At 41.8% G+C, this 140,158-nt stretch overlaps 1 protein-coding gene across 6 annotated transcripts; it reads right to left on the minus strand.

Moving 5' to 3' along the window:
- Nucleotides 1-52,862: 52,862 nt before the first annotated feature.
- nlgn4xa (neuroligin 4 X-linked a) lies at nt 52,863-118,762 on the minus strand. 6 transcript variants are annotated; one of them, XM_076094447.1, is made up of 8 exons: nt 118,312-118,417; nt 114,574-114,606; nt 114,269-114,289; nt 108,262-108,321; nt 98,959-99,111; nt 65,499-65,684; nt 62,110-62,899; nt 52,863-53,757 (listed from the first exon to the last, which is right to left on the minus strand). In XM_076094447.1, the coding sequence occupies exons 1-8, from the start codon at nt 118,415-118,417 to the stop codon at nt 52,863-52,865; spliced, it is 2,244 nt and encodes a 747-aa protein (XP_075950562.1). The 6 variants fall into 6 exon arrangements, with proteins under 6 accessions (XP_075950562.1, XP_075950563.1, XP_075950564.1 ...); XM_076094448.1 differs by lacking the exons at nt 114,269-114,289; nt 114,574-114,606 and adding an exon at nt 115,577-115,579 and having other exon boundaries at nt 118,312-118,654; XM_076094449.1 differs by lacking the exons at nt 108,262-108,321; nt 114,269-114,289; nt 114,574-114,606 and adding exons at nt 101,554-101,588; nt 116,436-116,459 and having other exon boundaries at nt 98,959-99,097; nt 118,312-118,648.
- Between the last annotated feature and the right edge of the window lie 21,396 nt (nt 118,763-140,158).

The following is a 140,158-nucleotide window of genomic DNA, read 5'->3' on the forward strand; positions in this document are numbered from 1 at the left end:
GCCCTGACTTCCCCTACATGCCTATAACTGCTTATTTATAGCCCCTCTTAGAGTCACTCGAGTGTTGACAAGAAATACATTCCATTATAGGCGCCTGTACTCCGCTGCATACCTCTTCCCCATTATGTGCCCTCATGTGTGCCTCTACACCTCACTTTATATATGTAAAAGGCAGTTAATGGACATAAGAGTTGACAGCCAGGCCACTGTGGACATCATGGTACATGGTCGTCCTCAGCTACCTGAAGGGCAGAACCAAACCAGCCCAGTTACACCCACAGGCTAGCAAGAGACCCAGTGCCCTCTGATAAGGATCCACAGATTATTCCAATCTCCTATTCAGCAGGCAGCTGGTGCAGAAAAGCAGGTACGACAAGCTCTCACCGTACCTGAGAAGGGTCTAACGCTGACTTAAAACCAGGTCTGTGAGGCAATGTGAGTGATGGATTAGAACAAGTGAGGTGCGGTGATTTTCCACGTTGTTTTCGTACTTAAACCTAAACAAACCTTCCCCATAATGTGGTCATATGCCCAGTGATTTGTAATTGGATCACTCATTCTCACTCCTAACTCGTCAAATACTGAGACTAGTCAGTCAGCTCAGAGCTATACTGACTGGTCAGTAGCTCTGAGCTCTAGGCACAGCTCTAGCTTTAGTTTTGATCGTAGTAAAGACAGCCTGTCACTTTGGGATCATTGAATGCATAGTGTCTTGTTCACAGGAAATGTAGAGTTTATGCTTGTTTCATGGAAACAGACTCTTTTCAAAATAAACCTTCAACGTCGGGTCACATCGTTTTTAGGTTTACTGAGGCAAAACTACCTGATTAGTTTTAGGATATTGTGGTTTGGGATAAAATAAGTAGGCCTACGTTTGTTATATATATAACTATGCTTATTACGTAACTGCTGCTAGAAAAGCTCAGAAGTTACGCAATAAAACAAAAAATGAAATAACTCAATGTTGACTTGTTTTCACATGGGACACAAACAGCGGTCTGCTGGGTCAAAGTTGTTTGTCCCATCCATCACCCAAGAAACTCTGGATTTGGAGGACTTGTTGGACTGTGACCACTTGCCAAACTTTGCCAATCCACAATTCATATTGTGTCATAATAGTTAAAGTTGCTTTGCATTCATGTGTACATGACTTATTTATGTATAGAAATTCACCATATTGGTTGTTTTTAATTTCCGTGATATAAGTATTTAGGAAAATATATCAGCCTAGGGAGCAGACAGCAACTAGACTGTGCAGCTCATTTACATCGTCAAAACATAACAGAATCCTACAAGCCCGACATGTCTTTTAAATCAACACCAAATATATTAGTATGAACAATCAGACATCACCTGGAGAATCATAGATTAGCATTTTAACAAATCTGTCAAACATGATGCACCTTCACAACAGCAACCACTTTGACAGTTTCACAGTTCAGTTCCCCCCTAACAGTAAGGTCTACTTAAAACAAGCTGCACTGGAAGCAGAGCAACTGAGGAAGACAGTAGCTGTGCAATGAGAAAATAAGATAATGGGAAAAATATTTTTATAAATTATAATACATGTTGTGTATTTAAGAAAAATTATTAGATTATAAAATAGCTGTAACTTTGTGATCCTGTTTAGGCCAGCAGAGAAGGCCTTGCAGGCCCTGACGGCCCACCACTGGTTTATGGACACTGTTATTATTGCAAATAAACTGCCAAAGTGCACAAGTTATTCCTCTTGTGTTGTTTTTGTTACCAAACAGCTTGAGGTTCATACCACCACCCTCTACACTGGAGTGGAACCAAACCTGCACGTAGCCCTCGAAAACTGACAGAGATGCAAACAGATGTGTGATCTGTGATGTGGCTAAATGTCAATGAAAGTGTCTTAAAATGACACTTCTATGAAACACTTGACATAACAAGTGAAAATGTTGCCTTGATGCCAACAGTGTGTTTGTCCCTCTTCTGTTTCAACATGACAAAGTCTTTATGCACAAAGCAAGCGCCATAACAAATGGTGTTCCCAGTTTGCTGTTGAACATCTTGGCTGACCTGACCTCAACCCCATCCAACACCTTTGGGATGAACTGGAACACCGAATGTGATCCAGACCGCATGACCCAACATCAGTGTTGGACGTCAGTGGTGCTCTTGTATCTGAATGCAGCCAGGTTCCAAAGACTGCCAAAAGCCAGAAGAGTGGAGGCTGTTTCAGCGAGACGATAATGCCCGCGGTGTGGCAATCACATATTCAACTAGAAAATAACTCTCACGCACACTTGTGATGTGCTGATTGGCTCTAACCTTATCTGAATCTGGGTGTATGCATAACTCACCCACCCGACACCCAACAGAATGAATTACTTTCACCCCCCAGGGACATTTCACTCCCCTCTACTAGTCCCTGCAGGCTGTTGCTTTTAAATGAGGTATTATATTAATGTAGAGCGTGAGAGGCTGCTTTCAGTAATAGTAAACATTTCTGTGCACGTACCATTCCCTGGGACATTCAAGCAGTACAACTAAAACTGTAGTTATAAACCTGACCAGAACTAAAATGTAAGCTTTTGAAATAATCATTGAAGTTACGCTGCTGCTCCTTGTGCGTAAATGCACACAGCTTCTCATACTTGCCTAATGAAAGATGAAGCTGTCTGCTGGTCTGCAGGAGCTCTGCTTTGATCTCTGCTATGTTCCCTTGTCAAGGAATGCAATTAATATTTTCCTTATTAATGATGTACAATTTCATCCATTTATCTGAGTGTCAATTTTCATGACCCAAAGTACCTAATCTGCATATTAACCATGGTGCCCACAGACATAACAGCATATCCACGGATCTTTACTGTAGCACACACACGACCATCCACATAATCTCCTCAGGCTGATCCCGGCGAAGAACTATCACATATAGTTGAACTGTCCAGGATTTGCTCTGCAGGTTTCCTCTCCAGAGCTGAAGCAACGGACTATGACCTGATGAAGAAAGCTCCTAAACTGGATGGAACGGTGGTGGCAGCAGCTCAGCCGTTTGATGACTGACGTTTCCATCTGGGAATAACTTCAAAAGTGTGGACTGCCAAGGTGCTGCACATAACCATGAGGCAGCACGAGACATATGTTGATAAATCTTCAGCCTCCGATATAAGAAGCTACGCAGTGTCACTGCGCACGGCCATCCACTGTGTATACCTTCATTACATCACATACATATGACAGTAAGTTACTACCAAGTAAGACCATACATCTTTACACACATCAGACATGTCGGTTAAAACCTAAAACTCTGCAGGTGACGTCAGAGGTGACGTTATGTTTCCTATATTAGTTTAGCATGGTAGCATGCTAGCTTTTACTTATCAGCACTAAAAACAAAGTACAGCTGAGGCTGATGGGAAAGCTCGATAAAATGTCATACAATCAATAAAGTTATTATTCATTTGGCAATGCCCGTTCCAAATTCCATGATAATCAGCCAAAAGTTGTTGAACCATTTCAATTAAAACCACACATTTGTACTTAATGGTGGATCTAGAATAAGAAAACTGGATCCTGGATAAAGTCAGGGGATCACTGAAGTCATCATATATCAGCTGGGAACCATGAATGCTTCTACAAAATGATTGGCAGCCCATCCAATAGTTGTTGAGATATTTCAGTCCGAACCAAAGTGGCTTACCGACCGGCCAAAATTGCCAGTTTAGAGCCAGGTTAAAAATCGATGATTGTTTTTTAACTGAGAACTGGCCCAAGAGACAAATGACCAAATTCCAGCTTTGGTTATCTTGTAATACGTCTGTACTCAGTGTCATTTGGGCTGATGCACACAATCATTGAGAGGGTGAAATAGTCACAATGTGCTCCCTGATCTTATTTCTTATTCATATTTAAGCTTTTTAGACAGAAGTTGGCTGATATCAAAATTCTGACAGATCAGAAATGTAGGAGCATATTATCATAATGTGACTGCTGCCTCGACCTAAGTCAACAAACCAACCAATTATAATACGGCATGAATTAACATAATAGCTATACATAACTGCATGCTGCATTGAGGGGTTTATATATATAGTGAGCAATATTTTAAAATACATATATAGAAAACTCTGCCAGCACTATGTCATCTTTCATGTTTCTTGCTGCATTTTCAAAATATGGGAGCCATGCAGATGGGTGATGGAAGTTGTTGTGACTGCTTGCATATATACTTCTTATTTAAATTGTAGCGCTATGATCCACAAGATATTCACTGCAGTCTGACAGCTTTCAACAGAGATAGCATACAGCCTGGCACAATATGAAGTTAGACAATACATGAATCTGTAGGATCACTGTTATCACACAGTTTTTTAATGTTCCTATAAGATCCTGGCATATATCCCTGCAAAATCAATGCAGCGTGATGTTGCCTCTGTATGAGATGAATGTCATCCAGCCATTTACTGCATTCAAACATATTTCCAAAGCACAACTTTCAACATTCAGATCCATGAGAATGTAAAAATTCTTCACATGGCATGTGTCCATGTAGACCATCACTGCAATTAGGGTTTAATGTAAAAACTTGGCAGCGGTCCTCAAACCAAATGCTCCAAAGAAACAGACACAATGTGTCTCTGTGAAACTGTGCTATCACTCACATTTTGCTACTTCACAGTGCCCATCTAGAAAATAATTGATAGTCCCTTGCACAAAAATTGTATTCTAAAGGACTGAATGAGTGATTACTGTCCATCAGGCAGGTTCATGAATCAACAGTGTCTCTCCTGGACAGGCATGCAGGTGGGGTGTACTATAGAAATGGCATCTTTGTGGAGAGCCAAAAGTGAACGGGAGGATATTTTGAAAGGTAATTTAAGCGGACACAAGGGCCCTGTCATTAAAGCATGTCATTACACTCCTGCTTGCATTGTTTGATGATGTGGTGAGGTTAATGAAATGCTCGTGAAAGGAATATCATTTGGTTTTTTTGTTTAATAAGATCCTTGTGAGCTTTTCAGATTCAGCTATGGTCACTGGGCACTGGAGGAAGCTTAGTGGCTCGCATGGCTACTTGATGAAATGTTGTAGCTGAGGAGCTAACCGCTTGGATGTTAGCCAGCAGGCAACATGCTAATGTCGAGCCCGCAGGAAAAGTGCTGGGCTGTGCACCGGTAAGCATATTTGTTCAGGTCCTATGCCGTTATCCTGCCCCTAACTGTTCGAGGTCAATACCAAACCTTAACCAGTTGTCTCTGCCTCAACCAGCTACGCAGACCTGGTCTTGCCAAGAAATGCAGTGGGATGCATAATTACGCCTCAAACACGTTGAAATGATTATTTTTAATGTGTATTATTTAGAGTCCAGTCAAATGTGAATAGTCTATAAATCAGTCCTAGAATAAGCTTTATTGCCAAGTGGGTTGTTCACCTTCAACGATTTTGATTTTGGTACAATAATTATCAAGAAATAAAAATGTTTCAAATAAAATTTGATAAAATGAATATGCACTGATTAACTTTTCCACAAGCTTTAACTTTAACTTTAACATTTCTCAAATCACTCCACTTCAACTGAAAATTGTACTTTATAATTAAAACAGATTTTTCTTCAATTAAAAAGCTTTTAATCTCTTTATTTCTATTCAACCAGATTGTTGCATAATCTGGCACTGGACAGGTGAAGTGTGAATAACTGGTAGAGGATGGAATGAAACCACTTTGTGATCAGACACACATATATCCTTAGTCTCAAAGCTGTTAGGCACTGTAAACAACTAGATTGAGGGTGTGACCCTTTGAGTGTGGGGGCTCCTGTATAGCCTGAGTGAGGTTTAAAGATTCCAGGGTATCCATACAATCAGTGGCAAACGTCTGTGAAGGGCAGCAAACATGTTCAAATCACCTAAATTAAGCATTTTGTCATACTTCGATGTAAAATGGGATAGTAACTCAGCAAACTCTTGGATAAAAATACTGTTAGGCCTGGGCGGTGTGTAGATTATTAAAATGTTTGGAGTTACCATAAACTTTAAAACCAAGGTCAAATGAAGTAAAACAGCTACATGATAGAGATGTGTAAAATCTGGGGGGGGGTAATTCAATGAGAGAACTACAGTCTCCCTGAGACAACCATGTCTCTGTAATGATAAAAAAAAAGTCAAATTTATTAAAAGTAATAAAATCCTGAAGTAAAAACGACTCATTATTTCACGATCTGATATTTCATACGGCAAAGTGAAAAGGCTTACCGTCAGGAGCAGGAGGTTGCGGACGGACTTGAATTAAATTGTTATGGTTAGCACCAGAGGGGTCTGTCATGCTGCAGAGGGTCTGTGATAGGAAATGATGGTGGATATAGGAATGAGTTTCCCGGTCCTGTTTATGAGAGCTGAATGGGGTGCAGTAGTAGAGGATGAAAGAGTTGACTTGACATTTGCTACCATGAAGGACCTGTGGAGGGAGCTCTCATGGGAATCAGTGTGCTGAGTTTCTGACGTAGAGGAAGAGGAAGAGGGGGGATCCGTCTGCTGGGTGTTTGTGTGACATGGTACCAGTCATGTGGATGACTGCTGCACCGTATGCTGCAGGTTAGCCAATAGCATGTGGCTGCCTCTCTTGTTGGGATGGATCCCGTCACTTTGAAACAGAGAGGCACGATCCCAGAACAGGCTAAAATTGCCCTGCTGGCGGATTGGAGCCAGGTATGGAGGCTGAAGAGTCTGCTTAAACGGTCAGCTCCAATAACAACAGTGGAGATAGGGCCTCATATAAAAACAGTCTTTCCACAGTCCTTTAAAACGTCAAACAGGAGGTTCAAATAGTTTTTGGTGTGTTCAGACTCCCGGTGTGTTGTGTCGTTTGTCCCCACATGAACTACAATTATTTTAATAGAGGTCGGCAGGAAGGTAGTAGATTCAGAAGTTAATCCAGGATGACGGGAACAGTGGCTCCGGGGAAACAGTGAGTGAGAGCGTATATGAAGTGGATGTTCCTGGTTATTGAATCCCCAATGATTTATGTATTTGGGGGAAAAGGGACCAGAAGGAGATGCGTGTGGACTGGTTGGAGAGGACAGTGGACGTTGAGTTACCTCCGTCCGCGCCGGCGAACAGGGGTCTTCAGAGTAGAGGACTCTTGAGCGTCTGATTACAGACTCCTTCAGCATCTCCGTCCTGTCGGTGGCGGAGAAGCGAGTCGTCCGATTAACGCTGGCCAGAGGTCGGATAGACGCAGGGCCGATGGGAACAGCCTCAGCCAAAATGGAGTCTGAGCTGAGTGGAGTCTTATCCAACAGGATCGTGTCGTGGTTGGTTCCGTGGTTAACGGAGGTTCCGGAGAAACCCCAGCTGCATGTCCGTGCGGCCGTGGCTCACCATCTCTGTCCAGGACGGCTGGGACCGTGGATTGGCTGGTTGTGGAGTGGAGCTATGTGCCGGGTCCTTGGGCCTGGCTCCAGGGAGAACCACTGGATCCTCTGGCGTTATCAGCGGTGTTGTGGTGCCCAGGTCCAGTGCAGCACTGGAGCTTGCTGCCCCTGGTTCCACCTCAAGTTCGGAGGACTGGCTACACTCCTCGGCCGCGGAATTCTTAGCTGAAATTTACTATAGTGATACATTTATTAATGTACTCAACGTGTTATATAATGATAGAAATAGCTCAGTTATCGTGTAGACCTGCATGCAACTACAGAGAGTAGTCGAGATAATGATGATAAGGATGAAAACATAAGCACATTCAACTATTTTTTGTATTTTTTACATTATTATTATTATCTGATCAGTGACCTGCAGAAGTAGCCACTGAACAGCACGTCACCTGTCCGCTGCTGCAGTAACGGCCACGCAGATGTCACGTTAGAAAATTCAAGGACAGGGTTGGAGCCACAGAGAGTAATTTAAATTAAAGAGTGGATGACACGGAGAGAGCTGCCTGGGTCTGACAATTACAACATCTGACACTTCTGTGGGTGTAGTTGGAGAGGGGGGAGGGGGCTCAATCTTGAGTTTGAGCGAGAGTTGGCAGCGTTCTTGGAGCAATGTCTTGCTCAGGGAGGCCATCTAACAGAAAGGTCAAGGGAGATGATGAAAAAGATGAAATGAGGAATGGCTCCTTGCCAGGAAGTGACAAGACATAAAGACAAGGAGGAGGAGGTCGGGGTCTTCGGCACCTCCACTCTACCCTTTTAGCCATTCTTCCATCTCTCACACACACACACACACACACACACACACACACACACACACACACACACACACACACACACACACACACACACACACACACACACACACACACAGTGTACCTTACCAACAGTGCACTGTCGCGCTACTCTAACCAAGAGGGAACTTGTGTTTCTGGTAATTTTAAAAATACTAAAATGGAATAGAAAATTTACTTTTAAGGTCTTTAACCAGTATATTGCTTCAAATTATCTTTTTAATATTTTTTAAAGAAATTGCCAAGAGGGAACTTGCATCTTTGAGTGATGTCTACCCATCAAAGAGGGGACTTCACTATACAGTGGAGCTGCATGCACCTATTGTTTCACCTGATTAGTCTTGTTTTAACCACAAAAACAGTTTCTTTCAAAAATGGATAGTTAAACTTTAATGTTATTAGTATTTAGACATTTCTCTGTGATACCAATATTATAAAAATAATCATGGCAACTTTAAATGAGAATTATGTTTTAACTACAATCAGAAGTAAATTGGCTGCATGCACTTATATCACAGACTGCAGTATTAGCAACAAGTTTACTTTATCTAATCTTTAATCATATAAAACATTTTACAGTTACATTTTAAAGATTGATCACAAGTGTATATTACGTGTAATTTTCTCCATGGGGAATTCATATTCTGCTGTATAATTGTTGGTCATTTTTATGTTTGGAATGGTGAATTATGCATTTTAAGGATTTCCCTTCATCCTGTGGATTACATTTCATTTTGTATTTGCTCTTAATAACCCAGTCGTAGCCAGCTTTTGAATCATGCGCCGAGTACACTTTTTTGTGGCTGTTTTGGCATCTTCAGGGCATTCATTTTAAATGAATTCATGAATATAGCAAGGTCAGATTAAACACACTGATTTACTCTATTTTTAATACAGATAATTTGCTGTGCTAATTTGCTTCTTATTCATCCATAATTGCATATCGATGTTGCTTCTGTCAGTCTTAACAGTGCAAGAGGGGACCTACTAGTCAAATCTAAATTGTGTATAGTATAAATGCTCTGGACAACACACACTGTGTGGATACAATCTGGCATTGCTGGAATCTGACTAGCAGAGAAAAAATATTGTATATTGATGTGCATCAAATAATTGTCAGAAATGTTTCCAGAACATGTAGAGTTTAAATGAAATAGGAGTTAACATTCTAAAGACGGAGTTTTTATTTTATTGATTCATTATTTGTCAGTGGCAATGGATAAAGACTGTGTATACATGCACACAGACATGCATGCAGTTACCAGCAGTCTGCAAGCATTCGTCCCTATTTCAAAATTTCTGCGTGCAGGTAAACAATTCAATAAAGGTTCTCTGGCAAATTATTTGTTTATATCTGCAGAGACAGAGCAGTAACCATTATCTTTACGAAAGCAAGAAGTGATCAAACGCTCGTTTTTTTTGTCAAACTGTGTCACATGACAACACAAAGATTGTTTGTTTAATATGTCAGTATAATCTTTAAACAGCTCGCAAGTCACCTTTTCTACATCAACTATTACAATTCAATCTTTATGGGACACATATTGCAGCCATCAGAAAAAAAGTAGGTAACTACAATATTTGAAGTTTAAAAAAGTTAAAATAAATTAGAATATTTCAATACCCACTTCCATACACGTTAAACTGTACATGCTAAAGAAGCATTTCAGTTGACAATATTGGGAAGTAAATACCCGTAAAGACCAACTGCTACTAATGTTGTTTCAATCAGTAATAATCTCTCCAGTCAGCTGCATCCTTCAGGATAGGTTGGCTGTCACATTTTGAAGAGGGATACCAACGGCATCTTATCAAGATCACAAAGAAACTGTGATGCAAAAAACATTCTCATGTTCTTTGATGGTTCAGCATTGTAAAATTGGAACTGACATTTTTACATAAAACAGCAGGCACACTTAAAATCCCCTACAAGGTTAGAAGCAGTGAGAATGTCACAGAGACGATATCTTGCCCAAACCACACTGTTTTCTCAAATGGCCGGAACTTTACCTTGGTCCAGTTTTGAGGATGTTGGAGGCTTAACAAACACGTACAAGAAGGAATCAGATATCCAAGTAAGTAGAGCTTAACACGAGGATGGTATTGTGGTCCATGAGCATAGGTGGTTGATTTCAAAAGGTTTTCTCAAAAATAATAGATAATTAGTATTCATTGCCATGTAAAACTTTCAATAATGTCAATATTCAGAGCAACTTGTTACATTTTTTTAAATTATTATTCATTCTGTGCAATTGTAATGTACAAGAGCTGTCCTGTTAACGTTTAGCGGACATTTTAAATTGATCCATTACATTTTAGGTAGCAGGGTGCTTGGTGCATTACATCCTGACTGATGGGCAACATCCCTATCAAACAACGACACCCTACTCCAAGGATCCATTTGGGCTATCTCAAAATGTTAGATCAGGCAACTTCACTCTTCAATGTGAAGACAGATGGATGAGTCAGAAAGACATTATTACCAGAATGCTGAGTAGATCGTTTGAGGAATGCCTTCAGGCTGTCACATGTAAGTTCCAAGACTAGCACTCTCTTCACCTCATAGAAAGAAATATTCTAGAGTTTTTATATGTTAATACAAGTTTTTATGGATTGTAAACCTTTTATCCTTAAATCACATTTGTGGAAATAATGAACCCTACTTTTACATACAGTGGGTACGGAAAGTATTCAGACCCCTTTAAATGTTTCACTCTTTGTTTCATTGCAGCCATTTGCTAAAATCAAAAAAGTTCATTTTATTTCTCAGCACCCCATCTTGACAGAAAAAAACAGAAATGTAGAAATTTTTGCAAATGTATTAAAAAAGAAAAACTGAAATATCACATGGTCATAAGTATTCAGACCCTTTGCTGTGACACTCATATTTAACTCACATGCTGTCCATTTCTTCTGATCCTCCTTGAGATGGTTCTACTCCTTCATTGGAGTCCAGCTGTGTTTAATTAAACTGATTGGACTTGATTAGGAAAGGCACACACCTGTCTATATAAGACCTTACAGCTCACAGTGCATGTCAGAGCAAATGAGAATCATGAGGTCGAAGGAACTACCCAAGGAGCTCAGAGACAGAATTGTGGCAAGGCACAGATCTGGCCAAGGTTACAAAAGAATTTCTGCAGCACTCAAGGTTCCTAAGAGCACAGTGGCCTCCATAATCCTTAAATGGAAGAAGTTTGGGACGACCAGAACTCTTCCTAGACCTGGCCGTCCAGCCAAACTGAGCAATCGTGGAAGAAGAGCCTTGGTGAGAGAGGTAAAGAAGAACCCAAAGATCACTGTGGCTGAGCTCCAGAGATGCAGTAGGGAGATGGGAGAAAGTTCCACAAAGTCAACTATCACTGCAGCCCTCCACCAGTCGGGGCTTTATGGCAGAGTGGCCCGACGGAAGCCTCTCCTCAGTGCAAGACATATGAAAGCCCGCATAGAGTTTGCCAAAAAACACATGAAGGACTCCCAGACTATGAGAAATAAGATTCTCTGGTCTGATGAGACCAAGATTGAACTTTTTGGCGTTAATTCTAAGCGGTATGTGTGGAGAAAACCAGGCACTGCTCATCACCTGCCCAATACAATCCCAACAGTGAAACATGGTGGTGGCAGCATCATGCTATGGGGGTGTTTTTCAGCTGCAGGGACAGGACGACTGGTTGCAATTGAAGGAAAGATGAATGCGGCCAAGTACAGAGATATCCTGGAAGAAAACCTCTCAACTCTGTGACCATTCTTGACTGGCCCTGACCTAAACCCAATTGAGCATCTCTGGAGAGACCTGAAAATGGCTGTTCACCATCCAACCTGACGGAACTGGAGAGGATCTGCAAGGAAGAATGGCAGAGGATCCCCAAATCCAGGTGTGAAAAACTTGTTGCATCATTCCCAAGAAGACTCATGGCTGTACTAGCTCAAAAGGGTGCTTCTACTCAATACTGAGCAAAGGGTCTGAATACTTATGACCATGTGATATTTCAGTTTTTCTTTTTTAATAAATTTGCAGAAATTTCTACATTTGTTTCTTTCTGTCAAGATGGGGTGCTGAGTAAATTAATGAGAAATAAAATGAACTTTTTTGATTTTAGCAAATGGCTGCAATGAAACAGAGTGAAAAATTTAAAGGGGTCTGAATACTTTCCGTACCCACTGTATTTACCGGTTTGGCACGTGAGCCTGAATACACTGGAACCACCAACAACTTCGCCAATGAGAATATAAATGAAGTAAGTGCCTAATTGTTTTGAAGTAGGGTTGGGTTGTATAAAGTTTATTTGCTGTAAGGTAAAGATTTTTCCATAGAAATGTTTTCATACTGTTCATACAAATGAAAATCTATTCATTTATCTCTGGTTGTATAAAACAATTCTGGGAAATACTGTAAATTAATGAGCTGAATTACTACATGGCTATATGGGATTAACAGGATTTATGTACCTTAATTTGTGAGGTGAATAATGTTATTAGCCCAAAAGGAAAGTCCCATCTGGATATTGTATCTATGAACAGTGGCTATTAAATGATTCTACCGACACTTGCAGTGTTTTTTACAGTGACAATATTCTATTCATATTGCCCATATCTATTTTCAACCATTGTGTATATATGACACCTGCATAATTTGACCCGATTTAAAAATATTTGTTGAAGACTCAAAAGATGGAGAATACTTTCAAATGTTGAAACTGAATGATGAACAGCATAAATAACAGAAATAAACACTGCGGAAAAAGAGGCAGACAAGAAATCAGGCGCTTGATGTGTGGATCCGTGTAATGTTTTTTCCTTCTTTTTTTTGTCGTTGTTACAGGACAGTGCCCCTACACCAAATTGCTGTCCCAAAACACCAGATGAGATGGATAATCCAGACATTTTCCAGTGATCAGACAGAAATAACTAGCAGTGACCTAATGGATTCATCATCTCCCTCTGAAGATGAATTATCTGTGCGTGGAATGGTAATTAGCGGTTTAATTGCATAACCAGTTTTAGTAAAAGAAATGTATTAGATAACATTAAAAAAGTAGCACGGGTATAAATGTATTCTATTATTATTTAATAAGTTACATTTCAGAACACTGAGCAAGAGGTTTTCCTTTCCCCGGAAATGTCAGACGAAGAAGAACCACAACAAGCAGAAGCAGCAGAAGTAGCAGCAGAAAAGGAAGTAATCCAAAGAAAATGACCTTCAAACACCCGAAAGGCGATGGATCAAAATGTCAATTGGGGTAACCCACAACAACATATCGAAGTGAAAATGTCCTCAAACACTGCAGATCAGCGGATCTATGACAAGAGGAATTACTGCATTTACTGTGAGAAGTCTTATGTAAAAATTACTAGACATCTGAAGCAGAAGCATTCTGATAAAGCTGAAGTGGCTAAGGCACTTGCATACAATCAAGGATCGACCATGCGCAATCTTCTTTTGAGCAAAGTAAGAAACATGCGAAACTACCACCATAACTGTTTGGTTCTGTCCTCCGGGAAAGGACTAATCATACCTATCAATCAACAGCAACAGACTATCTGCCTTGCAAGTTCTGCTTTGCTATGCATGTCAAAACAGACCTCTGGAGGCATCATAAGTGTTGCAAACTACAAGTGAAAGAGGATGGACCAAGGAAAAGAAAAGTTCAGTTAAGTTGTTCTCTGATGTTGCCCATGGACACTGCAATTTCCAGTGGATTTAAAACAGTTCTTAAAGACATGACATATGATACTGTGACTCAGGTGGTGAAATCTGACATGCTGATCATTTCATTGGGAGAGAGAATGTTCATCCAAAACGGAGAAGTTAAACGAGATCGGGCAGACATCAGAAATAAGATGAGGGAACTTGCCAGACTTGTTTTGCATGCCAGACTTGTTTTGCATGCAAGACAATTCGACAAAGACATTGTCTTTTTGAAGGACCTGATCAAACCAGGAAAGTTCAACACAGTACTTGAGGCTGTAAAAAGGATGACTGGGTTTGATAGCTTAACAAACAGATTCGTAGTTCCCTCAACAGCCCTTAAACTGCGGCATTCCCTTGTGAAGGTTTCAAATATTTTGCAAGGAGAAGCTCTGCGTCAAGGGGATCATGCCTCAAAGGAAAGAGCAGACAAATTCCACAAATTAATTGAACTGGAATGGACAACCCATGTGTCATCATAACTCCTCCGAGGCCGAGAGTCAGAGTCCACAACCGGGTGGGTGGAGGGGGTCCGGAGGAGGGACGGCCGGCCTGGCAGACTGGGGAGACTGGGGGTCCGGGGGTCGGCACTCGAGAGACTGGGGGTCCGGCACTCGAGAGACTGGGAACCAGGAGGGGAACTGCACTCGAGAGACTGGGAACCAGGAGGGGAACTGCACTCGAGAGACTGGGAACCAGGAGGGGAACTGCACTCGAGAGACTGGGAACCAGGAGGGGAACTGCACTCGAGGAACAGGGCTCCAGGGGCTGGAGATCAGACGGGGAACAGGGCTCCAGGGGCTGGAGATCAGACGGGGAACAGGTCTCCGACTCTCGGAGATGGGTCTCCGGGCAACCGGAGTCCATAGACTGGGGCTCAGGGGGATAGACTGATGACCCAGCGGGGTAAAGGGCTGGAGGTTGTTGCCGCGCGGAGGCGGCAGCGGCTGAGACTGGAGGTCGCTGCGGTTCGGAGACGGCGGCGGCCGGGACTGGAGGTCGCTGCAGTTCGGAGATGGCGGCGGCCGGGACTGGAGGTCGCTGCGGTTCGGAGACGGCGGCGGCCGGGACTGGAGGTCGCTGCGGTTCGGAGACGGCGGCGCCCGGGACTGGAGGTCGGCTGCGGCCCAGCGGGAGCGGGGAATAACTGCGGCCCAGCGGGAGAGGGAGTCTGGCCCTTCCTCTGCCTCTGTCTCCTTCGAGGTTTGACTGGGATGTCCATTAGGTCACGGTCTGCCTTCTGGATACTTCGAGGTTTGACCGGGATGTCCATTAGGTCACGGTCTGCCTTCTGGATACTTCGAGGTTCTCCAAAGGCCAGACGGGTTCCCATGAATTGTTCATACCAGTCAGGGAGACGACACTCCATACCGTGGTCTGCTGAGTCCATCTTGTGCCAGATCATTCTGTCACGGGGCATGATGAGGACTCAAACGCAGACAGTCAGGTGTAGTGAAAAAAGGTTTTTAATGAACCAAAAACAAAACAGGGAATCCAGGGACAAGACAAAAGACGAGGGGGGAAATCCGGCAGGAAAAGTCAGAACAGGCAGACTGGAAAACCGGGAACAGGACGAGCAAAACGGGCGGGTTGGACGGAAAACAAACACAATGATCTGGCAGTGAGTGAGTGTAAGACAGGGGTTTAAATAGTGACTAGGCAGAGTGAACAGGTGAGAGTAATGAGCTGATGAGGCGAGTGTGACTGGCAGGTGCACTGAATGAACTGATTAGGTGAGTGAGGAGCTACAGAAAGAAACAAAGACACAGAACACACAGGGCAAAGCCTGATCGTGACAGGAACTTCTGATTAAAACCAGAGAGACAATTGGGATCCCCTCGACCAATCCCTACATTTTTGCCCGTTGTAATTTTGGATCTGAGGAGAACATTTGTGGATGTGATAGCTTAAAGCGACATGCAGAAAGCTGTGGAGCTAAACACCCAGAAAACATCACATCCACCAAATTGAGAAAGCATGTCGCCACAGTTTCACAGCTACTCAACCTCAAAAATAATGAACTAGACCAGCTGGCATCTTTCATGGGACATGATATTGATGTCCATAGGACGTATTACAGACTCCCCGAAGAAACCCTCCAAGTGGCAAAAGTGAGCAGAATTATTTTGGCCCTGGAAGGAGAAATAGGCCAATTCAAAGGAAAATCCTTGGAAGACATAACACCTTACGTCAATTGTAAGTATAGGATATCAATCATTTCAATAATTTCTGTAGTTTTTATGAAACAAAGCAAACACTCTATACTTTGTGGAAAAGTTATTTTGTATGCAAGTATTCATTTTGAAAATAAACAGTTGCAGCTGAAGAGGAGATCAGCAACTCAGATTCAGAGGATGTCCAATCTGAGCGGACTGCTACCACAAGGCCAGAAGGTAAGTTGTCACTGCATGTAGAACAACAGTCACTTTCAATTATTCAATCATATATATTTTTTTACTTATTACAAGCAAAAACACCTTGTATTCATTGCTTTTGAAAATATTTGTATGTGGTCTTTTCCAGTGTTTAATTAACTGTAAACATTTTATTGCTATCCATGTAAATTCAGGGAACTCAGACGATGGACATGCTGAAGAAAAGGCTGCCACCTCAAGAAAGGCAAATAACAAATCATCACTGCCATCAAGTCAAAAAGGTGCGTTATTCCATTGACTTTAAAAAATATTGTCGCCATCAATTTGTTGACGACAATTGATGGTGGTTAATTTAAGTCCATCATTTTTTCAGAAACTTACTTTCTTTGTTTATTTATAGGAAAGTCAAGAAGGCCGTGGTCGCAGACTGAGAGACAAATCATCAAACATCGTTTCAAGGACTTCCTAAAGCATATGAAGATACCAGGAAAAGTGGACTGTCAAAGATGCTTAAATAAATATCCGAATCTACAGGAAAATGAAAGAGACTGGAAAGCTATAAAATACTTTGTGCACAACAATATAACAGCTATGAAGAGGAATTTGTGCTAAGTATTAAGACCAAAAACAGTGGGAGCCTTCAATACTGGGAGCTCGCATTATGGAGCATCGATGCTGATTCTGATTTTGACAATGCTGCACCATTTGACAGCCCTCAAATATGCGTTATCTTTTCACCAATAAATACTTAACGATATGTGACACATATTGTATTAATGAGAAGAAAATCATGACTTCAATGTAGGCAAGGAATAAAAAAACTCAGTCATTGTGTTTTCACAAAACCTCTTGGATGTCGCTCCATGCTATCTAAGAGGGAACTTGTGTCATTATGTAGCAGCCAACCGTGGACCTCTTGTCATTCCATACAATACAAGTGTGGACCTTTTTCTTCCTGTACTATGAATCAACAAAAATAATTCCAATAAATAAAGCTTGAGGACATAGATTCATTGTAACATTTATTGAAATTCAGTACTTGCAAAAACTGTCCAAAGACTAGTAAAAGTAATAATAAATAAATTGGTAATAAATATATAATAAATAACAAATATTTGTTTTTAGCAATTTATTAAAAGTGAAAAGAAAGGATCCAAATGCTGACCATTTTATTCCTAATTTCATCCTGTTTTTTTCCTCTTTTAGATTTTGAGGTTGTTGTTACTTCCTTGACTTCTGGGTAACCACTACAGCTGAGCCTTTATATATATATATTTTAAACATAATAACAAATCATGTTTGAATAATAATATAGAATTATTTAGTTTAGATTTTTCTTTGGACAAGTACTTTTAATTTAGCTTATTTCTTTTCGTACATGGAGTTTTAATGTCACTCCATGTTATCTAAGAGGGGACTTGTGTCATTATTTACCAGCCAACAGTGGACCTCTGTCATTCCATAAAATACAAGTGTGGACCTTCAAACAAACTGCATTTCCATAAGTGTAGACTGAGCACACTAGTATATTGAAAAATTGATTTACATCCAGTGCTTGTGCAAACCGGTCAGACAAGTATTTTGGAAAGGCTGATGACGAATCAGTTTTTAGTGAACAAAAACTGAAAAGAAAGAATCTTAAGTATTTTATTCTCAATTTAACCCTGGTTCTTTTATTTTCTTCCATTATTCTGGGTAGCCATTTAAATTAATACAGTGCCAAAACTAAAACTTAAGATATCCACTAAAGTTGAATATTTTGTTACTATTTTGCTAAACAAACATAAAATAAAACATGTTTCAAGAGACTGGTGTCTTCACTAAGTGGGCTGTTAGCCCCCCTACAGTCTGAAAGACAGGCTTGGGGCTGCAAGCCATTCACACAATGGAGGAGTGTTTAAAACGGCGTGTGTGAATGAGTCGTTAAAATCCCTGCTCCAGCCTGCAGGATGAGTGCTGCGCATGGACTTTAACACTCACACACGTTCAAGTCCCCACTTGGCTAAAATTTAAAAAAATATACCAGAGGGTTTTGGACATGATTTTAGCTTGATTTAAGGCATGACCATCAGGGGACCTCCAAAATGACCCCCGTTTGCGAACCCGTCCCCTGTTAGTGGCTGTGTAACGACGCCTGAGCCCACTGTTGGATAGGTAGGCATAGGTAGGCACTGTTGGATGGATAGGATAGGTACACACACACACACACACACACACACACAGACTCGTCTTCCCTTCGACAATTGCCAATTATCAGATATGCTGACTTGGTTGTGGTCACTTAAAGCTGTCAGTCAATGCAGATTGGTGGTTAACTGGCCCATTTATCCAATGCTGTCAGTCCTGTAGATAGGAGAGAACACCCTCTCTGCTGTTTTCATCTCCAGACATTTCTCTCCAACATTTCCATGAGCTCCAAGGTTAGCCATTCATTAATACATCCAATTTTGATATAGTCGTTTTTATTATCATAATGAGGAGTGAAGACAAAAAAACTGCGGCACATCTTTGTGGGACCTTTATGTGATCTGCTAGCGGTCCACACCCAATAAGAAATGTACCCTTATTCTTGGACATTTATGTATTCCAATTTATTAATCACAGTAGTTCATTCCTTTCAAAGCATGGATGTTATCAGCAAAATGAATGGAATTTAAGGCATGCAGTTAATGTAAATGGTAATGCAAAGGGTGTTTAAAATGGAAAGGCTTCATTGTCTGGGGAGCAAACATTTCTGACCATATTTTTTTTTTATTCTTGAGTGAAAGTTTAGGTCATAAAACATGGAATCCATATCTTGTCATGGACCAATGTGTTGGGGGATTGGATTTCTAAGACCAAATGTTTTTTGTTAAGTCTGTTTCCTGTTTTACTCTGAAGTTCACTCCTCATGTGTCATATTTGATTTTACTCCCTGTTGTTCTGAGTTTTGCCACCTGTTGGATTGTCTGCTCTGCCCTGATCAGTTTCACTGGTCTAGTCAGTCACTATTTTTACCACCTCAGTTCTTTTGTTCTTTGCCGGTTCGTGCTTTGTTGCTTTGTTGTTTCCTGATTTGAGTACCTGCTAGTTACCTGTCTACCTTCTGGACTCTCATTCCTGTAAGACTGTTTTTGTAAATAAAGTGTCTTCATTGCTTCAGCCTGCCTTTGAGTCTGCATTTGGGCACTTCATGGTAGCTCCAGACAAATCTATGACATCATGTGTAACTATGCATATGTGTACTCCGTCACAGCCCTGCTAACTCAAAATTGATGAGTTAGCATATGTATTTACAAAGTAAGTAAGTAAAGAACGGAACCAAAGTGGAAGTCAGTAAATCAATAATGTAGGCATTCATTTGTGTGTGAAAATGTCTGTAGCAAAACCAAACAAAAGGCTACCATCTTGCCAGCGACGGAAGAGGAGGGACTTGGTGTGAAGGCGGTGCACTCTGTCCATCATCAACAGTTATTACTCTGTCAAACTGCTGGCTCAGAGAGGGAGATGACGGACTGTCAGCCCACATGCAACTACCAGCTACGTTGGCCTCTAGAATGATGTCCATGCCTTGGTTAGGCAGTGCAGGACGTACCCTCAAAGTCAACTCCTCCTGAACCAAACCACAGTTAGACCTTTTCCCATTACCTGCATCAGAATGCAATTCAGTGTGTCGGTACCTAAAAACAATACAGAATTCCCAATTCATTAATTTAAAGGCCCCCATAACTCCCTGTATTATCACCGGTACCTTGACAGCACCCCCCCACCAATGAAACATGACTGTCAGACAAATCAGACTGTTTCCACCTGTTCACTGGGAGGAGTAACACAGGGAGAAATAACAGTACTGACATTTCTGACATTAGAAGGAAGTGTGACAGTCTTGACAAATGCACTTTGACTTTGACAACCCACTTTAAGCACTGGACTTAACAGGGTACTCAGCATGTCCCCTGCCCTTGCAGTAAATGGCATACTTCGCTCAAATCAACCTGCAGCTGACTGTGTGGCCCATTACGGTTCATGGTGAGGATAGGGTACCTCCTGCTGGGCGAAAGGTACAGTACTGCCATTAAACAGTCCATGCAAAGTCAAGATACTACCGCAGGATTGGACGAGCCCCTATTTGTCACAGTCCGCCACAAAGGCTTTTAAAAGGTAGACCAGACCAGTTTAAAAAAGTTGAGTTAAGATATTTATTTACAAAGCAATGATGAAGAACAGACCATGGATGTATGGATGTGTAAAAATGTTTCTTTGCATGCATGAAGAAAGGTATATGACACATTCAAATTTGCTTTATTTTAGGAGAATGCTTGTCTGTTGACAATGACAATGAGTCTGTGGAAGAAGATGAAGATGGAGCAGAGGTTGATGTTCCACGCCTACCGTGGTGGAGAACCCCCCACAATGCATTCTGCAATGCTTACCCAGAATGGCAGGGACTTAGCAGATGTAATGATATCGTGTCTTCCCTCCAGTATTTCAAGCAGTTTTTCCTCTGAAGACATTCTGGAAGTTATTGTGGGGCGGTCCAATTTATATGCAATACAGTGACACAAACAAGCTCCTGAACCTCACTGCAAAATAATTGGAGCCGTTCCTGGGCACTGTGGTGTACATGTCATTGTTTAGTTTACTTTTTTTTTTTTTTACTTTATTTAATTTATATCAGATCTACAGTTTCCACAAATACATACATGATTCCCAAGTATACAGACATAAAAACACAAAGACAGATACAAGAAAAGTGCTGTGTGCTTGGGTCAAAACTTTGTCAAACTTTTGTAATGGCTTCAAGTCTGGTATTTATTTATTTATTTTATTTGAACTTGTCTTACAGTTATTACACAGGACAACTAAGCTTTAAGTTACTTCATTGCATCGGACAACATTATTTTGATTCATCTCAAATTTTTAGTTGTACTCCCAAAACCCTTATTTCTTTAACGCCAAAGAGTGTCTTGAGACCAATTCCACTCAACTTCTCAAATAATCCTGCTGTTTCTGAAACTCCAGATTTCACTATGACAGATGTCTTTGTGAATTCAAACCCATTATCCATCATGGGATTTCTGCTGGTGTCTAGAGAAACAGCTTCCTTGTTGCTTTGGAGCAATCACTTTGGTAACTCGCAGAAGGTCTCTCGGGTCAAGGAGTGTTTGGATTGCAAATTGCTGTGAAGTAACAATATAGTTTGTGCTGAGACTGTCTGATGTAGACGTTTAAACTTACGTGCACTTTTATCAATTCTCCTCAAGGACTGACAAATGGTCCGTGACGTTACTGCTGCCCTGGCCAGAAAAAAGTAAATGGAAATGACCCAAAGAGTAGAATAAACATTGATTTTATTCTTACTACTCTTAATATCATGACTCTGTAATGTTTAACCTATTTACAGGAGTTAATTAATGGTCATTTGTTGAGAACAGTCTCCTTTTTAAAAGGGTTGAACGTTTGTCTCCTTCCGCTGGCAAAGAGAGTAATCAAAGTATTATTTATATATATAGTTGGTCTCTAGAGACTGGTTCGGGGAAATAGAACCCCTATGGAAATCCATCAGTCTGACTGAAGATTGAAACTGAGTGTAACGAGTTGACAATTCTGTCTGATGTCAGTCAAGGCCGGAGTGGTTAGCGGTTCAGCTCTTTAGTGGAACTAGTAAGATATGAAGCTATTAGCTGTATTAATCAGCAGTCTTTGTACATGTAGATGGAGAAACTAAGACGGAGAGAAAGAGATGGCCTCTTGTCATGCCGCCACTCAAGCACTCTCTCCTCTCAACTATGATTTACTGTCAGTCGATTATATCAGCCACCTGTTGCTGCCTGGCATTTTGACAATGCGTCCCCATGAAACAACTTCTCATACAAACCACGCAGTCATGTCACCTGGCCCAGTGAAGAGGAATGAGAATTACCGAGATTATTTGTGAAGATCAATCACAGTCTGTCGCTGTTTTTTCCCCCAGCCCCCTCTATAAAAGGCTGCCTCACATCACTCTGAGCTGCTTTATTCTATTTGCACATGGGGAATCTAAAGTAACTGATCAAACAACAGATGTCACAGAGAGTTCATTTTGGTTGGTGCATTGATTGTGACACCAGTCTGTGATAATCATCGTCCTGCCAACAGACAAAACAAAATATTCATGGGCATGCGTGGCCACCCAGAAAACACTTATTAATGTGCTCTTTCCCTGCCCCTGTAATTATCTATCCACATATTAAGTACGAGTAGTCTGCATACATGACAGAGGCTATTAGACACACAGGGCTTTGAAGGACGGTGACAGGTGGAGTAATTGTGGCAACTGTGCTCCAGACAGCTCTTCATGGCTGTGCCGAGGGACTGCTGCATTACTACTCCGACTGTAGGCTTATTATTCCTGCTGGGAGAATGCACAGCCCACTCCGCCGGCGTCCCAGTGGGACTAATTTACCACTGTGTCATTTACAAGCCCGGCTTGTAAATGACACAGGACACCGCAGCAGCCGGCTCTAACCGGCTTATGGCGAAGGCGTCTGTGCGCTCCGCCGCTGAGCCGGCCGGATCGATGATTGATTGGCGGATTGATTGATTATGATTCATGTGTTTGCCCACTGCGTTTCAGGCCTAGTGTGTCTGCGATAGCTGGCAGCTCATTTGTTAACATTAGAGCCTGCGTCAGGGTAAAGCTACTCTGCATTTTAAGCGGATAGCTGTTGCCGGCTCATATCAACACTAACTGGTTGCTGCTCGCATGTTATGTCATCAACTCCAGTGTCCGTGGGCCACTGCCTTGCTGCTCAATGACAAATGGATGTTTTCTAAAAACGTTTTTTGTTGAAATCATATAAAGTGTCAAGCAACCAGCAGCACGCCAAAATCATAAAGTACATCCCAGCTCACTGATGATAGTTTGAAACTCATGCTAAACACATTTTTTCGAAAATGATGGCATCTGTTAACATTGCATAACCTTTAAAGGAATGATATGTAGTCACATTGTCGATTGCTGTTACACAGCATTCAAAATTCGGCCCACCTCTCCAGCTCAATGACCGAGTGAGAGAGAGAGATTGCAGTGGTGGCTGGGCGAGCTAGAGAATGAAAGAAGAGAAGGATCAGTGTCAGTAAGAACAAAGCGGTGAATTAGAATAATAAAATGTTATTTTCTGATTGTTCCAAACGCTTTAAAGCACAATTAAACACTTCCACACCTCCTTCCAAACCTGCGGGAAGGTGCCGGATTTCGAATGAATGCAGCCTAAGGTACTCTGCATTATGATTCTTAAGTGTGCAAGTAATGGAGACCATTGCATTGTCCCACAATGCAAAGAAGAAAAAAAATAAATGAGTAGTGGCGAACAACTGGAAACGCACATTCTGAATGTTGGAGACACAACTTAAAGAACATCGCAGAAAAGCAGACAACAGAAACACAAATTATTAGAAGTTTCAATTTCAATGTGTCAGTTACAACACAAATGTAAGGTCCGTTTATGTCTTTTATAGTAATTGGAAGTATGTAGCACGCTGTATACAATTAGTATGGAGTAGGAAGCTGGGACATAAGTAAGTATACAAGTATGTCTATGTGCCTACCATAAGTGTCTTATAAGAACTGCACGCCAAAGTGGCGCCCATTCATTTAAAGTGAAATTGCCCTCCAAACAAATGTTCTTGTCAACAAAGCTGTCTGTCTGCGCTGTATTCAGCTCTCTTTGCTTAATACTCTCATGAATACACTCATGGTGTCCACTTGCCTCCTTACCAGCCCGCGGTTTCCTGTTGTGCTCTCATTGGATACTGCTCATCCTCCGTCTCATCTCATCTCCATTCCGTTATTCAAACAAGCATATCTGGTTTTTGGCCACAATGAAACCAAACATGTTTGTCAATTGATGAAAAAACTCTTCAAAGACTCATGTCAAAATCAAGGAGCATTTTGAAAGACCTGCCAACCCTGGTTTTTCACCAGAACCCATAAGAACCCACATTTGAAAACCAATCAACTTGGCCTATTTTTTGCATTTCTACAACACATATCAAAATTATAACTTGTATGGTTAGATTTAACAAAAAAAAGTTTTCTGATTTGTTTTACAAGACAAAGAATTATTCTCTTTGGATGATCTTCAGTGCATCCTGAACACTCAGCGTTCATTCTAATCCATACTGCAAAGAAAATAATGAAATTACTTTAAAATTGGACCAAAATAGGAAAGTTAATGTTAGTTTGTTTGTGTGTTATTCACATTTTTCTTTCATAATTTCATAATTAATTTGACTAATAATTTAATCAATTTGATTTTTTGTTTAAATCTCTTTTGAATTCAACAAAAGAACATATTTGAATTAAAAACAATTTAGTCAATCAATTGATTGTCGATCAATTTTTTGAGAGAATTATAAGTTTAAAAGCCCGATGTGACATATCTGTCTCAATAATATTTTCATAACCTTTTAGATATAAATGTGTTTGTTAAATATGGTTAGAATAGTTTAGATGTAATGTAGGACATGTTATCAAAGCATTAGAAAAAAACAAGCTTTTTGAAATTAGCTAGTTCTGCAAAATGTGCCGATCAGCCAGGCAGCCATTTTGGAAGTGATGTCATTGGTACACAAATTAACTCACTGTCACATGACCTCACCAGGATGTTCAGTATGTGACACTCAGGGACTTCAAGAGTTAAAATCAAGGATAAAACTGTATAAGGAACATTCCAGGATATTTAAAGTGTCTCTGACAGCTGTGTCACCGTAGGTCCTTCATAATCGTTCCGGGACAAGCAAAGCCTTGCAACAGTCTTGTAGTCTGCACCAGGCTTTAGTGGGAATGGAGAGCAAGAGGGAAGCAGCAAATACACAACCAAGAGTAACTGGAATCTGACTCGTCATAGAATGTTGTGAGCGACTTCAGTGTATAAATTAGACAAACAGCACACCAGGTTATGAGATGTAAGCTGCTGCGCATACGTAGGATGTTGCAGACGGTGATAATGCCAAGCCTGCGTGCCTCTCCCAGCCATGGACTCTGACAGCCTCAGTGCCCTCATATGTGACCTTTCAAGTCCTCTGCATCACCTTCTCTTTAATTGTTGGAGTGAACTTTGAGCAGATTCATTATTCCACCGCCTCGGCCTTGTGGGCAGCACATCCTCTCCACCATCACATATTATGTTTGTATTCAAACAGAGCTCTCAAAACTCACAGCCTTCACTGAACTCCTAACGCTGAGAGACAGGCCACCATTGCTCTTACTCTTTTCTGCCTGTAGCAGGGGTTTACTTGTTGCGATGGCATTTCTGTTGTAGATTAGTTTAAAAGACTTCTTGGCCCTATCTGTGACATGCAAATATGGAAGCGATATCCATCATTTTATCTGACTCCAGCGGATTTTTGTCTGGTCACCTGACCTACACCTGTTATCAGGGCGGTGATATCTGTCTCGTAGCCAAAGATTAAACTTCATGTTGTTCCGTTTCTCATGCACAGCCTTGTTAGATAGCAACAAACAGAAGCTGTGTCTCCGTCTAAATTATGGCGAAACTATGTTTTGAACTGATGAGATTTAGCTGATACGTATAGTAGCGTTCACATTATACTGCTGAGCACAGCAGTGCAGAAGCAGCTCTGCCTTTAAGGTTCAGTAAATGTTGTCTTGGCTCCACTGAGCAAACATATTTACGCATTTGAATTATTATGTTATTGCTCATTACCTTATTTTTAGACGAATCAATCAAAGTTAAAGAACCCCACTCACATACTTAATAAACAACATGCAGATGCCTTGTGCATATGCACTTTATTTAAACACTAAAAAAGATAAATGGTCGGCAAGACCGGAGTGACGACCAGGAACCCGGTGCGGCGGACGGCTACACACAACCCGAAAAACCCCACCACTCTCGATACAAGGATAAACTCCAGGAATTCAGAAGGCGATCCCCCACGACAGGACACCGATGATTCTTCACAGAAATGCAGATAAGTTGTAATCGACTTCCGAGTGAAAATTACTTTAATTATTTGTCCGGAGGACTGCCTTGGCCTTCTAAAGAGGCAACTACTCCTACAGGTTTATGTTCTGGTTAATTAAAGCAGTCGGGACTTGTTAATTGGCTTGTTATCCATGGTTTATTTTACTTTACTTTGTGTGGATTTTGGCTAATATCCACACTCTAGGGCCCCACCTCTGACGCTACGTGGGACTTTCCCTTATGGGGGCTTTGACTTTATAAAGTCCTCTAAGGCTCATTTGAAACGAGCCTCGATATCAGAAACAGCTACTCTAAACCGTTTCGGTGATTTTCTGTTAAAAGCTGTTTCGTGTTCTTTGTTTTATGTTTGTTTTTTGGGAGAGATGTTTTGAGTGTACAACTTTTATGTTATTAGGGATATTGGGAGAGGTCCCATCTGTGATTATCGATGTTTGAAACTATGAATAAAAACGTCCTTAAGGTCATTTAATTTAATGTGAAAGGGATTTTAAACCCAGCTAAGAGAAGTAAAATACTGTCAAAAAGGAAAAGGCAAATGTTGTGCTCTTGCAAGAGACACACCTCACCCCATCAGAACATGAAAAATTAAAGAGTATGGGGTTTTCAATGGTATATTATTCATCTTATAAATCAGGCCGTAGGAGAGGCGTAGCAATTTTAATATCACAAAAGGTATCATTTGAATTACTTTCAAAGGTAACAGACAAGGAGGGGAGATATATAATAGTCTCTGGAAAAATAGATGGCGTTACAATAACTTTATGTAACATGTATGCCCCCCCTGGAAGTGATTTTGGTTTTTACAGAAAGGCATTTGATTTAATGATAGGGGCCTCAGGAATTGTCATATGTGGTGGAGATTGGAACATCCATCTTAATCCAAAACTAGATTCATCAAAAAATGTCACCACTACATCGTTGCATAGAAAAATTAATGTTTTAATGGCAGAACTGGGCATATTAGACCTATGGAGAGATTTTTACCCATCAGGCCGTGATTATACATTTTACTCATGCCCCCATGATACATACTCAAGGATAGACTATTTCTTTGTGTTAAAGAGAGATCGCCATAGAATGCATAGATGTGATATTGGAAGTATTGATTTATCTGATCATGCACCTCTGTCCTGCACGGTACATGTTAGCGATAAGGTAGGAAAAACACTGTGGAGGTTAAACACAAGTATCTTAAACAACCCGCAATTTAAGACCCAAATGAGAGAGGAAATAAAAGTGTTTCTGGAAGAAAATGATAACGGGGAGGTTGATTCAGCTATAGTATGGGACACCTTAAAAGCAGTCATCAGGGGGAGAATCATATCTTTCTGTGCCCATGAGAAGAAAGAAAAACAATCACGACTACTAAACCTTAATAAAGAATTAAAGGATCTCGAGACGCAGCATAAAAGAGAACAAAAGACGAATTTATCGACAAAAATTAAGAAAGTTAGGAACGAAATAAATCTATTGTACTCACAGGAAATTGAAAACAATATGATATTTACAAAACAGAAATATTATGAGTCGGGCTCAAAATCAACAAAACTTCTGGCAAGAAAGCTGCAGAAACAACGAGCGGATAACACAATATACAAAATAAGGGATCCGGTTTCTAAAACTCTACATTATAAGCAAGATGAATTACAAAATGCCTTTAAAAAGTACTACAAATCTCTATATACACAACCACAACTAGAGGGCGAGCAACAAATTAGCGAATTCCTCAAATCCCTCAGCCTCCCTGTTTTATCAGAAGAACAAAATCAGATATTAACTGCAGCGGTAACAGAGACAGATCTAAACAGCGCCATCTCCAGGCTTAAAGCCAATAAGTCACCCGGTCCGGATGGCCTCCCTTCAGAATGGTACAAGGCATTTCGATTTGAGCTATTACCAAGCCTTCTTAGGGCCTGCAATATAACTTTAAAAGATGAAAAAATGCCTCCATCTTGGAGCGAGGCAGTGATCTCTGTTATCCACAAAGAAGGAAAAGATAAACTAGAATGTGGATCTTATAGACCAATTTCGGTGCTGAATGTTGACTACAAATTATACACAGCCATCCTGGCCAAAAGACTGGAAAAGATCCTTCCCCAACTTATACACAATGACCAGACCGGCTTTATCTCACAAAGACAAACTCACGATAACATTAGGCGATCGCTGCACATATTAAACCACATCCAACAGAATAATCTTGAAGCCTACCTAGTCAGTCTAGATGCTGAGAAGGCCTTTGATTCAGTGAGCTGGCCTTTCTTATATAAAGTCCTTGAAAGATTTGGCATGCACAACAATTTTATTAAAGGCATTCGTACACTATATGCTAAACCATCGGCCTGGATAAAAGTAAATGGGTATCTCTCAGAGACCATTCAACTAGAGCGTGGAACAAGACAGGGATGTCCAATCTCCCCACTGCTTTTTGCACTTTATATAGAGCCTCTTGCTCAATGGATAAGACAGACAGAAAGCACAAAAGGCATTTGTATAAATGGATCAGACCACAAAGTGGCCCTGTATGCCGATGATATCCTGATCTATTTAAGTAACCCCACCAACTCCTTTTTTGAATTAATGAACCTGTTAAAAACATTTGGTAGATATGCAGGATATAAACTAAACTTGCAAAAAACACAAATTTTGACTTTTAATTGTACACCTCCTACAAACATTAGAGAGAAATTTCACCTTAACTGGGACCAGAACTCCCTGAAATACCTAGGAATACACCTACCAAGAGATATTTCAACATTGGCAGAGATAAATTACAGCCCCCTCTTAACAAAAATGAAAGATGATATACATCGATGGAACTCTATTTCTTTCCTCGGACTAAGCCATAGAATTGACTCTGTAAAAATGAATATTCTTCCACGATGCCTGTTCTTATTTCAAGCACTTCCTGTAGAAATTCCCCCGAAACAATTCTCCGAATTGGATAAAATCATTTCAAGATCTCTAGATCCTACAAAGGCCTTATGACAAAAAAGTCGCACAATGCAGGATATGTTAAGGAAAAATGGGAAAGAGAAGGTAACCTCTCAATATGGAGGACTGGTTAGATGTGTGTAAATTTCAATGGAAATGCACCAATTCTCACGTGTGGCGGGAATTTGCGTGGAAGTGTGTTATTCGTTTCTTTATCACACCGAAGCAGAAGGCACGCTTCGCTGGAGGGGATGCTACATGTTGGAGACGGTGTGGGGCTCCGGAAGCAAATCACTGGCATGTATTCTGGGAGTGTCCGGTGATAAAACCTTTCTGGGCAGAGTTTCATAAAACATTAAAAAGCATACTTAACACTGACCTGCCCCTGCAATTTTCCACATTATTCATAGGAAAATTTGATTTCCAAACAGGGCGTCCAGATGAATACTTGTTTGGCATTTTAATAACGGCTTGTAAAAAAGCACTCACAAGGCGCTGGTTGCTTCCTGAGCCCCCCACGATACAGGAGTGGATAGATATAGTAAACAACATCTATGTTATGGAAAGGATCACTTTTTCCCTTCGCCTTCAGAGAAACAGGTTTATTCAACTCTGGGACAAGTGGGTGAGATACGTAAAACCATTACAAACAGATATGGTGGAATAGCGAATGAATGACCCTGTAACGTTGATTTAGCATCATCAACCTCAATCACATTCTCTCTCAAGTCCCCCTGTCTGATGTTTTTTTTTTTTTTTTTTTTTTGTGTGTACACTCTCCCAAATTGTACAAAGTTACCTAACTTTGAAAAACTGTGGACACCATATATGCTGGTGCGAACGTAAACTTGATAACCTAAACTACTGTCCAAAAATAATAAAAAAAAAAAAAGATAAAAAAAAAAAAGAAATGATAAATGGTTAAAGTAGACTGGTTAGATAAATTGGGGTCAGCTATTATGGATCATGTGCCATCAGCTGTACAGAGGGTTTATTAATTATTGTTCCAGGTTCCTTCATATTTCTGATTTATAACTGTTGTTGTGGATCAGTCACCAGCACAGTGGCACACCAGTCACAGAACTGGCTTACCTAAATGCTACGAAGCTTCCATCATTGCCATTGACATCCATGTCAATATTTAAATGCAGCAGTGTTTGGTTGTTATTTATTATCATAGCTGCCAGCAGGATAATGCAATGTAGTGTGTGTACTTGTGGGCCTCCGTGAGTGAGTGAGTGATTGAGTGTACACTCCCATTCTACTGCAGCACACTGCATTATATTGTTGTTGCCCAGTTATGGCTGCATGCTCAAGGACCTCTTGTGGTTGCCGTGACTCACACTTTCTCATAACATTTTCATTGCCTGTTTAATGCTGCCATTGACTGCCATTGACTGCCTGCTGACTCCTCACTCCCGGCTGGCAGGGGCCGCTGGTGATAACACAGCTCCGGGGGACTACCAGTTCACACACTGCTGCGTGCCTCTTGGATGCTGCTCTACAGCTCACCGTTATTGTTCGATTGTGATTGGCTAACCGCTAACAGCTAAAGGAACTACTACATTGCTGCCTCTCAGACATTGCTACGTAAGCAGACAGCTTGCCGAGTCAAATTTTGTTTTTGGCCAGATAGTATGACGTGTGATATATGACTGCTTTGTGCAAATTGCCTGCATACATCGCCGCTTGTTTTTGAGTTTGAAGAAGTGTTTTACGACGCTTTACAACCCATTGGTGTTTAGACGGGGAGTCGGCCGGTTGTGGGTTGATTTTATCACACAATACAGCAGTGGTTGTTGCAGACACAGCTGGCAGAGATCTGATCTCTACTGAGGACACCTTATAGTTATTTATGGGCAACCCCGAAAATCCACAAAAGCTCATAAAATAAGAAATAGTACTCTCACATTATTCATTATGCATCAATGTTATCCTCAGATGGATAGCGCTGTTTGTTGTGTGTTGAGGGTGTGTGTGCCGCTGAAGCACAGTGGAGGAGATCGATAGACAGACAGTCTCAACAAAGCTAGGTCTCTTATTTCATATGTTGTCATAGACTAGTCTATATAAACAAAAATGATACCACTATATATGAGCAACTTTGTTTATGGGCTACAGCTGTTATTTATTTCATGTGGTTTTTGCACATTTTGTAGCCGTTTTCATTTCAGTGAAAATGAAAAAAATCCTTGATCCCCATCTCTCGTCACACAATAATAGCAAAGTAAAGTTCAATACAAGTATTTAATGACCACAAGTCTGAGCTTCGAATATCCTTGAAATATTTCTTACTTAAGACATTCTTTACATTTGTAACATGATGCCAGTAGAGTAAAACTGACCTGACATGTGAACACTGACCGGATGCGTTCAGGTACACATTCCTGTAGTTAATGTAACTACAGGAATGTAGTTCCTATAGATAGAATGTCTACTATCTAAATAGTAGAACATGAAACATGTTGTGTACGTGACCTGTGTAGACCGTTTGATTAATTAAATGTGAAGTGTAAATGTGACTAATGAGTGAAAAACATGGCATAGGCAGGCCTTTTTTAATCATGAACATACTTATTGAATAAATATTTCCCTCTCCACAGAGAATGCACACAGGGAAGGTGTACAGTTTACATCCGTTTCCTACCTTCACCTCTAAACAAGAGGTTGACGTGGCGCAGAAGAGGCCATTTTTATGGATTTTAGCTACTGATCCTCTCATGGTTATGTCCCCTGTCCGTGTTTTCCATGAGTTCAGGCCTCTCCACGTCCCTCTGCCTCTTTATGTTGCCTCTGTGGCCACTCTGGAGCGCTGCGCTGAGCACGTTCGCCCTGTAACCGCAGCATCAAGGTCATTGCTAGCTGTGGGAAATGTGTACTAATAAAGCTCCTGCAGCTGGAGCAGCGCGCTGTGATGCAGAAAGTGTTCTCCATAGTTCTCACCTTGTAAAGCCGAGGAGCTGAGGGAGTCTGCTGTTCTATTTGCTTTCTTTGTAAATCGTGTCAGCTTGAATAAAAACCTGTCGTACGCTCAGGGAACATTAATGATGCCGTCATGCCTACTCTGTCTTCAACTGAACTATGCTGAATGATGAGTTCAGTCAATGCAAACATGTAGTCATTTAAAATCTCAATTATATGAGCACTCTTTTCATGATAAATGTGAGAAAGCAAAGCATTTTTCATGTTTCATGTTTGGAGTTCACCCTAGAATATCTTGGTCATGAGCCAGCTTAAATGAAGCTGCACTTTTGCAGAGTTGGGCTTGTTGCTCTGACAACACTCACAGATGGATTTTAAATCAGCTTGAAACAACCAAAAAATCCAGAACTAGATTACTATTTAACACATTTATGAAGCTATAACTCCAAGTGCACGCAGTACATCTCCTCCGTACAGAGATGTGTTGTGGATTCATTGAGGCTAGTAGTTCACTGCCTGTAAATAATAAACTAGAATAAACTATATCATGTCGGAGTCCTCTCAATTATTTAACATCCCAAAATAATCCAGTCTCACAGCTTCAGTCTCATTTTCAGATTCACTTTCTTTTGTTGCATAATATAAGAAAAAGAACACAGCAATGAATGTTTAATGAATGTTCTGCTTTTCTGATTTTCTTTGTTTCTGTCCCCCCTCATAACAGCCCCCACCAGGTGGCTGACTGATGATTGGCGGATCACAGTAGCTGACTCAGGGTCAGTAGCTCAGGACTTCTAGACTCTCTCCCTCAGCGGGCAGCTACAGTCTGTCTGATCAGAGGCCGAGTAGTGTATCTCTGTCACTTGCGTGCAGCTCTCAGTATTACAGTGTTACACATGAACTTCACTAGTAATATCTGGAAACAATGGTAACTTCCACTTGATCCCTGCTGTTACTGTGTCTAACCAAGTGTCCGTCAAGAAGAAGTCTTTTTTTAAAATCTTGCATCGATCCACATTGTCAAAATCAGCTAAATATTCAAACATGACATTGAACATCTTTCACATGACACGAAGCTACGCTTTCTGTCCTCCAACACAACAAACTGACAACATCGGCAGTCCTCTCTCCAACTCTCACTCACATTTCCACCAATGTCTTCCTGCAACAAGTCACATGACACAATTACAAACAGACCTGATCAGCGAAAGGTACAGAAACAGGTTTTATTTCTCTGTAGGATTCTTTCCATGATGTTATCAGACACTTATAATAACAATCTGAGCCAGTGAGTAGCAAAAACTGTATACAAGAAGTGTACATCGTCGACGCAGGTTGTTTGCAGCGTTTGTAGCTTTACACACGAAACTGAGTCCTACTGGCAGGAAAGCCTCACAAAAAGTGTATGAAGCCTTTTGTGGCTCCCGAAGGAGCTGCATGAACAATATGAAGTGTAATGCTATATAAGACGAGAACTCTCAGAATATGAATATTTAAAAAGCGCTGCAATGCTACAACACAATGTAGCTCTGGATGTTGTAGTAGATCAAAACTAACCATGATCGTGATTAAATATTTTAATCGTTGCCCAGCACTAGTATATATATATATACTCAGTAATACATCTCTTAAATCACTTCTTAAAAGACATTTTTACAGACTGACTTTCATGAAGTGGTTTTTTTACTGCTTTTATTTGCTTTTTTCATTTTTCTTTTGATTTGTATTTATTGTAATGAGTTTTTATTGTTTCATCCATTGTACTGTTTAATCAGTGTTTTGCCTTAGTCTGACCTCACATTGCTTTGTATCTTGCTTTGTCTGTCGAAACACATTGTAAACTCTGTTTTTAAAAGTGTGATTATGAGATGTTTATATTAGACAGGCCATGGTAACATCTTTATTTTCATCTGTTTCCACTTACAGATAAGTGCTCCAGATCGTGCCATTAATCTGTTTATTGTTGAGTTGCCCTGTGGATTTTGTTTGTCATGATCTCAGCATCTCCAGAGAAAGAAATCTAAGAAATGATGCAGTTCTGTTATTTGTGTTGCATTATAATTAATAAAGTACCAGTACATTCATTGATTATCCATTATCATACATGAAATACAAATATATTTGGAACTGATTTATTCATTCATTTTGTATATTTTGGAGCTAACATATTAAATATGCCAGTGTCTCACGCTAGTGTCAGTCTGCAGTGAATTCCCTTTCAGCCTGAGGGGTTTGGGTAAGTCAGGGGGTATTAACATTGTCCTTGCGAGACCCAGATGTCGGGTTCCTCTCTATCCTTGCCTCTGGTCAGTGATAACAATGGACACACGTCTTGGAGGACACATTTAGACCAGCAGCTGGAGGTTGGATTCATTCATTGTTTGTTCTTTCCTCTCTGTGAAAGAGAGATGTTGTCCCTGGGGGAGGGTTCTTCTCATTTCACGAACCAGAAGATTTCCGATGTTAAAGATTCATGTTCAGATTCTTGTTTGAAAATGATCATGCATGTGCATGTATAGTCTATTCATCGCTCAGATTTAACCTGTGTGGTTCCCGAGGCTTTGTCACATCGTGATAACTCCCTTTTCATCTGATTTTTAAGCATTGCTAAGCCACATGAATTATGTGGTTCTTAGTATTTGTTGCCCACTATAATGTTGGTACATCTTTCTTTTTGCATTCTTAAGCTTTCGATACAGGTCGGCACAAATAGCATGTGTCCATGGAGTGGACGCATCTTGCTAACACTGGTAAGAGGTGGTGAGTTTGGCATGGTTTCCTCTCTTCCATTAGTACATGTGGAACTGTGTGAAATCCTGTGCTTAGACATTTATCTCAAAGTGCTTTGTCTCAGCAATGAAGAAAAAGACCAAACCTCTCTGACTTCTCTCCAATCATGATCTTATCACAAAATACATGATTTTGAAAATGTAGAGAGCCTGAGTGAGCTCAGAGGAAGCCTGTAAATTAAACACCAACTGTGTTATCAGTGTCTAATTGTGCATGAAAAATTAAAATGTGTATAATTTGCACATAATGAATCATGTCAATATTGTCAATGAAAGGAACCCTTGGTTTAAAAAAGAATTAAGCACTACATTTTCAAAGTTAGTATTGTGTCTTTATGTATAAGGGCTCAGGTAAACCACATCAAGCATTAGACCATCACATGTCAGACAACTGCCTGCTGAGGTTGGCCAGGACAGCCTCCAGGATAGTGGGAGGGGCATCTAATGGCAGAGGGATGTTGGTTCGATGATAATGAAATTGTAATATTTCAAGTCAAGTGAGACATGTGTGTGACGATGTGTTGCGAAAGCCTTTTCAGCAATGAGGTTCTCCAGTTGTCCTGACGTTGATTCAGAAAGCATTTTAAAAGTTGACGTAAATAAGCATGATTTCAGACTTTTTACAAATCAGCGTCATTAATCTGCATCCTTTTTGGCGCAATTAAATCACAGCAAAACCTCTTCATTGTTCACTTAATCACCAAGCCAAATTCCTTACATACGTAATGACAAGTGGACTTGCATTGATATTAGCTTCTTAGTCTTCCCACCACTCAAAGTGCTGGAGACTACATGTCCACATTCCCCCATTCACACACATCCATACACCGATGACAGAGGCTGCCACACAAGGTGTCAACTGGCAGGATTTAATCTAAACGCTCATTCACACACAGTCCACACAGATGGAAAGACTTTCAGAAAACAATTTGGTGTTCAGTATCTTGCCAAAGGACACTTCGTCAGGAGCCCGGGAGCCTCCGGAGCCACAGCCGCCCCTAACAAAAACAGTGCTAGCGCTAGACATGAAGATGAGTGACACAAATGAACACAAACCATCCTCCAGTTAAACTCGTAACTCCACTTTGCATTTGGTGTGAACACACCATTAGACATTGAACTAAAAGTATGTGTAATTGATTGTGCACATGACTTTGTTTGTGTATATATCTCAATATGTTTGGATGCTTTATACAACAGAGATTCCTTCCACTTGAGCTCCAGATATCATTGCCCAAGAGAGACATGTAATGTACACTGTATGCCTGCACAATACAAGCCTCCAGTTTGAAGTCAAGCCAACCGTAAAGAATATGACTGTGCTTGACTATGACATTACAACCACCCATTGGCCTGTGAGGAGGAAGATGTGAGACCGTAATGTTGATTGATGGTCATTGTCCTTGTCAGTCAGACCTTAAAGAAACCTCTAGTGGTGTCTGGCTATACAGATAATTCTGGTTTTATGTTCTGAGGTTTTGAGATATCTGACTCTGAGAGTTACGCCTCAACCTCAATAGTAGGGTAATGCTATTTTGTTGTTGAGCAAGCACTGAACAACTACACAACAACTACAATTTGCATTGACTTCTATAGGATCTTTTTTTGGTTTTGTTCCACAGAACCATATGAGAAGCCGTCATTGGAATCTAATTGAAAAAGGCCAGCCACTGTCTACAAACTCTTGCAGACGCCAGTCGGGAGAAGAGTGAAAGCATCTTTTCCATCGAGAAAAGCCTCCAGTGCCGTTCTTTACTCTACTTTCACTGACAAATTCTCTTCAGTTCTGATATAACCGATGCTACTGCGACATCTACGGAAACCTTGCCTCTCCGTGTCATCACGTCACACACACACACACACAGAGGCTCACCCATGGCTGCCAGTAGCTCCATACAGGATGCTGATTGGTCCCTTCACTGGCTTGCCGGCCACAAACACGTTACATTTAATCCCATGATTCTCATGTGATCTCGTGTGCAAAGTAATATATTTGCTGTGTTGACAAGAATGCACGGATTGTAACCCTAGTTCTATGTTGACATGCAGAGCTCTGTAACAATGTTCATTTGAGCTTTGTCCGCGGTTATCCTCTCTTTACACTCTCATCAATTCACAGAAATGGAGGCTAAAGGGCAGTTATGTTGTTATAGCAAACTGTTCATTATGGAACTCATGGTATGGCCATTTATGGTTCATAATAATGGACTGCAAGAGGGAAGCGGGACAAAAAAAGGCTTTCCATTGTATCCATTGTAATAAAACGTGTTTGAGGGAGGAAGCAGTGCTGGAGAACACTAACACATGTTTTTATACATTCACTGTTCATGAGTTGGCTGTGTTGCTCTAACAGGCGAGGTGTTGATTAGGACACACATTGTAGCACTGTGTAGCAATTAGCACATGACTTGAGCTGTTAATCACTCTCCTTATGACCCCCTCTGAGCAGCCCTCCCTTGTCTCTGTATGGAAGATACTGAGAGTATCCAAAGGCTACCAATGAATCGAGAAAAAATGGCAAATCAATGTACTCCCACTACACTGAAGCTCCACATTGAGCCAGTTCAATTTGCAAATGCTGCTTTTTTTTCTCCGTTTCAGCACCATCCAGACGACGAAAAACATTTTTCCCAACTCAAAATGGAGCTTTTCCAAAAACAGCTTTCATAGGGTGTTATGCCCGAAGCCACACAGCCATATGTGAGTGGCGCATGACGGCTGCCTCGCTGAACTACTCTCTCCAGCTTGTGGGGTCCAAACAGACAGCTTTGCAGCTGCCAGCCCTTCTTCCTGCATAGAGTTTGCCTTTCATAAATGCCAGAAAGTTTATTTTCATTCCATTATAAATATCATTCTTTTTTGACAGAAAAGGGTTAAAGCATGTGAATAAAAATACCAATCCACAGTAAAAAATATCTGAACTCTATTAATTCATGGAGCTTTGAAAGTCACTGTCCTGCAAATATTTCACAATAAAAGCATTGTTTCAGCTATGTCCACAGAAAGATGCTAGAGGGCGGAAACAGTTAGTGTTGAGTAAAAAAACAACTATTCCATGTCTGTCACATGTTCTACAGATATAGACATTGAAACAAGTTGCTGGAATGTCAACACACAGTTATAGCTTTGAACCGCATGAAAAATGGCGAGACCTTGAATATGAAGAAGAGCTCCTGAGCTGCTCTGCAGGCGGCGTGGTTAACATGGTCGCTGAAATAAAAACAAGATAGATGTTGATGTATGTCTAATGAGGGTAAAACTTTGTTTACTGTCAAATTAAGGACTTAATAGCTGTAGTTTCGATATAATTTGATACCTAGTACGGCTTATTACGTCTCGTTAGTGCTCTGTAAAATAAAGTGAGACTGACAACCTTAAAGAAGTATGTTAAGCTATCAACTAAATGAAATTACAGCCCTGAGATAAGGGTCTAAATATTGACATTTCTTACCAAATTAAATAATTCATAAAATCTGCTTTTCATTGTTGAAAATGGCTCAAAACAACATCCACTATTTCAAATCAGCCCTGATCTTGAAAGGCCAATTCTGAGATAGAGTCAACTGTTTGGGACTAATCTTTGTCATTAAATAGAAAAGCTTGCCTCTCCCCACAGCGTCTCTTTTTTTACATTTCCTGTGCAGTACAATCACAGCAACATTACACTGATCTCAGAAAATGAGCTGAACAGCGGGCTGGTGGTCAGGGTCAGTGCTGGGTCCCTGCTCCCCGCCGCTAACAGGCTACAGCCAGAATAGGAGAGCAGATGGATGGTGGATGGACGGCAAAGTAGTCTCTCGCCGATGTGTAGGGAAGTGGAGGGACTGCAGGGTCCCATGCCATATCGCTATTATCAAATCTACCATGAGCTGCTTAGCAGGCTTTTGATCATATTGAAGTGGTCGTGGTTTCATCTCTCTTTAATTGACCCTATGAAAGCCCCGACTTTGAACGCAGACTGGTTAATCCCACAGTAGCATTAGCCAGCTCCAACCAACGTCCAACAACTGTCCGATTCTGCTTCATAGACTCTCATGCAATCATTTCAGATTTTCTTCATTTTCAGGCTAGTTTGGTGTTTTTAGAGCTAGTCATGGTTAAGTGTTGTATAAAAGTGATACTCAGAGAATGTGGAAGGAGACGCTAACTTGAAATAGAGAATGAAAACCTACCTGGCCTCACAGGATCAGCGTTGTTCCTTAACTTTATTGTCTTGATGTGGTGTTTGACACTGTGATCTGTCGACTTTAGCTTCCATCTTTATCTTTACAACCTGTTTTCACTGCTGATTCAGTTTGACCTTTTGGATATATCCTTCAAACGTTGTATTGTAGATCCTTCTGTCTGTTTCCCTCTAAAAGGACTTTTTTGTTTACAAAAATCAGATATTGATTTGGGGGGTGCAGTTAGTGACAGTGTGGGCTCCATGGTAGCTGTGACAGCTTGAAGGAGTAGCAGCGAGGGGGCGGAGCTTAGCAAAGGGTCAGTTTGGCTCTTTGCTGCTCGTCATCGTGATTTTACACAAAATGTTCCCACTTTTACATGAATATTCAGTTAAATGTTCTCAAAACGTATTAGCTCAATTAAATCCTGTAGCCTTATTTGTGTTCCACAAGTTTATGATGTTAAAATGCGGTAATGTGGTTTTTTTGTGGCGAAGCAGAACGGGAGCAAGAAGCGTTTTATCTCTTCCAAATGTCTGCGTCTAACTGCACTGTCACATTGTGGAAGGCTGGCTGGAACTATTTGCAGTAAATGACATCCTATTAAAGCCGGTGCTCTCATGGGTATGCATGTGTCCCTACAGATCCATTGTGATGCCAGCAGTAAGGGAAGAATTCATACTTTGTTTGTTTTATTCTTTCAAAGCTTTGGATCGGTCTAGCTCACCGGATGGTACCAGAGCAGATGGTTTGTGAGGCTAAGTATGAAAAATATGCTGGTGACGTCTATAAAGTGGCAGCTAGTTGCTATTTTTTCCCCCCCTATTTTCCTCCACTTTAAGTTGTTATTGGTTGACCGACTAAGGGTTTGTGTTTTGTCTTTATTTAAAGCGAGATACTACAGGCAACAGCATTGTTTTTCACCCATACCCGGTCCTATCCTGACAACCTTGATGTTGGGCCATACAGAAACCATTCCTATATGTTGATTGATAAAATGGGCATGCTGGATATTATATTTCACCAAGGCTTACCCTGATGAAATCCTGAATAGGAGTCAACATTTCAATATTCTTCAGCTATTTCCTGCTTGTTTCTGTGGCATTAAAGTGGCTGCTAGACTTTGAAATTGGATTATCATGGTATTTGCTTGAATATAACCACAGCCAGCATATAACAGTGGCAGAAACCAAGTCGACTTATAGGATCAACAACTTAGTGAATTTCACAGCAAATAGGAAAAGAATAGCAGCAGCGTGGTTCCTCATGTGATAAGACTTTTTCTGTCACATTCTTTAGAGCTGTGAGAAAACTGAGAAGAAGAACAGCTCAGTCTGCTGTGGCTTCTTTGCTGAAGCTTAAAACCATGTAGGTCGTCATTTCAATGTGTTTCACTCACTCATCACCTTTCTATTCAAATTGCATAGAGGCAGGTAGATGTGGAAGAGATTGAGATATAAGGATGGACTACACTTTTCAAAATTATTTTGATTAAAATACTACACAACTAAATATACATTTGACTCATTGCATGGGTCAGTGTATCCACAACTGTCCTTAAGTGTGTCCACGGTTTGGATTTCAGCTGATGTTTTCAATGTGTTTGAATGTGGCCATTTTCACGCTCAGGGCCTCATGGAACACAATGCAGATATGAGTGACTTAGAAACCTGTGAACATCCTGTTGGATTGATCCATCACTTCGACCAAAATAATGGATTAATCCATTATTAATAGCTTTCACATGTTTTACTGCAAACTAGATGTCTTATTAGAACGGAAGAAACCCATGATAAATAATGAATATATTACCAGTATTTATACTTTATGACCAAAGAGAAAAAGGAAATGAATCAGGCAAAACATATTTTGTCATCCAAACAGTCTTATTTACAGTTTATAAATAATCTATTAATTATTACTAAATTATTAATTCATTCATTTTATTATTTTTTTATGTGAAAAACAATACATCAGAACAGCAACATCATTGCCAGGCACCATGTCATCTTGGGAAATGATTCAATAAACCAATTATTTTCAGCTTCTATTCCCTTTATTAATGATTCCTTATTAGAAAGTGCTAGCACTTCATTTTCACTCTTTCAGACGGCAGAAACGTAAAGTGGAATTGTTAAAATATCTTCTGCTGTTATCACATTACACTGAAGTTAAATACAATGTAGACTGACTTCAGTAGACAAAGGAAGTCCGTTTGTGACTAAAGCCTCATTTCAACAGGATTTATTTGTGTAAGGCAGGCAGAGTAGGGCAATATATTAATACATATTAATATTGCAATGCTAAACAGTGACTGCATTCCCATCTGTAGTGTTCACAACTACACTTGTAAGATTGTTTTACCTCCTATTTCCCCCCAAATGAGCCATTGTTTGTCTGTGCACTCACCAGCTCTCCCATAGATATCGTCTCATCCAGTGAGACGTACTTGAGGGAAACTTGAGGGACGATTATCTAAAACAAGGGGGTGTCCGTTAGCACTCTCACTTGGCAGATATGAGAGGCCATATGTGCCCACGCTTCTTTCATTACCATCTCTAATGCACTATAGACACTGCTCTGTGCATTAGCTGTGCTGTGATGGCAGCGGGCCAGTACTCAATGCAATCTTTTTCAGTTGTCACGGCAGAGCGTCTTCCTCCTGCCTGACGGATGAGCGACGCTCCCTCCTGCTCTTTATGTAGCACTGATTAGATCCAGAGGCTTCCTGTGGCATCAGCACCTGCATGGTGATGTTTCCCAGTTCACCTCACAAACAAACAGGTGGGACATCACCCCGTCCTCTTGAAAAGGAAGATGGCTTTATTCTGCCATGTTAGGGCTAAGCAGCGTTGTGTTGCAGTGATAATTACATCTAACATCAATCACCCGAAGTGACTGCTCGTTGTTGGAGATGCAAAGTGTAAGATTGGACATTATCAACAGAAAAGTAAAGAGGTTTCGTCTGACATGTTAGATAGCAGTCACTGAGCAACACTACCATTCATTTGGAGTCATGCTTGTGTCCACCTGATGAATGTAAGGCCAATATTACCTCTGCTTTTAGCTCTGGTTTGGTCTCCACCATGAGGGAAACATCTGACTGTGATGAGACTGAACTACAACACTTAACCATGAACTCAAGGAGGCTGAGAGCTGAGGGGAACTGCACAGTTGGTGATAATTCTCTGTAAACAACATATTCATATTTGACCCATTGTTAACAGAACATATTGATTAGTACAGCTTTATAGCATTCACAAACCTTTTAGTTTACCACCTCAACTAGATTTACATTTAGATTTAAATTTACAACCGCCACCAACTGTTATGTTTTGGATGCTTATTACGTTTTATAAAAATGTATTCGCGCAACAAATTCAAGCGACAGAGTGAACCATGACTGCCGGCCTTTCAGTTATTCATAACTGTGTGTGTTCAAACTGTTAAATATTGAATCAGAAACAAAGCATGTGCTGCAACATTAAGAAATGTTTTATTATTTATGTGGAATGTTTCGATAAAAAGCAAAACAGTTCCATTTAAATCTAATTGTAACAGCAAAGATAATGTCTGCTTTTCCCCAGTGGACCATCATTAATCTTCAGTAAATATGAGACCTTTTAGTGAACACAGTGTGGTTAGCCTGATGTTACATTTTCTACTGCTGATGCTGATTTACAGTAAAGAGAGCGGCGTCCCACAGTGCCGGGGCGTGGAGTTCCCATGATCCTCCAATGCAGACAAGAGGAGAAGCAGAGCCACAAAGGGCCACAGCCGATGCACAAGTATTTACATCCATCAATGGATTCTGTGTTGTCTGTGGATAAACTCTGTTCTCACAGAGGGCTGAAAGTAAGCAAAGAAATAACAACCCATGAGGTATCATAGGCAACAGGCACAGCATGAAATTTTACTGCATAATTATAATAACTTATAATGATATAATGAATAATGCCTCCAGCTATAGCTGTCAGCGGCGCAGAGGCCTGAAAACAACAATGAATGTTTCTACAAAGCCTGATACATCTTCGTCCTCTGTTCCACAGAGCTCCATTGTTGTCCACAAACTATAAAAAACACATCAATGAGCCACTCTGTTGCACAGGGTGACATGTTCCATCATTACAAAGAACACGCTGTAGTGTATTATTACTCACCCACACATTTACAGTCCTGCTGCCAAAAATACCAAAGCACCAGATGCGGATTAATCCACCACTGAAAATAGACCCCAACAAAAGCACTATTTTCTTCCAGTTTAAAGTGTATATTTATGACCCTTTATGCTGTTTTTTTTTGTTGTGAACACAACATGACATACCATCACCTTTTAAGGTGATATGGTGAACAGTGGGTCATTTACAAATCCAGCAGGTACTGAGCAGCATTATCTTTCATGTGGAGTCTGCTTTTGCTCTGTTTTTGGTCTCCACCGACTCTTGACGAAAAATATCTGGCTCCTCAGCTGCAAAATGCTCCACTGTGTTCATCAGCTCGTCTCGAACTGGAGAGCAGTGAGAGTGAACCAAAGAGGATAGCTTAACCGTGAGGTGAAACTCACTATAAAGTCCATAAAGCTGAGAGAATAGTTATCATAAAAATTTCAATTATAGCTGCTTAATAGCCAAAAACAATGATGGTGGGACAAATACCTCACAAACCGGAATCAGCGAGTGTAAATAAATTGCTCGACAGAACAGCAGTGTAATGGATGGTCAGTCTGGTGATTCTCGGAGCCGGGCATTATCTGTAACTGTAATTATCAGTGCTGACCTCACTAAGGTTCTTGTGGCTGAATGGGAGAAAGGAGGATTTTCTGCAACCTTTGATCTAACCTTAAGAACAACATCTGGGTTGCCAGGTTGTGGAAAATCCTCCTCCTGCAAAACACTTTTAGGCCTTTCATTTATCAGGAGGAATCCTCCAATGGACAGTGCATCTGTTTTAAAATCCATGTTTTAACAATTTATTGAAGATTTACAACTTCACACTTGATGAATTGTATTATTATTAATCTATGAGCTCATAGTGAATCACTCATTGACTATCAATTAAGCCATTAGTTACAATTTATAAACCCTTTACAGAGGGCGCCCTTGTTACAAAGTGGTAGGTGGATAAATCAGTGTGGGGACTAAGATTTGCAGTCTGAACTTTGGTGGTAAGACTACCCTTTTTCCTTCGATAACTCATCGGTTGTACTTTAAAACTTGTGATTTATGTTCCAAGCTGGCCAAAAAACACCTCCTCCCCTCCTCAGAGAATGCTGTGTGTTTGTGCTGCACACACACACATTGACTACATCTGTGTCTGCGGTAAAGAGGCATGAAGAGATGGGCGACCTCTGTAATCCAGCAGTATTAAAACAACCTGCAGGGGAGGAAAGCCATGATTGAATTTGTTTGTCTGAGACAGACCCTTTTACGTTTTGTGAGTAACCTAATTTTGGCTGTGTCTGCCGGGGCCAGTGAAGGCACTGCTCCCTGCGCTACTGCCATCCAGCCAGCCACCATAAATCATCTGTGCTGTTTCATCAGGCGACGGAGCGGCAGGGCAAAATATCATCTGGCACCGACCTCCACGTCCGACAAGCTATGGTTTCCATCAGAGGGAGACGCACTCTGTTTCCCTACACAGGCTCACAACACCAAGCCGCAGTGTATATAGGCCTGGAGCTGTATATGTGTAATCATCTTTACTGGTTACCAGCTGGCAGTTGACGAACAGCAACGTTCAGGCAGTAAAGATGCACATCAACCTAAACAAGACCATAATGTCCACAACATGACAGTGCTTCCGATCAAAGCAAAGAGAAGGATTTCTTCAGCTTTACCACTGTTTTCATTGTTGTTATAATTTTCATGCATCTGTTGCTCTGTAATAAGGGTTTTCAATCTTGCAAACACATGTAATTTGTTGTGTAAGTGAAGTGCTTAATTGGTTTATTATGGACTGCATACGTCATGCATGAGAGGCAGCAGACTATTTTTTCCCTTCATGAGAATGAAGGGTACTACAGGTACTACAGGTTAGGGGAAAACTCCAGGTCATCTGTGAAAATACTACAGTCCTAGAATCTCTATTCAGCAGCTATTCATTAATAGTTTATAACTGATAAAAAGCATACAAATAACCTCATGATGTATGCATCATAGCCTATAGGTCGACTATCGTATTTATCATCTTTCTTTGAGTTTATTTGCCATTGTACTGTTAGAAAATCATGGTTTCGGTGATCGACGCTTCCCCCTTTTGAAGTAGGACGGGCACGCGCAATTATCCTGATCCTGATCGTCTGGTTTGAATTAACGAGAGTGTTTGAGAGGATCAGCCTTGGAGAAACCGAGATAGCCTGACATCAATCATCGGGTTAATTTCAGCTGGCTAATAGGACATTTGATCGACTTAGTTGAACCACGTACGAGGAACGGGGCCCAGGAGGCATGGCCTGGCCGTGACAATACCTCTGTAAAATGCATCGGATCTCAAGAGTATTGAAGATTATGTTTAGTAAACATGGTCCCTGTCAAATCAGCTTGTAAATAACTAAAAGGATGTGATCACCCAACGTTTTAAACGTTATTGTAAAATGTGCAGGCTTTGGTAATATTCTTCCATCCATCATCCTTCCATCCGTCGCGCAGTCATTCTGTCTATCCATCCATCCATCATCCTTCCATCCATCCATTCATGCATCCGTCAGTTCTTTCGTCCGTCCATCCATCCATCCATCCATCCATCCATCCATCCATCCATCACTCCAGCCATCCATCATCCTTCCATCATTCTTCCATTCATGCATCCGTCGGTTCTTTCGTCCGTCCATCCATCCATCCATCAATCACACCAGCCATCCATCAATCAATCACTACAGCCATCCATCATCCATCCATCCGTGCATCTGTCGGTCTGTCCATCCATCCATCCACCGGTCCGTCGTTCTGTCGATCCATCATCTATCCATCCATCCATCCATCCGTCCAATCATCCATCCATCCATCCTGTGTTGGGTCTTATGGGACAATACTGTAGCTGTGTCTCAATTCAGGGGCTGCATCCTTCAGAGGACCCAGCCTTCGCGGTCTACGTGGGCCGCGTCCTTTGAGGACCGCGAAGGCTGGGCCGTGCGGTCTCCGAAATGAGACGGCCTACACTACAGAGGACTTCCTGTTTGCATCACCAGCTGTTCCCGCCCCGCCCCCCACTTGCTGCTCCCGTCGCCTAGAATCCCTGCTCAACAGGATTATATACATTATGTATATATTAGTGCTGGGCAAGTTAACGCGTTATTATCGCGTTAACGCATTAATTAATTAACGCCGACAATTATTTTATCGTGCGTTAATGCATTTTTTTAATTTAATATTTTTTTTTTTTATTGAACGACAAGAGACAATACATAGACATAACAACAAGAGGATGACAAGAACAGTGGGATAAAAGCCAGCAAACATCCTATAGTCAGTTGTGTATGTATGTGTGTGTGTGTGTGTGTGTGTGTGTGTCCTTGAGCCTGCTTTCTAGTGACGAGAAGAAGAGACGTACCGTTACGGGATTTCTAAACACCACCCTTGTAGTCTTGTACTAAGAAAAGAAAAGATAGGGTGCTCAAGTAAATACGACATTTTTCTCTCTCGTGGAGAGCAAAGAGATAGGTATGAGAAACATACCCGTTGGAAGGAAGCCTGGAACAGACAAAAGTGGAAAAAATGAAATATGATTAGGAGTAAATATTATTGTAAAAGCAATACTTATCTGAAACATAAACTAATTATCTTTATTTGATTATTTTTTTATGTGAACTAAAGGAAGAAGAGGGAAATATACTGTGATGCTTCCTGTTCTAATAGACAAACCTGTCAGTAGAAAAGACCCAGTTTTTTAAGTTATAAGAAGGACATAAACACTGGCACTGCGCTGCAGGATATTACTCTAGTTCTGTAAATAGGTGGAATATTGCCACATGGTATTGATTATGCTGTTTCACTTTACTACAGAATCCAGTTGAAAATAATTTTCAAGGCCGTGTTGAGGATGACGACGACCTCCAAGACGATTTCGGCACTTTTCCCGACCTTCTTCAGGATCAGCCCCGCAATAAAGGAGTTAGGGTTAGGGTTAGCATCAGGCCCAGCGTATTGGCTCCGGGGACATAGTGACCCATCATTTGCATACTAGTGGCATTCTGACGCAAGATGGTGGAAACAGTAGTTACAGTGGTCTGAGGGCAACTTCATATATCATCAACTCTCATTGCACTTCAATAAAGGATCTTAATAGTGACGAGAAGAAGAGACGTACCGTTACGGGATTTCTAAACACCACCCTCGTAGTCTTGTACTAAGAAAAGAAAAGATAGGGTGCTCAAGTAAATACGACATTTCTCTCTCTCGTGGAGAGCAAAGAAATAGGTATAGGTATGAAAAACATACCCGTTGGAAGGAAGCCTGGAACACATTCTGTGGCATCAGGTTACTATAAAGAATAAGAAGAGTCAAACATTAGTCAGCTTGCAAATGTTGACAAATCATACACTGAATTCAGCTTGAACTCAGATGTAATGTCATTTTCTTCTCACGTCAGTAGATCCACCAATGTATCGAGGGTGGAGAACTTGTCCATTGCCTTTGGCCCATCTTGGTCAATAGTGTTAGGAGCCCCAGGCTTGATCAGCAGAACCAGGATCAATCCTACAACACGTATTCAAGGTTGGACGTAAGCGGCAAAAGTGGCATGCATGCTGTAGCTGTTCAATATGGATCATGTAATGAAAACAATAGTTTTAATCGGGATTCACAAAATGAGGTCACAAAGGCCTTATTTTTATGTCTAAAAATGTTCTACTAGAAATTAGAAAGAGAATAAGAACAATAACAGTGTGTAAATAAACATTACGTCCAACATGTTTTGATCAACAAAGTCCTTCATTAGTTTGAAGGGAAGTGATTTATAGAGACACAGCCACAACTATCATAATGAGCAAGTTTCACTGACAAATTATGCCGACTGGGTCACAGTTTGGGTGGTTTTTCTCCTCTAATTTGAAGGACTCATCATCTAATCTTGAGGCTGTGTGTTGTTTAGAGGCCCTGTGTCAAAATCTAGTTGTAGCCATAAATTAATAAATGATAAATGGATTTTGGGGCTCTGGACAAAATATAATATAAGGGAGCTTACATCAATACAAATCAAATACATTTAGATCAATTACATAAATTCAAAAATGGCATCTATTATTATATTGTACATCTATTAAAGGCCACTACATTACTTAACACAATGCATTACATTAGTACATTCAAAAAACAACAACAACTGTACTACTACACTACTTTAAAATACATTTGTTTTGGCTCTGGAGAAACCTTTTCAGAAGCAACCCTGTTTACATAACATTACATTCTGGTGGATTGCAAAGGGTGCTGGAACGGACCTGCTCGTCCTGGACGTGTCCCTTAGCATCATCATTAGCCGTCCTACACTCTAAAAACTCTCAACATTAGTTACTTTAAACATGATGGCAACAAAGTGACACGTAATATAATTGATTAGATTTTAAGTGATACAACATTGAGTAAAAAGTATTGAATAAATTAATTAAATCTAAACAAAAAAACTATGTAAATGAATGAATATCATGATTTACATTTACTGAATATTTGGGTGAAATTGATTTATATTTACTGCATATTTGGGTGAAATTGATTTATATTTACTGAATATTTGGGTAAAATTGATTCATATTTATTAATTATCTGGGTTAAATTGAGTCGGATTCACTAAATTAAATAAATTATATCAATTCACATTTTAGCACATTGTTACTTAATTCAATACATTCCCACTGCTATTCTAACTTCAAGTCTATTCAATAATATTGATTGTTGCCATAATTTTTCTATGTCTAATTCACTCAATACTATGCCATCTTGGTGCCACAGTAAACATAGCTTGGGCCAACAGATCAATATAAAAAAAATATATAATGGCTGTCTCCCTAAGACCTACACAGGAACACAAACACACACACACATAGTTTTGATTTATTATCACGAGGCAGCCATTTTTAGAAACTTTGTGTCGGCCTGTGTTGTGGCAGGGGATTTCCAAATTCAGCTGGCATGAGCCCCATGATCCTTTGCTGCCATCGGCTCTGAGTCACTCATTTACATGGACAACAAGCGAAGTGGAAGATTCCTCAGGTCTGGGACCTCATGCTGCAACTGATGAGAAAACTATTGAGCAGGCTGTGAGTCGAGGACAATATTTTAGTAAGTAAGTAAAAGATGCTGGGGGGGGGGGGGGGGGGATTTCTGGAGGCCAATACCGTTACTACGCTTTCTCACCACTTAACTGCATACTGTATATATTGACTCTGAAGATTTCATATTCATCTATTAAGGCTCCAGCTACCCAGGGAGGGGAATGCAATCAACTGGCGTGGCTGCTGAGGTATTTACCTGCATTTTAATTCAAGCTTGGGGAACACAGCCGAGGTTGTGGCTGCAGCTGGTCGTGCGTGGCGTTCATAGAAACTGCTCACTCCAAACCTACACACATGCACACAAATCCTTCATCTCCTGCCCGCTCTCATTTGGTGCGCTGCCTTGTCACCGTGGCGATCGATATTCTTCGGTAATGGCTGCCTGGAGAGCGGTGCACTTGAATGACAGCTCTGGGACCGTGCTTGAGTGATGGAGCGTTGTTTGCCGGCTTAATTAACTTCCAGTCGAGTCTCCAGTATTCACATCCAGCCACCCCGGGCCCCACCCCGACCCTATTACCCTCAGCATAAACAACATGCCAATTAAAAGGATGCCTGCACAGCCGTGCTGCTTTGTTTCCACAAGAGTCTGGAAATAAATATTCATCTCAGTATGTATAAGGCTTGTTTGCTGGATCATATATTATGGATCAAACAATTCTGCTAATGAAAGAAAGTTTTCCCCGTCTCCTGAAAAATAATTTTCCATATCGGCCTTTACTTATGGGGGAGCTTTGCAAATGTCACAGGAGATTGTATGGAGACATCTACTGCGCCTCAGTAACTGCAGATTACTATTAAAGATTTCAATTTTCCCCCTGTCACTTCAGTTTGAAGTCAAAAGCTAATTTGCTTGGCTTGTTGCAAAGGGGATCAATAGATTGACTAGTGAGACGGGAGGTAAGGTGGTGCTCGTGGAGAGGGTGATTTCTAGACACTTTGACTGAAGCCTGGATGCGAGTATCAGGGGAGGCTTGTAGCCACGGCAGCGGCACTCTTTGCTATTCAGCTCACGAGTGTTTTTTTCCCTTACGGAGCACAACAGCAATTCACAAAGGCTGTAATAGTCTGAGATTTAGCTTAGCTGGCAGAGCCCAAACTGTTTGCAGATGCAATTCAATGTTTCAAAAGTTTCAAGTGCAAGATTGCCGGTATTGATCGAGTCGAACTGAATAAGCACCACACAGCCGCATCCCTGCAACAAGAGTCAATCTACCGCCTTTGAAAATAAGGGTTTCATTGCATCATGGGAAGCTGTAATGCAAACATTCTGAGAAACGTTGCACATATATTTATATATGTGAGAAACTTTTTACAAGATGCTTTTCACGTCATAACATTTTTCATTGTGTCATCATCACTAGATAGCAAAATGATTGTTTTTGTCTTGTTATATCACACATCGTTCTTATTATTTCACAAACACAAAGTGTCTCTTTTAAACAAACTTGTGCTGTTATAACATGAACAAGTCGATATGTTGTTATAGGAGATTATTTTTAGCAGCATTTTAGTGCATTTGTTTTCTTGATTGCTGTCGGGATGTAAAGAGAATTTCAACAAATATGACAAAGATGTTTTTAAAATACATGACCCACCCCAGCTTTGTTTCCCCACCTTTCCCCACCTTTTTACTTTGTGCTATTACCCACCACTGAGTTTTTATTTATTTATTAATTCTTCGTCAATTCACATTAAAATCCGACCAGGACCATTTAAACTGCTGTTTCAATGTGAAACCATGCACCGAGCATTGAGTTTCATTGTAACTAAATGAACTGAAGCAATGGACAGAACACCAGAGTATTAACTATTGAACATAATGAACATATGTAAACAGTAGCTCTGTCAAAAAGACAAACTAAGAGCAGCAGAGTGGTTAGGGTTATAAAATGGACTTTTAAATATACCTGTATTCAAAAAAAAAAGTCCAATCAAGTATTTAAAAATTGGCATTCACAGACATCCAATCACATTGTCACACACATCCACCCAATCAAACACACATGTGTTTTTTTTTCTCTTTTTTAGAAAATACTGTGATATTTTATTAAAAATGTTGCAGAAAAAGTTTATACAGGTTTCCAGCCAGAAATATCTCTATTATCACTTAAGGCAAAACCGCAAACAAAAATAAGACAAAGTAAGGATTTTGAAACTCTACATTAAAACCCTCGTCTTCTTGACTGGTTTAGGGACCAAATGGCAAGAATATATCTTTTTATAGAATTTACAAATGTAGCTTAAAATCTTCTGGATGTACTTCCATTTTTTTCCATTTTCTGTAATGGGATGCAAAAAGGAAAAAGAGTTATTGGTTAATTTTGTTGTAATTTTATAATAATTAATATCATTAATATTTACACTCATTCACTTGCTTTTGTAACCCGAAATATCACAAGCCTGGCACAATACTTTACATATTGCTAGCATATGACAATTTGAAATATCTAACATATATTTCTTTACAAACATATCCAACTAATATTGATACAAAAAAATCACTGCCTTTTTTATTTCTAATGAATACATTGCTGGTCACATTGTAAGCTCAGGCAGTGCTGAGATTGCAAGACAGAAAAAGCCCACAAAGAAAACTATCAGAAGCATAATAGGATGACAGCAGGTGATGGGATCGAGTCAGTGCTCATTCTCAGACAGGAGACGTGTCTGGGGATGGAGAGTAAAGCTCCTCCTGGACATGCGATGTCTGAAGATTGGAAACAAAGCAACGTACGAGACAGTACTGGATGTAATGACCTGCAGACGCACAGCGTGCACCTCTCCGAGGGTGGGATTGTGTCCGCATTTTGGTTGTTCTGTGGAAAAATATTGAAACGCAGGTTGTGATCAGAAGAAGAATGAATGTTTAGATATATTTACACGCACCTAAACAGAAAGCACAAGCTGGGAAACCCAAAAGATGGCAGCCAAAATAATAACAAAAAACAATAATAGAAGGATCTCTTGTAATACATATTTTTTTCTTTTTTAGGTTTCAAAATGTCCACGCACAACTATATACCTTTTTCTTTTCTTTTCTTATTTTCTTCTTCTTTTTTTTAATAAATTTTTCATAAATACATTTCAGGCTGGGGTGTAGAATTCTGTGCCCAAGTCAGGTGTCTGATGCATGAAGGATCATGAAAAGATGATGATTCCGACGTTTATTTGTTGCTTTTCGACAATGGCTGCCACTGTCTTCCTTTTGTGTACGGTATTTATGGCACAAAAGCCTCTGCAAAAGCTTCTCTGTCACACTGAAACTGTTCATTTGATATTGTAAGAATCATAATAGTCATCCCCTGGTTGCCTTTTCTTTTGGTCAAACTCCTTAAAAACCATCCATGAAGGTTAGTTCCAAGCAGAGTTATTACTAGAGTAACATTCACTTTGAATATTTTCAGGATCAATTTATACTGTATATGCTTTTCCAGAAGACATGGTACCAAAATAACATCTTCTAAGTCTGTGCTTCACACAGTTAGCCACTCATATTTGTCTTGCGAGGATAGTGGCTGATCCAGAGGGAATCCAGCGCCATAGCGTCCCAGTGGAGCTATACCCGCGTGGTGGAGTGGCCATGGGGTAAGTTGGTATTGTTCTGGCTGCCACCGAAAGTATTGAAGTTGTGCAGAGGCTGCATGCCAGCCAGCGAGTTGGGGATCATGGTGATGGTGCTGGGCGTCATCAGGGGTATGTCGTCGGGCGAGCGGCGCAGCGTGAGTGTATAGTCGGGCGGGCAGGTGAGGCGCAGCGTGTCGTGGGTCTGCAGCGCCTCGCACTCATGGTGATGCTCGTGCTCCAGCTGCTGCTGCTTCATCTGCAGAGACATCAGCTCCTCGCTCTGCAGGTGGGCCACGTCATTGGCGGTGGAGGGCGTGTTGGCTGGTGCGGAGTTGCGCTGTGGGGTGGGGACCCGCCGGTTGGAGTCGTGCCTCCGCTTGTCTTTCTTGTAGTAGAGTGCAGCGAAGGCGAGGATGTTCAGAAAGAGCAGGGATGCTCCTACTGCGATGGTGACACTGAGCTCGGTGGAGTAGTCCCTCTTGGTCTCGATCACCACAGTCGACTCATCGGTCAGGTCGCCACTCTTGCGCTGGTCAGTGGTCTGTTTGGTGTTGGCAGGTGGGACCCCCGGGTGGCGGGTGGTGGATGGCCAGTTGTTTTTGCCAGGGAAGCGTTTGGTGTAAGGGTAAGGGGTGGTATCCTGTGGAGGTATTTTGGTGGTGGTGGATACGTATTGAAAAAATTCATTTATGTTGTGGAGATGCGGAACTAGTTCTAACCAGAAAGCCACCTTGGTGGCGCGGTAGTGGTCTCGGACTCGAGGTTTGAGGCCAATGTGAAGGTAGAGCTGGTCTTTGGGGTTGTACTTGGTCCAGGCTACCTCCTCAAATCGGTTGGGCTTTGTGTGGATGAACTTTGTATCCTGTGGAACCGGTTGATTTGGATCCCTGAAAGAGGAAAATAGAAGGAAGAAGAGATGAAAATCAAGGAGATGTAATCAAAGTACCAAACTCTTTTCTATGGAGCTGTATACAGGGCTGAATCATTAATATGGCACATCCGTCCAAATCCATTATAACACAGCAAGAATGAATAAATGGGACATGAAATAACAGGAAACATTCTTAATATAACATTCACCTTCATCACCATTTAAAACAAAATGACCATGTTTTAAACAGGTTAATGTGAATGTGTAAACGCCTTTGTCCTTCATTTTAAAGCAGCGTGATTCATTGGGTTGGATCCATTTAGCAGTAATTTGTGACACTTCCACATGAGTCATTATTTCAAAAAGTCAAAGCCTTTCTTCTATTTCTCTGCTCCCTCTGTTCAAAGCTAATGCGTTTCGAGGTGACTCTGAATTTGAAGGCCCGAGTTGACAAAATGTTCTGTGTTCTTTATACACCAATGACACATTTCCAGGTCTGTTGTCACATTTTCTTAATATTCAATCTCACCCGGGATGTTACTTCTCTGTAGTCTGGAATAGAGCTTCCTCTCTAGTGACTTTGTGGGAGCGATTTCATTAACTTTGGAGAGGTGAGGGGGAGTGAAGGCTAGACAACAACCTTGGAGCCGACACACTGGAGTGTTTGTGTAGCTGTGTGTGTTGGTGGGTTGGTGTGTGTGTTGGAGGGGTATATCTGAATACCCAAGAGGAGGGAGTATTGAATCATGCATTGCATTTTGGGGGCCACAGAGGAGCACTGATGAACTCCTGCCTATGTATAAGCAACAGACAGTGAGGGTGTGTTTGTGTTGACTGGTTACAGATAGATGTGTGTGTGTGTGTGTGTGTGTGTGTGTATGTAGGAGTGTGGGCACTGTGCAGTCTATGTGTGGCACCATGGGTGTGTTATGGATGTGCAATTCCACCTCCTCTTCATTCAAATGAGTGCAATATATTAAACGCAAAGTGTTAGTGTGAGAAGGTCTGAATGCTAATGTTGCTAATACACTGTATAGCTGTGTCCCCAAAGTCCATAGTACAAACTATTTCTATGCATGATTTCAATCTGTATTCACATTTGAAAAGTAGCAAAATTAAGTTTACTCAAAAAGTCAGTAGTCAGGCTAAAACTCTTTATTAGTGGATGTGCTGTTGATGACCACGTTTGCCCTACAATGCAATTTGCAAAAGGAAATGGAGAAGCTACACATAGTTGAAAAAAGAAAAAGTAATTGAGGATGATGGCGGTAAAACAGCTCCAGGAACATCCCATAAAATAACAAACAGCTATTATATTTTGGATCTGCGCGTTTGTGCAGTTTAATAGCTTCAATGGCATTTCAAAGTTGTAGTTTGATTGATGGTGCACGTTTAACATAGTTAAGTATGTTCATTTATTTTATACCAACTGCAAAAACTGCACATGTAGATGAGTATAGATATTCTATTTACTGTATATGCAGTATTGTGACAGAATATATGAGCTTGTATGGAAGTTCAGAGCTGCATATTAATTAAATAATTTTAACACATTGGAATTCAATTTCAGTGTGATCACACTTTTTGGTCCATATTTGTAAAGGGAAAATAAAATGGGACTAGCTTTAAGTGGGCGGGTCTGTGAAGTGAGTTAATAAGCCTCCTACCTGATACCTACCTTTACTCTAGCCCTAAAACTGAGCCTACAGTGAGCCTACAGTGAGCCTAAGACTGAGCCTAAGACTGAGCCTACAGTGAGCCTAAGACTGAGCCTACAGTGCGCCTAAGACTGAGCCTACAGTGTGCCTAAGACTGAGCCTAAGACTGAGCCTACAGTGTGCCTAAGACTGAGCCTAAGACTGAGCCTACAGTGATCCTAAAACTGAGCCTACAGTGAGCCTACAGTGAGCCTAAAACTGAGCCTACAGTGTGTCTAAGACTGAGCCTACAGTGTGTCTAAGACTGAGCCTACAGTGTGCCTAAGACTGAGCCTACAGTGATCCTAAAACTGAGCCTACAGTGAGCCTACAGTGAGCCTAAAACTGAGCCTACAGTGTGTCTAAGACTGAGCCTACAGTGTGCCTAAGACTGAGCCTACAGTGAAGTTGGCTTAGGGCAGTTGCTTCATGTTTGAGAAGGATTACCTGTCGAGCTGAAACAGCAGATTCATATATCAGGCTACGTTCTGAGCCAAACCATTGGTTCTCTTTCAGGATAATACCCGGAGTAAGACAACGCATTGAGTAAGAGGCAGCAGCTGAGTTCAGATTCCTCTAGAGTCATCACTGACACTTACAGGATCAATTTGGTTGGTGCGGTTGCTTTGAAAAGATCTTAACTTGGCACAAACTAGGAGCTTGTCCAAGCAATAGAGGTCTTCTGGGAGGCAAAGAGTTCTGAGACAGCTTCTGGAAGTTTGTTCCACTGATCGTGCACAAAGGAGGGGAGTACATTTGGAAACACAACAGACCTCCACACACACACCATCTGCGTGTTCCTCTTTATATTTAACCATTTCAAGCCTGTTTTGAAAGTATATGGTTGGATATTTGGAGATGGGCACAAACAATGACATATCATGTGTTTACATCATCACTCACGTTGTTGCCAAGGGGACTGATCTGTTAAAAGGTAGGGCAAACACACTGTAAGTCCAAATGTACACAGCTCCACCTGTGCCTGTGCCTAATGTGGCTCTCTCATTAAAAAGGTTGTACTCTGCCATCATGCAAGGTCTGCCCTCCAACTGGTGGCTACATATGGAACTATGCATAAGGCTCAGCTAGCATGTGGTGGGCCTGTCATCTCAGTGCTAACATATGCTGCAACAATATGCCACTACTGAATTTGCTCGGGAAAAGAAAAGACAACGTTTGGGGCTTTCGGTGCTCATTGAACTGGAAAATACCTGTTTTGCTTGCATATGTTTCCATCGCGCATCCAATCTGTTGATAATAGCAGGGACTCTTGCCAGAGGTGGATATACTAAATCTGTACTCCTCTCAGTCAGGTGTGTGAAAGCAGACATTTCACAGTCACAATACGTGTCAGCAGAGTGGTGGAACAGATGCTGTCATGTACTTGTGTATCCATAGTTACCATTTTCTGTCTGCCACCAGAGCAGCTTTAAATGAAAAGGTTGCATGACTTTTTCAATTATAAACATACATGGTAATAGAGCGCTTTTCTTATCTTCATCAATTCATTTTAGTCTATGAAAAGACAATGACCAATGGTCGTAACAAGTCTTTAGAGCCTAAAGCAATAGCCTCCAATTGCTTATGTATTTTGTCGGCCCAACAACTATAGCCGTGCCCGTTCAGCTGATTGCTTGGCCTCTGGTGGTGCTGCTGCTTGCAGCTTCCGCAAGAAACGCTCATCCAAACAAATTCACACTTGACGCTGCGCTTCCTTGTTTAGTCAGCGATTCACCCGCCTCGTGTGAAGTCGATCGTTGGGGGACTTTTAGTCCCTATTATAGATCAAGCTTAAGAATTGCTGGCTTCTACACTTCCCATGATGCATATCAACACATTTTCTGTTAGAACCTTCTTTCTGGTAAACACACACTCATTTTAAAAATCCCTGAGCTGAGTTTATAACGAAGGCTTTTTGTGATAAATGAAAACTTTCAATTAAGTATTAAAAATGTACCTGTAGTATTTTCACATGCTACAAGTACTTAAATAAATAAATTATCTGAGTATTTCTTCCACCACTAGTCTTCAATCCCAAAATAACCCTCTGTGTGCAGCAGCAGAGGGGTGAAGTACACAGCAGACGCTGACGTGACTGTAAAGCGCTGAGTGTAGCACGGGTAATGCTGTGCTTCCTGCGGTGCTGGTAGTCCGAGGTAACCAGCCATGAGCAGCAACTGTCTGGGTCCCTGTGTCTCCCAGTCTGGCTGCTCTGCGACAGTCAATAGAAGCATAGCCTTTTGAGAGATTCACTGTGTGTGTCGTTGAGTAGTGACTGTACATAGTCGTAGTCGCGCTGTTTATTGGCGTTAACGCTTACTGTTCGTGAGCCCTAAATCTCCAGTTAAGCTCTAAATATTGGCCCATGTGTGATGATTACTGCCATAGAAGAGGAATACATCTTTGCCAGTGTTTGTTGGGGGAGTCAACATAAGAGATATACATCAGAGTCTGGCCTTTTTACTTCATGGGCTGGAGAATTCTGCTCATTCAACTTTCAAATCCAAGAGACACGTACAAGCTTGTTTTGTGATAACAAATAACCTGTATTAAAATCATATGCATTTGCAAAGCTTGTTGGTAATAAAGCCTCGGCTGTGAGAATATGTTGCTGACTGTTAAGGAGCTGGATGGTATAAAGTACAGTACAAAAATACTTTATACAGCTGGAGGCTGAAGACGGGATGTAAAAAGCTGCAGTGCTCTGAACAGCAAGACTGTATTTTGTAGTTGAACTGTCCATGTGCAGAGTTTGAGCTAGAGTGTGCCATTGTGCCATTGTTCCCTTTAAAATGGTTAAAACTGTCCCCCATAGAAACCAGAACGGATCAATGCTGTTCCATCATTGATCCGTTCTGATCAGTCACTCCAGAGTCACTCACTCTGCTCTGATGTTGTTCGGGTGTTAGAATTGTTTTGACACTTAAAAAGTTGGCTGACACTAGCAGCTAATAGCCTAAATACCTCAGATATACCTTCAGTATATCCAGACTATTGTAACCCATGTGCCTCATTAGGGACACTTTTGGCTTTTGAAGTTTTTTTGGCGGTTAATGCATATAGCATATATTTTGACAATGGTGTGATATTTTTTTTTAAACCTCAGCTCTTAAAATAAGTCTATAATAAACTGTGTAGCCATACATCAAACACTTCAGAGCAAAAATGTCCCATTGAAACCCTTTAAAATGTAATAATTCCAGTTTTTAATCTACAGCCCTGGCTTAAAAATGGTACTCTCTACTATTGTTCCATATTGAGTAATTGTCTTACGTTAGACCTATGGGGCGAATGCATGCTATTTCAATAATACACATAATTATTATCAATGAATTGGTTTTATTTTTGTGTCTGGTCATTTACATGACCCCAATGGAATAATTCAAATACATAACATCTATATATAACGTCTTAACACATATTATATGAGCTTTAAACATCACTGAGCCTGAGAGCTGTCAACAGGATCATTTAATCAGGCTTTATTATTAGAAGTGACGTACCAGACGTGTGCCATTACTACCAAGAGTAGGTGACTAGATAGCAGTCGTCATTAAGACAGTACCACTTATGAATGTAATGATTAGAATAATGAATTAATTAAGGTATCCCAGTTGTGAAATGATCAACAAATGTGAGGCATTGTAAATTTGTCTGGTTTTCTAGATACAAATGAACTGACTACAAGTAAATCAGTTATCTCCGGATGAAAGGGTTTTCTGTCAGGGTTTAAAGGCCAAAAACAATAATGGGGGATGGACCCAAATGCAGGGAGACACAGTCAAACAGAGGGTTGAATTATGTTGGCTTTAATGAACAAGAAAAGATCAACACAGAACTGTAGAGCGGGGAAGTCCATAAATGTGGAACAAAAAAAGTCCAAGAAAACAAAACTACTAAACAGGAAACATGGCAGCAAAGAGCGGGGATCAAATCAGGGATATACCAGGAGTCAAAGTCCAAAAAGAACAGGGAACAGAACAGACAAGGAACCATCACAAACAAACCGACAAAGAGGGGACACACAGCGTTTAAATACGCAAGGAAGGTGCAGGTGATGAGACACAGCAGGGTTCAATTAAGGGCGGGGCAGACAATCACCAAGGCGGGAAACAGACAAGGACAGGAAGTGAAGTCAACACAGGACACAAGAGGCAGGGGAAGTCAAAATAAAACGGAAGGAATAACTAAACAAAAATCCAAAAGCGTGACAGTTTTCTCTCACTTCCATTCGTCTCCCTATAGAAGGGGTCCAGAATCCTGGCTCCGATACTGCATATACGGAATCGCTTCAACGCATGTGGGATGATGCTGTCAGTCACCCATACCAGCCCAGTCAGTCTGTGAAATAGTCACCAAATCCACTGATTCGTGTACATGGACACCAATTTTCTTTTCTTTTTTTCATGTAGCTTGCCACGAAAACAATGCCTAAACCTAATACTGGTTTTATTGTATAATGTGATTCGTTTCATTCTGAAAAGTCAGCCTGTGGTGAAGTCCACGTCCAACCACTCCTCTTGGACCAGCAGAACCAGAACCTGAAGCAGCAGTTTGAGAAACTCAACAGAATGCGGGTCAACTGATCCATGAGTACAGCAGCTTGCAGCATTCTGTGAGGAAAGTTCCCCCATGTAAAGCAGGAAGCCAAAACAGGTTGGAGACAACTTTGCAAAGCTCTGAAACCAAACCGGGAGCTTTACAGCCAGCTCAGGAAGTGGGAGGAGATTATTAATGAAAGAGATGCAGAAATGAACCGCCTTTGAGAAATTCTCCTTATCCAGGTGCATGAGAGTGGGAGAGTCCAAGCTTGGTGGCAGGGAAAAAAAATGATAAGATGGAAGCTGCCTGCAGAATGAAAAGATTAGGTCTGCCTTTGAGAACAGCTGGCAAAAGCTGAAGCTTGCACAAGCCGAGTGTAGTGGTAGGGAGGAGAGCATGCAAGAGGGAATGGAAGAGAAATGCGAGGAGCAGGTATGACAGTTAGAACTGCTGATCAGAAGAAATAAACGAGGTGATCACCAGATTAGGACAGGAATTATGGCTCCAACCTGTAAACGCTGGTCCAACATCCATAAGGAGGACTTTCTCAACCAGAGTGAATAGGAGTGGAGGAGGATTTGTGGCAGTCTGCAAGACAAGCTGGATCAAAGGAGGAGTTTGAGGTATACTTTGTAATAAATGCTCAATGGACTCTAATAACTTGCTCAATTCTCAAGACCGGTCCTGGTATGTCCTTCCAACAGCGCTGCTGAAACTGTTCAGCAGTGCCAAAGCAAAGCCGTAAAATCGACTCTACCTGACCCGACTTGGGTCAATCTCTCTCAGTATGCCCTCCACACTTCCCGTACACGCTGAACTGTAGCCTGTATACCAAAGAATACCGACAACACCACTTGGGGGCTTTGTGGCTCCCAGATTCATTCATGTACCAGAGTCAACAATCACTGCTTGTTGGTCCGTTGACCTGTTTGGTTGATATTTAGACAACTTCTAGTACCAGTGAGTGATAATAATAATTATGTGTGTTATTTTTGTTTGGTTTACTTATGAGATGACGCACTTTACAAAAGCACAAAGAACATAATGCCACTAGCACGACACGGGACATCCCCTTCATTTTAATTAGACCCAATGGCTCAAATTCTTAAAATGTAGTCATTATCATATGTACATCCAAACAGAGATTTGTCTTTTTTACATTCATAAGGGGAAGTTTCAAAACTTCAACCTGCCATGAAGCGGGACGCGAGGCTTTGCAAAGTGTGTGGGAGATTTGTTGAAAAATGGCCACTTTCACTCACTGCTTCATTGAAAAAGACCCCCCCCCCCCCCCCCCTCAGGCATCAACTGGATGGGAGCCAAACAGAGAGCAGGGGAGTGAACGCTGCAGCCTATGAAGCTGATCAAGACGTCATCATATTTATTCAATTTAAAGTGAATTTTCAGGATGACTGGGCTGCAAACACCCTGATACCTAATCTCAAGGTGCAGGAAACAAAAGACGTGATCCAAATATAAACAGTGAGCAAATCCTCTCATCACATCCAGAACAGCCGCAGCACCAGGGGAAGATTCCACTTGTTTTATTAACCTCCACTTGATCCCTTTGACTCATGAGTTAATTATTAATACACTAATCATAACAGAACCTCTGTTGATACCCCAACTCCGAATCCATCTTTGGAGTATCAGAGATGTGTTCTCTGTTAAAGGTCATTTAATTGTATAAGATTGAAGTTAGTGGGTGTGCACTCCAAAGACCTGGTGGGTGGAAGTTTGGATTCAGTCAGCTGTTAGCTCGACCCAAAGCCTCTTTCCTTTCCTTTTAACAAAGATATTTAGCTTTTCATTAAACGAACAGCTGACAAATTATACAGACAAAGGTGTAACATAAGACAAGTGAAACAGACGTCATGATTTTGTGTGAAAGTGAGTTGTGATCATAATAAAGATTACTTCTGAGCAGATTATGGATGTTTACTCTCGATGGATTGCGTTAAGAGTAAGATGGATTCCAGCAGTGCGTGTTTGACTAAGTGATGACTCCACGAAGAAGGGGTGAAGTTGTAGATGCACAAAAGTGAATGATAAGGGTGATGTATCTCTTATATTGCAGGAATAAAATCTCACACGAATGGTACTGCATCAAAACTCAAGAAAACACTCACCCTGTTTTAGCGAAGTTAGTCCAGTAGGTCATGACGACGGCGCTCAGCATCACGTCGTTCTTGGAGAAGTTGCAGTTGAAGAGATCCGTGGGGCCGATCATGGGGATTCCAAACACGTACGGTACTTCGTCACCATGAGCCGAGTCGGCCCAGCTGGGCTTCATGTCGCTCTGACAGTGGTGGTAGAAAGCATAGAAGTAGGTGGGTGAGCCGTACTGGGCGTGGAGGTCAGCTGTGGCCACTGCCGGGGCCACCCACTGGTGGTCGGTGAACAGAGCCACCAGGGTCTTGCGCCGGGTCTCTGGGTTCTCCTTGTCCGCCCAGTCCGTGTACATGAATTTGATGGTCTCGCGCAGAGTGTCCTTGCCCTCCGGGTAGCCGTAGAGATGGTCCACAAAGTCGGACACAGCAAAGTCAAAATCATTGGCAGACACCCCGTCCTCGCTGTCCACGATGCCGTCCACAAACTTAAACCCCTCACCCTGGTTGACCCCCAGCATGATGTCGTAGTTGAGGAACTCGCCTTGCTCCATTAGGATCTGCGGATCATCTGGGATGACGTCGCCGTCAATCACAGGCCCGAAGGCGATGTGGTATTTTGCAGGCGTGATGTACTGCTCGATCAGCTCCTTGTAGTTCTTGTTCTGCAGGCACTCCACCAGGTCGATGGTGTCCAGCATGTTGCAGCCCACCTTCTCAGCCAGGGCTCGCGTGTACTTGGCAGGCTGGTAGTTGACTGCCCAGCTGGACAGTGCTGTGCCACTCTGGATGATAGCTTTCTGGAACAGATCTGAGATTGGAGCTGGTATTAGTAAAACACACCCATGAACAAAAGCATGGGAATGGGCATATGTGATTTAGTGTTTCATTTTTATGTTTTCAAAAGGACATAAAGAAGGTTTTTTGGGGTTATTATAAATTGTAATCTGTTTTTTCTCTCAGCCACTGTGTTGGATTGACAGTTAAGCCCTGACAGGCTGAGTCCCGGCAGGGAACCAGAGAGACGCAGTAAACAAAGTTGCGCTGTAGCTTTACAAGCAATCGGCAGACGGTGTTTTGTTAGCAGTGCTGTTGAAGAGTAACGTGCATCTAAAGTGACAAATTTGATATTTGCAGGTATGTTTTAAGCTATTTAATGTGCTATGGCTGACTATCTAATTAGTAGAAATATCCTGCAATCTGATGTCAGCAGTGCCCTTTTCGCTGGCGGACGTCTCCGGTTCTTGTTTGTCTCAGCAGCTGTCTGCTGTTTGTCAGTATGAATGCCTGCCTGGTAACATTACTGCTGTATGCAAAGACCGTTCAAAATGAATTGATTTAGGCTGTATAGAAACAAACAAAAAGCAACCAGTTAATATAAAGGGACAAGGTATGATCATGGAGTTGTCCCGTTAATCTTTAAATATCACCATACAAGCAGTAGGACAGAGAAGTCTTGAGCTCTATCGCCTGTCACACCGGCATAAAAACATTTCAAGGCAAATAAAAGGATGATTCAGAATGTTGATGTTACATCTTTGTGTCCCTAATGAACAACGCAGAGCATAACATATATTTGCTGTGTGACAACAACACCGAAGGCAGATTTCACATCCTGGAATATTGGTAGCACAGCTTCACAGACTGCCAATCAGCAAGTAGGCCACAATGCAGTAGGAACGCTGGAGTTATGTGTCTTTTTTTTTTGTTTCGCAGAGTTCTATTTATACTCATGCAAACACACAGTGGTGGTGACTCAACCAGGCCGACTTGAATAGCATGTGCGGAGCACACAGCAGACATTTCCCACAAGGCCTGGTTAGCAGTGTACAAGCTTTTAATGCTGCCGCTGTTAGTCTAATGTGCAAGATCAGTTAAACTTACAGCAAAATGAAGTACAAAACTAGACAAGAGTGACTGAGTAATGATCTTGGTATGTTGCTGATGCACAAGCTCCATGTTACAGGAACAAACGCACAAAGAAGCATCACCAAGAAGGCTTGGCAGGGCATAGCGTGTTTGTCGACTCTCTCTGCCGTGATTGATGCCCATCAGAACATGAGGACTTTAATCTAAATGTAAAGTAAGACAATCATATTCCCTCACGTCCACCATGAAGAAAAATGAAACAGACCTTTTAACTGCAACAAGCAGCAAGGTGGGAAGGTGCATTTTTTATTTCAAAAACCCTGTATTAGTCACACACAGAGAAGGAAATGGCCTGAGAACTACAACTGCACTGTTTGAGGTACAATCTACTAAATCCTCCTTTTTTTTCTGACAGATGGGTCCGGCAATTTCAACCGTTGCATGCAAGTTGCAACTAAACATTTGTGAAAGCCAGAAAGGGAGCAACCTTGTGACTCTTCTATTTCAAATGTCCATTAATAATACATGTAATAAAGATGCAAATACAGTATAATAATTCAGAATCCATCCTCCATCAGCTAATGCTTTCAGACTGAGGTAGGATGCACACTTCAATGAACACATACTTTAGTTGTGGTCTCGTGTGTCAAATATGATGTCATGAGGCTATTTTAATAACTGATTCGGTGCATTCTTCTTGATGCTAAAGTGATGTTTTCTTTTGGTGCTTGTGGTTGTGCAGTGTTTCATGAAGCTGAGTGGAGGTTCATTCAGAAAGACTGTTCTTATTCTTCATTCTCTCTCTCTCTCTCTCTCTCTCCCAACTTCATCAACTGACTATTGCCAGGATCTCCGCGAGCCAATCACATCGTTGACGTCCAACTTTTACATTCTTCTCCTCTTTGTTGCTGTCATTTCAGTGTGAAAAAGATGCAACCCTCCACCCTAACCCCAATAGTCTAAATCATAGCAGTAACAAGAGTCCAAATGGGCTCAAAAATGTATTATTCTTCAGTCAATTGTGAAAACATATAGTGCAGTCCTTTGGATTTAGAAAAGATTGAAATATGGAACAGGAAAAACAGCACATGCAAAGGCAATCTGGTCATTAGATTTTATCTTGAGTTGCTAAATTGGGTTTTTGCCAGAAAGGGTTACTTCTTGCGTATATTTCATGTCAATTTTCCATTTAATACTTCTTGTGCCTTGTGTCTTCCTGATAGTGATACTGAAATAAAGAAAATTATTATCTATTAATTATTATTAATTAGTAGTAGTTTCAGTAGTCTCATGCACTACTAGCAATATATCGTGACAGTTTGAGCAAATATGACAACAAGTTATTTTAGTTTTAGTGAGTTTTATTTGTTAAAGGTTACCTACTGAACCAGAGGTCAATGTGGACATGTTCGTGTGAAGCCCATGTATTAAAGCACCCGTAGATGCACGTATATAGCAGAAATGACAAAATGATGAAAAGCCTGTTTGAGTGCGAGCACATCTCTGTGTGGTTACGCATGCCTGTAAGCAAGCAGACGTACCTTCTGAGTAATGTGAGAGGGTGAGCAGGCTGACGCACGATGCTCCGGCGCCAGAGCCAAAAATGGTCACCCTCTTTGGGTCTCCTTTGAAGGCCTGGATGTTTTCTTTGATCCACCTGAGAGCCTGGATTTGATCCAGCAGGCCGTAGTTGCCCTTGGCTGCCTGGTCTCCTGTGCTTAGAAACCCTGGATGGATGAAAACAAACAAGAGAAAAAAAACAAATTTCAACTTGACTTCAAAAGGTTTTTGACATTAATGTAATCAGGATTGAGAGTTCAAAATATGAATCTTCACGTCTTAAATCTTACAAACATGTACCCTTCACTGTGAGTTAAATTGGTGAAATTAAGAAGGGACTTCAGCTCTCATCTGAATTCATCTGAAGGGTCTTCAGTATTTTATGAAAATAGCAGGTTGTTCTCTGTGTTTATTAGCTTTAGTATTGCATTAGAGTTGTACTGAGCTAAACATGTATTTTTCACTGAGCTTTTTGAGTGAGGTCTGACCAATACAAAGTGTCTGTGTTGCCAATTCTTTTAAAATGGATAAAGCCTGCTTGAGAACGACGTCATGTGCATGTTAATAACAATTGTGTGTATTTGAAAGTCTGAAACATCTTCTGAAACACACCAATGAGCATCACTGTTGCACTGGGTGACCATGAACTGAATGCCACGTACACCACACTGCTGCTAGAAATAAACACGAGACACTAGAGCACAAAATATGAACTAATCCGCTGTTGAAAATAGTCCCCAACAAATGCACAATGTATTTTTCTTCGAGTGACATTTTCTAAAAACTACAGGGACCCGCTGTTTAGGGTAATTAATGAGCCTCTTTTTAACAATGAAACTATTATTTGTGAGCTGTTACGTTTTCAGTACAACCAAAGGACTTGGGGCTGAGAGCCACACTGAAGCTGCTCTGCTGATACTTGCTACTCGTTGCTACGCCTCCTGTTTAGACACCATCCATCCTGCAAAATATGCCAAAAAGGTATTATTGTCTCCAATAACTGTATTCTTTCTCCCATCGATAATCCGTCTACATTAAAACCCTGGACACTACAATAATGATCCTGTTTGTAAGTCATTCAACATTGAGATCTGCTGCCTCAGGTGCCAACATACAAATAGTCAAGTATGCAAAGACCTTTGAATTCACCCATGGCTCCAGAAATGGTTGGCCAATAGGGATGCCTCCCAGTCAAGTGCCAGACCAACCAGCCTGGCAGCGGGTTCCACATCCGAAACTTGTTGACAAATTAGCAAATGCGCCTAAACCCATTAAGTGGCTTTGTAAATGCTGCCACGGCGGGAACTGGTGGCTCCTCTCTTGCCAGGCCTATGAGCTCGGCGGCCAAGCCTGGCAGCGACAGCCTGTCTCTGCGAGCTGACCAAGACCGAGGCAGTGTAAATGACAAATGGGATGAGGACTGCTAGGTAAGAAAGGGGGGGAAAGAGGAGAGGTAGCCTGTGCGTCCTTGATAGAGAACAGATCCGGTTTGTCATGGTGAGGTGGAGGGGATGACAGAAAGGAAAGGAGGGCAGCGGTGTGGGAGGATTACAAGGCCTCTGGCAGCCTCATACACCCTGTAGGATGACCACAGGCCCTGCCCCTGCTTTCTCCTCCCCTCCTCACCCCTCCAGTCCCTCTCATTTCTCTTCGGTTACCCCTTTTTCTCTATCCCTTCTCATCTCTCACCTCAAAGGAGCCGAGGAGAGGAGCATCCCTACCAGGCTCTCCCCAGGATGTGTGAAGATTAGTCAAAGCTTCATTTTAAAGCACTATGTCCCAAAAATAAACTGCATACATAACTAAGTCATACCGCCAAGAGATACATTATAGACACCATCTGAAAAACACAGACCTATCAGAAACCTAAGAGACCTACTGAAAGAACCCGAATGTAGAATGGTAAGAAGCATACAAATGTTTATTTGATCAAATATACCTTTACAGGTAGGATTACTTCTGAATCAAAATTAGCATTTGGAAGAGTGAGATTGATGTTACTTAACACACTGTAGTTTAAATCAGCAACAGTTGATTTCATAAGCTATTATGATCATTTACACACTAGTAGCTAAGAAAATGTTGGATAACACACTTTCTTACTCACGCGGGAACACGTCTTTTTTATTCTACAAATACGATCAAATTACCGGCCTTACGTAAACTTTGGATATCAGGCTGGGTAGCTCAGTAGTTGTTGAGTGTGAATGACAGATAGCAGGTGAACACAGAGTCAGAAGCCCTCCATTACAATTTGAAACTACATAATGTTTCAGGCAATACCCTCATTTAAATATGTTATGTTAGTCTGCAAAGTTAATGTAAACTTGTCCTGTTAGTCTGTGAAGCTAATGTTAGCTGCAGCTACAGTAGCAAGTGCTCAGCAGAACTGTCGGATGGTCTAGTTGTCCGTTCACCATAAGTGGTAAGCTATGCAGCTGTGACCTTGTAAGTATATCACCTCTCATTTTACTGCAGCAGGGTCTGACAGTCTTTCCAGCTCTGTACTGGTTTTCCTGTGCCTCTTTTCCTTCCAGCATATTCTGTACACCACAAACACTGCAGTAAAAGATAATTAAGTACATTGTATCGTATTGAACCGAACCGAGAATTTTGTGAACCGTTACACCCCTAGTAACAACAATATGATTAGTCCGAAAAATTTGTCAAACTGCTATTTCCAAGGTCAAGAAAAAGCCTTCAAGTTCAACTTCCCACTTCTCCCTACATGAGCCCGACCTGAGCACTGGTGAAATAGAATGTGGAAAAATGATGCCCGCCGTTTGTTTACTTGATTTGACTACCAGTCAGTGCTGGTGCGCTGTTCTACCTGTCACTCAACCAGCGTCTTGACATAGATGTAGCTAATACATGTTTGGCCAGTATGTGGTAGAGATGACATTGTTTAGTTTAGTTTTTTCAGATCATGTTTTCCCCATACTGTCAGTGACACTGTGATCTCTCACTGAGCACAGAGGAAGCCCTTCATTAACAGCAGCACTCCCACTGCTCGGGGGGGGGGGGGCTGGCGCATTAACCCCTCACCTCCCCTATTTGTATTCATTCTGCCCTGACAGGGGCTAGGAGCTAAGTACAGCGGGACACAACTAAAAGGTTTGAACAAGACCGGGGCAGGAGGTCTAACTTGTGGTCAAACTGATTCATTTTTAACCTATTTCATGTGGAGCAGTGACTGAAGCAATAACTTTGCTTGATTTGGGCATATCTACTCAACATGTCTAACACAACAAGCTGACTTTCCAATAAGAAATATTACTCGCTTCAAACACAGACTCTGGCATCATTCACTCACCCATCCATGCATCTTACCTCCAAACCCTTCTTTCAATGACCAACTAGATTATGAGATATGATCCATCATTTTCAGAGCTTGACCACATGCTTAGGACTAAAAGTCAGGATATCTCGATCTCAAGTTTTAACAATTATTCCATTAATCGTCTCCTGTGAGTCCCTCAATTTTTACTCCTAACCCCCATAAATGCCAACATGCAAAACCACTATTTGTTCCTGTGGTATTGATGGACACGTATTATCTCACGATAAACCACACAGCATAAATGGAGCTACTCACAGTTGACAATTTTGTAATAATATCATATTTTAATTGCAACGACTGTGTACAGCTAAGACGCATTGAGAAACAAATGTGAATCCTTTCTGTTTAGTTACCAAATTGGCAGTAAAGCTCCAATAAGGTTGGTACAAAATGCTAATGCATCAATTAACTATTTCATAATAACAGCCCAAACTAAACATTGTCAACATCAATATTCAGACAGAGCATCATTCCTCCAAACCTGCAAACCATACTGGATAAAGTTCAACATCTGTGTGATCAAATTGAACAAGTTAATGAAACGCTGGCATTTTCACCTGACAACAGAAATGAGTTTCCAGAGCCAGGTATGAGCACAGTCCATTCCATTTGGAGCAGCTAAACTGACTTAATCTGCACAAAACATCTCAGTTGAAATTTAAAATGAGTTTTTCCCAAGTGCTGAAAATTCCATCAGCGTGTTATCTAAATGCCACAGTGTGTTTTTGTACACAGTTTAATGTTAAAAAGTAGCAGCATCAGATGACAGCAGAGCAGTGTGAGTGGCACAAATGACACAGTGTGAAATGGCACGGCTGCTCTGTGGACAGGCGTTGAGCCGGCAGAATGCCAAGTGCTTAAGCTTAGAGCACAAAATGTTCATAGGCAAGAGAGCCTTATGAGTCAATGCATTTACATCACTCACGCTGGAGATGGAGAAATGTCTGATTAACTCTTTTGAGCTCAAAGTTGCAAGAAGCAAACAAACATGTGGGCTCTGTTATTTTCTTTTTTTTGTTCTTGTAGATTTAGAATACTATGCTTTATTCATTTTATTTATACTACTCTCAGCATGTGCCTTACACATATCATATTGGTCATCAAATCATGACACGACTGACACTTTAAATACATAAATAGTATTCTTTTTGTCTATGTAATCATAAAAATTATAGTCAGTGGCCCCAGCTGGCTTTAGCATCAGTTTTGGAAACATTGAGTTTCTGACTAAAGGACGGGGTCACATACATGTATTTTCAAAATAAACTTCCGTGTTTATTGAAAACAGGTTCCTGCTCTTTACATTCATACAGTCTTTTCAAAATAAATGTACTTCTTCACAAAACCTAGAGTTTCTGCTCCTTACATATATACAGTGTCTTTTCAAAATAAACTTCTGTGTTCAAGGAAAACATACCGTTTCCTCTCATTACATGCTTTGTGTCTGTCAAATTAAACTCCTATGTTCACAGGAAACATACAGGTTCCTGCTCGTTACATGCATACAGTGTATTTTCAAAATAAATATCTGTGTTCACAGGACACGTACAGCTCGTTACATGCATACAGTGTCTTTTTAAAAGCACATTTTCTTGTTCACAGGAGACCTACAGTTTCTGCTCGTTACATGCACACAGTGTCTTTTCAAAAGAAACTTCTGTGTCCATTAGAAACTACAGTTTCCTCTCATTACATGCATAGTGTCTTTTCAAAATAAACTTCTGTGTTCACAGGAAATCTACAGGTCCTGCTCGTTACATGTATTTTCAAAACTTCCAATTTAGGATAGCTTGGTTTTTCTGTTTACTCTTACCAAACTACATAATTAGGTTTAGGAAACAAACCACTTGGTTCGGCTTAAGAAAAGATTGGGTTTGGGTTCAAATAAGTATGTTTGTTAGGTAAAACTACGCTGTTAGGCAGCTGCTGTTTGCAAAGTCCAGAATTAATGTAACAAAACTATAGTGCAACAACTCAACATTCACTTGGGTTTACATGGGACACAAACAGCTGTTTCCTGGGTGAAAGTCATGCGTTTGTTGACCCATACGTCCTCCTCTCCAACCCGCTGTGCTTGGACGTTCGACTAGTTTAAGTCAGTCTAAGTCAGTTGCTCTAACCATTGAATAATGGTGTGGATAGGTTTACATCAAAGTTAGTTGAAAGCCTCATACAGACGCTAAAGGGTGCCTCAGTGCTTCGGTATCAGACGCCGTGGGGCATTGCCCAAGCTGCGTTACGTGACCTATTACACATTACAGATAATACTATTTTACATTTGACACAACATGTAACAGTACAACTTACTTGGACACTTTTGTCAACATAACTAACAGTTACTCAAGAAACAATTCCTAGATTGTTCCTAACTCCGACAACAAGACCCTCCACTAAAAGTGAAACGCAGTCTTGTGGTTTTGGATTGCAACACAACCTTGGGTGATTTTATAGGGTTATGGATGCACTTTTCTGCTTCGCAGCACTCAGCTCTGATATGACACATCATCATCTGGGCATAAAAGCTCAAACAAACACCCAGAGAGTCCACTTTCAATGGCAGATTAATTGTAAGTGGAGCAGACAAAAGCCTTCCTCTTCTTGTGTCTCAATCAGGGAAAGAGATGGTTGTCATAGCAAACATAAAATGACACCGGCAAATAATCTGCACACATTCACTTCATCTATCACTCTAGTGCAGCAGGAAGGAAAAGAAGTAGAGGTCCTTTATCATTCTGTCCGGTGGAGAGAGGCAGAGCACACTGACAACATGACAGTAATAGTGCTTGATTGTGCTCCCTGTCCAGAAGATAATCTCTCCCGCAGCTCCCAGAAAAGAAAAGTTAATTATCAAAGGAAATGGTGGGAAAGGAATGGTTGGGGATAAATTCAACAAGGTCAGCTCAGCTCAGCCATAGCCACACCTAAAACTAGTGTCTGTCAGACACGAAGTGGCCCACCAGCCCGGGTCAGCCCGGCTTCAAGCTCAATCACTGGGACGAAGGAAGGTGAAGAGAAGGCAATCACAGCCAGGCGTTTTCTCGCAGCTGAGGTCTGTAATTAGGCTGAGGCATTAAAGCCCACATGGGGCCCGCCTGGTGTTAAACATAACCTCCCCCGACTGACAGTGCGGCAGAGAAACAAACACAGCACAGCTGTCACAGGGCGACAGCCCACGCCGGTGCATTTGAGGTTCACATCATGTGGAAGATTTTAGATGACAGCGGAGCAATGAGTCACACTAAGAGTGACATAATGAGAATGACTGAAAAAGACAAATGTGGACATTCCTCTCCAACTTCTCTTTTTTTCACTTAAGCTGCAGATTAGCTGTGGTTGGCTAGGCGGCGTCCTGTCTCCACAGACTGGACAGATTTGAGGGTATTTTAGAGGATGACACCAGTGTCATCTTTTTCCTATCATCATTAACACCTGAGAAAAAAACTGAAATGTATTTGCCGGTTAGACGCCAGCAGGTTCTCCTTACCTCCCAAAGCCCCCTTTTAAAGGAGCTCACAGAGACACAGAGCTGCCTTGACTAATGCCATCAATCATGTTCAACAACATGTGCTCCGCAGTTTTGTCTTGCTGTGACTTTATTACGCAGCTAATTACCAGTTTAATGGGACTATTTTAACTTTTTTTCCCATTACTGTGCAGAGTTACTTACTTCTGTGAGGAGGCAAAACACAGCTAAAGGCATTAGAGGGAGGTGAAAACACACAGTGGTCTCCTCATTCTGCCTGCTCACTACAGGCAGAATGAGAGTTCTATTCAATTTATAGAAACGCAGTGACTCATAAAGTCATGTTTGGAAAATAATACAATACTTATGATGTATCAGTACTGATATTCTCTCATAAAACATCGATATGTCGTCTGTGTTTCTGAAGAAGGGAAAGGTGTTCCTGTGGTTCCCTAATAATCCCATATTCTCAGATAAAAGAGTTTCTTCTTCACTTGATCTTATAATTTGAATCCTTTGCGATCCGTTGTGACAATCTATAACGTTTTCACAGTAACAATCATTTAAACTCTGTCTCCACAGGAAACAGTAGAAACACAGTAGAAACACTGTCACCTGAAGGTATTTGGACGTTGCAGTGCCTAGTTGGACCTGTTGCATTGTGGCAAAAACCAGGTTCAACTTTGGCACTTTTTGTTTGTTTGCTGGGGCTTGGCTCCCTTACAGCTCCAACGCGTTGGCATCATTAAAAGTGTTGTATTCTCTCTAATATAAGCTGTCTTCTTTCTCCAGCTGTTGTCATGTTGTTGTTGTCTGAACCATGTCTGAACTAGCCGAAGACATTCACCTCTTCTTTAAAGGTGATGCCCTTTAGTCTGCTGCAATCTAAGGACTTGTGGGAAATAAAGTTTGTTGACAGCTTAAAACTTAACTTAAATTACCCAATAAACAACAATATGAAATCGTTTTTTTCAAACATTCCCCATCTTTATCTGGACATCTGGAGTGAAACACCCAGCATGCTGCTGGTGAAGACTGTGTTCCATTGCTGGAGTTCTAGTAATTAGTCACTTTTGCAAATGTGTGTGATTATCAATTCTCGAAAAAAAAAACAGAAGTATTGAAGTGATGACTCCCCCCCCCCCCCCCCCCACACACACACACACACACACACACTCCCACCTGTCCAACTTAATAAAATATTTTACAAGGAAGAACATTTTTCATATTTCATTTTTAATTCAAATGAACAATGATCTGAATGATCTCTCTGAATGCTATCTCCTTACACAATGGTCTACAGGCTGAATCAGCTTTTAGAACCCAGCATGGACGATTGTAAATGTACTCTTAAGCTCCACATTAACAGGAACAATACAGACTTGACCTCTTTGTTTAATACAGCCCTGCTCTCTATATTAGTAAAAACATAAGATAAAGTGTCTCTCTGACATGTTTAAATGGAATCTTGACAATGACGAAAGCTGCTGACGTTAGCTTGTGATTGTCACAAACACATTGATGGGTTGAGATTCTTCGTGGGCTTTGATGGTGACAGACAAGAAGAAACACTCTTTAAGGTCACCGCAGATCGAGTTTGAAGAGCTTAACAAACAGGAAGCTAAGGAGACTGAAAGCAAAGACTGAGTGCAACAGTACGGCTTTGATAACAGCTTGAATGGACTCAATCAACAAAGCTCCTCCATGCTGCGAATTATTATTTCATTCAATACCAGTCACACACAGATGTTGCCCAACTTAATCATTCGGACATTGCTTCAAGTAAATAATATAATCAATCTGTTATCTGGGTCTTTCTGATTTTTAGTGAGAAACTCTGTGATGAGATGTGACTTCTCTCCCGACAACAAGTCTTCTCCTTGTGGTTTACTTCGACACTGAGAGATGTTTGTCTCACAGCATCAAAGGAAACAACACACTGATCTAGGACGAGCCAGTTCATCTATATATGTATTCTGTGTTTGTGCAATGGCTGACAGCAGGGGCGTTTCTAGGCTTCAAAGAAAGGGGGGCTTAGCCCTAAGGGGAGCGGCATGTTTGTGCGCGGCAATTTTTTTTGGGGGCCCATTTGGGGCCGCAGATATCCATTGTTTCAGACAGTTCATTGATTGGTTCAATCAGAAAGAGTCATATCCGCGTCACTCCCAAATCCTAATTCTTAAAGGGACAGCACACAATGGATGGAGAATGGACCTGACAGTGTCAACTTTATATCGTTAAGTATGATGATAGGCTGTTGGATTGTAATTTGAAGGGGGAGAAAACATACAAACCAGAACGTACGCACATATGAAGCATGTTAGAGTTATAAATAACTTGTCCATGTGAGAAACAATAGTTTAATTTAATGACATCACCAAAAAAAAAAAAAAAATAGGCCTAATGACGCCCCTGGCTGACAGTATCACAGTGTGGTGGTATGAGGGCTGCTCTTACATCACGATGTACCAACAGCTCTCTCAAATCCAGATGAGATGCAGCTGGTCACCACTCACATGAAGACTCATTCAGTTCCTTAACTTAAGGCTACTACGACGATTGAATTCATTTTGGGTTGTTAGGATGGTGTTTCCGAGCACCAGATACTCTTCAGAAAACAGTTTTTTTTACTGCAGCAGGGCCTGACATCTTGCGCTGTGCAGTCCTGGTTCTCCAGTGCCTCCCTTCCCTTCAGCTGGCCCAGCAATACAGCCTGTGTCTCCAGCAGCGTGGTGTCGCTGTTAGCTCCCAGCGGAGCAGTGGGATGAAGCTCTGCTCCTGGCCAGAGGAAGAGCCACTACTGCCAGGCAGGTGGAAGACGTCAGCGAAGCTGGATCTGGGAACCTCCGCGGCGGGCCGGTCGCTGCTGAAGGCACCGCTGGAGTCTGAGCTGATGGAGTCTATGGTGAATCTGCATGATTTTGTCAGATTTGCACCAATGACTTGCATTAAGAATGATTCAGAAATAGACAATCTCCTCGGTGATGGTGTTGTTTGCTTATGTAGGTCGTATATAGGCTTCAGTGTTTAATTGAGACTGAGTCGTAACCATCAAAACGTTCCTCACAGTGACTTTAAGTAAAGGTACCGAAGTAAAAATGACATAATGCCGTTCAGTATAAATACAATAGTATTAGCAAACTGTTACTTAAGTATCAAACTTGAAAGTGTGAATAATTGTATTGAGTGTAATATTATTACATTTTTCCAGCGCTAACGAAGTGCTTTAGCAGCAGCAGCAGCTGTCGACACAAAGTGACAGTACAGCAACAGTAATGGTAGGTGACATCAAAGAGTGAGCAGAACACTGACGGCTCGACAACACCGCCACGATCAAAAGGATGCATTGCATATATGTTGCAGCGAGAGGAGTCTGCCATGCGTGTTCAACGGCAGACTCAAGCTGGCTGCTTGAACTGTTTGAACTCATTCAGGCAGCAATTCAAAAGCTGTTCTTCACAGATCATATGTTTTGAATGTAGAATCGTACATACAATTAAAAACTATGAACTTCAACTGTAAAATAGGGCTTCCTCTGAACTGTAAGACAAAAATAAAGCAACATGAAATGAACACGGCTGATTACCAACTTGACAAACCAGACATCTGCCCTAGGGGGTCCAGAATCTCCAGGTTGTCCATGTGACTTCGTTGTTAATACATTCATCACAAGTTACTTTGATAATTTGCACTATTGGTGCAAAATCATTTCTGTTTCAGTGTAAAAGTATACTTCAGGGATTTAGTGTTGCTCCTCTATAAAGTATTTTTAAAATGAACATGTACAGACGTCCTGACTTTTAGTTCCTCCTATTAGTCAAGCTGCAAAAACGATGGATCCTACATTACCCATAATCCAACTTGATAGCATCTTTTCAAAAGACACTCTCTGCCAGATCAACACCCACATCTTTCAAACTCCACACTCCCTGTTCTGACACATTGGCTCTGTCTTATATTTACAGTCTGTATGTGGAGGCGTTCAGGGGCCCAGAGTTCATTTTAGCCCCAAAGCTTAAGATAGAAAAACGTTATTATAATTAATACTATACCGTACTTGACCATCTGGCGTTCACATGCTAAATGTATATTTTGGAAATGTGGAAATTGGACTGAACTTGTTTTTATATTCTATAATAAACAAGATGCAACACTGTGACACTCTTTATGCTAAGCTAGGCTAAACACGTCCTGGGTCTCTGCACTGGACTGACAGCGATGGAATTGATATTGATCTCCTCATCCGACTCTGGGTAAGATGGCAATCAGGCATATTTCCAAAAATGTGAGAGTGTTCCCTTCAAATTCAAACTCGGCAGGTGAAGAGAAATCTGATTTTCTCTGTGTGTACCACAGCTGCATTTTAATTGCATGTGTAAATATAATCCTGCTCCCTGGAGCGCAACACTGAGCCCTTTTTGTTTTTAATGTGACCAAAATTCTGAAGAGATTTGGATGAGAGCTTCATTATTCGGGAGCATGTCGACATGGATTCTATGCATGGACACATGAGGTCATTCCGCTGGTGGAGTGGTTTCTGTCCACTGCACTGTGACCTTTGATTTAAAGGGACAGTTCACCACAATAAATGTGTTTTATCTTACCTGTAGTGCTATTTATTCTCTAGGTTGTTACGGGACTAGATGGCACTCAGTGTGTGGTTCTCAAAGTGCTTAAAAAAGTACATTTGAAAAACTCCACAGCAGAGTCTCTTTCCATAAATCATGACCCGGCGGCTTGTTGTGAGCAGGTAGTAGTTCCTACGGCCGTTATCTCCAAAACTCGGGCAACTCACACTTAAACGATGTAGATTGATAAATAGCAGAACAGGTGCTTCAATTATGAGAAATAAAAGATTATTGAAATCACCATCTTAATGTTCTCAGCCCATACACACTCTATAGAAAGACTTCATCTTCAGGTTACAAGCTCTCAGATGATGTAGATCTATTCTATGTGGCATGTGCTGCTTACTTCCCCTTAAGATAACCTGCCCCCCCCCCCCCTCCCCCTTCCTTCCCGGGAGAAAGAGAGTGAGAATGTGCCTGAGAGATGTTGTGCTGCAGCAAACCGCTCTGAACTGTGGAAAAGTGTGATTGGTCACACATGCATTCAGCCGGGGCGCTCTACCCCCGTGATCAACCTGCGTATGTTCATTAAATTCCGCAGAGCTAATTAGAATCTATTTGACATCCGTGGGGAGACATTTGCACAGCTTGCAGAACTGAGCAAACAATTCTCAGGCAAGCAGCCGTGCACACTGCAGGCATTTGGAGAAGATGCAGCTACAGGAGGTAGTGCGCGGTACGTGAATAAAGCATGTGAGTCTTCTTCACTTGAAATGTCTCATTAGCCCTGCATGTAATGAAAGCACTTTGGGCCAGTATTTCTCCTTAAACAATAGAGGCAGGCCTGTTCATCCTCTGACTGCTGACTCAGCTCTTCACTGAAGCAACACCCAATCCATGACTTCTTCAAGGCTTGCTCATTCTGATATTCATCTCGAGCTAAATATGGACGAACACAAGTAGTATTGCAGGCCTCGCCTTCAGGCTTTTCACTTCTGAGGTGCATATTCCAAAATAAATTTGCAGTTAATAAAATGACCAAAAAGCAGCTGACACACAGGGTGAGGGGTTGATAATAGCAACCAGATGCTACATTTTACCCCGACTATATGAGACAGTTTTATTTTTTCAATCGTGTTAGTATGAGTAGTTCATGTTTAAGCATAATATGTCTACATATGTAGGGAGCAGATACAAAACTCTAAATATTCATCATCATGAAATATCTCAGAACATCTCAGAAACGTGTGAAATGATTTCCTTATAACAGGACCCATATCTCATAAACACAAGACAAGTATGTCATCTCATAATCATTATTTATAGTAGATATTAAGGTTAGAATCTATGTGCATTTCATAATTATGAGATCTGTATTTAATAATTACAAGGAAACAACTTCAGTACCTTGTAAGCGTTTTTGCAGGATGTTGCTAGTAATTCTTGCAATTATGAAGTATTTTCTTATAATTAGGAGAAGCAGATCTCATTTCTTCTCATGAGAAAATACAAATACAGAACTTGTATCTCTAATGACAAGCTAAAGATCTCATAATCCTGAGATAATTAGTTTCGCTGTATGTATCAGATACTGTTCTAATTATAAAATGCCATATATATATATATATATATATATTTCATAATTAATACAGTATTCAGGATTAAAAGAAACCTTCAGAATTTGGTGCATTCCACAATTCTCTACTGAGAAATCTCTACTTTTTCCAGTAATCGTGCACGAACTCCAACATGCACCGTACTGTTCTCCGTTTCCTGTTCATGTAGAACATTGTAGATTCTCAGTCTCATTTTACTACCAAAAGCATTTAAATGCATTGGATTATGAGGGTGATTATGAGGCAACATGGCAGCAGAGAGCAGGAGTGTCACAGTGGGAATAATTGGTTAGTAACCGGCACTGTTCTAACACAGCATGGGACGCGGTATAAAACCCACAGTTCAGTATCGCTGCTAACGAGCACAAACCCGGTCGGATCACCTCGGAAAAAAAACGAGCCGCGATCTCGTTTTGTCACATTCCAGCGTGGGGCGTGATGGTGAGATCCCGAGGCTTGTGACTCCCCGAGTGTTTGTCACTTCCTAAATGTCAGCGCAGTCGTCAAAGTCAGACCGCGTGTCAGTCCGAGTCAGGGCTACTTTTCCATCCGTGACGGCGGGCCCGAGGCGCGGCTGCTGCGTCTCCGACACCCACATCATTAAAGCCTCATCATGGCCGGCCGACCCAGGTGACGGTGCACACTCGCACACGGGGTGTAAGGAGACTGACGGGCCCGATAATGGACCCTCTGACAAAGCTCACGCCAAACAGCCAGAGAGGACGAATCAAATGGGCACCCACGTGTCTGGGGGGGGGGGGAAAGGGCAACAGGGTGTTTTCCCCTCTAAAATATTCCATCTTCTCTCTGCCCCCCCAACACTCACCCACTCTCAACCTCCCGTCACTCGGCTGAGTTGAGTGGGGATGTCAGCCTCCTCTTAGTTTTCCAAATTGCTCCTGAAACCTAGCCAGCCATAGCAGATCTGCATTCGGCAGAGGACGGAATGAGGGCACACGGAGAGGAATACGTTTCCAAAATGAAACATGGAGATGTTTCTTTGCATGATGGCCCCCGGGAAACCGGCTTTTTAAACAGGGTGAAGGAGTCACTTAGTCATACCGGCGGATTAAAGCCGACCTTCAGGATACTCGTGCAAGGACGAGGAGGCGATTTCCAATGATTTGATTATTACTGCACCAATGTATGTTGGCATTCTGTATGTCTGAAGGAGCCTCTGTGATGAGGATGCAGATGAATTAATAGCGATAATGAATTCAAATGGAAGTCTGAACTGCACACACGTCAGAGGTGGGAAGTAACCAAGTACATTTAGAGATGTATATTACACTACAGGTTTTGATTCACATAAGATTTTTCTTCTGTTTATTTATCTTCTACTTCTTACTTTTTATCCTTCCTCTCTACCCTCCCAAATCCCTACCTTGCTTCCTCTGTCCTTCCTTCCTATTATTTCTTCTTTCTTTGTCCTTTTTTTTCCAGGATACACGGTGGAGAGGAACTAGTGTGGCACCGGCTCCATCTGCAACACCTGGAAGCTTCTTGACATCCTCACCAAGCCATATTTTTCATATATGTATCATTATGTCATATTCTTTCGTATTATTACTCATTATTTCCTTTTGTCCTTTTTTTTTACACTTTCAATCATTGAAAGTGTACAGGTGGCACAGGAACAGGTAGGTGGTACATGCACCGGTAATGTGGTTATATGCTGCAGGGCTGATGAGGGAAAGTGGAAACCGGCTAGGTGAGCTGGTGAGGGAGTCAGGTGACTGAGGCAGAAGTCTGAGGACATCTGGTGGACAGGTAGAGAATGTCAATGAACGGGTTTGAAGTGGGAATGTGGCTGAAGGTCTTTCTACTACGTACTGATCCTCATCCTTTCTTCAGTCATTCCTTCTTCATATGATTTGAAATAACAAAAGAAGAGAATGAGGATCCTGGCCTCTCTTTCTTCTCCTTCCTGTCCTGTCGATCCTCACTTTATTTTTTTAAATCTTCTTTCTGCACTTTCTCTCTTTTTTCATCATTTCCATCCTTCGATTGTATTATTCCTGACATTCCCTTTTCCTCTCTTTCTTTCTCCAACGTATCTGAATGCATAACACATTTAAGTTTAATTCCACCTAACGGTGAAACTTCTCTTTAAATTGACCATTTTCATTTTCCAATCTCAAGGAAAGATTGACTGCAAGTCTTTTACTTAAACATCATTTTTCCTTTCTGGTATTGATGCTTTAACTTCTTAGGATTACACAATTTCTTGCACTACCGTGCTGTTCATTCGCTGTCATCTCGACACTTGACACTTGGGGAAAATGGCAGCAAAGAAGGAAATTGGCGGAAATTTGAGGCTGCGGCATCGACAGTGGACTTGGCAGTGAGGCTTAACAAGCTTTCTGTTTTGACCCCAGCTGTGCCGGGCCCCTCCTCGGACTCCTCGGCAGGGGTGTATGATGTGTGACAGAGCTGTCACAGGTATGAAGCCTGCGTGCGGCAAATCCACCGACTGTGGCGAGGAGCGCGGGGAGGACAGGCGGGACGGAGGGAAATAATGGGGGGCTGAAGGGTAAGGGGGGGGGATCTCCATCGGAGTGACAGCTCGTCCAGGTGGGGGACAGCCGGGTGACAGTGATGGAGGGGGAGGAGCTCCAACACACACTGCCAACAGGTCCCTATAGTCCCTGCTATTCTTTGCTGGCTTGCAGAGTTTCCATAATACTGAAAACAAGGGGATGTTTGCGGATTTGTGCAGTAAAAGCAGATAATAGAGTGTGTATACATACTGTAGTGCATGTGGAAATACACTCACATGCACATCCACAGTGAAACCTGACTACACCACTGAACACATCACTGCTCAGGCTAGATCTGGGTCACAAGTCATTAAATCCCCTTGTTCATCAGCTGCCCTTACACACACACACACACGCACACGCACACTGCACTCCCGTCAACTCACCGCATACCATCTGTCCTCCTAAAGCTGGGTTATCAAATCCATTAAGGTCTAGCAGGTCAACATCCACAGAGCAGCCAGACGCACGTGAAGCAGCCCGCTGACAATGGCCACGTCTCTGCTCACAGCACAACACACAGCCAGGGAGGAACTCTGAAGACACCACACGTTGCAGCTGTGGTTATTGGTAACACTTCATAATAACCATCATTAATCACTGGTAAAATCATTTAACATGGAGCACATGGACCCAGATATTTTCTGAATGATTGGTTTGTAAACCGTCTATAAACATTATTTGGTACACTATTATAAAGTTACAACTGATGATGATAATATCTTGTAATTAAACGGTAAGTAAATACTTTGTAAATCATCTATAAACTTCTACGAACTTTATTTGCGATAATCACTTTTCATTTTCATCTACATGTAATTGTTTTTTGCAATCTTAACATTTACAGTATTATTGTACTTTTTCTGACAGCAATGATCTTCCATAGAGGGATGCCTACATATTGCGACCTTACCATTCTTGGTCACACTGTAGAGTAGTCTCAGGCAGAGAGAAGAAGAACAAATAGGTCTCAGAGAGACATGGGGGGGAGGAAGGCTTTCTGTAGAATAAGACGATAAAGACTGTCTGGAGGGCAGAGGAAGACCAACAGAGATCAGGAGGAAACAGAAAATAGCCATGTTGGCTGACTTCTCAGATAAAGCCCCAGCACAGCTGGTGTTTATCCAGCCAGTATCTATACTGTCAAACTCCACCACACAATGCTTTAGTTGTTCTGATGTTCATTCTAACTTCAGAAAATCAATCGAGGGAGATGAGAAAACTGACCTCCTCAGCAAAACAAGGCGGAACAGAGCGCCAGCAGACATTCTGCTCAACCAAGCATTAGCCCACATTTATTGGTCGTGTCGAGCCACAGAGCCGTTTTAACAGCGCCTGAACAGTTCTTGAGAACCCAAATCCAATTGCAGCCATGTCGTGTTGAAGCTCTGACAGCTGTATGTGGAGGGTGAGGGGAGAAATTCTATATAAAAAACAATCAATATCTGTGATTACACATCAGATGGACTCCTGATGACGGAGCGTTGTTGTCTTTGGGCTGTGTTCCATCACCTCGACCATCGTGCCAAGTTGACAGAAGTGGGTCACGAAGCAGTGAGAAATCATATAAGTAATCAATATCGAGCAGACGTATGAGCATGTCAAAGCAGCTGCTAATCCTCTTTGTTAAGAACTCCACCAGGTAGCAGCTCCTACAGGGAAGCTGACAGGGACGTAAACAGCTTGATGCAGCATCTTCCACAACCCGCTACCATGAAAATCGATGAATGCTTTATTATTGGAATATGTAAAACATGTTGAAACAGTTGCCACAGTGCGCCGGCATTACTTGTAGTCTTTGCCCCATGGAAACCTTTTCAGACTGATTTAATGCACTCTGAAATAATGGATCTTAATTGTCAGAAAGGAGAGACCTGCTTCTTTTAACGCATTGAAGTTGTCATGGTGACCACCGCTATGACAAAGAATATGGAGCTTTTCTCGAACATTGCATATTGACCCGGGACGACTTAAATGCATTTTCGCAGAGCTCTACTGGCTGCTTTTTGTAATTATCACACATGAATGCAGTGAAGAGCAGCGGTGTGACAGGTGATCTCCTCTGGGTGCTGAGAGAGAACAGGACATCACTCATCCCAGGCGCAGCATCTCAGTCATATGGGAAGAATCCAGCTATTGCGGGACATCAGGTGACAGGCTATTTTTAGGTTTAAATAAAATGTCCTCCTAAGTTACTGTTAATGTTCTGAAACTCAAATTAAAAACTCTGATGCCATCCTTTTGTTTTAAATCCTATGAATCAACTGACTTTGGCTACTACTAGTAGTGTTGGCTCCCTCGTCCACATGTTATGTCCTTGAGCAAGACTATAATTAGATAATTAGTGTGTAGGGACAATCAGCATGAACATAGAGTCCAATGGAGACGTAAATGACGAAAGAAAGGCCTCTGAAATCAATAGCAATAATAACTCATCTATATGTTCACATTCAAATTTCAGGATAATCTCCAAATTACATAAAACATTCAGTATGATGTTGGGAAGTGAAGCGCAAAAACTGTACAAATATCCTTGCCTTAAATGATGCATGTATAAAATCAATAGAAAATACAAGAGAGGGATTGCTGCAAGGCAAAGTGGTCGGAGTTCCAACGCTGATGTGAGGAAAGGAGTTTATTTTGTTCTCTTTGGTGGAGTCTCATGCCGCTGGTCATGTGTATGCAGCAGCCATTTCTTCCTGTCACAAGAGTGCTGGGGACAGACCGGAAGCAGTTCTTGTAAGGGGTCAATACCCGGCGATAAGTGTCTCCTTCCCACAGTGGGAACTGCCATTGGTAATTCAGGCTTTGGTGAAGGTTCCCTTTGAGCCTCTGGAGCGCTCCTCTCTGAAGCCGTGGTTTAAGGCTGCACTGACCTCAGCTAAGAGAGTGTGTGAACTAACTGTCGCTGCAGCCAGAAGTTAAAGAGTTATTTCACGTAAAGGGCTATATAACGCTGGATGCTTTTAGTCTTCACCCCAATGCCAGGGACAGGAAGGTAGATCCACTTTGCACAGTGCCATGCTTTGCCATGTTATATCGAACGTACGGCCCCCAACAGACACACTGAACAGCTGTTCATGTGCTCTACAAAGCCGTATCAAAGAAACGCCTGGTGGGATGGCTTTGTGAGTGCATCTCACAAAGCCTGTAAGCAGGCCTGAAGAGACCCTCCCACTGTGCTCTGTACACACTGGACACAGGGCTGGGGAAAAGGGTGGGGTGTCGAATTGTGTTGCACCTGACCCCGTCTTCACCCTCTGAGCATGATACACTTACATGTTCATGTCCTCCTTGATGAACTGGTGAATGTGGTGTGCAGGGTGTCTGCTGCTTGCCTTTTGACCCCTACAGGGTTAGGCAATGACTCTATTTCAAGGCAGGGTGTGCATTCGATGTCTGTAAGAGTTTAAGAGAAGGATATTGTAACCCTAGTTCTATGAGCACAGGCGGAGCCCACTACTAAAAGGGCCATGTCGCTGCTACTCTGCTTTCTCCGGTGTCGAATGGCAGACATCAGTGCGAGCTGCCTTATATACTGTGGAGTCTGCACATATTATATTTTCAGTGGCCAAATGCATGCTTGTGATTGGAGGAGAGTATTATCCATAGGGTCTAGAAGTGGGCTCCTTCTCCTTAGAACTAGAGTTGATTGCAATACAAATGCTGGAAATGTAAGTATTTCATACAGTGATAGGCAGTCATCCGGAACTCATAGCAGTTGAAAGTTGAAGAGAACAAGTGCATTTGACAGAAGTTGGGTTGCAGTTAAATTCATTGATGCCTATTGTCAAAAAAGGGAGGTGGGAAAAAATGTGACTATTACAGACTTGAGAACCCGGGTTATATGAGTATAGGAGTCCATATTCATGCACATTCATGAGGATTCACACGGGTTAATTAGGTAGAGAAGCAGCAGCTGCCACCTCCAAGCTTGTGTCTTCAGAACATCAAAGCAGCGTTGGCCAGCTTGGTGTTCGGTCCCATCTCACTCTTCTCTTTCTCTGCCCTCAAGTTGTTGAGCGACATCACTCTTTAATCAGCTTTGCATCTGGGGAGCACTCTGCCCCAAAGATATCATGCAAATGAGCCCACTGTTCTTTGGTGGAGCAGCGCCTGGCGGGGTGCTTGATGCATTCTGGTGGTCTGCTGTTCTGTAGTGAACCCGGGAATATTATGTAAGATTGAATTTGTACAGGCCTGAGCCAAGGCAGCGCTGCTATTCATGCAGTCTTACAGGAACAAAAACTGTACCTCTTCACCCTCAATTCAGTTCTGGCAAGGACCTAGTCGTTTGCGGGGGCTTCCAGATGGATGGAGCTGGAGAGTGATCTCTTCTGTTGGCTCATGAGGTTTCTGTGGGTGTGCACCTGGGGGTCACTGATTGTGTTACTTCTGGCTACATTTACCACAGCTTTTCCAACAAACGGCTGCTGTCTGTGGCCTGGAGGAGTGAATCCCAAACTGATTTCTAAAATATTGATTAGCAGGAGAAAACCCTCATCAGTTGAAATAATTAGATAATTATGAAATCCATGTAGAGGTACTGTTGTCTGTAAATAGAATTGATTCAGCAGTAAGTAAAACGTCTTCAACCATCCGTCTGTGTTTAGTTTATCCCCAGAATTAATTATTTGTGTTTGCTCACTTCATTGACAAAATATTTCAATCAGGACAATTTGCTTATTGCCAGTGGATTGATCCCTGTCTCATTCCTTCCATTCTCTCTCAACTTTGACCTGCTCTCCAATATCCAGCCAATTGGAGAGAACTGATGCCACTGAATGATCATTTAGAAATGAGTGATTATTTCTTTATCCTTCAGCTTGTGGAAAGCTGTTGTTAGATCCCTAGCCATGCTAACTCCTGCAGCTGATGCCAATGACCCCGCTCACATTATGGTCTCTCACTTAACAAATGATCTGCCAGGACAAACAGTTGTGCAAAACGACTCCGCCACCATTCATTCAAAACACTTTTATGAAACTGGCCCCAGGTTGTGGACATTGTGTTTCTGAGTCCCTTCAACCCTCCACACCTAGGGCAAGCATAAGACACACCCCTTTTACCTCGGTTGATCAACTTTGGAGCCCAGTATGAGCAGCTGTGTCCAAAGTTCTATGGAGAAGGATGTTATTGGTAATACCATGACCATAGTGAACATAGTTCACTATGGTCATTCCTTTCCTGAAAGCATGTGAGCAGCCCCAACCACAATCTAAGGAGACTAAAGGTCCACTCAGGCTATAGTTCTCCTGTCGTGGTCCTGAAGTCTGGAAACTCTGGAAAGAGAGCCAAATATCATGAGCAGGTAGCTGTGGTATTTGTTCTAAATGTGTGTTGGTACATACTGTATATCTTACTAGTATGCTTGATTGATGACAATAAGAAGCTTTAGATGTAGGGACTTAGGACCCAGGGTCTGTGTAGTTGGAAGAAAGAAGGCTAATAAGAGTTGCAGTTAAGAGCAGTTTGTTCTCACATTCATATGTGTTTCTTTGAAAGCCTGACAATAGCAGCGTCATGGACAGAGATGGAGAGCTTACTAATGGTGGTGGGATTAATGTGAATTGCTGGCTGCTTGCTCTGCAAAGCATTCACAGTACTGGGCATCACAGCAGCCACAAGAGGCAGAGCAATCAGGAGCACATCTGAGGCTGCTGAAAGACCCTCCAGACTGGTAGTCAGAAGGCTTGATTTGTGTCCCATCGCACCCTAAGGTGTATAGAGGTGTATCTTGAGTTTTTGTTGGGTGAACAGAGTCGAGTCTAGTCTATGTCAACTTCTAGTCTACTATATGGATTCAGGGGAAAAAAATCCATTTACCATTTACCATTTCAGAGGAAGTTGTGTTTTGTCCGACATGGCATATGATGGCATGTGACTGCAGTGCATTATGGTCTATTAAGGCTACGACTGGTGGATGGATTGGTATACACCCCTATAGTGAATAGCTTTTCACTAGCTTCAGAAAGAGTCCCAGCTCTTTGATCTTAACCTAACACCAAAACCTGACATTTACTTTTTACAATTTAAATCTGGAGTCTATCGAACTCTCTAACAGTACAGAACAGAGCGGACTCACTCTGACACCACATCATCAACAACCCACCAGGTATCCACAGGAAGAACACCACCCATAAACAAGAGCATGGATGTCACGACAACTGTTTTAAAAGTATGTTTCGACTACCACTAATGCCGTTGTATGACTAGAATATGCACAGTACACTGGTTGACCATCTAATCTCTAAACTATGAGAAAGAATGCCCATCCTCATCTTTTACCCTTTTACCTTGCGTATCTCAACATATCCTCGACTTGTATCTTATCTTATGAAAAAGTTGCTCATTATTTGTGCGTTTTTCAAAAATGTTTGACCCACCCGTCTCACCTACCTGCCCTAAGTCGTTTATACTTCCTGGTTTATGATTATGTGGCTTACATACAAATTGATTTTGTGGGATATCTACGAATTACAGCACATTCATTTTTTTGAAGGTAGAGCAACGAATGCTGTATGAGAACAGCCTGCTTATTTCAATACCTCTTTCACTCCAATTCAAGATATGCCAGCCTATGCAGAGAATTCAGTAATATCCTCTGACGGCAGCGTTTGCCCTTCTGCGAGTGTAAGGAAGCGCTGTCTTTGATGTACTAACTGTCTGCAGCAGTTGAATGAAGGCATACTCAGCCTTTGTGCAAACACCCTGCTCTTCAGCCAGCAAGTGTGATTTTAAACTTCACAATGACAGTTGTTCACAGACACCTTTTGAGTCATCTGGAACAAAGCTGTCAAGCCAGTCGTCTCTCTCCAACTCTGATCGCGGTTCACATTATGGCTGTTACCTCAGTTGTCTCTCTGCTTCCAGGGCCCGGGCTCAGTGACATCTTAAACTGTGCAGATAAATGTGCTTTGACAATACAATGCTTATGTGACATATCAGATGTTATGTCTGGATAATGGCTAAATGGTGACACAAAATAACTAAATACTGAAAATATGCAATCTCTCTCTCTTATGAAATGAAAGCACAGCAAAGCAGCATAGCATCACATTTAGAGGACTGTGATGTTTGTGAATTATAGATTCAACTCTTTTTTTGGACCCTAAACAGAATAGTAATTCTAATAAGTCCTGCAAGTTAAACTACAAAACACATTGTTTGTCCCTCTAGTAACACTGATGGATTACTGAACAGGCCTTCCGGGGACAGGCCCAGGGGCTCACAGTCTTAGGGGCCCCTGGTCCTTCACCTAAAAAATGTCACTCAAAGAGACACGTGCCGCCCAGGGAAGGACAGGGAACGACCACAAAGAAACATAAAACGACTACCAAGAGACACAAAGGACGACATAGAGACCAAAGCATCTACAAAGAGACACAAAGTGACTCACAACGACTATGAAAAGGTGAGAAACAACCACAGACAAAAAAACTGCTAAAAGATAAAAACATTTACAAAATGACACAAACCCAACGACAGATGTGTACCAACTACAAAGAGACACAAAACAACAAGAAAAAGAGGCTAAACAACTATAACGTCTAGACAACAAATGAGGGGATATGACAAAATTGCCTGCGCATTGTCTGATTTAATGCAATCAATAACTTATTATAACTCATTTCTAATTTGGAATTGTTGTTCCTGTTAACTCCCCGCGGGGGACAGCAGAAGAAGCTGTTGCTATCAGAGATATCAATCAATCTTTGGAAATGAAGCCTAACTGAACCACAAAGATGTCTGCTGCAAAATAATAACCAAAAGAATAAACACAGCGGTATGTCAATCCTGCAATGCAACTGTATGTTTCATCATTCTGCATCTACTGTATGAGGCTGTGTTTAGTGCTTATTGGCAAATATTAGCATGCAGACACTAAGGTGGTGAACATGACAAACGTTACACCTGCTTAACATCCCCACACTGATGTGTGCATCAAAGTGCTGCTGTAGCCTTTTAGTTACGGCCACCAACACCTTTGACTCGCTTTACCTAACCGTACCTAAGTAATGCTATGTTGATCATGTATGGCCATGGCATGAATATGTTAATAAATAATTAACATTAAAAACTATTTTTTTCATTTATTCTAGTAATCTGGGGTCTTGTAGAAACGTCCTTGATTATGTCAGATATACGCATACGCCTCATGTATTTGGACTTTGTTCATTGGAGTTATTAAATGTGTTGTATTTATTGTATCAAAATTGTTACAAACTATTAGTTTTTACACTATATTGTGCAGATCAGAAGTGCAGTAACGATGTCACAGTTAGAGGCCAACCGTGCTACAAATTGGTCCACTTATAGCAATGGCAGGCACTTACCGACTGTGTGCTGGCTACAGTACGACGTAAGTGGACCATTATGTGAAAAAACACATCAAATACAATTTGGAGGAAATGGCATATGAGCATCTTTATGAAATTTTATATTTCCCATTTCAAAGTGATGATTGACCTGCAGTGTGGTGGGGGCCGCAGGAAGTGTCTCATGCACTCCCAAGAGGCAGTGGGGGAAATGAACCATGCTGATGTTCCATGAGTGACTGTAACTGCTAAGCCAATGAAGACACCAGCTCTGTAAACTCCAGAATAACAAATCAACCTCCCAACACACACACACACACAGACACACACACACACACACACACTCTGCTGTCACAGATTAAAAGCTAATGTCATTCTGCTCCACTTAGCCATCTCTGATTTAGATGTTCTGGATCTATTTTTTCGTGTTTTGTTTTGTCAAAGCATCCATTTGATGTGCCATTTCCTGTTCCCTTTCATTATCCTCAAGACCTGCTGCGCTGCTTTTCATTTCAGGCAAAATGAGTCTGCCATCTCAGCAACTATAATTGCTGAAAATTCATTCCAATTTAGCAATTTTCTTGAGTACCCTTTTGCTTATAACATGACTTACTCAAAGGAAAGTATATCACACTCTGGGGGGAATGAAGGGTTGCTATTGGCGCTGTTATTATTATTATTTTATCAGCTGTTATTAACCGCGGCACAGCCGTGTCCATGTGGCGGGTTGAGGCTGACCGGGACATCCATCTCCTCGCAGGGAAAAACCATCTGCCTCGCAAATCCCTCCAGTGCATCTGTTGCATTCTGCAGATGACCGTCTGTATAGAGAGCAGCTCCTAAAGCTAATGCATGTTTGAAATCCCAACGTTTTCCCAGCCAACACTGACTCCTCAAAAGCACATTTTGTTTTGAACCAATAATTGTTTCTATCTCACCCAGACATTTTCAGACAGCAGGGTTGGGAGAGAATACTTCATCATGAATGTCATTGTAGTAGTTTTGGAATCACAATGAAAGCTGAGAAAAGGGCTGTGACGCTTTAAAGGCTTAACCAACAGATTATTAGCGAAGCTAAGCTAACCAACCATTGAGACCACCATACACTTATGTTTACTGAGGTAATCAATCAAGTGAGGAGTAGAGTCATTTCTCATAGACTTCTATACAATTGGACTGCTTTTTGCAACCAGACGAGTCGCCCCCTGCTGGCTATTAGAAACAATGCAGGTTGACAGCACTTCCACGTTGGCTTCATTTCTCAGAAAGGCTCAGAAACAAAGCAAATAGGCGTATTAAACAATTTCTCTAACCCCATTACCTGAATCAATGTGAGTCATGCTGTGTGACATGAAGGCGGAGGAGAGGGGCTGACGTAATAAGAGCCAGTGGACACTGCTGATTAGTCAAGACCATGGCAGTGGCGCAGATTGTGAAAAGCACACACAGAGCACCATTTGTCTTGTTAGTTTGCCAAGGCGGCAGATGACTCTGCTCACCCTCCTCCCCTCACTCTCATCATGTGTGCCGGCCAAGATGAAGAGCATGTTTACTCGTTTTCCTTTTTTTGTCTTTCAGCAGGCTCTGAGCTGCAGCTGCAGCCTTCTGCCTTTCTGTGTCACGTCAGAAGGCATCACCTCATCGTCTGACGGGAGTGGATATCCGCTGCTGACAATTGTCGTACTTCGACGGCACATTTCCCTCTCGCTCCTCACGTGCTGTCGTCACTCCACCGCCAGGGGGAAGGGATTTTGGATTGGTAATGACCTCCTCCCAGCCACAGCTGTCCTTGCAGAGATGGAGGAGTCATGGAGGAGGAGGCTGCTGGGAGGCTGAGTACCAGCCCTCTGGCAACTAGAGAGGCCACTAACTAAAAATAGAATAGAATGAGGTGGAACAACATAAGGGAAAAGAATAACACAGATAATGGAGAGCAGGTGACGATGAATGTGTCTCTTAAAAATATGGGATAAATAACCAAGCTAAGACTGTCCTGGACTTTCTTTGGCCACACGGGGGGAGCAGATAAAACAAAAGGTATCATTTTAACACACTCGGGGGTTTTGCTTCTACAGTCTTCCTTGGTCTGGTTTGACCAGTATAACTCTTCTCTACTTGTAATACCATCATACTACATTTTAGCATTTACTATGTCCCAAAATGTATATTTTGTAGCCTCTGGACATTGTCCTGCATAGCTAGATCCAATGAGAGTTATTCATGATCAATTGTTAATTAGTTTTCTCTGCCTATGAATTGGTTTCATCCGATGGCGAGGCCTTGTTTCTTTAATAATCCCAGAGGTTATAGAGAGTCCAGGTTGTTCCAGTTGATTGGTGAGCAGCGCTTTGACAGTCTCTCAGAGCTTCATCCCATCTGTCTTATTCGTGAGAGATTTCCCTCTCAGGGTCACTGACTCATACTAAGCAAACAGTGCTGCGCCATAAAGTGATACCACAGGAAAGTAACGTTTCATTCAACTCGTCAGTGTCAGTGTCACGACAGCATTTCATATTTTCCATCAATCTCTGTTTTGCTGTGACAGGCCTTGGAAGGCTGAATGAGATGTCAGAAACACGATACTTAGGATGAACACTGATTCAGTTCCTCCTTTTTGAAAATTCACATTTTCCTATCCTATTAATTCGTTTCCTAGTTTTTCAATTGGTGTTTTATAATGTCTGAAAGTGAAAGGGGCCGTGTCCACCAAAGTGTTTTTTCCTGAGGCCGGCGTACTATTGAATTTCTTTGCAATGGGAGCGTCACAAAATGAAGCTACAAACAGCAGCAGCGTGACCAGGCGAGCATCATTACCTGCTGCAAGTTCTTTAGTGGTCGCAGAGAGAGAGATCTGATTATTAAAAGATTCAAAAGGTTCAGATTTCGCAAGTCTATCTTAAAACGATACATACAGTTTACATCCAGACATCCAGAGAGTTATCCTGTTATCATCATTCCTCCTCTCCATTCTGGCCTTGAAATGATCTCTTTCTAATGTGAATCCAGTATAGAGATGAAATGAAGGAGAACATCCACAGTCTTTGATCTGTAAAAATATACATTCTAAAGCTCGGTCGAAGGTGCGCTCAAGTGTTTTTTCTTGTCCTGGTATAGCTACGTAAGGTTAATTGTGCCCGCTGCAACATACTGTATACCCACCTGTCCATGGAGACACACAGATGGATGCTGTGGAGGATAACAGGAAGTAACCTGATTGTTGATAGCCTTGATAACCTGTCATTGAGTGACAGCACAGGTCAAAGTAATTAACACTGACGTTGGCTCCTTTATAGCAAATATTCCAGTTCGATGCAGCAATTAAAAACATCTGTGGCAACATGTCTGCTTTGAAAAAAGTCCATACAATATTTCACTTCACATTATCTGGTCATGTGCACCCTCCCAATTATCAACAAATCTGCTTCTATCAGCTCTAAGAAGCCTTTTTACATTTTTTTTTATTTTTAGCTCATCGTGTTGGTTTTCCAGCCTGCTATCTCTCATCAGCAACATCCCCCCACTGATACACCTGATGTACACTACCTGCCCAGCCAACCCATTCTCACTCCCAACTGCTCAGTAGATTTCAGAGCAACTGACATAATTTAATTTAAAGTCTGCACAGGGCAAGTGGGAATTCTAATTCACAGCAGTGACGTGACAAGCCTATTTATTTTGACTAAAAACATGCTTAGTTTAACCCAAACTACAATCTTTTCCAAACCCTACCCAGGTACTTCTGTTGCCTAAACCTAACCTAGTATTTTTGTTGCATAGGATAAAAACTAAGTAAACCTGTGTTGGCAGTTTATTTTGAAAAGAGATGTTTGTACGCAACAAGTGTAAACTTACACTTCATCCCTGAGTCCAAAACTGCTGCTAGAGGGGAACCTATAGAGCCAATGTGAATATTGGGCTTTCATTTATGATGTGGACGGAAACACAACTCTAAATGAAATATAATGCTGCTCTGGTCTGCTGAGTGTGGATGTAAGCAGCTGTTGCCTAATGTGTTGATAATATGCAAAGTAAAACACAATAAAGAATTCATCAAGCTTTGATAGAGAGTTGATAGAAAAGAGTAGTTTTAATGATTCATAGTTATTATTATTTATTATATTAAAATACCTATTAGCAGCATGAAATATGAGAGAGCTCTTTTTGTATTAGCACCACAAAGCTGTTGAAGTAATTCATGACATTACATCCATTAAATGTGATTTAATGAGATCAAATCTATCTCTGGTCTGAAGGGCCTCTGGTGTGCTTGTAGTGAATCAGACAAGTGAGTAAAATGGTGAGTAAGCTGAGTAGAGGTTGCAGATTTGATCCTTTTTCTACCACTGGTTTGTAGCATTGGGGGGGTTAGAGGCAGAGCAAATGGAGAGTGCCATGTGCCTCTGACAGATCCCAGTGCAGCAGAATGGAGCTCACCGGCACTCTGGCTCATGTGACAGCTTCCCGAAGCCAGATGGCACTTAGTGTTATCCAAGAGACCTCATCCTGGCACCTCCCACACCGCATTGTTGGAACCAAAGTCTGTACGTGCAGATGACCCACTGTAGCTATGGTGTTGGCTCCAACCTGTGGACCATCTTGCTGAAAAGAGGGGAACCTAGGCCTTGTGGACGATGCTGCTACCTCACGGTCCGTCCCTAATAGCATGCACTGGACTTGAAAGGGCATGCTAATGCTTGTGCACTGCCTTCCTGTCAGGGAGTCATCTTTGGTGATGCCTCGTGAATTTGTGTGCACTTTCTCTGTCAATACGATAAAAACGTAGCAACGTGGACAGATATCCTTGTAGGAGACTCCTTGGTCTCCCAGATTTAAGAGGCACCAGTAGTAGGGTACAAGAGATCAGGACTACGAGAACCTGAACTTTTTAGGCAGCCCACTGCTGACAGGTGTCTCTGCTGTGTTAGACACATGAGCATGGCAGTCCAAGTCCTGCCAGTCCCTAAACATAACCTTCACAAAGGCTAATGACGCTGTAGTCATTACCAGCAGATTTTGTATTGCAAAACTAGATATCTGGCAGGAACAGATGACACAGTCAGTAAATATTGCAATCAGGATAGAGTCAGGATCAACATGTGTGTGACTTGACAGATGTGTTAATTAACATTTCCTTAATATGTTAATAAATATGTAATCTGGTCCGCATTCTGTTTCCAACAAAAAATATTTTCAGTTTCACATTGTATATAAGCTATATATTAATTATAATATAGAGCGTGATTACTAGCTGCAGCTATGCAGTAGAGATCAATACAAACCCTCCAGCCAATGAGAATGGAGCATTCTCTGTGGCCACCGATCCTTTAATGCACACTGCTTTGGATTATCTCATGCTCTAAATCAAACTGATCTTGACGATTAGAATTTAACGTATTATTGTTATTGACCAAGTCTGAGTCAAATAAAACATTTTTTTCCATATTTTCACAACCATCCCACCCTGTACCCGATGATTCGAACATCCATCTTGCAGTTGGTGGAATAAACAACACCTCTTTCTGGTGCTAAACTGATTATTTACAGTGCTGCTGAGTCATGCAGCAGTTTGAAGAGGACAAGCTGATCTCTTGTCTGTGTGTACATGTCGTTGACTTGATTTTCCTTGGTCATAGTTGTTTGTAAACGATATTTAGGGTGACATATTTTAGTTTTTTTGCATATTGATTTTAGCCCCAGATAGATGTTCCACAATATTCTGCAAATAAACAGGAAGAGAAAGTAACTCTATCTGGCTCCACCCTCGCTGTATCAGTCTATGCGTGCACCGGGTATAGTAGTGCATGTTGTGCCTGAGTCAACCCGAGGAAAGTGAGCTGAGGGAAACAGTGTAAGCGATACAGCTGTCCAACAGGGTGTGTGAGGTTGAAGTGGTGGAGGGTGACGAGTGTCTGATGACTTCTCTCACTCAATTTACACTCCCCTTCTTGATGTATCAGCCCGCCAGCACGGACGCCGTCGGAAGCTGCTCTTTGTGTAGGGCCCGTCGACCCTCCGCACAACATGTCCGCCTCAGCCCAGTGTGTTCCCACTGTGATGGGGCAGTGCTGCATGTTAGCACCTTACCCACACCGGCTGGAGGTATCTGCTGGAATCATTCGAACCGCAACCTCCAGACACCGTGTGAGGAGTGCTCTGTTACACACTCAAGCATTGGCGCAATTAGATGAGCAAGTCGGTAATCTTGGGGTTGTACAATATCTTTGCCACACCAATGTCTCGTAAATTTGTTCCCAGACTTTTCTTATGTTAAAAATTCCAAGTCCGCTGACATCAATGGTGGGCACGGCCATCTGCAAAACTAGATTTTGATACAGGGCCCCTTTACAGCTGATGTACAACTAGTGCCTCCCTGAGTCAGGGAGAAAGACGATGGATAAATTGTGAGCTGCAGATGACTGTACTTTGTGTGAACCAGCACCTCTACCTCATGGTAAACTTCTTTTTTGTTGCCATGCCATTATGGAAAAAATTACAGAGTGAGGTTAGTACAGTATTATAATGATTGGTAGAAATGATGGCAACTAGAAAAGCTAAGATATAACAAGCTACCAAAGGGACCAGAGAGTCACCAATGAGTCTAGTTCTGTTTGGAAGCACACTGCTCAATGCTGTTTGGGGCTTACAGTCTTGTGTTTTGTCACCTTTCTGTACACAGATGGCTTCCCTCCAGTGACTGCACTGACACAAGAGTTGTATATGAGCGCACAGAGTGAATCTACTGTGTGTCAATTAGTGGAGATGGAACACTCTTTTCTGTCAGAGCCACAATCACTTTGTGATTTGGGGACGGGTGTGTTTTTACATCAAAATCTGCAGCCTAACAAGATCCCATCTTCTACATTGTCACTCTGGTTTTTCTCCCCTTCCTGTCTCTGCCTCTATCCTCATCTGCATTCTCTCTCTCTCTTCACCTCTTTTTTCCTCTCTGCAGTGCACATTTTTTCAGAACACCTTTTCCCCCCGGCTCTCCGGCAACTAAATATAGTGACTGGCGCAGACAGCTCGGCCTTATAACAAATGGCAAGCAGAGCAGAGCGGCGCCGATGGTAGCAGGAGCGTACAGATGTACTGTGGCTTCACTTCGACAATGAGCCACATGCATATGAGCCATGTAGCAGATACATCAACTAGCTGCAAACAATGAAGAGAAACAGAAATGCACAGCTAATACCAGAACAACGCTACATGCTACAGTTATATTGCTATTAAAGAGTAACTGCACACTTAGATGTTTTTTAAGCTATAAACTAAATTTATTAGCTGTACTTTGTTGAAACACATCCATGCTGGTGGTAATATTGACATTTCTTAACAAATGTATTTTAAAAATCAGCACATTAGGAAATCTGGTAAATCAGTGACTGACTATCTGGCGTTAGCAATGTGCTTTCCTATGCTAAGACATGAGTGTGTCGATGAAGTTGTTACATTTGACTCATTTAGTGGCAGGACAGTTATCTAGCTAACGTTAGCGTGCTAATTCCACCATGTTTTCATGTTAACGTCACACTGGTTACAGAGAATGAGTAGAACAGCGAACTGGAGAGCGTAATTCTTGTCTCACTTGTGGTCTGATAAACAGAAAACCCATCAAATGTAATGCCCCATGCTACTATAGCCGTTGTGTTTGTTGACGCAGCATTGAGGCTTTCGTTATACGGAAGGGGGTGTGGTTTCATCTCTCAGCCTCTTACCCACTCATATGCATTTTTCAAAATGATGCAGAGGCTCAGGAAGAGCGTCCGGCTTTGAAGCTAATTCTACATAGTGGCCAATAGTGGAATTGCAATTTCCGGGTACGTCACCTGATGCTATGGTGCCCAAAAAAAAATTGACTTACAGACTTACATTGGGAACGCTGTAACTCAGTGGATCATTTTTTTCTGGTTAACCAACTTCTCAGTAGTAACACTTGATTAGCCCTCATTAGGTCCCTAAAGTTGTAAAATGCACTAATAGCTGAAGCCAGAGTTATTTCCTTCCTCCGTTCAATTTTATCATAGCAATGTATTATAATTAAAAAAATAGTTCTGGAAGGCACAGCTAAATGATTTCCATTTAGCTGTGCAGCAGATTGGCAAATGCTTGTTTTCTTAGGCCATGAACAAATTACTTATTTTGCATTTCATTTGGATGCTGCAGAAAGTTTCATCTTAGATTTCTTCACCTTTAGGATGTTTAGTTGGTAACTGATTGTCTGGGAGAATCAGCAGTAGAATATGTGCTGATATTGTGTAGAAAATGAGTCTTTTTAATTCCCAACAGGCACTGTTGGCCCGGGGGAGGCCTCACACATCACTATTCATGTTAGAATGTGAGAACTTTCTACAAGTTCCCAGCTCATGCTAAACTCAAGTGATATTTTTTTGAATCAACTGCTCAGTTTTTTGTTGAGCTGACTGCTATTTCCTCCCGTACAGCCTTCCATCTTGCACAGGGAAGTGTGACTGCAATTCTGGAGCATGTGTAATGGTTTCTTCTTCAGCTTGTGGCTAAGGACTCACTCTTTCTTTACTTTTCAGACATGTGAGAGATGCTTCTTTAACAGCCTACATCAGATTTACAGCAGAAATAAGCTTTGCCCAGCTACGTCTGTGTTCCTAAATATCTCTCTTTAGAAAGAGAAAGATGGGTTCACATGCTTGTTTTCCACATCATTTAGAGGTTACACTTAGAATGGGCAAAATAAACTTTCTGAGAATCCTTTTTAAATGCTCTTTTGATCAGAAGAGGCCTGATGTTCTGCCAGAGAACGGCCACAGCTATGCTCCCTTCAGCTGGAATCTCAAAACTCTTTCCCTCAGAACGTTTGATGTCATCAGCCTCCTCTCAGACTGCGACATTTTTTTCTCGGGCAGCAGACATTCAGAAGCCGAACCTTTACGTCAAAGGCAAGATAAAGTATTCCTGCGTGATCCAGAAACCACTTTCATCTGACAGAGGGGACAGAAATAAGATGCACAGCACTGTGGTGTAGATACCGGCTCGCATCACAACGGATCAATTTTCCAGGCATGGAAATGTTGAGGCTGCTGGATGTTTGATGCTGCAGAGTGATTAAAGTAATTGAAAACGCTACAAATGTAAGACTCTTCACTTCATTTGTATGGCACAACTTTGTGCTTTGAGGGTCAATCGAGGCTGCGTTTGAATACAACCATTTGAAATAAAGCAAAGAATGCAAACTATCTCCTGCACTGCCACGAGCAGCTGAATAGCACCAGGGGAGAGAAGCACAAAAGCCCACAAACCATGCAAGCAATCAAGAATACATCAAACGTCTGAGTGAATTCGTCTGCTTGATTTGCTACAGTATATATCTGCTCTGTAAGAATGAAAGGATAAATACATTTTGACAGTTTAACTTAAGTTAGCAAAGATTAATCAAAGAGCTTTACAAGGTTTCCACTGTCCCCCTCACTGCATGTACACCCAAAAAGCAACATGTCGTCCACCATATCTTTCCTTCACACAAAGACCATCCAGCTGGTGAATCACTCATTCAATCAATAACTCTCATTCTGACTCAATCAGCCTTCTCCACAGTAATGAAAGCCTGGGATTGGTGGACTCACCCAGAACACCGAGCCGGTAGTTGATTGTGATGACGATGACGTTCCCGTAGCTGGCCAGGATGCTGCCGTCGATCATGTTGCCGGTTCCCTCCATGTAGGAGCCTCCATGGATGTAAACCATGACTGGCTTTAACCCATTCTCATCGTGGATGTCTGCCAAAAAAGAAATAAAAAGATATGAAATCTTACTTTGTATTTGATGTAAAAATTCAAAGAATATCCCCAAAACATGTACCTCTGAAAAACAATGGAAAATGTCCGTGCTACACTACGCCCATCTTAGTTTAAATAGACATCAGGAAGAGCTCATTCATATCGTTTTAGATATCCGAGGACAGCAGTGGAAAGTAACTAATTAAGTACATTTACTCAAACATACGTTGAGCTGCTATTACTCGAGGATCTCTATTGGGCATTACATTTTAAAGTAAGGAAATTCAGATAAACAGCATTAACCCCATGCAGGTAAAGCAGCAGGGAGGGAGAGCAAAACAGATGCATGCATCGATTAGCGAAGTAGAACAACTACCCCAGGGCCCCCAAACCATCAAGGGCCCAATGCACAGTGGCCCCAATGTTTTAGTTCTTCTTGTCACTTATATACACCGTATACAAAAAAGCCTGAAAGTAGACATTGGGGTAGCACATACACATAGTAAATACAAAACCTAACTGTTGAATCAACACATAAAATGACCCATCAATTGAACTAAGTGAGAGAATAATTAAATGACACTGCAGTTGATGAGGAATAGATGGTGGGTAAGATTCCTTGTGTCTGTAGACAGCAGTGCTAGCGCCACGATGAAGGCCAAATCTAATGTAACTGCAGCAGCAAAAACAAAAATGTGTGACAACCCTTTAGCGAATACCCTTAAATACAACAAGTCCTCCAAATCCCTATAAGACCACATTGGTCGTTTGTTAATAATCACTAGTATAGTACATACGGTATTTAACGGTATGTATGTCGTTTTTGTTTCCTGTTTGGAAAACCATAAACCCATTCTTAACCCAAAAGGCTACAATGAAAGATATGAATAGCAATTACATATGTGCAGATCCTTTACACAACACAAAAAAACAGAGAGATTAAGAATCCCAGAATACGTTTTACATCATAGTGCTCTCTGTTGAACAGACCTTGCAGTGAATAACCAAATATATATATATATATATATATATATATATATATATATATATATATATTTGTTTGCCTACATATGCATCAATACCAATATAGTTCCAATAAGCAAATATCCTTCTCTATATCTGGCTGATGTATCGGCCGGTCTCTCTATGAAAAAGCCAATACACAGATCCAACAAGGGACCATAGGCTGAAAGCATCACATACTGCAGGGGACAATTCAATTTAGACTGTCTCATTCAAAGACAAAGAAAAATCCATCAAAACAAATTGAAATGCATTAGAATTACATCGAACTTCGAACATCGAAAGTTAAAACACTTCTACCACAACTATCTCGCTAAAGTCTTCAATAGAGAGGACGGTAACAGCGTGGAGTAAATCACGGTCGCCCAGGAATCAACAACTAAACACAGTGTCTACATAACAAGCAAACTAGTTTGACCGTTCTTGACTTAGCACTGATCATTGGTACGTACAGCACATAAGAGGGATAGATGATGTTAGAGATATGAATCTCCAGCAGACTCTAAAAAGAATTTCCACGGCTTTAACTCTGCAATCTCTCCATCTCCCCTCCTGCCTGCTCCATTTGTTCTTTGTGTAATTTGCAGGGAATGCTGCAATTAGGCCAGATGAATACCTTGTTTATGAGGCTCTCCAGTAGTGATTAAGCATGGTGATTAGTACATGTGTAGGTGGTGATTATAAATTAAGAGTGGGGCCCTTTGCATGAAAGAAGATGGAAGGAGAAGATAAATCCTCCCATGGAGCAGGGCTCACAGTAACTCAGCCAGCAGCATCTTCATCATCAGAAGCCCTCAGCTGATTTGAACATCAAGTCGTCTGGGTGCTCTCTACCGACACGTAAAACAGGCAGCGTCTGTGGACAGCTTTCTCTCACCTCACTTCTTTTTAACCCACGAAAAAAATCAACCTGCAAAAATCAGAATTATTGTTATCCTCACATGGCCCGACTCTTTTTTAGACCTCCTGCACTACAGTGAGCTTTGGTTGCCTGGAACCAACAGCTGAACGAACCCATTATCCCCGGCCCTGCCGACCAGGCTGCTTGGAAGTCTCTCAAATGTCATTCGGGATGAGAGCATCTGCTGAGGAAAATGTCAAATTGAGAGGGGAGCTGGCCAGCTTGTGTGCTGCCAGTGTGAGACATTTAAAACCAAGATTTTGTGTTCACCGTCAATTCTCAAAAAGTGGCCTCGATTTAACTCAACTGCAGGGAGTGGGCCTTTGTTTGAAACACCCTTATATTAGAGAATATATTGAGTTTACTGTGAATCTCCCTGTTTTCTGATCAGCTTTGCTAAGCACTATTTTCATTAGTAGAGTCATGTAATACTCACAACTCTGCTGCTGTGCCTCTAACCTACCTCTGAGGTAGCGTTAGGGGGTTAGAGGGTAAAGGGTTAATGGATCAAACGTAACCCCAACCAGAGAGCTTGGTGGGGGAACCGTTGCCTCTCTAACCCTAATCCTGCCAGCAAATGAATGGATTATGCCCTTTGGGTTTTCATGTTAAACGTCGAAGCGTTGACCTGCATTAGAACGTTTAAAGGTTAAATGTGTTCAAACCAGACAACCGAGAGAATCAGTAGAGTATAGCATGACTGTGTGGAAATGTACACTATGCTGAGTTTACTGCTTGAGCTGTTAAAGTAGAGGTAATTCCATCTATCCTCAATGTCCCCTACACTGCCTCTATCAGTGACTGGCTGTATTTTGTCACATTGACCTTCAGACCCAGCCATTATCTCAACACCTGCTTTCATTAGGAAATGAAGTGTGTGCTCTGGAACATGAATGTTATTTGAAGTCACCTCTGTAATTTAAAATGCATGCCACTAGTTTTGAGCTTTAGTCTGCGCTGTGTAATTAGTTTAAAGAGCATGCCCGCTCCCCCACACCATTTATTGCTTTCTCTTCCAGCTGTGGCAAAGTGCACAACGGTGTGCAGCTGGAAAGTCGGCTTTACTGTATATGATGCACCTCAGTAGGCTTGGCAGAAAAGCAACACAGCCAAGGAGCCAAGGAGGCGCAGGGCAGGAGGAGTGTATCATTCTCCTCCTCCGCAAAAGAAAACAGTGAGGCAAAGAGTGGAAAACCCACGGTGACAGGTTATTAATCTCCGCTGTGCTCCGAGTGGGTTGCTAATCGTGCAGCCAAGCAGGATGAGAGGGGGAGGGGCTCTAAAACGGTGAATCCGAGGAGTAGCGGTAGGGGTCAGCCCGGGACGCCGACCCCGGACAGCTTCACTCCGGTTAAATACACGCCTGCTAATTACGGTGGCAGGACGGCCGGCTGGTGTCAATAACTTCCTGTTTGTCATTCAGTTCCACATTAAACGAGGCCCGGTGGAACAGTGCGGGCGGCGGAAACAACCTTGTAGAGGCAGATGCACATAAAACAAGAGCGCTGCCATTAAGTTGTCATAGTCTCTAACTGATATGCATCTGATGGTCGCTGCAGGCCTCTGTGGGCTCAGACAAAACTATTCGGCTGGCTCTCCATCAAACAAACAGGTAAATTGACTGTTACTGCCCATCTCTTTCTGTGTAGTACAGCGACAGAGTCAGAAGTCAGAGGGAGAAGGGGGGCGTCCACTCAGGGCACTTCGATCAAACTTTGAGATGCCCTGCAGATCTAGAGCCAGGTTTTATGGCCGAGTAAGGAGAGGGTGGTCTCGGGGCACCGTGTCCCAGTCCTGTCAGCGTGGAGTGCACTTAAAACTGAAGAAGTCCAACTGCTTCAAGTGCTCTTCTTTCTTTTTCTTTCTTTGTGCGCCTCTCACTCTCTCGGGCCCGTGGTGCTGCCTGGGTGACTGTGCAGCGAGTTCGTCCCGGACATTCATCACTGCCACCCGGGCTGGAGGGATAATATATTCCTCCACTGGCTGCGCGGCGGTGCACACATTACTCATCTTTATATGGGTGGGGGGAGGAAGGGCATGGTATTGAGCTTGTACCAGGGGGTCTGTCTGAATGTTTCCATCGCTTTCAGCGTATTCTACTGTTAGCTGGATGAATACAAATGGCAGCTAAAGGGAGGCCATGTAGAGTGTGCTCCCCGTCGCTGCCTCTGCCTCCCCCGCTATCGCTGCCGTCACCTCTGTCTGGCCCAGAATGCACTCCACAGCACGGACAGCAACCTACTTCCTGTTCAATGCAGTTCTACTGACATGCAAAAACAACAGCCAGCCTACTCTCTCCACCGTCACAGAAAGTCATTATTCGGCCCAAAGTCAAACACAAACATAGTATATGTTGTATAAAAATGTGTATTTGTGCTGAATATGGCCATACCTTTCAAGCATTATAAATATATAATGTAGTGCGACATTAACTAAATCAGGTGAATCAAAATGTAGAACTTGGACCATATCATTACCAATAACATGCGAGAGCAAATATCATGTGTATGTATATACTGTATATATATATAAAATGCATAAATGTGACATCATTTAAATATTGGTTTAGAGACAATTGAGGATACATTAGATTCACCCTCAATTAAAGGTCCCATTTTGTAGAAGTGAGGCTTTTTTGATTCTAAGGCAGGTCTCGGTACGACATGAATAAACCGTGCCTTCAAACAAACCGTCTGACTTTCTGATGTCACAAATATACAGTCACTGGTACAAGTGCTGTTGAACTCTGTGGAGTCGACACACAGTGAGCCCTGGCTGCAGTGACGCAGAAGATGGTAAAACGCTCCAATCAGAGCAGAAGGGGCTTTTTGGGAGGGGGGGCTTAAAGAGACAGGCGCTCAAACAAAGGGGGTATCTGACAGACGATGGCTACAGGTATATTCACACATACAGAATTTGTGTTTTTTGAAGATGTAAACATGTTCTAGTAGAAACCCAAAATACAACTCTGATCCTGAAAATGAGCGTGACAATCCCCTCTGACAAAAGCTCATCTAACAGTGAAGAGCGAACTTCCAGAACGAGTGATGTGGAAGAGTACGGCACACAAGGCTCGAGTGTGGTTGTCTGCAGTGCTGCGAGGTTTCTCTGCAGCAGCCGCTGAGGTATAGCTGGAACCACAGGGGATCCACAGGAGTAATTCATTGCCACTGCAGATGTTCAAACAGTCAGAGTGCATCGATTCTGCGTGCTCTCCCGAAAACACAGTTAAGGCAAGTAGTGCCTGAAGACGCTGTTTATCCAGACCTTTCACCATAAAGACATCGTTTCTCCAAGTGTTTGTCTTCTTCCCCTGTAGTTTCAGCAGAAACTAGGATCATGAAAAGTTGATGCTTTGCTTATACCTTGCACTCTAAACCTGAGCTAGTAATGTCTGGGTGAGAACACTTCTGTTTACATAATCAAATGCATTGGGTTTCCTCTTGCAATTACAAGGAGGATGTTGTCGTTTTTCCAATCCAGCTGTGGGCAGATGGCGCGTTTTAATCTATTTTAACAACACATTGCCATCTCCTAACGATCTGGCCCTTCTGATTTGAGGAACACTACATCTGTTCGGCGTAAACCCAATACATGATGGTGTTTCCTAACCGGTGTGTTGAAAGCCCGGAGGTACTTCAAGCTTTTAGAAGACTAACTAAATTACAGTTTCTTAAAGAAACCAATCACTTTATGAAATTCATTTGGGGAACTCTCTCCTGTGAGGAGAGAAATGTGGCTTCCATAGAGATATCTCTGAGGGTCATTTTTAAACATTAGTGTATCATTTCATTCTATTTGTTTGGCAGACACCTTAACCAAATTGACATAGGTTTTTTGTTTTACCATACACATACACTGGGAACAACAATAAAACAAAACATTACAGCTGCACTTATCAATGATTTTATATTAACAATGTGTGTGACGTGAACAGTGTCACCCATAGGTGACTAAGCTACAGAGAATCATCACCCGTTCCCCTCAGCTCTGCTGTGCTTTTCAGCCTCTTTTAGCTCATTGTTTTGGTTTTCACTTCAGTGTTTCAGTTCACTCTCACCGCTCTCATCATCCTTTTAGAGCAAGAAAGCTCTGAGGAACCCGCTGTACACCTGCACAGTTAGAGAATAGCTGGTGAACATCCAGTGGCCGTCGTAATTATGACGGGAGCAAAGGAGGAAGTCAGGTGACGTAGTATAAAGAGCGACAACGTAGGGAGGAGGTCCGGTGGATGGATGGCTCAAACAAACAGGACTGTTTCACAACGTGCGCCTGTGGTTGCTTCTCTCCATATAGGTTGCTTTTGGAGTCATTGGCAAATGACTTATTCTGTTGCTTTGGTTTGCTTTATTCTTACTGAGTCTCACTGTTGCACTGGCTGACATGTTCCTTCTTTACACACAACAAGCTATAGTTTACTTTGACTCAGTCCCACATGCACCGTCCTGCTGCCACAAATAATCTCTACAGTCAATCCCAAAGACAGGTGATTTGGAGAAGACTTTGTTTGAGTCGCAAAAGAAAAATTGCTGAATTTCTTCCAAAGTCTTTCATTTAAAGTCTCTATCTGCAGTACACTTGAGCCACATGAGGGAGCCTGGATGTGGGTATTGTTCTGATAATTGTAGCCTACTTTTAACACTGAATCTGATATGAAAGGCTGGAGTACATTCTGTTTGTTTTACTGATAAGAGGAAAACAATGAAAGCCTGTTAACTACATCTAAACGTATTCATTTGATCTCATGTATTAATCATTTCAATTTTGTTTTCAAGGACACTTGCAGAAAACAAAGTTGTGATTTTTCAAGCATACATCTCTTCTAAATAGCTGGTTTACCTGTTGAAGATGGTATATTTTGATGGTCAGGAACATTCATTTACGTATAAGTTCACTCCTCACAGAAAAGGTTGAGACACAGAAACACAGAGAGGTTATGGAGCTCAGAGAGTCTTTTCATGAGATTAGAATAACACCACTGTGATCCTTTATCCACGCACCAATTTCTGCTGTGGAACTGGCAAAAAACCCACAGAGGGCCAGATTTACATATGTAATAGCGCAGGGCAAATTTACACTGCGCCTTTCATTCAATTTCAGCTCACAATTGGCATGTAATTAGCACCTGAGCTAGCACAGCAGCAGCTCATTACACCAGCAGTGTTGTGCAGGTGATGCAGTGGAGACAGTTCAGAGGATTTATTAGAAATGATAATGCGATGCTGCAGAGTGATACTCAGTGATGAAGCAACACAAAGCTTTACATTTACTACTGAGAATAAAACATTGCCAAACTTTTAGTCTTATTACTCAGTAGAATACTGGGACAATCTGAGGCTAATACAGTGTACATTGTTATTAATCCTTCATTGAATGTCAAGTTAAATGAACAGAAAACCACAACATACACTTCCTTCTTTGGTTGCTGTTATATTCAGCTTAAACTATAAATATATTATATGAATTATATTCAATAAACGGAAGCTGTTCATTTATGAATGACAGCTGTAATTGTTAAGAAACCACTTTCCATGTAAATCTTCAAACAACTCTACTCATCCATCACTCTACCAAACATGTAAGAAGCTCGTAAAGGTTGTGTCACCATGAATGTAATATATGGTGTGCATATGGAATAAAATGCATGAGGCACTTTTGGTTTAAATCTACATACAGTAGAGTTCCATCTAAACCGATTAGGACAAACGCTGACATAGTCCTTTAAATAAACTCTCTAGCACGGTTATATTTTCCATAAATGTTATATTTCTGTCTATTTTATGGTGTAAATGTAGTTTAACACTTCCGTCACTGTCAGTTATGTGTTCTGGTGGAGAACACTTAACATTTTTCATTTTATTTCAAATATGCATAATGTATATTGGTGGACAGACAGGAATAGTCTGACTCTGCATTAATAAACAGCGCTACATAAACAATCACAGGAAAATATATATACTACAACTGTGGAATAATCCAATAATGATGTCACAAGAAAGACTTTGTAATTAAAAGTGACATTGGGGAATAAACATTCATTGGGAAAAGGGACATTTTTTAATAAAAACTGCTGGAATTACAATAAAAATGACTTGCAATGAGGTCTTATTGTAAACAAGAAATGGGGTTCTTAATTTCATATTAATGAGCTGGGATATAGTTGGATTATCTTTCAATTTCATGGTAATGTTACATGTAACACAAGTAGAACATAAATCTGCAGAGGTCATACTGTAAACATGTCTATCGTGAGGAGAACTAGTGAATTCATTTAGCTTTGATTTGGTCACAGACGGTTTATTTTTGTATGATTGGTCTAAAAATAGCTAACCAGAAATAACATCCCCTGTATCAGGTCGATGACATTTACAAATCAATGAAGAATAGATTTAAACCCTCGGTTTCATAGACCGTCCCCTGGTCAACACTCGGCTCACATTGCTGCCTGGCTAATGCTAAGTCATGTAGAAGAATGCACGGTGAGGATTATGTCAAATATCACTCTCCGGAAGAACTGAACAACTGCCCATGTGATTCAGAAATGAAACTGCTTTTTCTGGCACTTGCATGTCTCTCCCCCGCAAGACAAATGGTGCCCTTTAACTGAAATGTCTCCTTTCCACCTCCAGTCATCTGCCAGTCCCCGCAGATTACCCGACACAGTGCCCAGAAAATACCGCACTATCCGGTTATTATCATGCAGAGGAGCGAGGTGTTAATAGAAGAAAGAAAAAAAGCCTTGCAGAGTTTCATTTTCTTTTCGAGCCACCGATGAACAAATTTCCACTGTCACAACAACATGGGTTAGTGCTCATGCTTCACCAAGCAATGGAAGAAGGAAGAAAAAGAAATGTGGCGAAGGGAAATGATCGTTTTAAAATTGAAATTCATCAGAAGAGACAAAATAACATGCAGAGCTGAATTGAGATCACATTTGTATCGGCAACGACGGGTGAGTAAAGCATCACTGAGACCTCCTTCCTGTTTAGAGGTGCCCTCTCTCCACGTGACCCTCTGGTTTACATGAGGGACAGAGGTTGATTCAAAAAGAAAAAAAGCTGAGTGCACTCAAAAGCACTTCAAGGAGAGTAGGAAAGAAAGAAGGGGAGAAAAAGGGGGGTGAAAAGAAACTGACAAAAAAAAGAGGTCTGCAGGTTTGCTGTCATGCACAAGTGTCAGGCTTTTATTTTGTTGGTCAAAAAGGGGGGAAAAGATAGGAAAAATACCTTCATCACCGCCACCATCATTACTGTTGAAATCAGCGCCTTGCGTGTTTGAGTTGGCCCCTATAGTGTTGAGGAGAGAAGTAGAATAAGGGGAAACATTTCAAAGGGAAAAAAAGAGAAAAAAGAAAAAACTTGTTTTTCAGCCAAAAAAGAAAAAAGAAAAATTCATTTAAAAAATTTATGAAAAAGGTCGGGGTGCTGTGTGAGGAAATAACAAGCGGGAACAAATTCATAGTGAGCTGAACCGTCTCACGTGTGACAGAGCGTCTTTGACTAACAAGCAGCACAACGGCAGCCTGGCAACACCAGAACAGCACATAGTGACCAAGTTCAGTTCCACACCGCTGTAACAGACTCTCATTAACGGGTGAATTCACAAAGAACGGATTAGATAAAGTCAAGATCAGTCACATCTGATGCCATTCATTATCATTGTCAAACTTGAAAAGTCCTCCACTTTTGGATAACTATAACATGTCGTTCCAAATATGTATATGAAATGTATATTTTACATATATGTAACATATAAAGATGTCTTATTTGTTCTATTATCCTCTGTTTCTTTCAAATACCAGTTCCCTTCTCATGCAACTACTAGTATTAGTAAAGTATTGGTAGGCTACGTACTATAGTAGGTGTTTGAATAGTCGCTTCATCCAAATTCAAAAAAGAATATATTGTTATTTGGCTTAAAATATTTATTCTTCATTTTTGGACGTTTGCTTATTTACTTTCTTGCCAAGAGTGAGATGAGAAGATGGATTGTGCCGCCATCACCAGTCTACGGTAATATTTGACGTTAGTTGGCTTAGCTTAGCCTGCCTCTGTCCAAAGATATCTGCAAGCAACTTTTTAAACGTATTAAAAAAGGAGAAAAGTGCGAGAAACATAAAAATCACTGTTTCCAAATGTCTCGATGCAGTTAGTTGGACAGCTGACGGGTGCCGGTTGTTACAGTCAAATAACACGCTTTGCGAGTTTTTCAGGAGCTCAGCCGTCAGAAAAATAGTGACAGTCAGCGATGGGAATAATTGACACAGTAAACAGAGAGCGCAGGAACATCTCAGCCCTCAGCGCAGTCTGACAGGACTGACTGAGCACACCAACAAGAGTAACATCAAACATCTCAGCACCGCTCGCCGAACAGCTTAACGGACAGGTTTTGACTTGTGAAAGACGGATATTCTCCATTGTGGTACTGCCTGTTCCCAACATCATATATATGTGTGTGTGTGTGATCTGGCTCTCTCATCCGAGGGCCTGTCAGCGGAGTCAGACCTCAAGTCAACAGCATTAAAAAGTCTCCTTTTACAACTTCAACTTTAAAGAAAATGAATTTAACATATAAGCAAATTGTATTGATTGTTTATTTTAAGTGAAATATTTATCTGTAAATGAAAGCACCTGTTTTTCAACCGAAATATAATCCCTATGAATATTAAAAGTGTATTCTGTGAATTAGTAACAGGGACACTGGATCTTGAAAGAGATATTCCAATAGACTAGTTAACATGTGTACAATACATTTCTTTCATGCTTTGCGTGTCATAATCTAAATCCCATTCACTGCCACTGTGCTAATGTGGAAGCAGACATTTTACAGAGACAAATAAAAAACAATTTGTTTTTGCATGGAGAGACAGCAGTAAAGGTGTATGTTTTATTTGTATTTAAGTGAACTGTAATCACAGCTCATTGCAACATCTCCAACATGGAGCAAACTACCTGTTTATGTGCTGGTATATGATATATGTGTTCATACATAAGGTGGTGTGAGTTACTGCAGTGATGGACATGCAGGTCCTGTAATTGGAGATCTCCCAGCCAGCTGGTGGCTCGCCAAACACAGAAGAACAGCAACAAACAAGCTGAGCTAACAACGAAATCTGAGACTCAATACAGTCAACAACATCTGTTTAACTGTTGCTCCATTTGACTGGCAGGTCTCCATCCTGTCAGGTAGCACTGACCTGTTGGACGAGATTGGGCAGCAGGCAGCGGCATTCTTTTAAATGGCAGTGACATAAAACCCTTTTGTCCTTTCAGACAAACAGCTAGAACTGTTGAAGATGGTTCAAAACCTTTTCATGTTCCGTTGTGGCTTGAAATGTAGCCGTTAGTTCCGTCCGTTCACTTCAGCCTGGATCCATCCAGCAGCTGCTGTCACATCTGTAGTTAGAGCATCCACCGCCTCAGATACAGCAGTGTCCCATGTTTACATGGAGCACACAGGAGCACACTAGATTCACAACAAAGTTCAGAAAGAAGAATGGAAGCTCTTCTGTTGTAGTGCCCCTTCGTGATGACTGAGTGCACTTCAAGTTCCCTTTATGTGTGTCCGGGGGCTTTTATTGTGAAGGACTATGTTCTAATTCTATTGAGTTGTTCTATTGCTGTTCTGTCCTTCCTGGATGAGGGATCCCTCCTCAGCTGCTCTCCCGAAGCTTTCTTCCTTTTTACCTTCATGAGGGCCCAATGCAACCCCCGGCTACAGTAAAGGAACAGAGTTTAGCATTTAGGGGATATATCGGCAGAAATAGAATATGATATTAATAAGAATGTTTTCTTTTCTGTGTAATCATTGTTGTGTTTTAGTTACCCTAGAATGAGCCGTTTATATCCACACATCTTCACACAGCCAGCCGCCTATTTCTACAGTAGCCCAGAATGGACAAACCAAACCAGGACATTTCCCGAACTTCCCGATGGCCCTCTAATCTTCTCCTCTCACTCTCACAGAAAGGGTTTCCCAAAATGTTGAATCACTCCTTTAAATGTAGTGAAGTGAAGCATGCTATAAAAGGGGTTTTGCTATAAGAAAATTAAAATAAAAGGAAGGTGGTCATTATCCGTGGCGCCCAATAGTCCTTGAGCTTTAACACTGTTCAGAGTGTACCATCTCACTGTGCCACAACCTCCATGGTGTGCTGTAACATTCACTGATCAACAACTGGTGGAGAATAGGTCTCAACAGGCACATTATGTGGCAGCATCGCTGGGATGGTGGAGTGTTTTCACAATACTGCCAGGGCAAGCTGCACAAACACGGGCTAGTGCCATGTCAGTGTACTAGGCCGAGCGTGAACATTCACATCTGCTCAGGCAGACACACACACACACACACACACACACAGATATATGCACAACATAATAATACAATACATCAGGATACATACAGTACATTTAGATGTATATGCACCTTATGAAATCCATATTTCACATTGGTTTTAGTATTTAGTAGCATGGCGCTTTCTTTACCCAGAGACGTAAAATGCATGTTATTGTAGTAAGTAGGTATTGGTGTATATGTTGTCCGATTTGCCCCAAACACAGAATATAATGGGGAAGAAGCTAATGTTACTGGAGCAAAGTACAGTTGATGTCAAGAAATGTGACCTCATGAATGTTTAAAAACATAAAACATACCAACATAACCAACCCAGTGCAAACAGGAACAGAAGCCTTTGCATTGGTGGGAAACGCTCCAACAGGCCTCATCTCATCAGTGTGCATCACGGTGAAGATCAATAAACGGTTGCTCATTCTCTCTCTTCTGTGTTGAGTGTCAACAGGCCATTTCTTTACCTTGTATTGATTTGTATTTATTTAATTCCCGCTGTAGTGTACTGGCTCTATGCGCTGATGTCATGTTTTATTCTTAAACTGTAAAATATACTGCATCCATTACATATCTATGCCCCAAGTGTTTGATATCAAAAGTATGTATATACTGTATATATATATATGTATATATATATACATATATATATATATGTATATATATATACATATATATATATATGTGTCCTGACTTATGGATGTTTTTTTCACAGTAAAATTAACATTTTTTGAAATGTAATAGTTATAGTTGTTACTGATCAATGCAGGTATCTAACTGTGTGAACCATGCGGAAAGGAGGCAAAACAATTATTAGGCAGACTGTGGCTGCGTCAAGCACAGATGTGGGCTCCACCGAACATAGTGGAAGTGCTGACTTTACAACCTGCAAATTACATAATCACTTGATGTGTTTGGCAACAAGATGCAAGTAAATAAAACCGAACCGCAGTGGCTCGGGAAATGCAGTCTTAGAGCCATTTTTCTCTCGGCTTACCTCACTTTATCTACGGCCCGTAAAGTGCTGCAAAGAGTATTTTAATCTCAGGAATAGCTCACTCCAATGCTGCACAAAAAGCTGAAAAATGTCTTTTGGTTGGGGAGCTTGGAATAAATGATGGCTGCCGGTGAAACATTAAGCTGTTGGTAGTGCCTGTGGTAGAGCATATGAAGGGAACAGGAAGCTTTAACACTGCACTGGCTTTTACATTTCAGCCGAGTGTTGAGCAGTACAACTGAACTAATGTGGGAGATGTCGACAATTCAAAAATAGAGGCGAGGCGGCCGTGGCGTTGTGTTCCCCCCCTGAGAATGCCCTCCTGAGGTAACGTCTTCACTGCACAGCTGCATGCCACCTCCCCAGTCAGAGGCTGATGAAGCCAGCTTTACTGCCTCAACACCACTCACTCATGCACTCTCTAAACTAGCCTCTCTTTCTCTACTTCCACACTTCATCTATACCCTCACAGCGTCTTTCTCTCTGCACACAAATGAAAAGAGCTCCTGGGCATTTCAGCTGCAGACAGCCAGCACCTTGTCTGCTCGGCCAATGGATTCGGCTGGAAATCTAAAAGCCTGCGACAATACAGTCATCTGAGCATGCTCAGTGTAGGCGGTGGCGGATTTCCTCTCTCAACTTCAAATCAGATGACAAAGAATAGGCATCGCTTAATCTGTCAACCCACTGGAGGTGCAGTAAAACTATAAATCCCTCCCTGATCCTCAGCTCGCAGGATATTTTGACATAACACTGGATTTCTGAAAAGGCCAACTCGGGGGATATAAAGATGATGGGCAGCGAGGGGAGCGCTAACTTGGATAGACATGTCACTCAGACTGTAAGATACACTATTAAGGCTTTTCTCCTCACACGTCTGTCTCTCTATTTGCAATCATGGGAAATAATGTGCTAGAAAAATGTAATGCGGTACATTATCTGTATTTATAATTTCCATGTACCAAGCCAAGGATGTGGGGCAAACCTCCCATTCTATTTTGTGTTTAGGTGAACACCTCATAACTTCAGTCTGGAGCCACTGTGGTGTGTTTTCCTACAGGTTCACCCCACCTCCAAACACACACCGGCTCCCATTGCTTCCAAGAATCCATTAAAAATAGCTTAGAGACATAGAGCTGCCTGGACTAATGTCGTGTGTCATGTTCCACAATGCCTCGTCTGATGGAAACCTTTCAACCCCCTGTTGGGTAAAAAGATAATGTCATAGTGGTCGTGCTGAACAGCAGTATATTTTGGAAGTTTATGGCATTTTGGACACTCTGTATGATGTTTGCAGGCGACAACAGCAATAAATCAGAGAGGAGCATATTTTAATGATATTACAGGAATCCGTTACAAATGCACATAAATGACATTTGAATACATTTGGGCTAAGCAATTGAAACTATGTATTGCATTTTGCCTATGATTACTTTATCAGTTGATCAAAAGAATCAGATAATTGTCAGTCATTTTCAAAGCCAGGATGACAAAATTGGTGGTTCCAGCTAGTCAAATGTAATTTAAAAAAAAGTACAGTAAGATGTGTTGAGTTCAGTAAATGCTACTGTTGTGGTATCAAAAGTCTGGTTGTTTGAAGAGATGAGCGATCTTTAAAGAAAATACCTTGAACGGTATGTTGGCAAAGAAACCAACCGCTCTACATGTACAACACCCTAAATGCAACGAACTATTGTGAATAAAAGAGGTATCAAGACATGTACGTGGTTAAAAGCTAATGTCCAACACAAAACTGTTTGGTTAGATCTTTAGTAAACTGTAAGTTTCGGACACCGTCCCAGGTGACAGTTCGTCAAGAGAAGCGCACATCCAATCTTCTACTTTTGTTTAATATTGTAGTTTGTTAAGTTTAGCAAGCAATACATAACCACCATGCACTCTGCAACGTTTCTGAAAGTTCCCCTCCTGGTGTGTGAGACCCTTTTTCTGTCTGGGAACTACATCAAGCTTCCTTGTTTACACCTGGGAACAACTCCCAACGATTGGCCAAGGTACCTGGGGAGAAACTGTAGATCCCAGGTGAAGTCAAGAGGAAGCACTACGGCTACAGAGGGGAGTTTAAGCAACGGGGAAAGAACTGGAGAGAGAGGCCGTATCTCTCCTCCGTCATGGGGAATTTGAGATCTCTTACTAATAAGCTGGATAAGCTAACGCCCTGGTGAGGAGTCAGAGAGAATATTGGGAGTGCAACGCTTGGATATCCTGGACTCTGACGCCACCAACACTGGCTGAGAAAAGAGCGATAAGAGGAAAGGAGGGGTCTTGCCGATGTCATTGACAACAGATAGTGCAACACTAGACAAATTACTGTCAGGGAACTTGTCTGTAGCCCGACATCAACACCAAACCTTTAGCGTTGGGTCTGCATCCCTATTATCTATCGCTGTTCTGCACTCCGCCGACACGGCACAGGCTTGTAGCTGGTAATTGGACTTGTACTTGTAAGCACCTTTCTCGACTTCCGACCACTCAAAGCACTTTTACACCACATGTCATCATTCACCCATTCACACCCATTCATACACTGATGACAGGGGCTACCATACACGGGGCCACCTGCCCATCAGGACCAACCAACCACATTCACACGCTTTTGACGTCATTCACTCCGTCACAGCCGAGCAGACACCCCAATGTCTTCATGCCGATCTCTGGAGACTTTAAACACACGCCATTTGCCAACACCTCGCCAAACTTTGCCACAGTTTGTGGCACAATAAAGACAATGGATTTACTCTATGCTAAACAACTCCACAATTGTTCCCCCTCTTGGCAGGTCTGATCACAACCTGGTTCAATTCTTGCCAGAAAATACCCCTTGTTCAGTGGCATTTTACGACCGCCTAGTAGAGCCGGGAGATGGTCACTGGTGGAACAGGAGACGTTGAGGGGCTATCCAACAGGGTCATGAGGGCATCAACTTTAGTGTGGACAATGTTGTTACTGCAACGACTCTAAAATGTTTCCCAAACAACAAGCCCCGGATCACTGGGGACATCAAGGCCCTCCTGAATGAAAAGGACAGCCTTCAGGGCAGAGGACAAGGAGGGGCTTGAACAGATTCAGAGAGAGTTTAGGAGTAAGGTCAAGCAGGGCAAGGACATCTACAGGAGGAATATGGAGGCCAGACTGCAGCAGAATAACACCAGGGAAGTGTGGAGAGCCATGAGGACCATCACCCACTATAATCAACCAAACAGTCAGGGGGAGAAGGTGGCACTAGAAAGGCTGTTGAGTTAAATCTGTCGTTTAGCAGATTCGAAACATGGGCCCCCTCCTACTTCTCAGCATGCCCCCTCTTCCTCAACATCCCGCATGATGAAGACTCGCAAGAGACACCTTTTGTACTATTTAAAAGTGATCCGCTGACCAAATGTCACAGAATATGTTCATATCTTGGTGATTTGGCCTGTTGTTATTAAACTGCTTACGAAGTGCCGCCATTTTGGTGACAAACACATTGCTTTTTCACAATGAAAGTATTATTAGTAACACAGCTCTGATTAAAACCCTCAGTAAACGGTTAAAATGTGGCTGATATGTGACAGACGGGAATGTGGGACTGAATCTTCACTCCAAACCACAGACGCCCTGTTAGAAGCTACAGAAAAGCTCAGTTTAGCTATCCCCTATTGTGAAGCTGGAGGGGAAACGCATATCATGACTGCTTGGCTTGACAGACCCGGCTAAAGTGCACCGACCCAGGAGAAACCCTATTAATTGGTACTACTATATTAATGATACACTATATTTAAATGCACCTAAAACTGGCACAAAAATACTTTTTTATTATGTATACAACACTGCTGTCCACTGATTTATTGCTCTACTCCAGTACAATAACTTTTGATTTTGGAGACACTGAATCATTTGAGAAAAGCCGCCGAAAAACACAGCATTGTGAGATTATCCCTCTCCTGCACTTTTTAATCTACCATGTACTCAAGAGCTCAGTCCAAATTTAGCTCGGAGCTGTCAAAGATCTCAGCCTGACACAAGCATTAATGTGCTTCACTATCCTTCCAGAGGCGTCCACACCGTCCCGCTGCTTCCCTAAAACCGCTCGGCCAGCCCGCTCCCGCTGACCTCTAACCACTTCAGGTTACGTTCCACACACTGTGCTTTTTACAGAACACACATTGCGTCTTGTACATGGTGGCTGCTGCTGCAGGACCCGGGTGGGTAAAGTGCTCCCCACAGACACTCCAAGTCACAAGTGCTCATTCAAACAGGGGAGTGCAGGAAACAAGCTATTATGGAGGAGCCTTTGGCCTGGTAGCAATACAGAACCTTTCTGTTGTGTTTTTATTTCAATCTTACATCACTCTTGCTTAAAAGCACTCGTATCAGTCATAGTACGAAGCAGCTTGGACTGACTGAGCTCTCAGTACTTAAACAACACTCTGCATTTCCTCTCTTTCAGACAAATCAGAGTTCACTGATTACACTGCAGGCCAAATCAAGGGCTAATTAGAGGGCTACCAGGTAATTAGTGCACAAAGAACATGTTTAATTTTGCCATTATGCTAATCACAAGAGGTTATGACACATTGCTCGCGGTAAAAGAAAATAAACATTCATTATAAAAAAGCATACATTAGCGTGTTGTCCATGACTTCGCCCAACATTTTTATTCAATGAATCCATCCAGCAGAGCAAATCTAAATCTAAGAACATGAATTATAGTATAATTTCCTGCAGAGTTCATCAAGCTAAATTTAAGACTTAGTACTTAATACTTTTTAATACCACATATAATGCAATGTATCATACTATCCAAAGTATGTAATGATGACATCCTGTAGTAACTATATGGCTTACAATTATTTGTTATATCACTTTTGTCAGTACTACCCGGCAGTATATAACAAGTCTTGATGATATAATTAATTTAAGTAACGCTACCTGGGCCTGCATATGGAAATGGATGGATGGATTTATCACTTCCAGATTATAAATTCATTACAGTTCATTTACTGTAGTACTTTTTAAATGTGCCCATGCGGAGCTAATTAATGAGCTTCCTAGCTGCTGCAGCTAGCAGTAGTGAAAGTGTGGGCTGCAGGTCAGACGGTGCTCACTGAAACTCCACAGAAAGGATTGAAGAGCCTCCTGCATGAACAATCCACTTTCACAATCATCCCATATTTAATGTATAAGTGTTTAATGTCACCCAGCCCACTATCACATTTGGGGAAAAATAGTATGTTTGTGTATTGCTGTCCATCACCAATGTGATAAATCCTGATTTAATTGTCATATGCAAAGGAAAATACAAAGCCATGCTTTCCATCTAAGCATTTTAAAGCGATCAATAAAGAAAGTATGGCACAATTAGGCTTTGGAATACAAATGCAGGAGCTGGAGCATCCAGCTGGTCATACAATATATCCTGGTGGATATACCATATAACCATAATGTCCCCTGTTCCATCCTGTCTCTCTGTCGTGTGAAGAAAGTCAAATGCCAAAAGAAATGCCGTCATTATTTTCATTCATAATAAACTTTAGTGGTGGATTTCCCCTAAACAATTAAACAACAATCCATGAAGCACACAGTCAAGCCTGGGGCAGTGCAGTCCTGGTTAGAAGGGCAGATATGACGAGCTGCGTTAGAATGACTTCACCTTTAAATGATGATGTATTAAAGGTAAACACCAGGATTGTGTTATAGCACTAGTGGGTGCCATAAAAAAAATAAGTGAACAATGACATTCGTTTTAACATGAATCACAAACACGCCGCATACTATTTCCTGTGAGTAGAAAAGGACTGAGACCTTCAGTGAACTATGGCCTAGAAGTTCAAGGAAGACCTGCTCAGGCAAGTGAGAAATACAGTAGGGAACAACACAAAGACAAACAGGAAGAGGTAAAAGACAGCAAGAAGACAAGAGACACAGTCGGTTGACCTACCGTCCTCTGTGGGGACGTAGATGTTTAGGTAAAGGCAGTCTTCGCTCTGCTCCTGCACATAGGTTACCACTGTATCCAAGTTGGCGGTGAACCACACAGGGAGCATATCATTGAGCAAAAAGCGGTCCTCTAAGAACTGAGGACAAACAGCAGCAAACTGAGTAGCATTCCTGATGCCTGGCCAAGACATGGGTGGCTCCGGCGGCTGAAACCTCCGCTCCCCCGTTGGGGCCAGAGCATACGGGATCCCCAAATACTGTTCCACTGGTCCCAGGATCTCATTTGGTAATGTAACCTTTACTCCCCGCAATTTTCCATAATTGGTGGTGACCACTGGGTGGTGCTGGGACTGAACAGCAGCCATGCAGATGGACACCAGCCCCATCCACAGCAGAAGGTTGGCCTTTGCTGTGGAGCGACACATCCATGAAGGGCCTCCAGGCACTGACATGCTACTGTTGTGCTGAGCCTGGCAGGTCACGGTTGTGGTCCACCCTTGGGTCCTCGGTGCCCCCCCCTGCCCCTCCACCAAGATGCTTCCTACTCCTCCTCAGGCTGCGAGCTGAGTGAAGGAGCCCCAGCCAAACAGAGCAGCTTCCTCACAACTCCCCATCCTGAGAGCCTGCTTGGAGATTGGCGCCTGCTGTTAAACCCCCCTGTCCAGAACAGGAGAGATCCTAGGATGCTCTGTGGTTACCTGGGCTCCAGCTTGATGGGATATCCTGAAAGAAAAAGAAAGAAGACCAAGGGTTCAGTCCAACCACAATCCTAGAAGTAAACAGCGGGGGTTCCAGGGATGGTAATGTTGGTCATTTGGTCAGTCCGACACTTTGATTCAAACCGAAATATCTGAGCAAATATTGGATGGTTTAGTAGTAATCCCCTGATTCTTTTTTTTAAATCTAATGCTACTACATGGTTGATTTATTTTGTTTTCTGTTAATGTCTCAATCATTTTTGGATGAATTGCAATGAAACCTAGTAGTTTCAAGGTTTCCAGAGGATGAATCCTACAGACGGTGGAGAGATTGATATAAATGTATAACAGATATTCAAGGGTAGTAATGATTTGGAGTATATCATCAATATTCAATATGTAAAGTCAGTAGTGGGACAAACCAATATCAACTGAGGAACTTACCAGCTAGCTTTTTTTTTTTTACTTTAATCACATCTCTTAAAAAGCCCACTCTTGATCCAGAGGTTTTGGCTGTTTGTAAACGATGAATTCCCCATGCATGTCAAAGTAGGTCATGTAACTCCACAAGTTCCTGTGCTCTGACCTTTTCTATTCACCTACATGCCTCCTTTAGGCAATATCATCAGAAAACATTGCATAAACTTTCACTGTTATGCAGATGACACCCAAAAATATCTATCAATCAAGCCAGTCAAAACTAACCCGTTAACTCCAAGACTCTCTAAGGACATAAACACCTGGATGACCTCCAACTTCCTGATGTACAAAACTGAAGTTATTCTACTAGGCCCAGAACATCTCTACATAAATGATCTAATGATGAAGTTACTCTTGATGGTGTTGCTATGGCCTTCAGCTCCACCGTAAAAAATCTTTTGAGTTATGTTTGATCAGGATATGTCCATTAACTTCCACATAAAACAACCTTCAACGACCGCCTTTCTTCACTTATGTAACATTGCAAAAATCAGGTAAATCCTGTATCAAAATGATGCAGAAAATTATTCAGTGCGGACTATATAATTGCAATTCCTATCAGTATCTTAAGACTCTCTCTATATATATATATTAAGTGGTTTGGATGAAGAAAATCTCACACCTGAAATGTTGATTAATTGCCTGCTCACTCAACTAACACTGCATGCCACTCAAAGGCAGGCCAAATGAATTATTAAATATCATGCTGACCAGCACTGACACCTTATGATATCAAATACAAATGAAAAGGCTGTGTAAATAACTAAATAGAATTCTGTTAATATAGACAAAGCACATGCTAATCTTTGCAAGCAAGATGTTTAAACCCAACACTTTCCCAGCATGGATTAGTGAAAGAGGAGAAAAAAGGATTCAAACTGTTGCTGACTACAGCTGCAAGGATCTGTCATGTTGCTTTGCCTGTTTGGAAAATACATCACCTCAACCAAGAAAATGGCTCTGCAGACGCTTTAAACATCCGCCTCAACACAGTGGCACGTATTACAGTGGCAACATGAGCTGGAGCCGGAGTTTTTCATCAACCGAACAAGCAGAGAAAGCTGTGTTATGTGTCAGGGTGTCGTAGGAACGCAGCATAAGCCCTTGTGTATGGCCTCGGCCATCATGCATGAACACATATTTGTTCAAGTTGCTACATGGTAATAAAACATTAAATCAGAGTTGATTTAAACAACATGAACATCTGATTTAAACTGAAAACCCGAACAGCTTCGTGCAGTTTAAACAGCACTACGCACACTTTAAAGTTGCAGTTGCTACATTTTATAAAAGTAACTTTTCATCGTCGTTGCTGAAACTGTTATGATATCCTGACAGTAATACATGAGACATGAATACAGTAAGTATTGTTAATACCATAGACAGTCTATGGTTCATTCACATATATTTATACACATGGTGTCATTTTCCACCATTTCTGATTCAACGACATCAGGATGTGGGTGACGACAGGAGAATCCAAACACCCACAGGTGTCACAGCCTCACCCAGATTTATTGCTTGAGTTGAAATGTTTCGAGAATATTTTGGTAATATTTATCGTGGCAACAAGTGATAACTAACATTAGCACTTATAAGCTAATTTAGCTTAATCATCCGAACAACAATAACCCAGAAAATTACAATTCGGCACAACAAGTACTAAAAGCTAGGGTCTGTTGTCCCCGCTTAGATGGTCAAAAGAAGAAAAATAACAGTTTGAATCCCGGAGAAGCTACACGTTCTAAACGTTACCTAAATGTGCTAACCATGTTGCGAAATGAATTCACTCTGTTTGTCTGAATCTCACTCCACTCGACCGTGCAGCTTGTGCCACAAACTGGCACCAACTTGTTTTTGACGTGAGTGAAACAGAATGGAGGGAGAGTGCAACATCTAGTGGATGAATGTTCTAAGTGTTAATCAATAGCACCTTTAAACATAATATAGTTTGCTATTCTACCCTCACGCTCGCCTCAGAGCTAGCAGCTGTGTTTCCATCGTGACAATCAATGACACGTTGCTCACAAGTGGCAAAAACTGAGACAAGAAATGTCTCATAATCTTTGCTTTGCTAACTATGTGGTGGAGCCTGCAATGAGAAGAGAAGACTGCAGTAAACAAGCCCTAACAATGTCTGCTGCAGTTACTCTTATCTTATTCATCAATCAAATGCACTCAAATCTATACTGCAGCTGATGTCTGCTGGACTGGGTTTGCACTACAAAAACAGACACATTATCTGAACGCAAAATGTAATTATTGTTATTTATCGAGATGCTCTACAGTCCTCAAAGAGTTTGCAACATCGATTGCAAGATGCAGCACTATTATAGGCCGTCAAATTGGGGGGAAAAAATGTAATTGGAGAGGGCTGACCGCACTATACCACACAGCTGACTCAGATTACCAACGACTTTCATTGGTAAATCTATTCATTGTTAGCACGTGGCTCAACGGATTGCAATGCTGGTCTGTCAGTAAATCCACCACTTTGGCCTAAAGTGAAACATCTCAACAAATGTTGGATGCATTGCCATGAAGTTCAGACATTCATGGTCCCTCTACACTGACGTAGATTCATGTGTCCACTTATTTTCATAACTTTGGTGATCCCTTAACTTTAAATCTGGCGGCCTCCGGTAAAAACTTGAACTTGTCTAAAACTTTGTTTTTTTCTTTATGTGTAAAACTAATGACTTTCCCATCAGCCTCTGCTGTATTTTGTGTTCAGTGCGAATTTGCAAAACATTAGCATGCTAACACGCTAAACCAAAACACATGATAGACATTAGGGTATACTTGAAATGCTACAATAGTTCTGAAAGCAAGACTGAACAAAAATCTGACAAAATTCAAAAACATTATCTTGGGATCAAAGAGACTTGATGTTTGTCTCCAGCCAGACAAATGGTTATTTTATGAGTAAGTAATTAGTTTGTGGTAGCTTTATTAAGCACACATTTATCCCCCATGTAAGCACAGTATTGTATACCTTTAGGGAACAAAGGCCTTTTCTTTAAGGCCCCTAAATGAATTTTAGTTGATAATGCTCGTTAGCGGTGTACACAGCATTAACACTTAATTAGAATGAATTAATTGAATTACCACAAACTAATTGCATGGTGGATCTGGAGCCCTGAGGGTCTGAGGACGTTGCCCATTTTGACCAGGTGGTAAACCAGCTTATCCTGCCAGAAAATATAATGATGGGGGAGAGACAGTGAATCCTTAATCTGTTTATGTTGTTGTTGTTCAATTTTAGATTCTAAAAATACTGGAATCTACTACATGCTTACAACAACACCGGCTTGGAGCTGAGAGCCACAGACAGTGAAGGGAAAACAAATGCGAGATTAATTTACACATTGCAGGTTTTGGTATTTCTACAGGATTTCTTGAAGGAAAGAAAAATATAGAATAATGCCATAATTGTCCTTTTGTAGTAGATTTTGTTATTTCATAAATCCCCAGGACGTTTTGGTATTCATTACCAGTGGTTCTATTCAGTATGATGAGAACTCAGGAATCCCAGAATAGAAGATGAAACATCTTTATATTCACCTCTATGTACTGATTACATTATATACATTTGCATATTTATAAGGGAATGATTTTCTTGGAAAGTGCTAAATACTTTGAGCTAATATTATTATACCATATGTAAAAACATAAGCATGTTAACAACAACACACGGTATGTGCTTATTGATTCGTTAAAAAGCTCAATTTGTTGTGATTGTATAGAAATGAAACTATATTTTCAATTATCCTAATATTACTGCTTATTAAAGATATCCTAGCAACAGGAGATTAACTGCCTCTAGCACATCACTGTTTTGAGTACAACCACAGGCTGTTCATCATTGGCTTTTTGCCCACGAGAGTGCTTATGTAACGATGAAATGAACCGCTATATTAAGGATATCAGTGTTTGCAGTCGCCTCACATGACAGCACAGACATCGTCAAACACTAAAAGGGGTCTGCACAGGTTCATGTGTTGCTCATTGTTCACTGAGGTTATACGCTTGAAAATGTTTGTGTGACAAAGTGACAGTGTACAGTGTTTGTAACAATGTGCTGTTTCATGATAAACTGTTCTTCAGGCGGCTCAGGCTGAATGCAGAGCGTGCTCCGTGGCTCTCCTTGGCAGATTGTAAACGTTGTTCTCACTCTTAATGATTATAGGAGATAAGTACCATGAATACCAATGAAGGTGCTCTCTGGCATTTGCATTTCAATCATTATAAAAAGATCCTGTCAGAGGCAAAATGTCCCACACACACAGAACCACAGCAGCTGATTACCACGTATACATAATATATATATTATACATATATGATGTGTTCTTCATATATAATCTTTGCAGATTGTTGAGCTATGGTATGGACTAACACTAAATGTGTATAAAACTGGGAATGCCAATTATTCGGAAACTCGAATAATCCCAAAAATGTCCCATTTACTTCCTGCCTTCATTGGTTGGGTTGGTTGGGTTTAGGCGTGAGGAGTTACACTGGTTAAGGTAAGAATATCAGGTTAAGCCAATCAGTATGGCAGGTCATGCCTTACTCAGGAAGAAAAATATTGTGACCGGGAAGGTCCAATAACGTCATATGCTTCTTTTTGTTGTAGCGAGAGTGAGTATTTTCAACGGGCTTTTCGGTTCACTTGAACCTTTTTCAGACTATTGGGGGTTTCGGTACAACTGGCAGTCGGAAACAACGGCATGGCACCTACAGAATGCATTCCTGCATTTAGCGTGATTTAAGCTTGCGAGTGGCCGCACAGCCAAAATGATGTCACACCATCAAAAACAGCCCTTTCTGTGCGGCAGGTTTTCACCAATGCGTGCACCTCAAACATTTTCTAACTACGCAAAACGCGATTGGCGGAGAAGATTGAGAACGTTGGGGAGCTTTGTGAACGTTGTTTTGCTGCAAGGAGAAACCCACAGGACGTACAAAAGATCCAAACGTTTCCACATCAACTCATGTCCTTACGACCGCCATTGCGGAAAGTAAAGCCGAGGCTTTCAGGGTAAATCCTGCTGCTGTTTAAGTCTGAATTTTGGGCTCAGTGATTTCAGTTTCCGTCACTCTTCATGTCAACAACCGAGTGCAATACCATGTCTTTGAAAACCGACCATCTGACAATGTGTGTGTGCAGCTATTCCTTCATTGTTTGAAAGATCCATCACACTGTGCTCTTAAAAAACTTTCTTTACTCAGTTTCTTCATACTCTTATGAGAGCAGGATGCCGTTTGATAGGACCGTTCTATTTATCGTTGAGAGATGGTCACAGTTTCAAACATGTGGTTAACGTTGTGAAACGGACCTAGTTACAGTGTGTACATGATGAAGTTTGTGACGTGGTTACGTTCTAAAATCAAAATAACTGTAATTTAAAATAGGTCAACGTGCTTACTTTCACATGGGACATGGACAGCGGTCTCTTGGGTGAAAGTCCTGTTTGTTTGACCCAACAATCCACCCCGACCTCCACCCTCGCAAACCTAACAACAGACCTAAATGTGGATCGCAATTAGCTTTTTGCACAGAAGACCTTTACAAGCCAGTGAGGATGGCTTGTACATATGTATGCCATCAATGTCCCTCACAGCTACTCTAGTTGTTGCTCGAAGCAGTTCATGTTTTTCAGGCCAATCGTAGCAGTTTGTTGACAGAACAAAATTCCAAAACATCTTTCATAAGCTACCATCACTTTAAGAAGAAAACAAGTTGCATGCAAACACGTCCCTCGAGAAATGAACAACCTTGTCACGTGGCAGTGTAGTGGCACCGTGAATACCTGGAAGCTAAGTATGTAAATGGTGTGCATGCACTGTTAATGGGACACTTCCATGCTTCATGTTTGCCCTGATGTCACACCAGAGGTGCACTCAAGAGGCCCCGAGTGTAGCGAAACAGAGAATTGACCACAGGAGCCAGCGTGTGATAATCACAGGCTCCCAATAATCTTTAGCTAGAAGCGGTTTCCTTAATTTGTCCTCCCAGAAGAGGTGCACTTTTCCATTTTATGTCCCGACCCCTCACGAGTCGGCACATCATTGACATAAATAGTAAACATAAACGTCTTAAAAAGTGAAATGAACAGGTCTGGAGTAAAAGTTCATGCTGCCTTACCAATGCAACTCATTTAGTAAAATAAATGATGTTGAAATATTTTCTTAAGGAAAAATGTCTTCCAAATATGGTTAAAAATGAAACCCATTAACAGATCTGTCAGATTCCGTGCAGCATACTGTACACAATACAGAGGAATGTGTGTGGGATGCAGGACATCTTACGGTGCAGTAATCCCTCCTTAAGAGCTCGTCTGCTTCCATAACATAAAATATATCTACAGTAGATGTCCCAGCAAGGCCAACACCATGTTACTCTTGCTGTTTCTACCTGTCAGTCATATGTTTGTGTGCATATGGTTTGGACAGATCAGCAAACAACTGCCTGCTCAGCATCTGCATGTCATCACTGTCAGATGAATATGTGGATGCACCATGATGGAAGGACTGCAGGGGAAATAACAAGATTATGGAAGCAGATGCAAGGCACAGAGAGCAAAATTACAATTTATTTATTTTTGTTATGCCATAAAACGTTTTGGGCAGATTTAGCTCCAGTTTGTCATTTTTACTGTAAATGACTTCCCTTTCGTGCATTTAAAAAGAGGCAACAGGGAGGAGTCAGTGGAATTAAAAATGAAAAAAAGATTTAAGGCAAAACCGTGCATATTTTAAAGGATCTCATTTAAGATTGTTCTCCGACAAAACAATAAAACCAATTTCCTGCATTTGTACCATGACATGTTCCAGGAATCCTGGATGCTATTTGGAACAGGCAGGAGGAGTGGATTAGGGAGGGATGCTGTACATCTTTGACTTTCATTTAAAATGACATTTCATCCTGGATGAACTGTGCAGTTTGTTGAAAACAAAAGCCAAAGAATGAAATGATTGAACGAGGAAGGCTGTTTGATTGGACGTGGGGCTGTAGTACACGACCAAATGTTTGTTTTTATGAACATGCAGATTCCTGGAAGTTAGGCATGTCCAGCTCTCTCAGCCGATGTCAGACAACAACTCGGTGAGAATTACCATAATCTTCAAACAGTCTCTCTGGCGTGAATCTCACACCTGCCCGGCCATTTTCCCCCTCTCTGCTAAAGATGGCGAAGGAAGGCAACCTTTTCTTTACACCAGAATGAGCCAACGCTGAGCTGCACTGGAGGAAAATACGACTATATATTTAATCAGAGATTATTACCCCTCATGCAATAGCAGTGCAGACCTGAGCAGGTTTAAAATGCAAAAGATGTCACACCTACACTTTTTTCCCAGGAAACACACACTCACACACACACACACACACACAAATACAGCAGCAGCATTACTGCAAATATATTGTCCAACCTTGTATTTTCTAGTGAAAGACTTAATGCATTTGGTCCACATGGGCCTAACAGCCACTGTGGACATTGGCATGTCATCTGTGGGCAGGTATAACACAGGTATAACACAGGTATAACACAGGTATAACACACAAGGTCACCCCATGTTAAACCAGCAGCCTGTTTGAAGCCACAGTTCACGATGCACCTCTTTTGCACTGAGTGTCACCCAGAATGAATACAAGCACAAACAAAATCACAGCATTAGCAGCGCTGTATCTCTATAAAAGAAAAGAAAATGCAAGGCACAAACCCCCCCCACACACACACACACACAGCCCCCCTTTTTCCCCCTTTTCCCTCAAAATCCACATCCAGATATCTACACCACCATCTTGTGGCTGCTCGGATAGCGATGCGCGCAGAGAGCTGCTGGCAGGTGCCCGTCTCTGCTGCGGCTCGTCCACACGCACACACATGACTTGTGGTAAAAAATCAAATCAAATAAAAACGCAGGTGTGAAATGGGTTGAAATGCTTCGTTATGTTGAGGGAAAGCACTTTGTGCCACCAGTTCACAACGGCCTCTCGTGTCCGTCCGCTGGCATTAAAGTTAACCGAGCTGTTGCTTTGGCACAGAGTTTGGTCAAAGCAGTGTGCGTGCGCGTGTGTGTGTGTGTGTGTGTGTGTGTGTGTGTGTGTGCGCGCACACAGGGACAACACTGATTTACATAATTAATAAAAAGCCTGGTGTGTGATCAGCGTCCGCACTGCTGGCTGGTTGCAACCTGCCATTCTTTCATCCACATTTACAAATGAACAAATCAGCAACTGGAGTCGGATGAAAGTGCGCAAGAATCCGCCTGTGCTGCTGCGGAGGTGTTCTCATCAAACAGCCTCATTATGACCGTTTTTCTAATATTTTTCTAAGAAGTTATGATTGTCAAAATGACTACCATCCGGTTGATGTTGTCAGTAAATGTCTGTTGATGAATTCCCTGTGGATTTATGCGCCTTTGTGAGAATAAAGCGCGCCCGGACAAGCCGTGAGAGGAGGAAGAGGAGAAGGGGGGGAGGAGGAGGGGAGGGGGGGGGTCAGCGCCTAAAAAAAAAAAACGCACAGAAATTCAGCCGCTCGTATATATTTGTGTCTGTTTTCCTGCTGGAGTAAACGTGTTAAGGCTCAGATCGCGTCCAGCTGGCGGAACACTTACCTCAGACGTCTCACTCTTTTATGTAAGTCCCGACTTCGGGCGGAACACACGCCACATAGAGGGGGAAAAACACAATGAAGTCCACCTCCAGCCTCCTGCAAAATCCAAAGTAAGAAGCGCAGTCCCGATTGTGCTGACAGGCAGCCCGGCTGTACGTCCTGTGTGTGCGCGTGGCGCGGCAGAAAAGAGATGCGGCTTTAGCGGCACAGAAGATGTTTCAATGAGTCATTGCAGAGGCTCTGGAAACGGTGCTGAATCTAATTGCGCTCATAGAGCGAGTGTATTGCGAGGACAAGATTAGTGTTAGAGAAACCAGGTCTCTCTCTCTCTCTCTCTCTCTCTCTCCCCCTCTCTCTCTCTCTCTCTCTCTCTCTCTCTCCCTTGCTTGCCATTGGACTACACCGCCTGAAATTTACTAAGCCTGCAGCCAATAGATTGCCGCATTCTCTCAATCACCCTTAACCAGCCGCTGTGTTGTGGCAGCTCTGGCATGGAGCATGGAACACGGGCAACGGCTGCTTCTGTGGCTCCAAAGGGTCCCTGAGAGCAACACCACAGAGAAAATGGCACAAACCCCCCCACGCAGAGCATCCCTCACCACATGAGGGATTCTTTACTTTACTGTGACGTAAAGACAAGCGAACACATTGGTGAATAAGCCGATTTATAAGTCTATAATGGAACAAGGACAATGAAGATGAGCAGTGTAAAAAGTGTTGACAAAGGGGCCCATGGGGGGGAAAAGCATTCTGGCCCCTCATCACCCATCAGTCCGACTTTGTTCAGTAAAATACAAGGTTTTCTGAAGGGATTCTGGTGCACAGAAATACTGCCGAAGAGAAAATTGAGAAAATCAACAGGAAATTCCTCATAGCTTTGAGCACACATACATATTACACTGTAACCCACAAACTGGGCTTGCACATGCGATGAACGTGACTAAATAAACCTTTTTGTTTGGAATATAGAGTGCCGGACGCAGACCAGTGAAAGAGAATTTAGTGTTGGGTAAAAAGTCCTCTTAACACTAATCACAGATATGGAGCAGACAGGAAATCTATTGTGTTTTACAGCTGGAGTCTGACACCCCAAACACAAGTCATTTCCTCTTGCGGACTTCAATGACACTGTCCTTGCACTCCTTCTTTATGCAATTCACATACACGTTTTATTTGATCTCAAGAAAGATAAATTCATAACCCACAGGCGATATATCCCTTCAACAGCCTGCAGTTACATTTTGATAATGATAAAAAGGCTGGTAATGGATGCTAAAGTTGAAATAGGATTTCATATATCGAGGTCATTTCAAATCAACATGAAAAAAAATCCTCAATCCTTATCATGTCAGTGAATACAGACCTGAGGATGAGAGCTGCACAGAAGGCAGCCCCCCCTTTGAAATCGTCGTTTATTCCCTCTCCCCACATCACAACCCTCAGCGGTCGGGGGTATCCTCCTCGCCTCTGAAGTATCAGCTTCAGTCAGCGGCTCGGCCCAGATCCACCGGGCGACTTTCATAAGACTGACGAGGGGATGTCACTGCCGCCTGGGCCCAGCCACATCTAATGTTCAGCAGCATTACCACTCCACCTGCAACCGGTGGCAGTGCACCTTTGAGCATGACACACGTGGCCTTTCTCCTCCTGTATTAGCAGGTATGCTGCATGACGGAGCTGTCAGTGAGGATTTCATCAGCAAAGCTACACCCAGAGTGGAAGTTTTAGTAGAAGTATTGCAAATATGCTTAAATTGTCTTCCAGATTGTTGGTGTAAAATTTCATGAAATAAGGCCATTATTGAACTTAATTTCATTAATAGGTGTAATCCAGCTCAGGTTAATATCCATATGCTCTCTCATTCATTCTTTTCTGTGTTTTGAAAATGGAAATGCCCGCTCAGCCGTTAGGAAAAAGCTTGTACTTAAATGAACCTTGTAGCCTCTAGCTTGCCGTCAGACAGCCCTTTCATTATCTGTTTTTTTGAAAGACATGAGACTCCGTTGACAAAAACAATAATCTTACCTAGCACAACACAGGAGTAGTTGGTCTACTGCTGCATCGATCGGTTACTTTGATTTATTGTGGGATTTTTGGATTCAAACTAGCGTTGCGGCCACAGCAGTACACTGCTTAGCTACTCGTATTGGTCTGCTTCTCCAAACCGGAGCGTGCCAATCCCCATCTAAGTTACTGTAATACTGACTATACGAGTAGAGTCTACTGTTTATGTGGCAGCGTCAACATGCAGAAACCTACAGGTCAGGTCTTGTGGGATTTAGACGTGTTGGGAAGATAGCATTTTGTACTTTGACCAAAATGTCTCTTTAATACATGAGGAACATCACTGGGAACCTTCGGAATGATATAAAAACCTAATAATATATATGATTGGCCCAGTCCTTTAATAACTTAAATGTATGTATTTTATAAAGTTTGGTTAAATCGACTCACTTTACACTGGAAATGAATCATTTCAGTGCTAGTTCAGTTAACTCAACAGTTTAAAACGGCCAAGCTGCTTTTTATTTTTACCTAACTAAATAAGTGGTCAAAATGAAAGCCACCGATTGTAAGTCGCTTGTCCCATAAACACTGGATCCTACATTTCCCATGATGCAACCAAACGCCCACATCCTTCAGATTCCACTCTTTCGGTTCGTAACACAGGCTTGCTGTTAAACCTGTAACTTTCAAACCTAATCTGATATAACCCTGATGACATCACTATGACATCATCAAGATTAAGCATCACAAAGACAACACACAACTGAGGTCCGCAAAAACAGACGGATACATGCCTTTCACAGTCAGCAGTGTAGGCAGCTCCGTCACATCTGTGCGGCATAGATGCAGCTGTGGATTGGGTGCGTATGGATGGGTAGAGTGTGGCCGTGTGCTCTCAAGCAGAATGAAGAAACTGTCAGACCTGCGGACTTATAGCAGCACCACAAGTCGAGGGCAAGAAGTGTGCCGTTTAATACTTCACAGAGGACAAGCTCGCCTCTGATGATTTAAACAAACAGTGGCAGTAACCGCATGCAGAGAGACAGAGGTGGGGTGAGAGCGAGGAGATCTGGGACAGTGAGGACTCCTCTCTTCCTCTGTGTTTAAGCACAGACAATTCCTGTCGCCTCGGGGTAGCAAACAGATACATAAAGGCGGTAAAGGGGCCGCTGAGGCATGACGATGGGATTCTTCAGGAGCAGCTCGCTCTCTGGTGTCGACGCGTGGAGACGAGGACAAGGCCTCTTCAGTGAATACTTAGCATTGTCAGTGTTGATGCAATAGAGGCGAATATTTGTGGATTAATATTACATTCATTTTAAACAAGAAACGTGTGTGTGCATTAGAAATTGGTCTTATTATTTTGTATGGGGATTTTTTTACATATCTTTTTAATCTCACGTCACAAAATATATTTGTGAATCCTTCTGTGTGCATATATTAATAGTGAGACTGATCTGACTCCATAGAGCGCAGTGACAATTGCAAAGGAAGCTAGACTTCTGGTACCCTTACACCTGAACCAAGGAAGGAAGGAGGGGTAATGTACATCATCATGACAGCGTTCTAATTCTGCGTTGGTGCCAGAACCTTTGGTTCTATTGAAAAAAACTTTTCATTCACTTATTTTTATTTTGAATAAATTGCTGTATTTTTCAATGTTCAAGACCACAACTTGAACTTTCAGGTTTCATTTTTTTTTTTTTAAATGATCAAGACTATTGGCCTGGATTTGGCTCCATAGTCACACTTTATTTTCATGAAGAGGCTACAGGAATAAGAGTCCAGAAGACGCTAATCAGTGAGCTCCAAACAGCAACAAAGGAAGACGAACCGACAACCAGCAGAGAAAAGTCAAGATAATAAATACTAATCAGACAACAATACGCAGGTGGGCAGACATGAGGGCTGATTGGTGGATGAAAGGAAACAGAGGAAGGCTGACGAGACTAATGCAACACAGGAGAAAGGAAAAAAGGAGGGACAACGACAAAGACAAGAAGTCAAACAAATAAAGCAGAGAACTTCAAAATGAAACATAACAGACCTAACTAAATAAATATTAATATACGCTCTTACATAATAATAACCAAGAAGTTGTAAGTTGGACAAATTTCTGGTGTGTGTTAACCCTTTGTGTGTTTTATATTTTCTCCTTTTCTTCCATCTTTTTTTATTGTGATTTGCCAGAGCTATTTCCACTCTCTGTGTTTTGCATTGATATTTTGACCTTTCCCTCAGCTTGACCTGTTATTGATCCCCACCTCTCAAACAGAGAAGTGCACCTCGCAGACGTCCCGTGTCACCCTGAGTCTCATGAATTTGGATTGATGTGGCCCACAGTTTCTCGCTGACCTCAGACCGCAGACTTTCCCCGGCGCTCCGTTGACCAATAGGGCTTTTGATCTTTATCGTAAATGACAGCTGCCACGGTGGACTGGGATACAGACAGATGGGTCGCCACGGATCACAATATGTTCATGAAGTCTAGGGTAAGTTCTTATTTCAGCACTGCAGCTGGTGTTTGTTGTGCATTTTAAAAAGTATGTCATGATTCAGTTTTGTCACAAAGCTGTCATGTAGCAGTCCCTTTCCTTATTGGCCTTTTTGTCTAGACATTGCTGTAATTCATTTCCTTATTGTTTTTCTTATCAGTGCCCATCTTCAACATGTTGTGACATGGAAACATGTTTGAGAAGATCTGACATAACTTAATCTAAGCTTTACTTTTATCATCTCAGACATACATGAAATTCAACCTCTGCTTTTTACCCGTCTTTAGCATCAGGAGCAGTGGGCTGCTGTAAAACGCCCGCGGAGCAGAGTCGGCGATCGAACCGCCATCCTTTTGATTAATGGAAGACCTGCTCTACCCCTTGAGCCACAGCCGCCTGTCCAACTACAATACAATAGAAACAGAGGAGCAAGTTGTAGTGAGTGATGGAAGCAAAACTACTTAAGTCTAATGGTGCTAAATTTGACATTCAGAGCAGCAAACATCTATTTGCTATGTAAAGATATAGTGGAGTAACGTCTACCTGAGAAGAGAATGAAGTCACTTTCCCTCTGTGTGTTGTAATCAGAGCTTCGCTGTGTTTCGTTGACACAGCTGGGCCAGTTGAACGTGCCTTTTAGTCAGTGGCGGGCCGTGCATTTTATACCTGGGCCTTCAGCGCTGTCCTACAGTTGAACCAGCTCCTAATAACCTCATTATGACGCCACAGCTACGGTTCTTATTTGTATACCTGAGCTGCGCTTTGCCTCTTCATACGCACACACCTCATGGTGAGCGAAGAGCAGAATGTGTATCATCTGAAGAGATGATAGAGTGTTACAATTTAGATCAAATCACAGCATAATGAAGTTCAAACTAATAGTGGATGTTAGGTAGCATTGTGGGTATTGTGTTAAATGAAGCTTAGCGCAAGTTCAATCAGGAAGACTGACTATCTGCATGCTCACTCTATTTATCTACACACTCATCAAAGTATGGTGAGTATTTTCTATTGTGATCCGCAGTCTGCTCTCCTGTTATTCGTAGCATAAATTATCACTCACTGATGATTATAGAATCAGAATCAGCTTTATTGGCCATGTATGCGTACGCAAGCTTACAATAAACAAGACAAAAAATATATATAAATAATAAAACAATGGGAAACAAAAAAAAAGGTAGAACAGATGTATGTATAAAGGGTATGTAGGGTACCTATAACCTATAACCTATAACCAGGAATCAACACCAACAAGTCAGACAGGGTGTGAGCTCGTGTAGGACAGATGTTGCGATCAGAATGATTGTACATTTTATGCGGCAGGATAAAGAGACATATGTTTTGACCTAAAACTATGCAATACTACCTCATTGCGGACCTTTAATATTCCTATAGATAATACCCTAAAATCTTGCTATATTTGGATAATTATTTTATTATCTACATATTCTTCTTCTGAACATTTAACTCTTCTGGAAGTTTAGCGCCCTTGTTTCCGACACCAATCCTCTGTGCCGGAACGTCCGTCGGCTCGTCCAGATGCTCCACGTTGTTTTTCGTGGAACAAAATGCTGCTGCTGCAACTCATGAATCGTCATTATGAATCGCCCTGACAACCAGACATGGGGAGGGCAGAAGAGAGTACCAGCAGCCTGTGAGAGACGCCAGATCGCAATAAAAGGTCACGGCACGCAAAAGAGTCAAAGTGCCAGTATTGTGTACCATGGAGCACCGGCAACTCCTGGCATCTTGGCAAGATGTCACAATGGGGTCTTCTGCCAAAGACTCTTTTCTTTCATTTTCTTACTATATCAATACTATGTCAGTATTCCTCTTTTATTTAAGTCTCTCCTGTTTGAACTCTTGTATGTACAGAACAGTCCTTTTATGCATGCAAAGGACTCTGCCGCTCCACCACCAGCATTGGTCCCGCGGGACGTCCCCCATAAAAGATTATAGTGTGGCTGTGATTTTATATGAGCAGTCCGACTCAATGTGACTTAGTGGCTTGACTTTATGATATGTATTTAAATAATGTATTCGTTAAGGACAGCACACATGAATTAAGGCAAAAGACTGCATCACCTGAAATGGGATTTTAACCATTAACTCATTGGTTGCTGGTAACATTTTACTGATCCTGTTGTATGCTGTCAAACTGTGACACTTATCCTGCTCCCTCAATCTGTTTTTGATGTTTAACAGTGGGGCTGGGCAGAGAGGTATGTGGTTATGCTGACTGAAGATCAGTAGGTAGGGAAGCTTTCCTCCTTTGTGTTTTCTTTTGTCACGTTAGTGCCGTGTATTCTAGCAGCTGGGGTTTTAAATGAAACTCTAATAATCCATCCAAACATTGAATTAGTTCATTATGTTGCTCTACATCGTGCTTCTGGGTTGTAATGAAGGGAAAACGACACTAAAATGTGTTCCTTGTGCCCTTTAACTCATCCATTAAAGGGAGAACCGTTTAGTTCACTGCACATTATTTTTAATACTGTAACACACTAGCTGAGAGAGTAAGGCACCCATCAGAATGCTGACAGGCTTTTCTTCATGGCAGAATGTTCATTTATACCCTCCATCCTGCATCTCTGTCACAATCAGGCTTTGCCTTGGGTGTTTTGTGTGTAGTTTTCTTTAGCTCCTCACTTCCTTCACCTGTCCCTAATTAGTTCATTCAGTGCACCTGCCAGTCACACTCTCCCTCATCAGCACAACTCTCCTCACCTGTTCTAGTCACTATTTAAACCCCTGTCTTTCACTCACTCACTCACTGCCAGATCATTGTTTGTTTTCTACCTACCCGCCCGTTTTGCTCGTCCTGTTCCCGGTTTTTCAGCCTGCCTGTTCTGCCTTGTCCAGCCGGGTTTTCCCCCTCGTTTCTTGTCCTTGGATTCCCTGTGTGTTTTTGGTTTGTTCATTAAACCCTTTTTTCACTTCACCTGACTGTCTGCATTTGAGTCCTCATTATGTCCCGTGACAATCTCGGTTTGGAACCTCAACTGAGATGGTCTCAAGAACGGAGACGTTCTAATGGTACCATCCACAACTCTTGCTAATTGAAACGTGAACATAGCCATTGTAATGTGTGACTGACATCAACTTGAGTGTGAGAGTCTGCAATGGAATAAAATGTTATGAATACATATGTGCCAGCAATTTCCAACAGCATATCACTTTACCTTGATAAAGACAAAACATGTTTAGTACAAATGTGGGTTCTTATTTCACATCTTTTACTACCCGATTGGAGTCTTCCGGGCTCTTGCCTTACCAGACGAAAGGTCATTATCGAACCATAAATCTACTGCTGTTTGTCAAAAAAGCATTAGTAAGCAAATAACAAAATGCTTGATGATTACACCAAGTGTTTAATATAGCTTCTGCTTGTGAAGCCCTCTGATATATTGTTGTCCTGTTTTTTTTTTTTTAGGTCTCCGAGCTTTCACCTGTAAAGTCACAAAGCTATGAATGTGGGTAATTCCCTCAGGCAAAGTCTGCAGAAATGTTAACTTACAGAAAGTGTCCCTACATGTATCTGCGAGATAGCCCTCAAACACTGGATGCTTTGAAAGTGGGACGGACCTAAACCCTGATGGACTTTGCAGGAACACGTGTCCAAATCCGTGAGGCGGTGAATGTGGACATTGGGATTGGGCCTAAATGGCCTTTATGAACTGTTGATGAACAAATGATAAGGCTTCAGTTGTTCATGTGGTGTGGCATGAATGTCCTGGACTTTCTATAAAGCGTCAGGCTCCCGTGACGGTTTACCTACTGAATTGGGGAGCAGATTTTGGAGAAACTCCTCCAAACGCTTAGCAGAGACTACTGAAAAAAGAAATCCCAGAATACAAAAGTGAACTGTGGAGAAAAGACTCCAGTCCATGACCTTGCCCTGTGAAATGTAGGTCCTGCCTCGCAGCACTCTGGTCACTGGCGGCGGTCGCTGAGAGCCCATTAGTCTCTGACAGGCGGTGAGGACGCTGCAAATCTCACTGGTTTGAGGAATTTTGTTTAATCACATAAAATCATAAGCAGTGTGCATTAGTTTGTGTAATCATGCATGTGTGAGTCAGCAGAGCGAGGAAACAAACTGTCAAATGTTCATTAGAGCTGCATTAGAGCACTATTTGTTGGACAGTAAGTGGCAGGGCGGAGGGCCACATTCACACAGCTGCCATGTTGGATTAAGATGGATTATTTGTTTGGCAGAAAAGTAATCCTGGGCTGACTGACTGGCTGAAACCTCCCTGTGTTGTGATTGGTGGTTGTAGTAAGAAAGGTATCACTCCTTCAACAACCATCTTATCACAACACTCCTTTGTTCATATTTATTCTGCCTTAGTTGTCAACTAACTGCTGATGCTTCCGGGTGTTTTAAGACTCACATGAGCAGCATCCACAAGGACATGTGTTCAACACCTGGCTTTTATTCCTTCGTCAGTGAATACAAGTGACTCTATTGATGCTTGATTTACTTTTTCTGGTTGTTCTTGACTTCAGCAACCATGCGAGACATCGCTCGTCACTGCTACACATTTTGTTGAGTGAAAAAAAAATAGCTTTTGTCTCTTTTTAACAGTACATCAACAACTCTTGGCTTTTAACAAAAGGCGTGAAAGATCATGGTTGGGTTTAAAATGGCTGCTCTGCCAATGTGAAGGGGACCTGTGTCATCATGGTGACAATTCAGTCCGGTGAAGTCCAGTTAGGGAGGAGATCCATGTGGATGGGTGGGTCAAAGAAACACAAGACTTTCACTCAGGAGGCCCCTGTTTGTGTACTGTATGGGTGGGTGCAGATGGACCAGGCAGACACTGAGTGTTGATGGTGAGTGTCGTGCTTTTATTACCGTACATCTTGTTGAGGTTACGGCTGTCACACTGAGAGGTGACATGCTCATCCATGCACAGTATCATACAGACATCTATTGTTTGGTGCTCATGGTGAAAAATCAATAGATAGCAGACCAACTAGATAACACAAAGCAAAGGGGTGATGCTCGTCTTTCATACAACGATGGTGAGATGTTGTACAAATATTGTTGTCATAGCGCTCAGAACACTTTTGGTTGAAACTCTTTTAGTTCTTAGTGAAGCTCATAGAGGCCCATCCTCAGCGTGTATTCTCAGGGTCAACAGGGCAAATTAAATTACATCTACGAGAGAGAAATGATGCTTCTGGTTGGAATGCCAGTTCAGGCATGAATTCATTTTCACTGCCTCTCCATGCAAATACTCTTTTTCACCCCCTGCCGAACTGTTTGAAGAGCTTTTTCAGGCACTTTTTTAAAAAGCAGGACGGGGTCTGCTGGAGGAGGACCATGCTGAGTTTACAGCTCTGCACGGCTGACCTCCACTGTGGAGCCATCACACACACACACACACACATCACAGACACATCACAGACACACAACGGCAAGTAGATTTGCCTGCTGAGTATCTATGTCTTCTTTACTACTTCTTTCTCTTTTGCATTAGTATTAGGATGCTTTTTTTTCAGATCTGTCATTTAACAATAATTTCCCTTCTTTTTCTCAGAAAGAACAATGTAAATTCCTTGTTTACATAGGGAAAATACAGAATGCACTTTTAATTATTTCATTGAAATGGATTGCTTGTGTAAGTCACAAAGTCCTGCACAGCAGGTAAGCTTTACATAGGACATTGTTCATTGAAAGTAGATGAAAAATGAAAGATTTTTTACTTTTGTCTTGTTTTTATAGGAAATAGATATTTTCCATTATAATTAGTATGGCATTTTATAGTTATTGTCAGGAAACGTCATGGGAAACTGTTATGTTATGTCACTGAAATGATGGACCATTAATATAAAAATAAAAAACCTTAAAACTCCAGCTCTGAGATCTGCTCTGTAAATTACACAACATGTGCCCTCGCTTGAGAACATTCAGGATCCAAAAGAGAGAATTCTCTATTTAGTATTTTGTTGGTTTGCTGCTTATTCCTCTTACCTGTACCTGCCTGCTGATCACACCGAACTGCTATTTCATTTCATGTTAGCAGACTCTTCTTAGGGAGGGGATCATTCTGTTAAATTTGCTCCAAATAATCAGTAGTGGATGCCATGGTGTCTTTTTAAGTCAACACTGAAGCCGTGGTTGTGGAACTTAAATGAATGTTGAAGATGGTGGGCAGAGCTACTTTTCCATCACCTTTGTAACATATCATCATGCGTGTTTAATTCAACCATCATTCCATCAGACTTTGTTTTTCTTGTACCATCCAGAAGGTGTTGTCTGTCTGCTGTCTGCCTGCTCACATATTCTCTTAGCTGAGCTTAGTTCAAGCAGCAAAGCCTTCTTAAATGACAAACCTTCAGAGAGGAGCACTCCAGACGATTAAAGAGACCCTTCACCAAGGCCTCGAGCACCAAAGGCAGTTCCCACTGCGGGGAAAAGGGCACGCATCACTGGCCTTTGCCTCTTCACCCCCTGAAAGAACCATTCCACGACAGGGTGGCCAAAGGTCGGTCACCAGCAGAAAGAAATGGCTGCTGCATACACTTTAATAGTGTCACGAGACAGCCCTCGATCCACCAAACAAAAAAGGAGAGATTAGACCCAACTGCACAGCACAAGAGGTTCTAGTCTCCTTTCCTCACACCAGCGCTGGAACCCTGACCACTTTGGCACGCTGTAAACCTGGAGAAAATAACCCAGTCTCAGCATGCAGTCCATCCATTCCATTAACACGCATTTGCATCGCGGCTCCACATAGAACTGCGTTAGAGGACGAGAGAACCGCTGTGATATCCTGTCTCAGACCTCAGAGCTGCCAGACCTTCCATCAATGGAAGGAGACCGACTTGGACAAGTCAGGAATGGAGAAGAGGTCCTTAAATGCATCAGCGCCTTTCCAGCTTTAAAAAGTGGTAGCCCAACAGTATTACCCATAGAGTCCAGGGGTTACAACCATACAGTAAAGAAGACTGAGCTACAAAGCTACTGTAGCTCGGGCTGTCTGAGGGGCAGGGACAGCAACAAAAATAAGAAGGGCACAAGCTGCATGCTGTGGGGCACCAGCGCGCAGAACGTTTGCTGGTATGTAGGGCAGGTTATATGGCACTGTCATACATTGTCCCCATTTAATGCACTACATCTTGTTTCTCCACTGGAGAGGTACCCTAGGGCAATTGATGATGTTTTATTTACCAGAGGGGCATCCAAGAGGGCAATTCTTTCTTTTTTATACACTGGAAGTGTACCCTAGAGGGCAATTCATCATGTTGTTTCTACTGTAGGGGCATCCAAGAGGCCACTTCCTCATGTTTTCTACTGGAAGGGCACCTTAGAGGGCACTTTATCGCGATTCCTGATCTGGAATGGGTATCCTATTCATCATGTTTTATCCACAATGGAGGCATCCAAGAGGGCACTGTTGCTGCGTTTCTTTCAACATGGTGGCACCAGGTGGGGCAGTCTATAGTGACACACCTACATAGTTAGCCTATCATCTTGCAGCTGTCCGTTTTTAAATATGATTGTCTCTCTGCCTTCAGTACTGTCATGCTGCTGTTAC

The sequence above is a fragment of the Anarhichas minor genome, unplaced genomic scaffold (genome assembly GCF_050575085.1).
Source record: "Anarhichas minor isolate MPS153535 unplaced genomic scaffold, ASM5057508v1 ptg000018l, whole genome shotgun sequence".
Lineage (NCBI taxonomy): Eukaryota > Metazoa > Chordata > Actinopteri > Perciformes > Anarhichadidae > Anarhichas > Anarhichas minor.

What these genes read in the sequence shown, in the direction of transcription:
- nlgn4xa (XM_076094443.1), bottom strand. Translation starts at nt 118,762, where the DNA reads ATGTCAGTGCCTGGAGGCCCTTCATGGATGTGTCGCTCCACAGCAAAG. An exon ending in TGATGGTGGCGGTGATGAAG is followed by an intron (nt 99,112 to 108,261) that starts GTATTTTTCCTA and finishes CTTTTTTGGCAG; the next exon opens with ACATCCACGATGAGAATGGG. An exon ending in ACTAACTTCGCTAAAACAGG is followed by an intron (nt 53,758 to 62,109) that starts GTGAGTGTTTTC and finishes TTCCTCTTTCAG; the next exon opens with GGATCCAAATCAACCGGTTC.